This window comes from Psittacula echo (assembly GCF_963264785.1).
Source record: "Psittacula echo genome assembly, chromosome: 15".
NCBI classification, from domain to species: Eukaryota; Metazoa; Chordata; class Aves; order Psittaciformes; family Psittacidae; genus Psittacula; species Psittacula echo.
Window position 1 is genome coordinate 10,328,470 of NC_137751.1, and position 113,894 is coordinate 10,442,363.

The 113,894-nt window shown below is 47.7% G+C and overlaps 1 protein-coding gene across 1 annotated transcript; it reads right to left on the reverse strand.

Annotated features, from left to right (window-relative positions):
- Positions 1–27,830: 27,830 nt before the first annotated feature.
- On the reverse strand, positions 27,831–81,894 carry CLIP2 (CAP-Gly domain containing linker protein 2). The gene is made up of 14 exons (XM_080630104.1): positions 81,776–81,894; positions 60,742–61,280; positions 51,775–51,899; positions 47,607–47,820; positions 46,467–46,664; positions 45,297–45,400; positions 43,139–43,199; positions 36,236–37,180; positions 33,803–33,860; positions 33,256–33,339; positions 32,697–32,853; positions 32,022–32,181; positions 31,265–31,450; positions 27,831–27,964 (listed from the first exon to the last, which is right to left on the reverse strand). The coding sequence occupies exons 1-14, from the start codon at positions 81,885–81,887 to the stop codon at positions 27,878–27,880; spliced, it is 3,030 nt and encodes a 1,009-aa protein (XP_080486230.1). The 5' UTR covers positions 81,888–81,894; the 3' UTR covers positions 27,831–27,877.
- Between the last annotated feature and the right edge of the window lie 32,000 nt (positions 81,895–113,894).

Genomic DNA, 113,894 nt, shown 5'->3' on the forward strand with positions numbered 1-113,894 from the left:
CAATGGCCTGGGCCAGCATTTCCCTTCCCTTGATGCCACGACCCCCCTGAAGCACACGAGCCCCTTCTTTCCCAGGGGAAAACTGGCCTGGGATCAGCCCTGGTCCCTATAACCTTAGAGGGACACCGGTCCCCTCTGCACTCTTGCTGGTGGACCAGTTCAACTCACCCATCCTGCAGCCAACCAGCCCTGCCCTCTGGCCTCACCCAGCCCATCTCAGGGTGGTTTAGCAAGGGAAATCAGTCAGCGGAGGTGTTCCCAGCACCAGCAAGGACACCGAGCCCTGAGTCCCCACAGTGCCAGCACTGCCATGGCCGCAGCACGGCACAGAGGAACGGGGCCGGGGGAGCCCGAGGTCTCACAGAAACACATGTTTCCCCCTGCTAAATTCCAGCTTAATTCTCATTTCCATTGTGTTATGAAACACATTATCTATTGAAACTAAGTCAACAGTTGTTTGCATTTACGTGTAAACACAGCGAATATTAGGAACGGGGCCAGCATTATATTTGCATAGGAAATGCTGCCTGCGCTGCCCTCTCTCCCTGGCTCTTCTCCATCTCTGCAGTTAAATACACAAGGATGCAGGGAGATGGTGAAACCCAAAACCAGAACAGCCCGAGAAGCAAAAAAACCCCTTGTTTTTCCCTCTCTATTTTTGTGCAGCACTAGCAAAAACATCCCTTTAAACCCGCATAACACTCCGACACGCACACCCCTTCATCTCGGGCCCAAACCGAAACTGCTTCGAATTCCCAATGATACGCATATCTTATCAGGCCTGCTTTGCATAGCACATAAATATTTATTTGCTTTTAATCCTGCAAAGCAAACCTGCCTCGTGGCACATTTCCCTTAATCGGCAGCTCTGGTGCCCGATGAAGCACCAAGAGAAGTGGTGTCCAAATTCAGAGCGTGCTTTAGGTGCGAGGGCAGGGAAATAAGCACCCAACATCCAGCACTTGCTGCCTTTTGGGTTGGCCAAGGCAGGTCTGGGTGCCAAGGTGGCTGTAAGGCACCCCAGTTCCTTGCCACTGGGGAAAGCCTGGCTCAGCACCCATAAATACCAGAATATGTTCTGGTTTGGGTGTGCAAGATGGCTCGATGTCACCCGGGACAGTGATGCTTCTAGGAGAGGTGATATCAGGGCTATCACAAAAAGAGCTTTCTGGAGCTGAGCAAAGGGAGAGCACTTTGTCAAGGGGAAGGCAGAGAGCACACAGCTTATCTTTTGGGCTCACAGCTTACTTTTTGTACATGGGATCACCGGGTTGAAAAATAGAACCCTCCAATGTGGTCATCCAAGAAACGGCAAATGAGGGGCTGCATCCCTGGGGACCAGCTCAGGCTCTCCATCACCCTAATTCAGGATACCACCAAGCAGACCCGTACCCCAAACACTGCCAAGATGCTCATACACCACAAAACTCAAATATCAAATCACCCCAACACCAAAAGCCCGCTCATTACCTCTTGCTTCAGCCAGAAGGATGGGAAGCAGTGCGCTCACCTGCATCCGTCCCTGCTCCGTGGCGATTGAAGCATTCACATCGGGACCCACGGAGCCTGAGATTGTGAGTTAATCTCTTAATCAGTCCCCTAACTGGGTGGCAAGCAAGGGTGCTGAGCCCAGGAGAGCTGGTGAGCTCTGGGTATGGCTCTTCATGCCGCACGCAGCCACGGAGTGAGTAAACACAGAGCTACTTTATAGTGGGCAGGTAAATATTTAAATAGGCAGGTTTATTTCAGCCACCCTCCCTTGTCCTCTGCGAAGCTGCTGACCTGGATGGCGCCCAAAAACCTCATTAAAAGCAAAATGCTGGTTTTCCCCAAGATAGGAGGAAGCACCTGAACATCTGCCTGAGGCTGGTGATCTGGGACCGGGAGGAGAAACCACCCCAGCCATGCTACAAGAGGCTTTCCCTGGGTGCTGAGTGTGATCTCGCATCTCTCTGGCATCTTTAAGGAGTGCTCCTCACAGCCCGAGACCACGACCTGTGGGATATCAGCACCTCCAAGGAGAGGTACTGCTCCATCCCTATGGATGCCTCCCCCAGCTGTTGTGTTCATCGCCTTGCTGCTGGAGACATGAAGGACCCCAAAACGGCAGCCTGGCTCTCCCCAGCATCCTTCCAGCTACTCAAACTGCCAAGGGCACTAAAGAGAGACTCCAGCAGAAAGCAAAATCAATACCGAGAAGGAAAGTTCTGGGCTTAAATGCCTGTTGTAGCATCACTGGTGAAAAGCAGGTTAGTGAAGGAGGGGAGAGAAAGGACATAAAACCCCTCAGCACACGGGCTTAAGAACAACAGCATTTGCTGTGAGGTTTTCCATAGGCATCACTGATGGTTTCTAGGCAGGGAAACAGAGGGGTGCAGACCCAGCCTGGCACCCCCTAAGCCTGACCTGTTCAAAAGCAAAGAGTTATGGGGAGGCGGAAGAAGAGGGGGACCCCAGCACCACATCCTGGCCCTCACATGGGCGATGCCAGCATGTACCCCAGCTACTGCCATTGTGCTTTTGGGGGGTTGGAGCCACAAGGAGACAGTAACCAGGGGTAACCGGGCGCATGCCAAGGCAAAGCCCACCTCCTGCTCCGGGTACGGATGAGAACCCTGTAACATGGGAAAGCCAGCATCCCTGAGCATCCTCAGCAGAGAGAACTCCACATTAATTATCAGGTTTGAAATAAGAAAGGATGCCCCCATGCTCTAGTGCAATGACGGCAATCCGGCATGAGCCCAGCTGTTAAAATAGCCCTTTCCAGGAGCACCCACGGGACACCCACTCTCTGCTCCGTCCATCAGCATCACCACACCAGGTCCACAGTGCGCCAGAAGGTCAGTGAGTGTGGAAATATGCATCTTACATGCAGAAAATGTCAAATAAATCAAGTAGAAGCCAAAAGAAACATTCAGTGATACCTGTGCTGCTAGGGGAGACAGAAATAAATCAGTAATGAAGCCACAACCCAAGCAGCCTATTTTCAAAGAGGACTTAAAGATGACGGGGTTTGTACACTAGAGGTGTGGAGGGGAGGGAAGCATCGCCCTCACCACTGCTAAAGTAGAGGAAACTTTTGCATCGCTGCGGCGGCGCTGGAGCCGGCTTTTTATCATGGACAGCCTCAACGCACAGGCAGCGACAGGGCTGGATTTCTGCAGGTGTAATTCCCACGGAGATAAAGACCTTGTTTTTCAACACACGGCAGCATCGCACATAAATTACAACAGCAAACATGGGGAAACAAAGAGGTTTTCAAGAGAGCTCATAATCCTTCAAGGGGCAGCTTGGGGAAAGCCGGCGGGCGGCTATGGGAAGACAACACGAGAGAGATGTAGGGCTGATCTCATTCCTTCCCGCTCCCTGTAAGGGAATACCCCACCTGAACAATAAGTATTTGAGAGGCCCAGGATGCTGGGATGCATCACTGCTGCCTGCTCTTCCCTGCAGGGATCCAGCAAGGAGCCGTGGGAAGGGCACAGATGCTGCATCCATCCTGGAGCTAGGTCTTTGCTCTGGGAGCTAGCACGGGGAGGGCTGCGGTTGCACTGCATCGGGTCACTGCTCTCTCAGGTCATGCTCACCTCTCTCATAACGTCTTTTCTTCTCCCCTCTCTTTTAAAATAAGATAAATAAATACACGCTGACACTAACTCTAACAGTTCTAATAAATGTTTAATGTTAAGGGTTGCTGCTGCCTGCTCTCGCTGCAGATCTGTTTAACAGCACAGGGGCTGCTTGGTTCGAGCCGTGCTTGATCAGGGTTCCAGCATCCAGGACGCTCCTCTCCTCAGCTGGGCACCTCCCAAGGATGCTATTGGGCAGCAGTAGCAGGGAGGACAGCGTGTGCCAGAAACCTGCAGCAAACCTCAGCTAAGCCCCTGCGATCAATGCAAGCCCCCAGCAGAGCTTCATCTGGGTGTTTGCATTCTGGGGGACAAACATACCAAGCTCCCAGGGTAAATGGCTGTAATCTCACTTCAGGGGGTTCGAGGTATTTGCCCCAGAAGGATGAGATGAAATTACAGCCTGGTGATGCCTCTAAAGGGTGCAGAACAATTAATTTTCAGTGCTATTCCTCTAATGAAGCTAATTTATAACCTTGTCAGAAGGTGCATGCAGACTTGGGGCACCGGCACGGCTCCCTTCTCCCTGCCTGCTTTTCCCAGGATGAAAACCTCCAACCCAAACCCCAACCAGGATGTTTATTTAAGGCCCAAAACCCCAAAGGCACTTTAAACAAGCAGAGTTCCTCACATATTTTGCCGACCAAGAGCGAACATTCCTGCCAGTGATTGCAAAAGGGCTTCCAGCACCCACAGGGATGGGGGGGGGTCCCTGCTGACACTGGGACAGGGTCATCCCACTGCTTGGGTGAGAGCAAGGATGATGCTGTGGGACACAGGGACCTGTGGGCATCTTGGGGTGTCCTCACAGACCAGAGCATCCACACCCATGAGGGTCTCCATGGCTCAGCAACATGGTGACACAGTTGTTGGGTGACTTGCCAATGACCCTACCACCATCCCAACAGCCCTACTGCATTCCCATGGGAATAAATCCTGGAAGGGTTCAACAGCTCATCCCTGTTAAAAAGGGAGGAAACTGGCTGGTTAAAAGGGAGGAAACCATAAGGAAAAGTCCTTTCTCCATCCAGACCAATCACCCATGTTCCTCCCAGGACATGCAGGACCTGGGGTGGATACTGGTGAGAAGGGTCAGGGGGAAGCGCTGCAGCAGCTTCCTGTGCTCCACCAGCACCGCACAGAAGCACTTCAGCAGATGGTGGATCGTAACATCATCACATTTACCTAACGAGATTGCTTTATTGTAGCCCTCCAACAAGAAAGGGAGAAGATCTAAAGGTGGCAACTCCTGGTCTTTGACAACCACGTGCCATATATATATATATATACATTAAATCAATCCATAAACCACAATTTCAGAGGTTGCGTTAATACACCGATTTTTTTTCCCCTATACTAAACCAGATGTGACTCATCTGCAACAAAGATGTACAAATCAACGCTTCAAATCCTTCTAAGTGACAGGGAGCAGAGCTGTAGTAACAAGTTGGGGGATGCCAGAGGTGCACAGGGCTCAAACCCCAATCTAGCCATCCAGGACAGAGACAGCATTCCTCCAGACAAGGACTGTCATTCACTGGATGCACAGCAAATGGGGTCCCAGCCTTCTAAATACTAATGCAATACGAATAATAAAGATAATTCCCACATATTTAATCACTACCAGAGAGAGCTCTGTGTAGAAATGACAATCAGGCCCCTACTAATTAGGGAGATGTAATCCTGCCTTTCCTACAGGTTTTTACATCCCTGTCTCTTAACTTGCAATGACACAAGCAGAAAACTGACCTGATGGGGAGGAGTGTGACTTTGACAGGAGCCTCAAGTAGGTCTCAAAGCCCAGCTGCAGGAGTCATAGCCCCATCACACCAGTACTAGGGGAGATATGCCAAAATACCCGTTCCACAGAGCTCAGCACTGGTCCAGCCCTGAATGCAAACCACCCTTTAAGGTTCGTTTTGGGAAGCTCCAAGCAGCAGCATCCATCCAGGGAAAACCCTACCCTTGCCACACACGTCCCTCTGCCCTCTGGGGTGTCTACCCTGAGCAGGGTAGGGACCAGCACCCCTAGTGCTCATCTCAAGCCTCATCCCAAACCTTTCAGCATCCCAGCAGCATTTCCCATTGGCAGCGCCTGCCTCACCAGCCTGCCCGGGTGCAGGCACCGATGCGATGCGACGTGCCACACGTGCTCCCTGGCACCCAGCCCTTAGACAGTGGCCAGGCTTAGTTTCAGGCACAAGGATTGCTGCTAATTAGAAGCAGGGCTCGGTTTGACCCTTTCATCTGTGCCTCAGCACAGGAGGGCTCTGCCCACCTCCAGGCAGCCACCTCCATCCTCAGAGTGACAGCTGGAGCCATCCCTACTGCCCCAGGGCCAACCTTTGATGCCACGAGGCTGGAATTCCAGATGAGCAACCCGGTGACCAGTGTCCCAAGGCAAGGTCACCTCATGCAAGCATTAAGGAGCGTCTGGTTTCTCAGGCAGGAGACCCGTCCATGCAGAAGCAGCTGGAGGTAAAGATGTGAGTGCTGCTGAAACCTGGGCATGGAAATGGACCCATCCCTGCACACCATCTTTTGAAGATGGGTGAAGCATCTTCTCACACAGCAACTGCATAAAACCAAGGAGATCTTCACCCACTGTGATGGTTTCATCTCCCCAGTGTTACCTTGCTCTGGAGGACTCTCTCTCCACTCATCACTTTTCCCTAAGCCACACTGACTACCTTTGTGTTCTTCTACCCAGCAGTTACCAAAGGGGAAGCTCTGAGAGTTCTTCTCAGAGGGAGAAGGAGCCAAGCGCTCCTCAATAGCCTCACCACTGGCACAATCTGTGTCCAGGATCCCACGCATCCATGCCCTGCCTCAGCCAGGGATAGGGCTTAGCCCCAACCTCTCCGTCAAATGCCTCTTCTCATGGAACGGGATTTTTCAGCCCCACCTCAAACCCCATAAAGCTGCCGGTCATCAGGGCCTGGGCACCATGCATTTCCCTCTGAAGCGTGCATATCATAAAATGGTTTGTGTTGCAAAGGATCTTAAAGCTCATCCAGGCCCAACCCCTGCCACGGGCAGGGACACCTTCCACTAGAGCAGCTTGCTCCAAGCCCTGTCCGACCTGGCCTTGAACACTTTCATCCACCCACAACAGAGAGAGGTTTCTCCAATAGGAACATCCCAGCCAAGCAGGACACACAACCCCCGGCAGCAACCAATCACACATCACCAAATCAGCAAGAAATGCTCCAAAAAATAACAAAGGGTCCAAAGCATCCTGCCCACGTTTTCCTCACGGACATCTCCAGAGGGATATATGCTCCAAAGTACGCTCTGAGCTCCCCAGTTGTACTCTGCCCACGGGGCTCAGGAGGTCTGTGGTGCCACAGAAGATGAAGACAGACACCTCATCCCTCACACAAGAGGTGGAGATCAGCTCTGAGGGGGATGACATCCACGCAGACAGATGCAGCAGCAGAGTAATGCTCCTCACTGGTTCCCTGCTCATCCCACTGAGGTTAATTCTCTTCCTAAACCAGCCAGACCCATATGGAGCAAAGACAAGGCAACACGAAGCCAAAGAATTCAAACAGAAGCAGTTTGTGTGCAGGAATGTAAATCCCACATCGGCACAGCCTGCTTGAGCAGGGAATTCTGCACCAAGTGCTTTTCTTCACAGCATCCTCCCCATGGGAAAGCCTTGCCGAAACTGTAGGGAAGTCCTTCGGAAATCACCACCAAAGTCTTTGTAAGGTGGCATTAGACAGCAGCTCCCAAACCAGGATGGGGCATGGGGGCATTCCCACAAAAGCGATACCCCAGCTGCTTCAAGGGATTAGAATCATAGAAGCACAGACTGGTTTGGGTTGGACCTTAGGATCATCCAGTTCCAACCCCCTGCCATGGGCAGGGACACCTCGCACTAGACCACATTACCCTAGGCTCTGTCCAACCTGGCCTTGAGCACTGCCAGGGCTTGGAGCAACCTGGTCTAGTGGAAGGGTGAGCTTTAAGGTCCCTTCTAACCCAAACCAGTCTGCGATTCTGTGATTTCTCTGCAGCGGCCCCCATCCCAGCCTCAGCACCACAGGGTCACCACACAGCAGGGCTCAGCGCCCATCCAGACTCACTTGGGCTCAAAGCACATTCAACCAACGGGGCTGCAGTATGCATTGAAATGGCAATTAAGAAAAACCCCAAGCCCTCAACCCATAAAGCCCACCTAGACCCAGCCACCACCCAGCCCTGAGCCTCCTGCAGCTTCTGATCAAGCAAAGGGTTCCTGACCTCCTTTCAAAGGCAGTGCTTCAAGAGATGTGAATTAAACAGGTCCTGTGAAGGGACAGCCTGCAAGGGGCAGAGCAAGGTCCTGGGAACCCTTGCTCCAGTCTGCAGAGACCCACCATGTCCCCAGCAAACCTCCAGCCATTGCTGCTCTCTGCCCCCAGCCCCACTGCTTGGGCACAGCATCCCAACGGGCACTGGAGTCCCTTCCCTACAGCTTCCAGCTGGACTCTTCCCAATAAATGAATCAAACACATTTTTAGCTCCTGGATGGATATCTCCATCCTTAGAAGGGGCTCCCAGTAGGTACTTTCCTCTCCTCCTTGTCCTCAAGAGGACGGCTACTGGTGGTGGCAAACCCACCCCATGTGCCTTCAGTATTTGCTCCCCACAAAGCCCCAGAGGTTTCTCATTGCCAGCGAGGTGCAACACAGGTAAAATGTGGCCAGAGACCAAGAGAAGAGCACAGGCACCAACACAGCCGCTCATTCATCCCCTTCCCCAAACTGTTACCCACCAAATACGCCCAAGCCCAGCCATGCTGGGAGCTGCAGTCCCCGTCCTGCCTCTTCTTCCATGATGAGCTACCACCACATCCACCCGCATCAGGCATCTGCGGATGAATCCCGGTGGCACAAGGAACAACCGCATCCATCACCCAATGGGCAGGGCTGGGAACAAGCCCTGCAACCATGCCAGGGGTCAGCCTGGCCATGACTGGAGTCCCTCCGCATTCCTCCAGCCTGGCTGCCAGGGTGCAGCCGCCAGAATTCCCAAAGGAAGTACGGGGCATTGATAATTGCTGAAAAAAATCTGAGCTATTTCCTGCTGGAGCAGCAGATGGGAATCCCCCATTGGCTCCAGCAGCAAGAGGTCGCTGTTTTGGTCTGAGATTTTTGGGGTTGGGGTTTTGTTGTTCTTTCCTCCTTCCCTGAAGCTGAGCATCGCTCAGGTCATGATTCCATGTGGGACAGCCAGACCTGTCCCCCTGTGCTGGGGGCAAAGTCCACCCTTGTTGTCACCTCCTTCCCCACACAAGGTCCCACTGGATGCGCGGAGGGCACTGCATCTCCTGCCCGGGCTGGTAGGGCAGGTTGTTAAATACATCCCTGAGGAGGTTCCTTCCCTCGTCTCCCAGCTTCTCATTAGTAAACCTAAACGAACAGTGACCCGTCCTGCATTGACATGTCAAAGCCCTCCAGGAGGAACAGCAGAAGGAGGTGGTGGTGGCCACCAGCATGTATCCCTTTCTTCACCCCCTGCCTCCTGCAACCACCCCATAACAGCAGCTGCCTGACCCCTTCCCCTGCCCCCATCCAGCGGTTTCGCATCCCAAAAACATGCCCTTGAGAGGCAACACCAGCTTGGACAGCAGCAGTGCAGGGGAAAGACAGCAGCCCAGCCCCAAAGCAGGTGCCCTGTCCCCAGCAGGCACAGGGACCCCACCTCTGTGGGGCAAAGAGAAGAGTGCGGGGCCCATGGTGACCACAGCCATGCTGTGCTGCAGCAGCTCAGACGTGACCCCAATACCTGACTGGCTGCTCAGTATCACCCCGATGGTGGCAGGGACCTGCAGCAGGGGAGCCATTGGCACCCCAGCCCTTCAGCCACAGCGGTGTCAGGCCTGGTGCCATCACAAAGCTTCAGTTCAGAGCTGCTGCTGCTGCAGTTTCCACAGGAGCAGGAAATTCCTTGGGCTCAGAGGGCAATGCGCACAGAGCGGGTCTGGGAGCACCAGTGGGGACCTGAGACCTGGGACCTGCAGAATTAAAGGTGCTCGTGTCCACAGGATTATGCCCCAGCTGCAGCATTTCCCACTCCAGTGGGAGCAGACACCCTAAAGCTGGGGCTCCTGTCACATGAGGCTCCGTGCTGATGTCCACAGGCACTTCCAATGTCCAGAACTAGGATGCCGATAGGCAATGTATGTGCCAGGAGGCCACGCAGCAGCCCCAAAGTGCCCATGACACCACAGCTCTGCAGCAATGCTCAGCAGCACCAATGCCTCCCGAAGCTCACCCAGGCATGCCTGGTGCCCACCGCGAACACCCAGGACCCACAGCGCTGCCATGACCGAGGCTTGCTCCAGCACAAGATCATCAATAGGATTGCTTCCATTTACAGCTTATCCCAGATAAACCCATGGCCGGCCCCATGCACTGGAAGGACAAGGGCACCGGCTCCCTGTGGAGCAACTTTCTCCCCACCATGGCCATCACCACGCACCAAGAAGCCTGTGCTTGCCCCCAGCAGCACCGGGGACCCGCAGAGGACGAGTGTCCCTCCACGCCACAGCCGCGGTGCTGAGGCCGGGTTCCCAGCACAGCTGAAGCCCTGAGCGCTTCGTCAGCTCAACCCTGCGCCGCTATTTCCAGCCCTGCTGCTGCCTCTTCCCGTGCCGGAGAGGGAGCGAGCCCCAGCAGAGCCCTGCGCCCAGCTTCCATCCTGCCTGGCATCACCACATACAGCCAGGGTAGGTGCCGGCCCTGGAGCTGCCTTTGGGATATGGGACATGACTGCGGTGATAGGCACCATGGGCCAGCCCAGCCCTACTGCTCCTGCATCCCCTGCACCACCCCAGGCTCCCCTGCAGCGCTGTTGCCCCCAAATCTTCATACCCCCCCCAGTCTTACTGCCTCCTGGCATCCCCCCAGAGTCCTGATGGACCCCACCAACCCCAAGCCCCATCATCACCCCCAGGATTCTTCCCCAGCAGCTCTAATGCCAACCCCAGTCCCAAAGAGCTCAACACCCCCCAATATCCCCAGCATCTACCCCAAGCCCCACAGCTCCCCAACATCCCTCCCAGCCCTAATATCCCCCAGCATCCCTGACAGCCCTACTGCCCTGCACCATCCCCAGCCCTAATGCCCCCCTGCACCACCAGCACTACCCTCCCCCAGTATCCCTATTGCACCCTGCACCCCCACAGCCCCAATGAGCCCAGCATCCCTACCAGCTCTGTTGCCCCCCTGCATCTCCCAGCCCTCACTCCTCAGCAATCCTCAAGCCTTTACATCCCCTCTTTCAACCCCCAGCCCTAATGAGTCTAGCATCTCTCCAGCCCTATTGCCCCCCGCCATCATCCCCAGCTCTATTGCTCCAAGTCCTATCACCCTTCAGCATCCCTCAAGCCCTAACTACCACCTTCAGCTCCCCAGCCCTAATAAGCCCAGCATCTCCTCCGGCCCCAATCAACCCAGCATCCCCCCCAGCACCCCTCCAGCCCTAATAAACCCATCATCCCCCCCCCCAGCCCTATTGCCCTTCAGCATCCCCTCGGCCCTAAGGAGCCCAGCATCACCCCCAGCTCTATTGCCTCCAAGCACCACCCCCAGCTCTGCTGCCCCCCACTCCTATCACTCCTCAGCAACCCTCAAGCCCTCATGCCTCCCTATATCCCCCCAGCCCTATTGCCCCCCAGCATCCCCCAAGCCTTAATGACCCCCTGCACCCCCCAGCTCTACCGCACCCCCCAGTCCCATTACCCCCAATCCCCATCCCACCCCCTAACCTTACCACCCCCTGCACCCCCATCCCTAACGCCCCCTGCGCCCCTCCAAGCCCCATCGCTCGCAGCAACCCCCAACCCTCTCACCCCCCCAAGCCCTCCCCACCGCCACCCCTCAGCGCTGGTACCGGGGTAGGGGGGGACACACGGAAGGGGAAGGGGGGGGCAAAACTTTTCCTTACCGCGGGCGGCTCGGGCGCGGCGCTCCTGCCCTCCCCGGCGAGGCTGCGCGGAGCGGCGGGGGCCGGGATAGAGCCGGGATGGAACCGGGATGGAGCCGCCTCCCGCCGCTTCCCTCCTCCCGGGCAGGGCCCGGTGGGGGTTTAAAGGGAAGGAATAAGGAGCGGGAGGGGGGGTGGGGGTGGGAAATAAACTCCCCCCCCACCAACCCACCCGGAGCTGGAGGAGGGAGAGCAGCTCTTTGTTCTGTAATCCCAGTAAAAGTGCCAGCCATTCGCCCCGCCGCTAATCCCAGCCCCGCTCAACGGCACCATCCATTGGCTGCCATTTACATACGGGATTAGCCAGCCCGATAACCGGACGGGGGGGTCAAGTCGGGGGGGGAGACGAGCTGTGTGAGTCCTTTCCAGCCAAGCCGGGGCCGCGCCGATCCGTACCGAGCAGTAAGGGCTTGCGGCGGCTCGGCTCGGCACGGCCCCGGTGCGATGGCCCAGTTGGCTTCATAGGGGTGCGATGGGGACCTATCGCCACCTGTCGGTGTTGGCATGGCTGGATTTGGCACGGTTTGGCACAGTTATGGCTCCGGGTAGCGTGGTCCTTGGCGCGGTTTGGCGTGATACGGCACGGCTTGGCACAGCCTGGCGTGGCATGGCTCAACACAGCCCTATCGGGCATGGAACAGTTTGGATGGCTTGGCTTGCCTCGGCTTGGCATGGCCTGGGACTGCACTGCTTAGCATGCCATAGCATCACTTGGTACACTGCAGGTTGGTGTACCTGGCCTTGGCATGGCACGGCCAGGACATGGCCTGGCACTGCATGGCACAGCTTGTCCCAGCACAGCCCATCCTGGCATATTCGGAGATCCCCATCATGAGAGCCACGCATTGGCAGCTCCCATCCATTCCACTGGCACTGCCAGCATCCCCATCCCGGCGTCACAGAGGCCGAGGCTGCTCTTGCCATTGGGAAGAGCGGGGCTGTGAAGAGGGAATGGCTATTTCCCGAGTTCCTTGCTGCAAATGAAGGAATGGCAAATTCAAACAAATGAAAAACTATTAACAATAACTCGGCAGCGTTTGAACCTCCGAAGTTTGGGAACTGCTGACGGTTTTGCTTTTGAAGCACACAGTATGCAGCTGCTCCATTAGCTGGGATTTGTTTTAAATAAGTGATGATTTATCACTGCTCCAGGGCCAGGGGAGGAGAAACCGCTTTCAGAGAAAGCACTACTTTTTCCCAGTTTCTGAAAGAATGGGAAAGGGGCTTTTTGGCTCTGTCAAGCCCCATGCAAGCACCCGGCATCCCCCCTGCATCCCTCCCTGTGTCATCAGGCCTGGCAAACCCATTGCGCTGGTAGGGCAGGCTGTGTGGGGGTCCCAGCAAACCCCATGAAAGATGAAGGGCTTAAGGGGATGGGGCTCTGTGGGGCAGATTTGTCCCTCTATGGAAGATCTGAAGTGGAAGAAGGAAATGAGGGCAGCTTTTGGCTGATTATCTATAAGCTCCCATCAAAACCCACCAACATTAATTGCATTAGGTCACCTGAGCAGAGGAGCTGAACAAGGGGTAGCTGCTGGAGCAGGACAGTGGGTTTCTGTGCAGGCTTTGCTGTCCTGCTCTTCCCATGGCTCTCCATCACCTCCACAGGACGCTGCCATCCCAACACCGTGGTCCCTGACCCAAGAAACCTGTGCAGCCTGAAAGAAGTGGGGAAAAAGTGTGCTTTGATCCAACACCCAGCTCCTGTGTCCGTGTGTGTCCACTGCTCTGTGCTCCGGGTGCCCATTGTGGTGGGCAGAGGTTTTGGGTCCTGCCTGCAGACATGCTCAGGTCAGGTTTGTGCTTGTCCTGCTCCCCAAACCTGCCCTCCGTGGGGCCAGCCCTGTGGCTGGCTTTGGGGTCACTGCTGGGGACCATGAACCACAATAAGGTTGAAGACCCTCAGGTGTCACCTTTGGTCACTGATGTGCTCAGTCCCCAAAGCTCCCAACAGAGCCTCGGCTTTGGTGCCATCTCCACATGAGACTATGGGCTTCAGGGGGGAGCTGGAACATCTGGTGGCACCCAAGATGTTTTCCAGATGTTCCACTGGAACTGAGTCCACTCAGCCCCCCTGAACCCCCATCCTCTGAGGATGCTCATGCTTATTATTGGGGGCTGGAACCAGATTATCTTAAAGCCCTTTCCAACCCTCATTATTCTATGGTTCTATTCAAGGATACCTGGTCCAGGCAGGGCATGATGCGATGCCTTAAACAGTCTCGTGTCACATCTGTGCAGGAACCCAACAGAGCAAGATAAAAGTGGGGGCAAAACACTTTATTTGGGGACCAAAACAATAAGCAGCACAAACCCATGCAAGTAGCGAACAGCATAAAAGGGATGGTTTAATCTGCTCTATCTGCAGCAATAAAGAAGTTCCTTGTCACAGCGCTGACAAAAGAAAAGGCAACATCGGCCGAGAACAATCCTATCTGCAGGAAGATTTCTCGTTTTAATTTGTTAATTAGTGACTGCTGGGCATCACAGGAGCCGCTGCTTGCTCTGATGTGCTGATTGCTGCTGTCTCCCGGTGGAATTGGAGATCATAAAAATGAAGAAAAGACAGCAAAGCCGCGGCTATAGAAGCGAGAAGGAGGAAAAAAGTTTTAGTAAGGTCGGGGGGGATGTAATTGAAATAATGAGGTGGGTTCCTGTGTCCTGAGGGGGGTTTGCGTTCCTCCGCCGCAGCGAATCGCTGGTTAAAACAAGCAAGGCAAAACAAAATGGTTTTGAATTGCCGGTGAGCAGCAAGAGGGAGGACGCCTGCAACACCGCAGGGGAGGAGATCAGCGCCCAGGAGCCTCAGCTCAGAGCCGCCACAGCCGCCGAGGCAGCCTCCAGCCCCCGCCAGGCCTTGCCCAGGGCCCGCCGCTCCGCTGAGGCGAGCAGGGACTCCCAGGGGGCGGGGCCAGGAGGAGCGGCTCCAGCTCTGATTGGGTAAAACCCGCCCCTGGGAGCGCGGCGAGCAGGGCGGGGCGGGGCGGTTTGCGCGGGCAGGCGGGCGGGGCGCTGAGGGCTCGCCTCAGTGGGCACCGGAGGCACCCAGGCAGGGCCGTGCAGGGCTCGGAGGGCAGAGAGTGCCTGCAGCGGTGCGGTGAGGGAACGGGGCCCAATGGGCAGGGCTGCGCTCCGTGCTCCCTGGTGCCGGCCCTCCTGCAGCAGGGGCTGAGCTGCGGGGCGCTGGCAATGGGCTGCGAGATGTCAGGGACGCTGAGAGGAAGCGGGGCGGCCTCCTCCAGGCCCGAACTGTGCAGGGGCCTCAAGCGTGCCCTGCAGCTCATGGAGGAGAGGAGGAGGCCGCTAACCCAGCAAGCTGGGAAACAGCAACAAAACCCCAACAAAGAAAGGAGGAAGAGGACAGTTAACAGCAAGGGGCTTCCTCCTAAAGCTGTTGTCCCCACCCAGAACCGCTTTGCTGTCCTGCAGGGGCTAAGGAGGAAATGCAGTCACACCAGGAACAACCGGCTGGTGCACTGGTAAAGAAGATCTCTACTGGTGCTGCCAGGAAGAAGAGGCGGGTCATGGTGGTAGGGGACTCTGCTTTGAAAGGGACAGAAGCACCCATCTGTCGGCCTGACCCACTCTCAAGGGAGGTGTTGCCTGCCTGGGGCACGGATCAGGGATGCTGCAGAGAGGCTGCCTGCTCTAGTGAGCCCCACGGACTATTACCCACTTCTGGTGATCCATGTGGGTGCTAATGATATAGATAGCAGTAGGCTGGAGAACATAAAGAAGGACTACAGAGCCCTGGGAGAGGTGGTTAGGGGCTCTGGAGCTCAGATTGTCTTCTCATCAATTCTCCAGGATACAACAAGGGCTGGTTGGAAATGTGACGCTCCAGGGCAGACTTGGTTGCAGCGACCACGAGATGGTCGAATTCGAGATCCTCAGGACAGTGAGAAGAGCGTGCAGCAAGCTCACTGCCCTGGACTTCAAGAGAGCAGACTTTGGCCTCTTCAGGAACCTGCTTAGTAAGGTTCCATGGGATACAGCCCTAGAGGGCAGGGGGACCCAAGACTGTTAGTTGATATTCAAGGATCACCTGCTACAAGCTCAGGAGTGTTGCATCCCAACTAGAAGGAAGTGCAGCAGGAGGGCCAGGAGACCTCCTTGGGTGGATAAGGAGCTGCTGAGGAAACTTCGAAGGAAAAAAGAGGCTTATAAAAGGTAGAAGAATGGACAGGCAGCCTGGGAAGAATACAGGGATGTTGTCCGGGAAGCTATGGACCAGGTTAGGAAAGCTAAGGCCCAATTAGAATTAAACTTGGCTAGGGATGTTAAGGATAACAGGAAGAGATCCTATAGGTACGTAGCGAATAAAACACAGACTGGGGACAACGTAGGCCCCCTCTGGAAGCTGTTGGGAGAACTGGCTACCCGGGATTTGGAGAAGGCTGAGGTTCTTAATGACTTCTTTGCCTTGGTCTTCACTGGCAAAGGCTCTGACTGCACCACCCAAGTCTTGGAGGCGGACACAGGGACTGTGAGAATGAAGACCCTAGGCCCACTGTAGGAGAGGATCTGGTTCGAGACCATCTTAAGAGCCTGAACGTGCACAAGTCCATGGGACCTGATGAAATCCATCCGCAGGTCCTGAAGGAGCCGGTGAATGAAGTTGCTAAGCCACTGGCCATCGTATTTGAAAAATCATGGCAGTCAGGTGAAGTTCCCAACGACTGGAAAAAGGGAAATATAACAATGGATGACCAAGGGAATTACAGACCAGTCAGTCTCACCTCTGTGCCTGGCAAACTCTTGGAGCAGATTCTCCTGGAAGGCATGCTAAGGCACGTGAAAAACAAGGAGGTGGTTGGTGACAGCCAGCATGGCTTCACTAAGGGGAAATCCTGCCTGACCGATTTGGTGGCCTTCTATGATGGGGCTACGGAACTGATGGACAAGGGCAGAGCAGTTGACGTCATCTAGCTGGACTTGTGCAAAGCGTTCGACACTGTCCCACACGACATCCTTGTCTCTAAATTGGAGGGACACCAATTTGATGGGTGGACCACTCGGTGGATAAAGAACTGGCTGGATGGTAGCACACAAAGAGTTGTGGTCAATGGCTCCATGTCCGGCTGGAGACCGGTAACGAGTGGTGTCCCTCAGGGATCGGTGTTGGGACCGGTCTTGTTCAACATCTTTGTCGGTGACATGGACAGTGGGATTGAGTGCGCCCTCAGCAAGTTTGCCGATGACACCAAGCTGTGTGGTTCAGTTGATACGCTGGAGGGAAGGGATGCATCCAGAGGGACCTCGACACGCTTGTGAGGTGGGCTGATGCTAACCTTATGAAGTTTAACCATGCCAAGTGCAAGGTCCTACACCCGGGTCAGAGCAATCCCAGGCCCAGCTACAGGTTGGGCAGAGAAGAGATTCAGAGCAGCCCTGCAGAGAAGGACTTGGGGGTGTTGGTCGATGAGAAAATGAACATGAGCCGGCTGCAGTGTGCGCTCGCAGCCCAGAAAGCAACCGTATCCTGGGCTGCATCAAGAGGAGCGTGACCAGCAGGTCGAAGGAGGTGATCCTGCCCCTCTACTCTGGTCTCATGAGACCTCACTTGGAGTCTTGTGTGCAGTTCTGGTGTCCTCAACATAAAAAGGACATGGAACTGTTGGAACAAGTCCAGAGGAGGCCACGAGGATGATCAGGGGAGTGGGGCACCTTCTGTATGAAGATAGGCTGAGAAAGTTGGGGCTGTTCAGCCTGGATCAAAGCATGGGATGTTTCTGGCAGCGCCCCACAACCTTCACCTCGCGGCTGGATGCAGGGAGCTGGCATCACCTGGAGCAGGGCTGTGAGACACGAAAAGCACACAAGGAAAAGGCCAGAGGAGCAAGTCCTGGGGTCTGTGGCCCCGGGTGGGAGGCTCTGAGGGTTGGGGGAAAAAAAGAGCTTTTCAAGCCGTGGCTTACACTTGTAGGAACTTTGTGTGCATGGATGGGTTTGGAGCTGTATTCAGGGTGGTTTGGGTTGGAAAGGACCTTAAAGCTCATCCAGTTCCAACCCCTGCCACGGGCAGGGACCCCTTCCACTAGAGCAGGTTGCTCCAAGCCCCTGTGTCCAACCTGGCCTTGAACACTGCCAGGGATGGGGCAGCCACAGCTTCTCTGGGCACCCTGTGCCAGCGCCTCAGCACCCTCACAGGAAAGAATCCATCGTGTCCCCAAACCAGCTACTATGGGGAGAGCCATGCACAGAGGCAGCCCAAGGTACTATTAATTCTCTTGCAAGATACATACTATTGAGTGAAACTATAAAGGATCCCCTGCAAAACCCAGGCTGGTATCTGTTGGTCCCAAACATATTTGTAGAAAGATCAAAATCCCTCACCCTGTCTCCATTCCCTGCCAGGGCACAGCACTGGCTTACAGAGACTATTTACTCTGCCTATCTGCATGGAACACATCTATTTTTGTGCCAGCTGCCTGCAGTTGTGCCATCCTTGGAATGCTGCACTGCAAAAGGGGTTTGCTCCAGTGCAACAGATGAGATGCTTTTCCAGCTGTCTTGCGTGTGAACCTTGAGTGATTTCCATGCTAATGGGAGCCAGGTGAGGCGCTCCCAAACCGGAGCCTCCAGACAGCATCCTGGGGAGCAGAGCAGGGAGATCTCCCCTTTCTGACCTTCCCATCCTTCCCAGCTCCATGTCACCTCATAGGAGGAAAAGCCCTTTCCTGAGCAGACATCGTCTCCAGGCTTGGTTTTGGGTCATCACTGCAAGGGATGAGGAATCCTTCAGGCACCCATGCGGGCAGGAAGGATGCAACAGGTACCAGCAGTGTCCCTGGAGAGGTCTGACAGCCCAGCCCTTGGTCCTAGTGTCCTTGCTGTAGACTTGAGGCGTCCCAATGGGAATGGGGAAGCTCCATTCATGAAAATCCCACTCTCTGGCACAGGAAGGCAGGCACTGGGGTTATCCCTGAGGCAATTTTGGCTGAAAGCATCACCTCCTCCAGCTGGCAGGGGACAAGGGACCACTGCCCCTGAGCCCTGCCCAAGGTCAGGCTGATGCTCACCCATGTTTGACCAAACCTGCAGTTGAGGTGACAGCCCCAGCATTGAAATCAAAGTTCAATCTCACAGGGAGCATCCAGCTTTGCCTGTGAGCACCTTCCCCATGGGCTGTTCCCCGCGGCAAAGCTCCTCACCCCCATCCCCTGCCCACGCTGCTTTAGGCCCCCCAGCTCCCTGCCCAGCAAACCCATCCCCACCGCAGGACCCATCCCCTCACATCCATACTGGGAATGAGCCAAGAACACCGGTTCTCTGCAGACAGGGGCCTCGGTGCCCCTGTGGTGCTGCCCACCTGCGGGTGCCCTTGCAGCACCACACCAAGGGCAGGAGGCATTGACATTCCCGCTGGATCTGTGCAGCACAAAAGTAAACTTAACGGCGTTATCCAGCGATCTGGTAATTAATACCCTGGATGCTTTTCATTGGAATGAGCGAGGGCCAGGACATGCCGGGGGTTTTAATGAAGGGCTGTGCTGGAGCCGTGCATCCCCTCGGTTTCCTCTGGCAAGGGCTGTGCTAAAGGGTGGTTTGAGGGCTGCGGGGTGCCTTCTGCCCCATGTTGGGGTAGTCCCAGCCTTGCCCCCACCTCCCCAGCCCATGCAGCCCTCCCTCCCTCCCTCCCCATGCACTACAGCAAAGCACCACTGGGTCTTGTCTTAAACAAGCTGCTTTGAAGGTCTTTAAACATTAGAAAAGAAGCATTTTCCCAGGCTCTTGCTGTGCCCATCTGGGGCAAGGAGCAGGCAGAACCTCACTGCCCAACAGCACCAGGGATGGCGGGACCGTTTTGCTCCAAAACTGCTGTATCTTTAGTTGATCCCGCTGCTATTTTTAATACAGATGCCTTATTGAGATTCAAATGAATGTTTCAAACCCTCGCTCCTTTGCATAATTCTTTTTAATTAACACTTCAAAGGTTTGAACACAAGATCCATCCTATTTCCCTAACGAAGTTGGCTGAACCTCCTTCTCCCCCAAAGCTCCCCTGCCACATTTCCGAGGGCTAAACCAGGGGACAGGTCTGTCCCCCATGTGTGGGGATGACAGTGTTTGGGATCGGGCTCTGCAGAAATAGGAGCTAAGGGAAGACACCGGGTCAATGGGCAGGGGATGCAGTGCATCACCATGGCCCTGGCCGGTCTGGCACATGCTGGGTGGTAAAATAGCCGGAGCCTGGTATGGAAATCGTGGTGTTTGAAGGGAATACGGTCAAGGTTACACAGCCATGGCCCACAGGTCAAAGAAAACCTCCCCCAAAGGGGGCACCCCATCTCCAAGGTCACTTTTTGGTCACATTTTCAACCTTCTTGGTGCCCAAAAGACCCAAGACACATTCCTGCCTTCTGACATTGTACTTTAGAAGCAAAACCTGAAATGATCACACAAGTACATTCACTAGTATGAGCTGGAGCTTTTCCTCAGCTATCCCAAGAGCTGGAACGATGCAAAGCCTCAAGGGCATAACAGACCCAGGAGAGAAAGAGCAGCCGAGGTCACCATCCCACCTTCTCTCTGTCCCTGTACCCATGGGACCTCTCTGTGGTGAGTGGGAGCAGCCCCACTTTGCAGGATCAGGCCCCTGCGGAGCAGCGTGGTGCAACAAAGGGGGGAAGGAGCTTCAGTTTTAATTCCTGCAAGCACAGAAATGATGAGACACAACAAAATTGTATAATTAGTAGGATTTAATAAGAGACTGTCCCAGACATGCAAAAGAAGGAGCCTTTGTTCAGCTACAAAAGACATTAATTTGCAGATACTCTTAATATTCATTTTTTGTTATTTAGACTGATATTTTGAAAGTCTCCGAGAAAATGAGAACTCTGGACTAAGCATTGCAGTTGCCTTTCCAAGCGCAGGAATCCAGCTTTGATGTTCCCCTTGATAACATCTTTTTAGAGCCTTGACTGCATCAAATTAAATTCTGATTACCCTGATAGTGCAATACAGCTTCCAAATGTATTCAGGTGACTTTTTGTTCTGGAAGGAAATTAGCTATTTTGACAAGGATGCTTGTTAGGCAGCAAAAGGATGGGGAGGAAACAGCCTTGCCGGGGAAGCAGCACATTCCCAGCCCTGATTCCAGCCCTGCGGCTGCTGAGTTCTTTGGCACTGGGGCTGCAGCAGGGAGGGCACGTGGGCAGCCCCTGTAAAAGCCAAATGGCACCTTTGGTGGCTCACAGGTCTCCCAGCACCAAGAAGAAAGCCAGTACATCCACCCCATCCACAGGAGAACATCCCACAGGGATGTGCCCTTGGGAGGCAGGTCCAGCAGGAGGATGATGGTTAGAGCAGAGCAGCCACATCCCCACACAGATGTCACCTTTGTGTGCATCCCCATGCACTGCATGGCTCATCCCTTCCTCATTCCTGGATTAAACCCACCCCTGAAGCACCCATCCAGCTCTAGGCACAAACACAACATCCCAGGGGATGAGGTCCCGAACACATATGAGGATGGACATCCCACCCATCACCTCTTCTGAGCCCAAGCAGCAGGTCAGGATCCCTGCTCCATCCTCACCCCATCCATTCACATGCCGTGGTCCTGCTCTGCGGCCCAGGCTCTTCTCTTGGCTGGATGCTGGGATGAAAATAAAGTGCAAATATTATTGTTGGCAGAGATTACCAGCTCCCCCCCTGTGATTTAGGCATCTTTCAACTTCATGTTTTATTAATCCTCACTGTACAATTAACAGCAATGTCTGCAAACAAAGGCATGTGCACCGGTGTTATCTCTGTGAGATACCAGGGCTTGGGCACTTGATTGTAAATATGCACCTTAATGAACGCTGGTGTGGAGCTACAGAAAAGATGGAGCTGGAGTCATCTGCCCTAAGCAGGGACACGATGCTCGTGCCCTGAGTAAGCAGCTGCTCCCCGGAACCCTGGGAAGGGCTCAATGGAAAATTCACTATATGGATAAAGGCTCCTGCCCCCATAAACAGCCAGGTTTTGGGGACATCTCCCTCCAGGACTTTTGGCCACAAAAGGGGACTTGCTTGGTGACCCTGCTGTCAGCGTGGGGACAGTCCAGCAGCTGTGCTGGAGCAATCCTTCCCTTGCTGGTGCCTTGGCACAGATGGAGCGGAGGGTCACAAACCTCCCTGAACCAGTTCACCAGGCCAGGTCTGAGCCATGACAGTGGGATCACACACAGGAGCCATGGCCCTGGGATCCCATCCCTGCCCAGCCACAGCATCTTCAGACCTGGTGTGAGCAAGCACCAGCCTTGGGAAGCGAAGAGCAGGGCAAACACTGAGTGCATCAGCTCGGATGCTGGGCTGGGCCCGGGCGGCCGTTCCTGTGTCCGGAGATTTCTCCCAGGCAAAGTTCAAACCAATTCTCCTCCTTCCAGCCGCTGGAGGACAGCGAAGCACCGGCAGCAGCTCTAGGAACCAGCGGTGCGGTGACCCAGGGACCCACTGTTCTTACCCAGCTATTTCAGGAGCTGGGCGCCCCTGCAGTGCACAGGGAGCTGGGGAACACTTTGAGAGATCTGGGGTTCACAGCAACCCCTGTACACCTTGAGGAAATAAGAGCAGGGTATCACAGACCACACTGCACAGGCCATACTACAGCTCTGAAGTACAGCTGCGTGCCCAGCTTCCATGGTGCTATTGTCCAGCACCTGAGGCCCCACTCTGGAATCAACTCATCATCTGCAAACTGTACCAGTTCTTTGGAAAGGGTTTAAAACTTCCAGGTAATCCTGGTAGGGGAGAAGCTTAAGTTCAGGAAAAGAAGCAGCCAGGAAGCAAGCTAAAAAAACCATCCCTTTTTTGCCATGTATCTTAAGACAGCTGTGAACCCACCACCTTTCAGCAAAGGATCTACATACAGCCCACAGGTGCAGGAAAGCATGGCAGGAGGAAGGATGGATGCTTTATTGCTGTGTGTGGGGCTGCTGAGCTGGGGCACAGCCCTCAGGCAGTCCAAGAAATTCCAATGAAGAGATGCTGTGCCATGAAAAAGCCCTGGAGTAAATGCCCCTGGTCCAGCCATGGGGGACAGCGTAAGTCCATGATGCTCACCTGCAGGCACATGGTGAGAACACAGGGAAGAGAGGCAGGAGCTGGGCTGCACAGGGTGCTGGCAGCAACTGCAGCTTGCCCTGGGACCACTCCACAGCAATCACACATTCCCTGGGCTCTAAAGGGCTGTGGCGAGTGAGCTGGAAGGGATGAGGATGATGCAGTCGCCACCCCTGGCCTTGCAAAATCAAGATGGCACCACTCAAATGAGCATGTGCCTCTCTTGAGGTACAGGGAGGTGGGTCTAGGGCAGCACTTTGCAGCACCCCTTGCCTTGGGCTGTTGCCAATGTGCCAGAGAGGGACAGGGGAGATTAACAGAGGACAAACAGTCACGGATGAATAAACAGCACTGTCCTCCATGGCTCAGGGGATACCCAAGAGCAGCCCCCGGGAAGGAGCTGGTGCTTGGCTGTTTACAAACCCAGTGCTCAGCTGAACCCCAGTGCTGATGGCTCCAGCTCGCTGCTGGGGCCCAGGCCAAGGGGCACCTTATCCCTTATCCCATCCACTCAGTCATCCCTCTCAGCATGGCTTGGGCACAGCACAACACCCTGAACACACCCCAGCAGCCCCAGGGTGCCCGACTGCAGCCACAGAGTTTATTGGTTAGTAACGAGCTCACCACACCAGCAAGCCAGGACAGGGCATAGTACATGAATACACGTGTGGGGTGGTTACACAGACTGAGATTTGTACAGCTTTTGTACAGAGGAAGAAATAAAGTGAATCAAATAACAAAATAGACATTAGCAGTCAAACCTTTTTTTTTTGTCTTTTGGTTTTATATCGTACTAACAAAATCTGATAGCCAAAAAATGACTAAACTACAAAATTGTAATACATACTGTACGGGTAAAAGGTTATCATCCATTTATACATCTAGTATCATCTTTATTATTGTAACTTACATGAGGCCTATAGGATCTTAGTGTATTAATAACTCCCTACAAGATAGTGCTGAGCTGCTAAAGCTGCCGAACAATGGAGTACTGGAATTTTTGTTAAGACTTTTACAGTGTCATTTGCATCATTTTGATAGAATGAAACCCTCATGCATCTCTAGTGCAAGCCAGAGGAAGGGCTTGTGGCTGGGAGCAGGCAAGAGCTGCGGAGCCTTGGCTGGTAGCTTTGCACGGATCGTTCAGCACTGGCCCAGTGCTGCCCCTTGCTCCAGCTCGCTGGCTGCTGTAGGAGGGATACAGCTGACATCACCAGCCAAGACTGATTCTTTTCCCTTTGGTCTAGAGGGTTAGAGAAGAAACCACTAAAGATGGAGCAGTCTCCATGGCAAAGACTTTGTTCACTGGATAACGTCTCAGCTTTCAGCAGAAAAGCATCACTAACTGTTGGGTACCGCAGCTGGGTGAGGGCTGGTGTCCCAGCGGGTGCCAGCCCTTCCCTTGGTGCTGATGACTCCAAAGATGCGCTGCCTCCTCCTCCCCACCCTGTGCTGGTGCTCTGGGGCGTGATGTCAGGACTCAGCTCCAGATGCGGCACCAGCACAGCACGCACAGGCTGTGAGACGGGCTGGGGAGAACACAACCACCCCCCAGGCCCCTGTACCAGCTCTTGGGGGTCAAGATAAGAGCAAGGCTGAAGCCAAAGGGAAGTGAAGGCACAAACAGGAACCAGCCCCTGACCAGCATCAGGAGATGGGTGCATCAGTGCTCCAACACCCTTGAAAATCTCCCCTGAAGAACCAATCCAGTAAGACCAAATACTGTGAAGTACTTTATACACCACCACATAGGCAAAAATAGCACTTAAACGTACAAATAAATAGAGGGGCCGGGGAATCTCCTCCTTGTCCTTTCCAAGTTTGTCCCTAGTTTGGTCTCTTACAACCTCAGAAGGGCAGCCAGAGGCAGGTGCCCTTGGGAAGCCTGTGCCAATTCTGGAGAGGGAGAACATGGACAATGTTCAATCCTGGCCACTTTATACAGGGTTGAGCTAAAGCCCAGATGATGTGTGATAGCATATCCTGCTGATGCTGCAGTCAGTCCTCTTTGGGGAGCAGCCCCCCAAAGCAGGGTGGAATAGAGAGGCCCTGGCTTTGCCCCACTGCCCATTTCGGTATTGCCCTGCAACGCAGAGCCCACACACAGCCTCTGCAGTAAGCAAGTGCTTGCCTCCTGGCTGATCCTTAGGGACCAGCACAGCTATTTACAGCCAGAGGAGACCATCAGCACTACCTTTAAACTGACCCTGACCCATCTGCTGCAGGTCTACATTGTCACCTGAACTGACTGGGAAGACCCACAGGTCTGAGCCACTCACATGAGATAGTCCCTGGGAGGAGACAGGAGCCAGAGACTCCTCCAGCTTGAAAGTTACCCTGACAACTTCAGATCTGATTAATGGAACTAAATACATGGTCCCCGTAAGTCCTCCCAGGGGATCCTGCCCTGTGCAGAGCCAAAGGTTCATTGAAGGAGGTGGAAAATGCAGGTATCTCCCCTCTATAGATGAAGGCAACTGGTCACAAACCACTAAAAGACCTACCAGGGAAAGTAAGCTCGCAAGCAGTGTGGGCTCTCCCACTGGCAGGTGCCTGGGAAGCCCTGGGCTTGGAGATGGGCAGCATTCCTTTAGCTCCACTCAATCCAGAGACAGCTGCAGACACCAGAGACCAACCAAAGCAGCGCTTTGGGGAACACCAGCCCACAATTCTTACAGCCAGCAGCTCCCAGAGACGTGTTCACTGTCACAGGCTGCAACAAGGAACACTCCCTCTGCGATCTTCCTGAATCGCTTAAGAGATGAGAAGGAAGATTTTGGGGATAACCCCTGTGATCCCTTCGGAAAGTCTCAGAGCTAGGCAATCTTCTTGGTGATTAGTAAAGAACTGATGAAGCAGTTCGATAAGGCAGTTCTGCCTCCCCCTGCCATGCACAAGATTTAAGCTGTGCTTTCTGTCCTGCTTTACACCCCTGAAGTCACCTTCCTCTCTCATCCTCCCTCTGAATGGGGGGAGATCACCAGTCCCGCATCAGGTGAGCAGGGTCCAGTGTTGTGTCACAGCCCAGATTCAGCAACAACCTCCTCATAGCAGAACTGCAGTTTTGAAGCCCATGTCGCTTCTGGCTGCCCATCCTTCGAGGAAGCAGGAGTCTGGCAACCCATGAAGACAAAGTAACACAACCTTCCAGGAAATAAAGGCAAAAGCAATGCAGCTGACATGATGTGATGTTCATCTGCCTGGGGTCAGGCTCAGATCTCCTCTCTCGGTGCTCTCTTGTCCTGTTTCACAGATAATCCATTGCAACATAAGAGCTTCTGAAGACTGCAGGAGTCAGGCACTAACTAGAGAAAGCCTGGTGAAATATTGCTGTGACTCTTCCCTGTGGTACTGAGCAGTGAACCTGGAGTCTCACACCTTTAAAAGCATATTGTCCCTTTCCTCCACCCTACTGTCCCTTGGGAGCTGTGGTCCAAGTTAGAGAAGGGTAAAGCCTTCAGAAGAAGGAACAAGATCCTTGCCTGGGCCTGCACTGCTATGTACAGACAAGAGCTGTGTGAGCTCCAGTCTGGTATTCCTGCTCCAAATACTCACGCTCAGGTCATGCACAGAGGAATGCTGTACCCATCCAATACAGCATGAATGCTCAGAGCAGCACCTCAGCATTCTGTATTCCTGGCAGAAGGGAATGGGCATCATACTGGGGCATCATACTGCAGAGCCAAGGATGGCTCCAGAGAAAGGCCAGGCAATCCCTGATTAGCTGTTAAATTAAACAGGCAGGGAGGGAACCATCTCCACAGGGCATCTGTCCCACACTGACTGCAGCCAGCATGGAGCCCTCAGGCCAGTGATGAGATGCAGCTGTGGAGTCCTGTGCTCTAAAAAGACCCAATAAAACACATACAAGTGATGGGGATCAGGCTGGGCAGCCTGGCTGTGGGGCAGGGCATGGGCAGGCCTGCTCAGAGATCTCTGCAGGAAGAAAGGCCAACCACAGCTCCGGCTGCCTGTCCCCAGACAGCACTGGGTGAGAAACAAAACAAACATCGCTCTGAAATCACATTATTTCCCAGGACATGCTATGATACAAGTACTAAGTGCAGCCTCCAGAACATCAATGTCTTCTACAAGGTGGAGGGAAACACATCCTCACACCCCATCTTGCTCAGCCTACACGTGCCAGCATGAACAGTCAGCCCAGCAGGTTTCACTTGCTTGTGCAGGTCTTCAAGACAGCAGGATGTGTGGAAGGGAAGGGACAGACCATGTGAGAAGCATCAAACACCACAAGCAAATCTTTTTGGAGCTCCTGTGGGATACTGGGACTTGCTGACACTTCAGCCACCATTTGGGGCAGCCATCATCCAGACCAGGTCAGCTGGTGGGACAACAGCAATACAAATTCCATAGTCAAAACCAATACAAGTAAGAAACCAAACCTAGAGAGACCTTTCTGCTCCCCCCTGGAACAACGGCTGTCTTGGAAAACTGGACTGCAGGATTGTCCTGACTACATCAGTTAGTGTATTATAAACATTGTCCTGCTTTGAAGTGAAAATACTGTGTCTGGTCTTTTGGAGGTGCTAAAAGCCAAATGTGGTATCATTTTTCCTGACAGTGCACAGGAGCTGATACTGGCATGAAATGATCCTCTTCACCTCTTCACTATCAGAGCTTCTCCTGGAAGAAAAGAGACCTTGTTAAGCAGAATGAGGGCAAGCACAGAGGTATTTCTACAGAAGAGGAAAATGAGGCACGGAGTGGAATGCCACCAGGCTTGCCATGCCTCTGCTCAGCAAGTCACACCTCCTCTTCCTCAGGCTGGCCATCCCACCTGCGTGGAGATGAAGTCTGACGCTACAGGTCTTGTCCTACATCATGAAAACTGTGTCAGAACATAAGATCACGTCCCCCAAATGCCACCCATGTAAAGCGGATGGCAGAGATCTAAGACCAAGCAGCTTCAGCTGGGGCTGCCAGAAGAGCCATACAGGCACTAACCCAGGAGACTGAGGAGAAACTCCCTTTCCATTGCTTCTCCCAGAGCAAGCACCCACTGCACCTCAGTGAGCATCTCACCAGCACCTTCCTGATGGCTTCAAGTGTTTTGTATAGTATGGTGATGTTCCCATCACATGCTTGGGAACTGGCTTTTGATGCGGGAATGACACAGCCAAACTTTGCTGGCAGAACAGCCTCCATCCAAGAGCTGTCCCCGGCACAGCAGGAAAGAAGTCACACGAAGCAGTCACCGTTTTAAATGACATTCTGCTTATAACTTACCTCTTGCTTGTGGGCTTTATCCTGCTGGTGAATCCCGTTAGCAGATCCAGAATTTCCAGTCTGCAATGGAGAACGGACAATACTTGCTGAAGGACACAGAGCCTAATGGTTTTGCCTACAAGCTCTGAAACCTGGCATGGCTGCTATCTCCTTCTTTGGCAGCCCACTCCACGTAAGGAAAGGAGAAGGCAAAAATCCCACCCCACTTTTGGCAAGAAGCTTCCTGCCCTCTGCACCCTGGCCCAATCCCCACATGCTGGATTCCATTCTTTTGAGCTACAAAACATCCCCAATGTCCTCATGGACACAGACCCACTCTTCACTTCTGACTCTCAAATCTCAATAAACAAACCCTCAGCAAAGGGCAGCGTTAGCTGCAAAACACAGCACAGTGAACATCCCAGCACTGAAAAGGACATTTGCCATTGCCTGCTTCCCATCTCTGGGGACAAGTCTGGCAGCCAGGACAGGCTGGTCTATCTTTAGAATGCAGAAGAACTTTTAAACATTTATAATGTTTCTTTAGGAGGGATAATATGGAGCCCTTCAGCTTCAAAATGACAGTACAACCAGCACAAACAAGAGAAGAAAGCTGCAGCCTGAAGTCACAGCATGGCAAATGTCAGTTGCTCGGGTCTTGGAAATCAGATTCACAACCACAGTTGTTGGTGAATTGCTGATGGCAGCAAAACCAGATATTACAGGGAGACAAGATGACAAGGTTTGAAAGCAATCATCAGAGGAGGCCCAGCTACACAGGTTCTATTCTTACTGTAACCTCAAAGGTGCAATAATCAATCCTATGGAACAGAGGTTTTGTTTGGGCAGGAAAAGCAAGCAGAGATTCAAACTGAGCTCCGCTTTGAAAGCCTGAACTGCCGATGGTTACCAGGCAGTGAACCCTACCCAGATGGATGTCAACAGTGCTGCTGGGGTCTGCACCCACTCCACAGGAGATTCAGGCAACAAAGCCTGCCATGGCTGCAGCACACCCAGCCTCTGCACTAAGTGGCTATCAGACACCAGGAGTCAGGTTTGAAATTTGGTCTAGGTACACGGTCACGATAATGAAAAAAATGGTGCAATTCACTTGAAATGAAATGAAACAACTCCCAGAGCAATCGCTGCCAATCCTCCAAGAAAAGGCTCAAGTGCCAAATCCTTGTTGCTTCCTGCAAAGCTTGTGTCTCCCAAGACATGGAGAAGATAAAGATCCTTTTCCTCTATGACAGGACAAATACTTTTCAGCTGCAGGCATGGAAAGAGCAAGGCAGCAAGTACTTGAGGATGAGATGAAGACAGTGCCACTATGCTTCCCCAACTCCTGCACCTCCTTTTATCTAACACCAAAGCCAGCCAGGCACACCAAGGACTGCAGAGTGTGATGGCTGACTAAGGGAGAGCAGCAGCAGCTTATGGTAATTACAGACTTCCTTCTTGAGCTGCAAAGTGCTGCAAAGTGAAGGCTTTGCAGACAAAGGAAGAGTGATGCCAAGGCAGATCCCTGGGCAACAGCTGCTGCTGACACAGAGGAAACAGGAGGTCAGAAGGTAGTACAGAATGGGTTACAGAAGACATGTGGCTTCTGGGGAAGAACCATCAATTCACTGACTAATGCACCAGGATCTCTTTAAACTAGCAATGTCCTCAGGCTCAGCCTGAAAGGCCCCAGTTAACAACTCCCCTTCATAAGAGAAAGGATGAACAGATATCATACTGAAACTAGGGAAGCTTTGATCCAGACTTCTTTGTAACTAGGCACTTTAAAACCCTGACATCAATAGAAGTTTGAGGCCTCGCCTCCTGCAGTAATCCCCCAGCTGTCTCCCAGTATCATGGCTTGTAGCTGAAGGTAGAATACTATCTTGTCACATCTCTAAGATTTAAGCATGAAAGTATCAAAGCAATGCCAGGGATAGATTAGCTGACCTCATAAGGTCCACTCCAACTCACTTTATGGAAGATTTGTTATCTTCTGCAGTTGGGGAAGAAATAATTACCACCTGCACCACCTCTGGAGGTAGGAATGTGAAACAGAAGACTTCCTTTTCCTCAAGGGACTAAGCATTAACACAGAGACTAAACTTTTCGCACCCCTCCTGCAGCTTCCAGCAGATGAGGCTGTCATAATGCACTTTCACTTGACACATAGCAATTACAGCAGGAGCTAAAGTCACTCCAGAGGTAGTAACAGGATTATAGTACATCTTGGACTGCCACTAACTTGTCATCACGACTACAGCTGTCCTGTCTGGTGCTGGCAGACGGCTGCCTCCGCTGCACTGCGGGATACAGCGACTTGTCTGCAATACACAGATGCTCAGCTGAGCCAGCAGAGCTCTCAGGGCTGCAATGTCTACCATGCACCCTCCTCCCGGCTGTCTCCCTCCAAGTACTACTGTAGTGCCGAACAGCCATTTGGTGTATCTGCAAACTGTGCAGAAGACACTGCCATGGGAGGACTAGATCTGATACACCACAGTGTTTGAGTATGAATCGTAGCTCATGACTGCAAGAGAAAGACATTTTTCAGCTAAGAATTTAAATGAGCAAGCATGTGAGGAACACTAGTGCATCTGGGCTCTGAAAACCATGACCTGGTTGCAGACACAAGAGAAGATACAGCTAGAAGAGCAATAAAGGACATGAAGCACAAAGCTTGGCACAAGGGGCAGGTCACTTTGCACGAGGAATCAGCCAGGGCTTAGACATCAGATGGAAAAAGGCAAATGTGGAGAGTCAAGTCATCTGCAGCCTCCAATTTCGCAAAGAAGGATTCAAGACAAAGGACAGAAGCACTTCTGCTTCCGTCAGAAGAAACAAAGGGAGACCAGAGGAAGCTGAGAAGAGAAGGCAGTAACTGGAATGGGATCATTCATGGTCCACTGGTAAACCCAGATCAGATACAGAAATGCCTTCAGGAGCTGGCAAGAGAAATGGAAAATTTTCCCAGAGTCACCCTCAAAGTTCCTGCTTATGAACTGCAAGGAAATAAACCTTTCTGAGAACAGGGATGGCAGAAACCTTCAACCTTCATGTTACAAATTGCCTGTACCTTGAGGATATGCAGCCACACGTAGTAGGCAAAGAACAGTTACTCATGAGGCAACTTTCCCCAAAACACCACATTTCGCAACCATTCTTGCGAAGCACAGCAGGAGCCATAATTACCAAGTAGTGAGGCTTTTCTTCATTGCAAGCTACATCTGACAGAACAAAGTCTTTCCAGACTGTTTCTAGCAGAGAGAAAGGGTCCTAGGTGGCTGCATCACCCTCCACAGCACAGGGCAAGATCCCAGGAGGTTGCTCAGGACAGACCTGAGGGCTGAGGAACCTGTAAAGTGATTGCTGATGCTCTACCTGTGTTTTCTCAGAAGAGAGCCTCATTGCTTCCATGAGTTTCTCCATCTGGTGGCCCTGCTCCAGCGCGTTGCGCAGCACATCCTCTGTGCTGACCAGCCGGTGCTGCAGCCGGATCACCTCCGACTCTGACGAGGGGTCGATCAGGGAGTATCGCCGCTGATCCGACACCGATTTTTCCTTGTCCTTACACAGAAAAGGGAAAATAAGAGCACATTGAACCAAATCGCTACAGAAACTAAGCAAAGCAGAAATCCGCAGTAACTCATACAACCGTGTTTTGATTTCAACAGTAGATGGGGTCAGAGCACAACTCTGAAGGCAGCTGTACAAGCAGCAGTTCTAATTTGTTCCCAGCAGAGTTCAAATGAATTATTCACGTTTCAACCACTGGAGGACACTGAAGTACACAAGAATTGGAGGACAGTGCTTATGGCTAGAACAGAATGCGTAAAACAGTGTGGGGTAGCTGACCTTCACTCTCTCCCACAAATTTTAGCCTTAATTAGCCATGGATCTAAAACCTATGGGAACAGAGAAACACTGGAGAAGGACACACGGACATTTTTATTACTTAATGAGTCACTGCTAAGCCAGGTCCAATCTCACAGGCGCTGTCAACTAAAGTCCCACCAGATGCTCAGCAGCACAAAAGCAAGCATGAAGACTTGGAGTAAGGGCGAAAGGCTACCCTCAGAAGCAGCACAGAGCCCTCTAGCCTGCAAGCCAGGGCCAGGAGGGGTTTTGGTGTCCTCACCAGCACAACCAGTTTCTCCCGCAGCCCCTTGATGTCATCTTTGAGCTTCTGCTCCTTCAGCCGCCACTCAGCTTTGTGCACTTCCCGGCTCAGGTCTCTTTCCGGCCCAGGCGAGTGTCGGTTTGCCTCCAGCAACAATGCTCTCAGCTCGTTCAGGCTCCTGGAAGAAGCAGAATGGAAAGGTGAGGACATTTCCAGAGCTCTCACACCACTGGTGTCCTGCTGTGCTCCCTCCCACCTTTGCTACAGATCCAAAGAAAGGCCAGTGAGCAAACGTGACTCAAATCCCATCACTTCAGCGGCTTCAGATCTCCTGTCCTCCCCACTGGGACAGCTTTAAAGAGACTGAGACTTGCCCAAGGAACTGTATTTCAGAGCAGGGCAGCAGCCAGCTTAGTTGGCATGAAGATGACTTCATTCAGCACCTACATGTGCACTGAACTCTCTTGCAGCTCCTGGCAACCGGTGAAAGGGCAGCCCCTTTGATAATTCACAGCTCCTGATTTAAACTGAATTCCCACAAAAGCATCTCTACAGAAGAGGAAAGTTGGGGGCTGGACTTCAATGATGCAGTGTCCAGGCTTCTTTTGGTGGTAATTTACAGTACCCTGAATGAACACAAACACACACAGGGCCCCCTGTCTCCAGCTGTGTCCTTCAGACCTGCACACTGACCTTTCCTTCTTGAGTAGCTCCTGGCTAATGAGGACCAGTTGCCCCGAAGCATCGTGTGTTTTCTTGGTCAAGGCTTCCAGTTCACTTTCCAGACGTTTCTTTTCTTTTAACACCGTATCAGCCTTCTTTTCTGCTGTTTTGCATTTGTTTTCCAAAGCTATGAGAAGCAGAGAGGAAGGTCTCAGTCCTTTACTTGCATTCCTGCTTTTTGCCTTTTCCCATAAGAATACAGACACAGTTAGCTTTGGCCCCGCTTAAGGGGAGATCTTGGAACCAGCACATCCAGCTCCATTTATGTCTGCCTTTTTTAGCTTCTGACATTCAACAAAACCCAAACGCTCCCTTCATAAGATATAAATACCTTCTGCAGTGTTTGTGTTCAACTCCTGAAAAGAGGCTGGAACTGCTAAACAAACTTTTACCAACAACCTGCATTAAGACAGGCAGTGTCTTGGTTTACACCAGCCCATCTCAGCACCCAGACCCTTGTTCAATACCAGTACAGAGGACAAGCAGGGAAGCACCTAGTTCCCACCAGCACTGGATTAGGGGAACTTACCACTTACTTGGGCCCTTAGAGTTTCAGTCTGAGACACCAGTGATGACACCTCTTTGTCTCTTTTGCTCAGCTTGTCTTGGAGGTCTGCAGGAGAACGAAGAGACGAGACAAAGATCAGAAGCTTGGAAAAAGCTTTGTGTAAATCAGGAAGGGATCCAGCATATGGGGCAGCGTGCGACAGGGGCACGGCTGTGATACCCTCCATTGGCAGAGGAGCATCAGGAGATAGGTAACGGGTGTTTCTCACTGCATCTCACTACATCCAGACATTGGAAGGTATGACAGTTGTGAAGCCATATCAGATAGGTTTAAGAAAGCAACCACAGGGGTAGGAGGAATAAAACATTAATAAACAGGGAAAGCAACTTAAAGCACTTTTGTGGTACCGAACAACAAATGCCATGCAGCAAAATCCGAGAGATGAACCCAGCGTCCTAAGCTCCATCCACACAGCCTTCCCTACTTCCCTACAGCAGAGCTAGAGGAAGGGAAGGCACATCAGTCACTAGAACAGTGTTCCAGGATAAAAAGCAATAAAATTTCATACCTTCCATAGTCTGCTTCATCTTTATCTTTTCTTCTGAAATATCATTAGTTTCAATCATCTGAAATAAAAGTAAAATATGAGATGTAAAGAGCCCTTTACTCAAGGATTCAAAGCAAAGTTAACTACAAAGCCTCATCCAAAGCAGAAGTGTATCCAGTACTCTAATTACCATCTTTTACATCATTCTGAGAGGGCAAAAAGGCTTTTGAGGAGTCACTCTGGATAGTACTGAAAGCTAAATGGTATCACCTGAGAGTGCCCCAAATCACATGCAGATGAGCACAACAGTGAGATTCACCCAGGAGATAAGAGAGAAAGCTTGTGGGCCTTCCCCACAAGCTCTGCTTCCAGCTTTCACACAGTTTGTGCAGAGTGATGCAAGAGCTGCTCTCCTTCAGTTACCAGTCTCCTGTGGTTAATCATGGTGCAAGTGCTCTTTGGCATTCAGCTTGAGACCCAGGCAACAAGCTCCTCAACTTCTGAACAATCTAACTGTGCCTAAACTTATGAAAACAGTACCAAAATATTAATAATTATTGGAGAATTAATACATTAATAAAAAGCAAATGTTGGTCCATACAGGAGATTCTGCCTTTTCCCCATCCTCTTTTGTCTATACTGCAATGAAAAGCCAGAGCCTGCAGAGCTCACAGCCAAGCTTTCCATTGCAGAGGCCACAATTCAGCCCCTGAAGCCTCTTCACAACCAGCAGCTTTCAGTGGGACCTCAGCAGGTGCCCCAGGTGAAGCAGTTGATGTGGCCACCGCCACCGAAAGCCCTGAGGGTCAGTCCCCAAGAGCTTGAGTGGGCTTCAGGACACGTCCAACAGGAGCAGGAGTACATCCAAAGGGGAAATATGCCTCCTGATGTACTTTTAGTATGGAAAAACTATGTAACTGCTCTTTGGAAGTACAGCTGCAATTCTCGCTTGAAGGTCTAGGAAAGGCCATCACAAGACATGTTTGAAATACTTAGATAGTTAACACTGCAGTTACAGTAAAAGACATTTAACAACAGAATTTGCCCTGTGACACTCATGCACCCATGCATTTCCTCCCACATCTTCCTGATTCTTAATCAACACATAATTGAAATCATTATTGCAACATTCCCTGGTTCTAATCTGATATCAATATACCCCAGAGCCCTCTCATTTATATAAAGGGCTCTGGAACAAGCCCTTTAACATTCATTCCTGGTTCAGTATTGGCTATAACATGTGATATGTTATAATAACAACCCACTTTTCCCAGGGCCCTGGCTGCACTTATTGTTCACAACTGTCTTTACTAGATGAACCATGGTGGAACCACCCTTGAAACACCACACATGCTGTAGATTCCTCCTTGGGCTTTTGCCTCTCCTGTCCAGTTCAGCATGTCTTTCTGCTGGCAGGAAGCTCTGACTTGGCAAACTAATTCATGGGCTTGGCTTCGCTGCCTAGAAGTGCAATCGACTCCAGTGGGGCTGTTCACATTGGCAAATTAAACAGAGGGATTAGATTCACTTCACTGGCACCTCAGTCTGGAACTGTGACTGCATCACCAGCAATAGATTTCAAATGAGTATTCTTAACATGTGCACACTTCTTGGCTTAGTTTCATTTTCTGCATCCCCACAGGGACAAATTGTAAGTTGAGTTTTTTGCTCGTTTCTTATGCAAAATCCAAACGCAAACAGGGGTCCAGCCTAGATCCATGAGTAGCCATCTCCCCCCTCACTCTAGTGCAAAGTGAGCCACATGTCCCTTTCTTTCCCACACTGGTGCCATCCTGATCCCTGCTAGCAGCTCTTCCACTATAATCCTCAAAGCCAGCATTTCCCTGTCTCCCATGTGCTGCAAAACCTCCCCATGGCCTCTGCTGTGTTGCTGGCACACACCTCCCACCGAACCCTACCTGCTCATCCCCCTAACCAAGGCTCTCAAACCATGCTCCATGTCCTGAGCAAGCTACATGCTCTATCTCAGCATGGGCAACGGCTCTTCTTCCACCTTGCCCTCCACCTACCTCCCTAAGGGCCCTTGCTCAATGATACATTAAGGCTGCTACATGGACGACAACAGCAGTATTGCAGAAATGAGGCTTTTTCAGCTCAGAACACTGCTTGCTTAGGATGAGAACCCATCCCTCACAACCACAATAACGCTATTCTGCTGCTGCAGCAGTCATGTGCCTCTAAGCCCAGATGTGGACCGCTTGTGCTTCTCTTATTTTTTCCAATTGTGCCACTGTACTGGTTTTCCAGAGTGGGAAGACACCTTCAGCATGGAGATGCAGGGCAGAAAAATCACTATCAATGGAAGGTAAAAACATCCATATACTTTGAGGCATTAAAGCCTCAGAAAACCACATAAGGCAGCAGCTGAGGGTTACTCTTAGGAAGGGCTACTAAAGGTGATGATAAACAAGCAAAATGACCCAGAAGTCATACATTTGCATGCTGAGAAGGATGCAGGGCCTCCATGGACTGAAGCTTGTTCTCTAAAACAAGCACTTTTTCCTGCAATCTGTGGATCTCCTGTTTGCTCTGGGCTTCTGTTTTCTGTAACGTTTCATAGTCCAACATCTTCTTCTCAGCCAAAGAAATCTGCTCTTTTAAGAAAGCTATTGCTTCTGTCTGATCTGTATATTCACCATGAAGTTTCTCCAGTTCAAGCACCCTCAGCTCAGCATCTCGACACTTGTCCTTCACATCCTGGAGCTCAAGAAGGTGCTGATTGCTTTTTGTTTCCAGTTGCATTTTCCAGTTGCTGTTGCTTTTCTCCACTTCATCCACAGCCTCTTGCAACTTCAGTTTGAGACTCTCTTTCTCCTTTATATGAACAGCTGTCTCAATGTCATGCTTTGCTTTAAGGTTCTCCAACTCAAGCTGGTGCTCCATCTTTATACTCTCCACCACTGCCTTCAGTTCCACGATCTCCTTGTGCTGGGTGTCAGGGCCTGTGTTCAGTGTGGCTTTCAGGTCCTCCAGAGACTTCTGGTGATCTGAAGCTAACGTGTCCAACTTGGACTTCCAGTTGTCCATAAGCCCCATGTTCTCATTAGTGGCTTGCTGAACTTTATGCTTTAGGTCAACGATTTCCTGTGAGTACTTCTCATTGACAGATTTCAGCTTCTCCATCTCCTGCTGGTACTTCTTTAACGTCTTCTCATACTTCTCCTTTAGCTGGCTGCTCTCCTTCTGATGCTCCTTGTTGGCAGACAGCAGTTGATCTCGTAGACGAAGAGCCTCTGACTGCAAGCCAAGGTTATGCTCTGGGGTGTCTGCTTGGTGAGAGCTCCTGAGGCACTGCCGCAGCTCATCCACCTCGCTGCGCCTGAGGCTCAGCTCCTCCTCCAGCTGCAGGATCCTGGACTTCTCTGCCACCGTGGTTAACTGCAACATGACAGAGAAGACACAGTCAGTCCCCACCTCCCACTGCTGCATCCTTCCTTTCAGTAAGTGTGCTACAGCGGAAGTAAATCCAAAGTACATTAGTCAAAATTCAGATACACAGGATCCTCCAACCTGAGTACAGTTTTGCACCAGGGTAACCATCACCGATAACTCAGTTATGCCTTTGTGCCAATTGCAATTTGTCTTTTTTCTAATATGAGCTCTTGTTTTCCACGGAAAAACACACATTTTGGAAACAACCCTTGGAATTCACTAGAGAGCAACAGTGCTTTATGAAAAACAATGTCCTGAAAGGGCATCTTGCCAGATGATGCACAGAGGAGATGTGACTGCACATGCAGGAATATCGCAAGCATCAAACCCAACATTAAGCATATCACGTTTCCTTTATTGCTCAGCAATCCTCAGCCTAAGATGTCTCTTCTGCATCATAATTTGTTTACCCTGGTGTAAAAAGGAAAAGGGGTTTTTCTATACAAGAGTACTTGTTAGAGTTCATTAGCAAAGTAAAAAATAATGTAGAAGGCTAGAGGATGCAAGACAATAAATCTGGCCATGGCTAACACTGAGCATAAGGGCTATGGATTGATGGCTTACAGTCGGAATGTAGCCTAACAGGGCTGAACTACCTGTTTGTCACAGGGAGTTCAGGGTGCTGCAGCTATGGATGGAGAAGGAGAGATTTGACCAGATGAAATATCAGAAGGCAGCAGAAAAAACAAGGAAACCAAGTTAAAACACAAGTAATCAATTCCATTTCACTTCAATTTCCATTTTCCCCCACTAACCATCAGGCCAGGAGGCTGTGTGGGTTTTATTTTAGATGGGCACAGGGGGATTCAAACCATTTTGCCCTTTTGGAGGACCTCATGTTTGCGCTTTCCACAGCTCTAAAATCCACTCCTGAGAAGCAAGCTCACTGTAGCAAGTTTGCTGCTTCCCAGACCACACCAGCATGACAAAGCCCTTTCCACATCTGGCTGCTTTTAGGATCAGGTGTGCTGTTCATCTGGGCAGCCTGTCCTGTTTGCATGACCAAGGATCAGAGCTGGTCCACCTGCACTCACCAGTATCTTCCATTTCAGATGGCAGCTTGCACAGCTGGAGAGGGGACAAAGGGAATGCTGATTGCAATGTTATTTCCTGTTACAGCCTGGGGCAGCCTTGAGGCAGAATGAATTGTGCAGGGTGCAGATATTATTCGGGCATGTTAATTGAGAAATGAATTGTGAAGAGCTCATGTGTCAAATAGTGGCATGGGGCAGAGGAGCAAACTCAATCTGAGAAACAAGTCCCCACATAAGAAGCAAAAGCTAGAAATTATATTGTACTATTATTTCCAGGAGAGAGAGCAAATAAAAACCCAAACAAAAGAATCAGGGAAGCTTAAATCCAAACCAAAAATCAATGAACCCCACAACACCCAAAGGAAAGGAACCCAAAGCAAGGCATCATGAGCATCAACGCAGGGGCCAAGCACGCTGTTCTGCAGGCAGGGCAAGTGGGGGTCGATTACCCTGGTGTCCTCTAATTCTCTGAGGAGTTTCTCAGCCTGTGCCTTCTCAAACAGCAGGCTCTGCTCGAGCTCCCGTATTCGGGCATGCTCCAACTGCGTCTGAGTCTGGTCACACAGAGGGAGAAAAGAACAGTGGAAATGGGAAAAGGGCAAGGGAGAGAGAGAAAGAGAGGGAAAGAGAAGGCTGCAACATCATCTTCAGTGTACAAGACAAGGAAAGGCAGTTCACAACAGAAGGAGAATAAAGATCCAAATAAGCAGGAAAACCCCAACCAAACAGAAAATGGTCACTACAGGATTTTACATGGTACTCGTAGTGGCTATTTGCAAGAAAATTGAATCTATGATGGGAAACCATCCCTCTGTATTAGAAACTCTGCTTTGGTGTTTTCCTGCATCAAGACTATACTGAAGACACCTCCTAAAAAGCAAAGCTCCCACCACTGCAAGACCCTTGCACCACATCAGAGAATGCAAAGACCTTGCAATGATTCTCCACATCTCTCCTCAAGAAGAATCACAAGGTACGGTGAAGAGCCGGAAGCTCCCATCCTCTTTTTGCTCCTGAGATAGCTTGAACCCTGCACTAAAAAAGAGGCAGGTCATACTGTACATAGTATGTTGTTAAGACCCAAAATACACTGCACTGAAAGCAACTCAGAAATTTAGATATCAAACTGTTATATATCAATGCTTTAGGTTTGAATACACCTGCTATGAATTTTAATGTGATTTTGGCGCTCAAACTCAGCCTTGTACACAAGAAAGCAAACCCATTGTTTTGGTTTTGCTTTTTTGGTTGATCTAAGCACAAGAACTTTATGTAACCTGCCCAGATCCAGGAGCATTGACTCAGGGTATTGCTTCAGTGCCTTTCTCTTAAAGCTAAAGTACCATATAACTGCAGTTGATGGCAAACCTCAGGACTCCCCAATGACCACTGCAATATCATGTAAAATTTCCCATAAATAAAAGAGGAAAGGAGACATGGGAAAACGCATGCAGACTTCACAGTTTTTTAGCTTACAAACCCAACATATTCCTTTGAATTAAATCAGACCTACCAAAACCCAAACAAACCTGAGCAGAACCATTCCCCTCCTCCATTTTCTGCCCTTTAGTTTTCCATATAATTATTTGCTTCACCTCTTTTTATTGGAACCACTTTTAAGGACTTTCTGCCCTTTCCTACAATAAAGTAAGCTCTGGATAGTTGTGTAAAAATGATGGAAACTGAAGTTTATAATAGATGTTTTCTCTTCCAGCTTGAAAGGTATCAGTATATATGATACCTGACGATGGTCACAATCAACTGCCAGATATATTCAGACTACTTTATGTGGTCTATTTGATTCCTGAGGGAAGAACCCAACATTATCAAAAGCCCCAAATAATATCACTGAAGTGTAAAAGTTGGCTGAATGCATCCTAAAAAGAAAAGAAATTCATTATGTACTGAGAGGCTTCTCCTGCTCCCTGCAATGCTCAAAGATCTATATTTCAGGATGGAAATTTTGCAAGGTAAAAAAGCAGGTTTGCTTTTACTTAGTGATATTTATTCCATTAATAACAACAGATTTTCTTCAGTTTACATTAGCTCAAAATCCCCAAGTGAAACTTCAGCAACAGAGATTTGAGATTACCTCAACTGGTGGCAGCATGTCAGATACTGGCTATCTGAAGATGCTGAACTGCTACGAAACTAATCTCTGCATCTCCCAAAGAGACAGTCCCAAGACTCCAGAGGGCAACATTCAAGTTCCCAGCAAAGCTATCTCAGTTCCACCTGACGTTCTTGCTCAGTATCTTTCAATCCTGCTATTTTCCAATGGAAAAACATACGAAAATAGAGGAGAAAAATAATCAGGGAAGAAAGACCAACTGTTTTCCTTTCATTTTAGACTTGCATCAAGCCTTGTATTGTTTCTTATTTTATGCAAACTGGTTTGCCCAGCCAGCATGACTCAGAGCTTCAATTCAACATTCTCCTGTACTTTGAGGAAGTTCAGATCTCGATTTTAGACTTCTAGCTATTAGCCTTGAATTACTATTGACAGACTACAAACTGACTGCCCACTGCTGTTCAAGGCATGATGCAGGTTACAGGAGATGAGCATAAGGTAGTTTCTTGAAGAAGTTAGTATTTCCTATAAACCATGGTCTTTCACCTTAAAAAGCCTTTCTTAAAAGGTTTTGTTTTCCTGCAGTTGCTTTAAACCTTCCAAACCACTATAGCTTCAGCATTGCCAAACAGGACCAAAAATGGGTTGACTTCATTCCAAGGCTAAATCCACAGCTCCTTCTTTATCAGAGGTCCACAGACTTGATCCGTATCTCCAGGTCTCAGACACACTGATTTCTTTGGTCAAACAGCTTCTAGGGATGCTGCCTGCCACGCTCAACACCTGGAAGTCCCAGATTTGTTCAAAACCTACATGCTATTGTAAGAAATACCATGGGATTTAGCCTTCAAGACCAGAGGAGGGGAGACAACTGTCCCTGGGTTTTGCTTTTGGTATTTGAGTGGTTTGTTCAGGTTTAGCTAGGGATGCGAAGGGCTCTGCTAGCAGCCACTGCTTGATTTTGTTGTGATTTTACATGAAGAGTACCAGGAACAACCGTTTTCAGGAAACACCCTGCAACATGAAGGAGCACTTATCCCCCTGATTTCCACTGAGAGTTTTATTTAAGTGTATTACTTGTTTCTGGAAATCCTAACTGGCTCCACAATGAAGCAGGAAGGTGGGAATTATCTCCAGTGAGTCAATCATTCACTCTGAGCACCAAAATTAGACAGGATCGGATGCAAAAACTGAGGACAGCCAAACCTTCTGCCGATGTCTGTGCTGTCACTGGTGTTGGACTCACTGGGAACACCCCAGCTCTCTGCATCACAGGAAACCAAACTGCTCCATGACTCTTTCTTAAGAAGGTATTTGTTCCTCTGTATAGATGAACATTGAAACAAATTTACTGCTCTAGGTATAGCATTTTCAAGCCCGTATTTAATCCAATTCTGATATCTCTTCAAAGATGCATAATCTCCAGCATCATCATAGTCCTAATTTGGAGCTGTAATGGGAATATGATCTTCAACCCTCCCCTCTATCGCCCCTGCAGTAATTTGAGCATTTACCTGGGCAAGTAAAAGAAGATTCTACACCTCACATGGAGGTGAAGACAGGACCGTCGCAGCCTGCAAGAAGCTTGGCCACATCCCTATTTGCAAAGCAACTCCTTCCCAGCCCAAATGACAATTAGATCTTTCCTCAGTTTAGGACCTGCAGGCATAGAAGCATTAATGTCACAGCAACTTACCATCTTGCTGAAACTTGGTGTATCTAAATATACAGCCAGCCCTGGTCCCATTGCCATTATTAAACAGCCAGGTCTAAACACTTCAAGCTTACACAGGGGCCTAAACACTTTAAGCTTACACAGGGGCAATTTGCTGCTCTCAAAGGGAATGATGGACGGATCAACCAACCTTCTCTAAAGCACTGGAGGAAACCTATCATCTAAGCTCAGGAATCACAGAAACCTGACTGCACACTAGCAAAGGCCTGCTATCAGTACACTGCTGATTTATACCCTGTCAAACACATTATTCTGCTTCTAGATAAAGAGGAGAGGCTTATGCCACAACGGTCAAAGCCATAGCAACATATTCTATTGCCTAGTTTTCCCATTTTCCTGGGCTTTTACTGATATGCCCTATGGAGAAGCACAGGAGCAGATCCCCCGACATTTCTGGCTGTTACTAACCTAGCACTCTAGCTAAAGTCCTTTGACTTACACATACAGAGTAGAGCCTTGCTTTCACAGAAGTATCTTTTCCATTTCTCCCCCACAGAAAAGCCTCCCACTCAAGGGCAAGCTCCCAACACCACTTCCAGACTGCACAATGTTCAGTGCCACAGCATCACTCCGAGGATACCCTTCAAATGAAAGGATATCCTAGTGTCAACCCTCACACTCACGGGCAGAGGACTCCACACAGGGATACCACAGGTCAAATCATACACAGCACTTCAGCTGGAATAGAATAACATCTGACAGGGACAGTGACTAAGCAGTCAGTTCATTTCTACAGTGGAAAAACATATGTTGAAATGCATTCAGATACAGTCAGAATTAACACGGCTTGGCAACTCCTGGTGGCACTTAAAGCCAAGTTGGCTGCACGTGATTAATTCTAGGCAGCTCATAACATTATTAGTCATTGGGCAACATACCAAAGAACAATCTTCACAGTTTATACCACGGTGTTCACAGCACATCCAAAGCCATCAGTAACGATAAAGTATTGTTTGGAGTTGAGCAAAAGGTGGCAGAAGTTAATCAAGAGGGTCCCCACGTGCAATTTCAGGTTTTGACCCCACATTCAAGGGGTGTCAAGGTGTAAGGGTGCTAGGAATTACCTCCAGATCCCCCTTTGTAATGGATTCTTCCTCCACACGGAACTGCAAGTCCTCCACTTTCCTGAGGAGGGGAGAAGACACAAAGAGAAATCAGTTAACACCCAGATCAGCATCCTCTTTCTAAGCACCCACTGCACATGGGCCTCCCCTACACATCAGAAGCCTGACAGAAGAGAGATACAATCTTTGTATACAAACAGCTTAGAAGCAGCTAAACAGCAAGAGCCATGCAGCAAAACAGTAATAAGCAAGTTTTCCACATAGCAAACATTTGCCTTCTTGCAAGGTCCATGCTCACAGATGTGCTGCTTCTGCTGCACCACCTCTCAGCAGGCACAACTGCTATTCATTGACACTGGGGTCCCAAAACCATGAAAACCAGAACCAGGTTTCACTGGTTTACATGGACATTGCTATCCTGCAGCCGAGCACTGACCAATTCCTGTGCCAAATGCACAGGGTCCACACAAATTATTCCAAGGGAATCAGAGCCTCTGCCTCCTTGGCAGAGGGTGGGCAATACTTAACATTTCCAAAGCATGGAAATGGGGAGCTGCCCTGGCAGAAAAGCCTTCACCAGAGCTTGTACAGGCCAGTCATGACTAAACACACATAAACCTACATGAACACACAGAGACATGACTAAGCCTCTTTCGTAAAGTCGGAAGAGAAAGTCCAGTAACGATACAAAATAGTTCAGTTTTCTTCTAACCTGAGCCCTCTTTGTTCTCGTCACTGATTAAAAAGAAAGCAATAATGAGGATGTTGAGCTGGTAGCCAGATGCAAGGACTCAGATCCCATTACAGATGAAAATCACTGTGAGTGTACATATCTAACTTCATAAACAAGCTTCCTTGTGTAAACCTCCTCTAATTAGAGGAGGCATCTGTTGATATTTAGGAAAGGAGTCAGCTGTCTTGGGTTAAAGGGCCTCCTGGAGCTGGGAAAGTGAGCTGCCTACTAGGAGAACACAAAGACTTACACACAGACGAACAATGCATCCTCAGGAGGAGCATCATTCAATTGAACTCAGCACTGGTTTCAGTTACTTAATACACAGAAATGTATTTCTATTCCCAATGAAGAGTTTAATTATATATAGACAGCAACTGGACTCCAAGAATGACAAGCAGATCTTCACTCTTATCCAGAGAGAAAATGTATGCACCATCATATATATAGGGATGGGGCCTCTGGGATGTGGGGATATGATCAATCACACTACAGTAAGGCTGTATTCCAATTTGACTTCCCTTCCTCAGAAGGAATGTCGTTAAGATCAGCATATCCCAAATGGAGGGGAAAGAAGTGGTCCTTAGTAAAGCCAGGTTGTACAGAAAGGTTAGGGGTCTGGGATAGCGCAACCTGCACAGTTCTCTTTATTATCCAGTACTGTTATTTTATACTGTATCCTTAGCCAAGGCTTTGTCACTGTCCAAAGCCTTGCTGTTAATTAATCCCACCTGTACTGAGCAATTCCATTTCACAGGGACATGGCTGAGTTTAGACAGGGTTTTGAATCTTAGAGTAACTGATACTACCAGAGCCCTTTGTTCCTTCAGGCAAATAATGCTGCTTCTCCATGCATTTGGCAGGAAACCATGTTAAATCATGAAACTCATACCCAAGTATGAGCTGCCCTGGCTGTTTGCTTTCTGCCTTTAAATTGCATTGTAATAGTGGGGTATTAGGTTTAGCTGAGCATATTCAAGCAACCTGAGACTGCTCACATCACAAAAGTTAGCTCACTACAACCCCACGAGCTAATACAGCATTGAGTTTTCTCTCAGAGCTATACAACATAGCGAGGTACAAGACTAATCAGAAATATTTCACCCTTTGGTTGTGATCAGCAGCAGTTTGTCAGAAAACGGGGGCAGCCACAGTACTGGAAGCTCAATCCTAGACAAGACTCGTATCAGACGTGCAACTGCAGCAAAACTGTTCTAAACCTCCCACTACCTGAAGCAGTACAACCCTTCCCCACACACAGTGTAGACCACAGTGGCTAGGAGGGTGAAGCAACATTATCTCAAGTACTGAAAGACATCCAAAGATGACTTTCCCAGTCACTTTCTTCTCCTTAGATCCAATGAATGATGTTCTTGGGCAAGAGCCTTATCTCCCTCGTGACACACCCATTCACTCCTGTTTTACCTCTTCTCCTCTTCCAGCTGGTTCAACAGTTCAATCTTCTCCTTCTGCATCACATCCACCAGGGTTCGTGCTCGCTGCAGGTTTCCTTCTGCCTCCGTGATGTACTGCAGCAAAAAGAGAGCCCAAGCCACAAGAGTTACAAGTTTTAAGTATAGAGTTGTTTAAGAAAGGGTCAGAACAAGAGAAGAGAAGGGTTTGATGATCTGTTTCAGAGGATGCTATGGTAAGAAGGCAGATTTTCCAAAGAGCCCATTACATAGGGATCAAAAAGGAAAAAATTGAGCAATCCTCAGCAGCTGTAAATTTGATCCATGCATCAGTGCCTCTCTGACTTGAACCCTTTGGAGAATCCAGCTCCGATTAAGAGTTGAGAACTTGAAGACTCAATAGTTGTGAAAAATCCATTCTGAGGTTACCAGGTGCAATTCAGCCCTGGGCATGAAGCAAGAGACACATTTCAGGGTTGCATTAGTTCATTTGTTACTGGTAACTACTGGAAAATACTACACATGAAGATGATGTCAGCCTGAGGTTGATTTGCCAGTCTCTCCTGCATTTCTGACAGGTAGGCATGACAGCAATCATTGAATAGCCACATCTTGACAAAGAACAAATATAACTCCTCTAAGCATTTAAGTGCATAAAGTATCATTTGTACAAATGTTTGTGCAAAAAACCCGTCACATGATCAGCCTGTTTTCCTTATAGGTCTTTTGACTTTATTAATGTGATAAAGACCTCCTCTCTAGTAGGAAAGCAGTGGCATGTAACTGAATTGATGCTCTCAGCAGTGTCTGATAACATCAAGAAAATACTGCAATGCAGTCACAGCCACAGCCAGATTGGGTGACTAAGGGCAACAAGTTTGCCTTCTACTTGCATTTCAGCATTCAAATACAGTTTGTGTCTGGTGGATCAATACCTGCTGTCTTTTTTCTGGCACAGACCTTTTTTGCTCCTGGCTTGGGGCAGATAGAGCCCATGTGATGCTGGCAGGAGCAGAGAATAAGCCTCAGCTCAACCCACCACACAGGAAGCTGTCACCACTTAAGAAGCAGAAATTCAAAGCCCAGGTTTCACATCAGGAAGCTATACAGGGATAATGTTACCTAAAACTTTCAGAGGATGCCAGATATTTGAGTGCTAGTGATAAAGCACATCACCTCCTACCTGCTCATGTTGGGCCTTCATGATGGCAATCTCTTTCTCTACCTCGCAGATGTGGCTGGTGGCTTTGGCAACCTCAGCCCGCTCCAGGTCACGCTCTGCCAGTAGCTGTTCAATGTGCTGCTGCTTCTCCTTCAGTGCCTCCTGGAGAGCTGTGGTGCCAGAGATTTTTCGGGCATATCGAGAAGAGGTCTCTGTCAGCTGGAAAACAAGTTAAAAAGAGACAGAGGTAAAGCTATGTCCTTCTCAGGATGGAATAGCTTGAGGTCACTGTTAAATCTGGAATGTAGCTCACCTACAGATCCTTTATTACATTGTACAAAGCTTCAGTTCCACCTCTGGACCCTACAGGTAAGGTTATGTCCGTAAAACATCCAGGCATTGCTTACAAGCTCAATAGCTCTTCTGCACTGCAGAAGAGGGCAGGACGTGGGGTGGGAAGTGGATCAGAAAAAGGTATTATTGGATCATCTGCCTTCTTAAGTATATTTTATTGATGACCTGCACTGGTGCAGTCTCAAACAGTGAGCTCAGCTGCGTAGACTGCTCTCAGCTGGAGACTGGTATGCGCTACTTAGATCTACTCCCTTGGATACTGCACCTTGTCCCCAGCCAAGATGACTGCAGGTGCTATGCAGCACACACTACCGCAGTCAGCTCTTAATACTGCTTCCTACTCTGGTGTTTGCCTGCTTGAGTACTTGCCAAAGTACAAGGCATGTGATCCAAGACAGTGTCACCCTTCCAGAGCAAGTCATTGCACGAGCTTTTGCATAGCTGTTTTATACAGCAGTACACTGCTACACAACCATGTCGGACAACAAGCAATGGCATTTGTCTGCAGGGATCCTGTATAAAACCTGCCTTGACAGGGGAGCTGAGATTCCTCCCATTAAAGAGCCTGAACTGCTATTTGCAATGATCCCACTTGCTCTGTGTCTGTCATAACTTGTGTCCATGGACGGAGTCCTGTTTGTAAGGTGGGCAACAGTACTCCACACTCCACTCTCCATCTCATTGACAGTAAAAGAGCAGCTGACCCACTGTAGCTGCTGAAACAGAACCCCAAGCCTCCCACTTTGTAGAGCTGGGTCACAGAAGAAGTGGATCGAGGCTGTATGATCTGCAGAAAGAGCCACTTACCAGCCCGCTGCGGCTGGGCCTGCCACCAACAGATGATGCCACGGAGCTGACAGAGCTGATGGAGGAGCTGCTGGGGCTGTGGGTTAAGGCAGACACTCCCATGGCCATTCGTTTGCTCTTCTTTGCCTTGGCAGGGCTGGTTGATGGGAAACCGATCCGGATCACCTTGTGGATAGGAGCAAAGAGGCCAAACTTGGGAGGGCACTGAAAATACCTGCAATACAGGAAATGCAGCAAGTCAGAAGTGGTAGAACATCCAACTCACCCAAGCCTTACAGAACAGCATTTCTAAGCAACATACAACCTCAGTCCTCAGCTAATCTCTTGGTGTTTTGCTGTGATATTGCTTCCTCTGTGCAAGTGGTTGGATTATTCTCTTTTCCTGCCACTTAGAGTAGTAGCTATCTCTGTGTTTTCGCTTGTGGTGCTTAAGCAGGGAAACCCAATATAACTGCCACGCACTAGTTGCTGTGCACTTCGATGAGATGCAAGGAAAGACCCATCTGTTAGCCTGAATAGCACAAAGATCCCAGTACATAAACACAGTGAGAGCACATGCACTCACCTTCTGCCCAAAACCGGAGTGTGTTCTCTACCCTGTTTTGCAGAAAGTCACATAGTAAAACATGTCAGAGAGCTCTGAATCACACAGCTCTGTGCGAGTGTCCTACAGGGTAAAAATCTTTCCTCCCCAAACAGAAAAGGGTAGCTCTTAACTTTGAATCTAAAGATATCATTACAGCAATCTCCAATGTGCGCCATCTCCTCTGGTTAGTAGAGAGAGGACCTGGTTCCTACGCAAACAAACTTAGAGAGAAGCATCCAAAAGGGAGGATCAGATAATTACAGTGCAAGCTCTTGCACAATTGCAGTGAGCCCAATGATTATGTCTCTCCAGAGCCCTATTTCAGAAAACAAATTAGCCGAAACCCACAGTGTCAAACATTGGAAACCCCTTCAGAGCTTGGGCTGACTGGCTCGAGCCAGGGTTCACTTGTTGCTGGCCAGCTGCACTGCAGCAAATGAAACCAGATCACCTTCAGGCCTGACATCCCCTTCTTTCAAGGGAGTAGCCAACACAGAAACCTGTCTCCTTTAGGAATTATTTCTCACTAGCTTCATAGCTAGGCTAGGACTAAATACTGGGCTATAGTCTGTCCTATGCTAACATAAAAACCAGGTCCTAATGAGTAAGCGACAAACCCAGCTTTGCTAATACAAGTCCTTTCCAGATGTGAGCAGCTGTTTCCCCAACCCCCTTTTATTTTGAAGTGCTGGCAGCCACATGGCTGTGTCACAGGCAGACCTCTGTGTGCCTGGGAGGCCAGAGAGCAGCCTGATCTCCAGCCAGATGAAAAAGTGATTCATTTGCAAACATCTGCTCAAGCCAAATTCTTCCTATAACAATCTTTACAAAAAAAACCCCAAACCCTACAATCCAAAAATCACTTCTTCCTCTGTGCCTGCTGCCAACACAGGCCCTTGGGGATGGAAAACCAGCCATACCACAGGCTGACCTAGCTGCAGAGCAGAGACCCAAGGAAGAAGATCAGTCTGATCTCTTGCAAACCCAACCAAAGCCCTGCTCAGCGCCGTGTTCTCAAACTGCAGTAGGCACAGGCAGACCAACAGCATGGTGCAGTCCCTTCCACAGGTCTCTTTGGTTTCAGCATAGGCTGGTACTTGTGGCTGTACAACAGTGCCAAAGGCTAAATCCCTCGGAAGTCCCCTGACAGCTCTTAACAAGTCCAAACTTGCACCACTACGTCCAGACTGGAAGTGGTTGCAGTTAACTTTTATAGTTCAGAAGCAAGAATTAGATCCAGAACACTTGGCAGTGCCTGCCTGAAAACCAACAGCTGCTCTCACTGAGTGCTAAGGAGCTTTATACTCACATTGCAAAGAAAGAAACAGGGAAGAAAAGTGGTGGTGTGATGCCAATAGAATCTGCAGGTGGGAAACAGCACAAAGAGTTTTGCAATTGATAAAAACATCTTCAGTGTCCAAGGCTGACCTGTTTCAGACTATGTGAAAGCAAAGGTATGAGCAGTTTAGTGGGCACAGGCTCCCATAGGAGCAGAGTCAGAGAAGGAAGAACAGTAGAATAAGCAGGTAAAGGTTAATGTACTAGAGAGGAACAAGCAGAACTTGCTTGGTTTTGCGGACGAGAAACCAAAAATCCACACCAGCACCTCTCTAATCTCCAGTGCAGGCAGCAGAGCAGCCTCCACTGCCTCAGAACCAGTTCTCTGGACCCAACTCTCCTGCAGCAGCAGACTGCTTCTGCAGCAGCAGGTGACCTGGCCAAGGACGCTCACTAGATGGCAACAGCCACCAAAGCAGAGAGGCTTCAGAGAACTGGAGGGTCCCTGCCCAGGCTGATTCTGGCAGGACAAGCTCAGGGCAGTGTCAGGAATCCTGTGGCAGACATAAGGGAAGACTGACTGAGGGGTTCCTGCATGTAACAAAGAAGTCACTTTTATTATGTCAGCTTCTCCTCCAAAACACTGCTGTTGAAATTGGGATGTGCTATAAGAAAATCAGAAGGTTGGATGAAGGATCAAAGGACAAGCAGGGACAATGCTGCAAACCTGCAGCCAGATCCTTGGCGAACAGAGCACCCTTCAGCTGGAGAGTCCACACGTACCACTGCTGTATTGATAGCATCCAGTATTGCTCCAAGATCTGCAAAGTTAGATTTCCCTCAATCTCCCCTGTTTAATCCAAACCTCTTAATTCACTCCTGATCCCTGCTGTGGAGCTCAATTTTTCCTGCTCTTGATAAAGTGTAAAAGCAAGGAGAAGGCTTGTAGACAGGGCACATACTGTAACAACCTTAGCCAAGATGTAGCAGCTTCATAAGACAGATGACTTCCAAAAACTGGATTTGCAAACCAGAGCAACAGAGGTGTGAGGATGAGAGGCAGAGAGAGCACCCTTACATTCACATCTGCCTTCCACACCTTCCACATGCACAGAGATAATAAATCACTTCTGAGCACCCTGAAGATTAAGCTTAGAGATCATTTGTAGTGTATGATAAAGAAAGAGACTTGGATTCACTCCATGACTTGCTCTCTACCATCCCAGTTCTATTCTTCTGAGAATAGACTGGAACTCAGCCATCTGCTGCCAATCATTTACTGCTTTCTTGGCCTGACATTGAACAGAGCAGCATTTCTTTCATTTTAAATCAAACCACATGGCTGCTGGAAAAAAGAAAAGCCTGACCCAACACAAGAGACCTTTATATAGAACCTGAGATCAAACAAGGGAAGAACTCTCTGCTCCTCAGATTCAAAGTTAAATCTCACCTCTAATGCAAGATTCCCTTCAGAAGTCTCAAGAAATCAACAATATTTCCCACTAAAGGAACTTCCAAAGGACACAGAACCATTTCTACCTGTATTTGAGGCAGGGTCAAAGCGCTGCTGTATAAAACTTGGGACTTGAACATTCCCAAGCTTAAGGATCCGAGGCTGGGGGCCATTCTTTTACCAAGCTTCCAAATGAACAGAAACAGCTTCCCAGCAAGGCTGTGAGATGTCCCTGTCTAGTTTTATAGATACTAACAAGGACTTTATTGGAAAAGAATATAGGGGAGGTGCCAGTGGAGTCAGAGGTGGTCAGATCAACCAGCAGACAGCTGCCACACTGCAGAACTGCCACAAGGACAGGCAGCAACCATCAGTTATTCCTTTGGATCTCTGGAACCCTGGCCCCAGAAAGAATGGAAGAAAAATCATGAAGCTGAGGAATAAAGAGAGAGTCAAGTCTTTATCTTCTATAGCTCTGACAGGGTAAACTACAGATATAGTGCAAGAAGAAATTTTATAAAGAGAGTGTGTGTAGAAAGCAGAGCTAATGCAGCCACAGAATCAATTTCTAGCAAAACCTGCATCCTACCACAAGTTACCTTTTCTCCCTACTCTCTCTCATTTCCTGAAGCCACTCAGGTTACTTCACAGATGTTATCTGATCCTGCTTCAAAATGCTCCAGTGATGAGGTTTCCACTGAATCTGCAAAGCTATTCCAAAGCTTGAAAGACTCAAAATTCAACTCTTCCTCACAACCCACAGTGTTCAACCAAACACAACTGCTCTTAACAGGTCCAAATGACATTTGGCCACCATCACCCTGGGATGGGTTTGAGAGCACACACAGTACCTTGTACCAGCAACCGCCCCATCGTTCTTGCCCAGGGGCTCATCCAGCTCCACTCCACACCACTCTCCTTTGGCAAAGTCTGTCTCTCCCACGTAGCGTACAACTCCTGTCTTCGTTCCACCAACCTGTTGGAGATAAGATGACATGGGTTAGAGACAGCAGCACTGACACTGCCATGGGGGGACTGATGCTGGGGCTGTTATGTGCAGGAGGAAAAGCCATCAGTATTTTCTGGTTGAGACCTAATGAAACCAGAACAGACAGTTTTCTCATCAAGCTCTTCTAGCACTGAAGATGTCTCTCCAATTAACTACACGCAAGTTCACAAACACCCACTTTTGGACCTGCCTGCTCAGAGGATGTCAGAACAAATACAATGAAAACAGATTTCAAGGTGCATATTCCAATTGCACAGAGCTACTTGTGAGGCCATGAGGAGTTTAAAGCCCTCCAAGCACAGCTTATACCTGCCTTCTGTAAAGAACCAAGTGCTGCACTGATAGTTTCAGGCCTGTGCTTTTTCAGCTGGCTGTTCTGAGCAATACTGGGACAGGACATCAAAAGGGACAAGCTAAGCAAGGAAAGCACTTATCACTCTTCAGCTTATCCCCACACAGGGTTTGCTAGGACACAGTGACAGCCCTTCCAGCAAACCTCTCAAAATAGAAGTGTTTCATACAGAAACCCCCTGGTTTTACCTACACATCCTCCATCAGTTCACAGCACTAATGGGGAAGGGTCTCATCGCACTGCAGGCTTCTGCTAGCACAATTTTTTTCCCCTTCATGGAGAAATAAGAATAAATCACACCTTTTGCTCCTGTATGTACACGTAAAGCTTTCAGTGTGCTGAGTAAACGCTAGGAGAGCGTAAGACAGGAATATATGAAGCTGTGTTCTGATCACTGCCATGAGAGCACAAGGCACTGAGCAGCAGCTGCCTCTACCTTTGCACTAGAAGCTTCTACTTAGATACTTGTGCTGAGAAAAGAAAGATGGAAAAGTACAAGTGTGGCTCCAAAGGTTCATACTTGTAAGTATACCAGATATGATTTAAACCTTTTTTAGCCTATCTCTGCTAAAACCTAGGTTCAAGGAAGAAAGCTTTAAAAATGAGTTTAAAATTATATTTGCAGCCTTATCTTGAATGACTTCCAGTTATTAATTTCCTTAACGTTAAATTTTACAGAAACACGTATCAGGGTAATGTTCTCCTACAGAAAACAGTGCAGAAACCTCCAGTGATGTGTATTCCAGGGCAGTGATGTTACAAATTTACCAATTCCAAATCCCTAAATATTCTGAAAATTGCTAATGCAAAGGAGAAAGTTTTCCCAGCCTGAAAATAACTGCACCTGAATGGGCCAGAGAACACAGCTCTGATGTCTGGGTCCCACCTCCAGCCCTGGAGGCTGCACTGCAGCACACAGCTCCAGTAAGTCTGCTGTGATTTCTCTCACTAGGGATTCAAAGGGCTGCTTGTGGAAAAAGCTTTGTTGATGTTGTTCTCTTTGCTATAGGAAGGAGGAAAAGCATCACAAGAAAAGCTTTCTGGTCCTACACTGTGTCCAGGTGGAAAAGATGATTCAATTTCAGTAATAGGTTCTTGGCAAGTGACAGATTTCAGCAGTTCCACTGAAATTCTTGATCACTCACAGGCAAACAGCAATCCCCCTTTTGATTTGAGTTTATACAGATTTAGTCTCTTAATGCAACGATTTAATGCCTTTCTCATACATTTCTTTAGCCGCAAGCTGAATTCAATATAAGTGTAATTGATCTTAGCTTCATTCATAGGAACTCACCATTGCAGGTAAGCTCCTTCCAGTTTCTTTCATGGAGTTTTCATTACAGGCATTGAGCCACAATTCCTTCACCAAGCCACAGGATCCCAACCCCACAGACCCTCACATAAACACCTTTAAAACCTGAGGAGCTCCCTCTATCAGCAGGACTCCTACCATGCTGTTCTGGGGCATCTACGAGAGCCACACTCCTCCATCCACAAAACCAACAGGACCACTCAGTTACAGCCCCATAGATATTACTATCTTGAGAAGGCTGTTTCCAAACAGCAGAGAAAAGAACTAGCCCTATTAATTTAATACACACATGCCCTAATCAGACCAACACTAAATCTGCACAGTAAGAGAGCAGGTCATGTTCCTACTCAAAAGCCATATATCAGTGAAGATGCTAAGCACAGATCAGCTCTAACACTCCCCCAGACAGCCATGAAATCCTCAGCTTCCAGAGCAATGTGGTTTATTTTCTCTTTCAAGCATTAATTACTACCATCTTTTCTACATAATACACCCTCACTACACAGCATTACCTTCTCCCAAAGCCAGAAAGGCCACATCTGCTCTTCAACAGCCTGCTAGCGTTGGCAGTACAGTCAGAAGCCAATATCAGGCTGTCACACTCACATGCCAGCACTCGACCCTCTTGTTGAGCTCCCCATCTTTTGGCAGGCACACAAAAACTCTTCTGGATGGAGAGCCTAGAAAATTCATCCAGCTCAGACATGCAGGTTTATTCAGCCTTGATAATCCTCTAATGCTGCTAAAGTTAATAACGTGCTTTGGGAGAAGCCAGCTGGCAGGTTGTATCAGCGCACAGAATGGTCCAATCAAAACATAAGAGTTTGTTTCTATCAGACTCCTCAATAAATTAGAGGTATCACCTTGGAAGGAGGATAAAAGGCAGCTTGTGAAAGGCAGGGAGGCTAGCAATTGCACAGCACAACTGGTAGCACACAGCCACCCCTTCTGCCCATGCCTAGTTTTGATGCCATGCTCCACAATCTGAGTATGAAAGACAGCCCAGGCGGATGGCTCCTGCTGCACTAACAAGACTCAGCAGCATCACACTAGAGACCAGAGGATTTCCATCCTATGAGCATCTCAGCCTGACATCAGCATCAGTGCCAGCCTGAGACATGGAAAACATGTCTGCACGTCTCAGCCTGCCGCATTAATCAGAGCCACAATCACAGCTGCAACTTGCCAAGTGCTCAGAGTAAAGCAAAGAAAGTGGACAGGACAACCTGTCTTTTTCATACATCCCAAACTGGTTTGGGTTGGAAGGGGCCTTAAAGCTCATCCAGTTCCAACCCCCTATCACAGCTTCTCCGTTTCAGGTAAATCACTTATGATTAACTTCAAACAAGCTCATAGTGATCCGCCTTCTCCAGCCAGATTCAAGCAGCCTCACAGCTCCTGGACAGTTCAGGTCCAGACTGAAGTTCTCTGCCTCAGCAATCCAATGCCCTTCTCACACCTTTGACTCAAGACCATCATCCCAATCTCATCTGAACTGACAGTCTTGGCCTTGACCTTCACAACAAAATGAAGCCAGGAACATTTAACAGGTTTGTATCCCAACTGGTGAGCCAGAAAAGCAATACACACTCATTGAAGGACATCCACATGCCTTCCCTGCTAACTACAGTATCACTGACATCATGATTTACTATAGTCTTCTCATCAAAATGACAAAACTGCATCCAGACCAATATCCCAGCAACGGACAGACAGTGATGCTGATCCTTCCAGACACTGCCTTCATCAAAGCTGCTAATATATCACTGAAACAATTTACCAAATTAGCACCAGGCCATATCTCAATGTGGCTGTTGCAAGTCAGACTCCCTCCAGCCTGCGCTTGCTTTTTTCCCCTTATGTCCTCCCTGCTCACCCCACAGCAGCCTCTTGCTCTCAGCAAGAACCTCTTAAGAGCTGTCTTCAACCCAGGGCTTGTGGGCAATGCAATGTGTCATTCAGGCCAATAGGGACTGCTTCCCATCATGACACGCGTGGTCCAGGAGTCAGCAGTGAAACTCTCCTACTGCTTGCATGTGGGAGGAGAAAGGAAAAGGACAGGGGGAAAGGGCAGACATAGGACACCTTTCTTTACTCCTTGGATCTTCAACTAGTTTTAATGTGCAGCACATAAGCTTACTCAACACTGTTGCTGGATGATACTAGCAAGAAATTAAAGCTCACCTTTACTGGACAAGTGCTGCTTGCTCTTGAGCTGTCACTGCAGGCTGTATCCAGTGTGTAAAGTCAAACAGCCATCCTTTCCCTTTGGGGAAAAAGAGGTATTTCTCTCTCTCACACACACACTCATCTACCCAGATAAGGAACCTGTTTCTACACAAGCTGAGAGAGGTAGAAGCTGCGTTTTCCCACCACTCTTGCTCTTCCAAGTACCAATGGCAGATTACTGTAGGAGACTTGATTTGTCAGAGGGTGTTTTTTGCAGCAGGTGTGGGTCCAGCCATTACAGATCACATGAAATAATGATCTATACACACAAGGGGTTAATGTGCATACATATGGAAATGCATACCACTTCCTGTGTCCCATCTGATAGTCAGGAACAGCATTCAGCAAGCTGGTGGTAAGGTGAAGATCTGGCTTGTGGTCAGGTTTGTCTGTAAATACAACTTACTTCAGGTGGCCATCAGCAATTTCATCCAACCAGATACTCACCATGTCATCTCTGAACGCCAGAACAGGCTTTTCAGATGAAGAGAGAGAAGCTTTTAGGGTAGAGGCAGAAAGATGCAGCCAGGAATTACAGGACAGCCCTCCCTATGTGAAGTTACAGGAATTTTTATAGTTTCTTTTAATGGAACCACTCATCTTTTTGCATCCCCACAGCCCGAGTCAGCATTGCACAGGGATGAGTCTGACAGCATTGCTGATGCAAGACATTTCTGCACATTTATCTTTCAGGCACCACGGAGAAAATAATGTCCCAGGGATGTGGAGTAAGAGGAAAGCCTAGAATTAAAGCATCCCCTCCCGAGCCTGACACAAAGTCCACCCACGGTAATAACACCATTTGCTCCACCACAGGCCACTTATAACTCCTATTTAATGACATATAATGCATACAGAAGACATGGACTGGCCAATGCATCAACTTAAATGAATGGTTAGGAGAGTGTGTGAGTGCACAAGAAGCCTCCAAGGGTTAATGTGGCAGCAGGGAAGGGTGGTTGCTTTGAGCTCTTTATTTTCCCTTAGTTTCACTGCAGTGACAGGGAACACTTGGGTCTGTGACAACACCAGTCACACTGTATTTCACACCATGGAGGGGCAGCTATCTTAGACAGCAAGGAAAGAGCTTGGACTAGAAGATCTAGAAGTTTCCTTGTCTCTCAAATCCTGCAAACAACTGTAAGACTGCAATTCCCACTGCCTGTCACGAACCTCCTTAGGGACAGAGCTCCATCATTCTCATGCTCCCAAGCAAGGTCTTGGGCTTTGCTGTTCTGTTACACAACCCAGTCATGACACAGTGAGCTGAAAGCAGGCAATGAAATACTGAAAACATCTTCCCTGATATTACTACTAGAACAGGATCTGTCTCTTCTTACTGCCTGGTTTGCAATAAGGAAATTGTCTTGTGATTGTTCACCTGTAAAGCCCATACAGGAGCACTGCTGCTCCTCTAAGACCCCAGGAAGCTCTGATAAAAAGCACGAATCTTTCCTTCATAACACCTCATTCATACGCCTTCACAGCAGCAAGGCTTCAGACTCAGGCACTGAAATAGCTCACAGCAAGCTGGTGGCAGCACCACAAGTAGCTGTCTCTGCTCAAGAAGAAGGGCTCAGGCTGCAATTCTCCTCACCAGGGAGCTTCTAATGGCAAGGAGTTTTCACTCAGGTGGTTAAAGGCTTTCTGCAGCTTCAGGCTGGCAGAGTAGGGGCAGGGGCAATGGTGAAGAACATGAGTGCTTTATTCATGAGAATTTTCACTTGCCAAGAGCCAGAGGCTGCAACACACAACAGGCAAAGAGACTTTGCAGCATAGAGAGGAGAAAGTGATTCAAATCACACACTCAGGAGGGAGCCCAGAGTCTGTTTTCACCAGCCCAGTCAGCCTGCCACAGCAGTGCTGCCATTCAGCATAACTCCATTGGAATCTCCCCACTAGAGCTGCTGCTGCTCTTCCAGCATCTGTTCTACCTTTGCCACCTACAAGTTGCAGCAAAATCACACAACTGGAATGCATCTGAAGGGTATTTGGGGCAACCCCCCCAGTAAGAGTCAATCAGCCACTGGGATATAACCTGGCTCTTTAAGAGTCTTGTTTATGACTACATTTCAGCACTGAAAAGTGCAGTCCCAGTTAGGAGAATGAAGGCTGAAGGCCAGAATACCTATATTAGATTGTTATTATTATTATTTATTTATACTGACATACAGAGAACAGCCACTTCCTTCCCACCTTAAGAAAGCAATCACATCTAGGGTGGAATGTGTTCATCTGCTGAGAAAGCCTCCCCAAAGCATGTAAAATACATTTTGTTAGGCAAAAAACCCCCAAAACAACACAGCAGAGATTCCTCCCCAGCAGAAAATGCTCAACTGCTCCATCACTCTGTTTCCATCCCTTCTTTCCCTGGAGAAAGGCAACAAGCCAGCCTCACATTAACTGCAGCACTCCAGCAATTAACTTACTTTGGGAAGCTCCATTCTTACTAAAGCAAAGGTTAATTGTTCCACATTCACTTGCCTGACTTCAAGAGATGTGTTCTACAATACTAGAGTGGGGGTTTTATCTCTTTATGAAGTTTCTGCATCTCTGGGAGAAAATCTGAGTTAGAAAGTGCCAAAAGCAAATATTATCTACTTTTTCTAATTGAAAGCTTCTAATGGAAAGCCAAAAGTCACTTTTTGCAACTGCTAGTGCCAAGCAGGGTCTCAGAACAAACTCACTGAAAAGCAAAAATGTCTTCAAGCTACAGTGGACTTGAGTGAAGTTAAATAAAACCACCAGCAGGGAATGAGTACAATGCAGAGCAGCCTCACAGACCTGGAAGGGACCCCTGCAACCTTGTGCTCCATCCACTGAGCAGTTACAGAACACACGTGTCCTCCCTCACTTGAAAAGCTTTTGCTGGATCCCATCTGCCTAAAAGCCATTCTCAAATAAAAAGATAATCTTTCATAAAAACACAGAGTAACAAAGATAACTAAACCTATACTGATCCATAGAGGAAAAGAGCAAAGATTTACTCAGGGTATTTGAGGCAACTCAGGTTAATCCAGAATTATTGTGTATGTATTCAAGCACCAAACATTGTTAGCTGACATCTCCATTACTGACAGAAGCCATCTGCCAAGCCAAGCACATGTTACTGAACTTAACAGCAAAATTATTTCTTCTTCTTGTCATTCATTATCTGGTCTTCTCCTGGACCTCTACTAATGCATGCAAACAATTCCCAATGTAAGCTGAGCAGTCCTGCTGACAGTGAGATGCTGAGCTCATTCCAGATTTGCTCTTGGAGCCATTTATTACACTAACAAATGATAGCACAAATTTTATCTTATAACATCTGGGGTGGATAAATCAGCAGGCTGGGAGGGCAGGCTTTTAAGGATGCACCCACATTACAAACAAACAAAATCCCAACAAAATTACCCCTAAAACTCCCCAGAACAACTCAACAGAAGCTAAGGGGAGAGACACTGTTTGTATTGCCTGAGTATGCTGAACTCTCAGTCTGGGTGGGCCCCACTGAGGTAAGCAGAGTATTAAGTGGATAGACCATGCCCCAGGAGAACAGAAGGGCTAAACCTGAAGCCTGGAGAACACTACTCCATTGCCTGGCTGGTTGAGAAAGAGCACAGCCAAAAAGACCCCACTCTGAGACCACAAAGGACACTGAGATTGCCTCTGACAGCCCTCTGCACACGCTCCTGACTCACATCAGCTGTGCAGCCAAGTTCTACCAAACCCAGTTATTAACCAGATGGCAAGTCTGTCTACACTTCCCTGCTACCACCATTGGTATTGGAACCCAGTGCCCCAAAAAGGAAACATAGCCGATTTAAATGTGAGCCAGATGGCCCAGGATGTACAAAGACTAACCCTCTGCCAACCCATCATCGCAGCTGGTCAGTCACCTTCATCTTCTGGATCCAGGGATATTACTGGGGATATCGCAACAGATCTGTGCTCAAATGCTTGGCTCTTCCAATATGGCAGTATGTATCATACACACTAAACAAAATTAAACTCTTCCAGAGCTGCAGAACAAAACTCATGCTTTCAGTTTCCATGCTTTGTTAGCTTCCTTTTCCTTCTCCACCTCCACCAAAAGCACTATTCCTTTGCTAGGACACAAATGATTCTAAGCCTGATGGCAAACTTCCAGTAAGCCACACTTGTACTAAGCGTGTTATTTTGGCTTATAGTCATCAGGCACTCTCTTCTAGATAATGAAAACAGCAGCAGCAATCAGATATGGGGAACCAATCCATCAGTACAGTGATCTCTCCCAAAGTTCTGCCTTTATATAAAAACAATTGCAAGTTCCTTTCTGTACAGGAAAGGAATTAGCTTCATATCCAACATATAAAACTGAAGCACCAAAAGGGAAGTTACCAGCAGAGTATGTACAACCACATGCAACAAGACACTATATTGCAAATTACTCCAAAGCCCCAATACACACCATTATGGAGAGTATCTAAATAATCATCAATGATTTTTCTTCTATTTTCCTCTCACATCTGAGTTGCCTTCTCTCTGACCTCATTCTACTGCTCAGGACTTATTCCAGAGCACTTATTCTACTGGACCAGTTCTCTTGCATCATGCGAAAGAGACGTGTCCAGAAGACACAGCATCCCAAATAACAGTGAATCATGGAATCACAGAATGGTTTGGGTTGGAAAGGACCTTAAAGCTCATCTAGTTCCAGCCCTCTGTCATGGGCAGGGACACCTTCCACTAGACCAGGTTGCTCCAAGCCCCATCCAATGCTGAAGTTCAAAGCCTGCTTGGTCCAGGCATCCCCCTTCCAAGGCCATGCTCTGTCCCACACCTCATCACCGGTTGTCCTCCTTTAGTCTTGTCCTGAACCTGACCAGGTACACTTTGGGAGGGGGCAAATCCTTGATCTTTGCCTTTCTAGGGGGACCCCACAGTCAACTCACCAGCACGCGATCTCCAAGCCGTAAGTCCTTCTCCCCTTTTTTCACAGATCCACTGTCCGAGAGGTTAGATCCAGACTCATTGCCCGTCTTCATGGCGCTGTTGAGGACGCTCTCCCGCAGGGGGATGACGCGACTGGAGAGAGGTGGCGTGGCTGTCCCCGAGTGCAGCGACAAGTTCTGAGCCGTCAAGGAGTCCACAGAGGGGCCGTCGCTCCCTGAGCCCTCGGCCACCGGCTGCCGCGTCAGCTTGGACGGTCGCGTAAAGATCCCCTGCAGCGGCTGGCATTCAAAGTACCGCACTCCACCGACAGAGCCGTCATTCTTACCCACCGGGTCATCCAGAACAACCCCTGCCCACTGGCCCGGAGCAAATTGTGTCTCCCCAAGATACTGGATCACACCTGGCTTCACTCCATTTACCCAGACGCGTTCGCCCACCACAAAGTCTCCCAGGAAATCATCGCCCACCTCGGCAACCTTTGAACCCGACTTCTCGGCGCTGGTGGTGGAGGTGGTACCCTGCTTGTGTAAAGGTGAGCCTGTGAATCAAGGGAAAAGAGGTTCTGGTATGAGGAGAAAATCCTAAAAGGCAGCCAAAACACCAGGAAAGGGCATTTACAGAAAGGAAACATCTGGGACAACAACTTAGGTTGCAGGTTAACACTGAGTGAAGGCTAAAACCTGAGTGACCCCGTTACTTACACATCTTCCTCAGCAGGAAAGCAATCTGCACAGGAATCTTCATCTGCTGCCCAGTTTCTGCACACAAAGAGCCCACTCCATGCCTTCATCCCCTTTACAATGCCTCAGTCCCACCACAACTCCGAAGGCTATTTTGCATGGCAGTACTAGTGTGAACAAGTTCAAAAGGACAGGAGTGGTGCTAAACACTTCAGGACCAAAAGGAGACCAAGAACTGCTGCTTTGAAGAAAGATGCCAAAGTCATCCATTTATCCAAAAAATAATAAATAAGAAAAACAAGAAAAGTATGAGGCATTGATATTTGAGTACCTGGTGCTACAACTCCTCCATGTGTTTGGATACAGGCAAACAGGCTGAGCATTTAGAGTCCCACCAAGGGCACTAAGAGCTCCTGTGGGACCACGCAGCTGCCTTTGCAATCTACTCAGTTTCCCCAGCTGCTGTTATGCCCTTTGCTGGAGCAGAACCCAGCAGTGAGCAGACACCTGGGGTATGTTCAATATAAACAGCATCTCTCTAAACAGGAAGCATCTACACACCCCTGCACGCACAGCCTGCCAGGGCTGACACACCATGCACCGAACTCAATAAAACCCACAGTAAAGAGCACTTATTCCAGCATCAGCCCATCAAGTTGAAGCCAGACCTCCAGAAATGCTTCCCCTAAACTGAGAGAGGGAAAACTGCAGGTGATGCTGGATATTCACTGTCCCACTCGCTCTTCAGCACCCCCCTGATTGGCCAAACTCATTGTAATACACAAGGAGGCCCTTAAGTACATGACGGGTGTCTGAAGTGGAACAAAGAAAACCCAAGCAAACAAGACAGTGGGACCCAACTCATGTAGACCCCACTGTTAAACTATCACAAACTGGGATTTCAGCCTAGGCCCCAGGGAACGAAAGACAAGGGCATATGGACTCCATTAAAACCCTCTGAAGGTTAAAGGGGGAGGTTAAGTAAAGCCCTAAAAGAAACCACACAAGAGATTGCAGAATTAAGCTTGAAACATAAAGATTCATCAAGTCATATACCATGGACCTTCATTCATCCTCAGCTCTTGGTAGCACCGAGGTCCCCAGCTGGTGCAGGGGGTGTGTGCACAAGACTTGGTCCCATACATCCTGTGCTCAATGAAAGTGACTTGGGCTCTTTAGTCAAACTTCAAGCTGAAATTTCTGGGAGCCACCAATCAGAATATCCTAAAGCCCACCCAGGAAGAGATTTTTCTTTCCTACTGAAGAAGGCTGACAGAGAAAGTCTCAGAGCTGCAGAGACAAGCCAGACTCAAGTGCTTGTCTGAAATGAACTGTGAAAGCTCTTCAGACTCAGCCATCACTGCATCATTTCTACAGCTCCTTCAGAAGTAATGGGCCTGAAAGATAAGGTTCAGCTTCTAGAAAGCCTGAAGAATAGAAAAACTCTCAAACCAAGACACCTCAAAGCTTTGCTAAAGGTCTAATGTCAGGAAAAGAAAAGAGCACCAATACTTCAGCGCTAGCATAAAGAACCTACAGTTTCTGCTGAACCAGCACCAAGAGCAATTAATCCTTTGGTTCTCATTAGGCTCCAGAGTCAATGCTCTTGACAAATCTCTGTGGCACAGTTGCACCAGTTTGTTTGTGCCCTATTGGAGCAACCTTCTCTTGGCCTTTGGGCCCTACTCTGAAAGTTTCCTCAACCTCACATTAACTTATTTTTTTGGCAAATACCTGACATTGAAGCCTGTGTTGCTCTCAGTTGTGTAAAAGACAGTATGAGAACATGAGGTCCAGTAGAGGGAAATCATTACATCCAATAACTGGTTCCACCTTAAAAAGCAAAAACCAAAACCTATAAGGATGCTTAGAGCTTTTGATCTTTACAAAAGACTTGAAATAAGAAGAGATAGGGAGGAAACAGGGTTCTATCCACATGTACCATAAGAACAACCATAAGCAGAAAATAAGACCACCATTTCCATGTCAGTTCTTAATAGCACAAGACAGTAAAGAAGCCAGATTAGAAACCTGCAAGTTACATTAAAGAAACTTTAATAACCAGAGATGGATACAGGGGTTTATCACCAACAGCATCTGTGATATGTACCTCTCTCCTTCCATGATTATGAGAATAAATTAGAAACACAACTTCCATCCTCGTTCCATGCTCGGCAAAGTGCCGCAACACACAGATCTCATGTTGCCGGTATGCTTGTGACACACGTGTGCAACATGCCAAGCACAACAGCCAAACTCAACTCTACCACACTATAAGCACAGAAACTGGGGGGCTCTGCATCTGTATTTACACAAGATCAAAGCTGGTCTTCTAGTCCTACTGGAGCCTGATTTCAGTACAAGTCCTTATTACAGCTGTTAGTTAAGGATCAAGATACAGGTTACATTAGCGCCCACAACACCTCTGCAATGTGGCTTAGGTAAGCAAACCCTTCAGCAGTGAAGCTCAAGCAGAGAAAGACAGGAAGGCTGCCCAAGGCTGAACAAACAACGCAGCAGGATTTAAAACCATGTCTAGACTCACACACTTCACTGTGAGAGCAAACACCTTCAAACACTGACTTGAATCAGAATAAAGAAGAAAAGAAAGTTCATTAGGCTTTTGGTGTAACATTGTGTTCCCCAAAAAGCCAAAATTTTAGTGGGACTTTATGGCCTCCATTGCCTTTAGGTGTCAGTCTGACAGGCAGGGCTGCAACTACAGTAATTGTAACACCTCAGGGAAACCATCTAATTGCAGGCTCTAGAGCAGAGCAGCTCAGTCAGAAGGATTATTATTCTTTAGCATGAGGTGAACTATTCAGAAATAGGATTTAAGTGAGGCACTGCCAGAGGTTCACCTTCATTACGGCCCTGTTGTTAAAACATCCAAAGAGCTTGTCTACACCTGCATCACTTGGAATTGCTGTTTCTGGTCACAACCCCCAGTTAAACACCAAGTTCCAAGAAATGCTCTGGCAGCAAAGCAAGGCTACAGATCTCAGATACAAAGTTGAGAGTTTCACAACAGAAACAAAACCAACAAAATACAGACTGATCATCTTCTACTCCAACCCTGCTATTACCTGCTGATGCCGATCAAGAAGTCACAGGAAGTCTTTGAAGGTGACTATTAGGCATCCAACTCAGCAGCTCACCTGGAAGCCAGCAAAGAGGAAAGCTCTTTCCTCCCTTGGTCCAGGAGGATCTCCCTCTGCTGCTCTGTCCAACACAAACCTCACCTGCCAGAGGACTGTGCAGCTCCTGCCTCCCTCTCGCAGGGACCAGGTTCCAAGACACAACAAGCAGAAACCAGGATCTCTTCCACTTAGGCTTTCCAACTTTATAACCCTATTGTGTCCATGGGCCAGCTCATTCTTTTCAGTTTAAATGGTCTTCCTGTAGGTCACAGCTTTCAGGGCTGAACAACAACTTATAAATCAGTCATACACGCAGCATCCGCTAAATGCACATCTTATCCAACTCTAGATCTCTATTTTCCCTTCATAAAGCTCCCACATGACACATTCATAACAGCCACAGCAGCCCTGGTGCTTAGGACCCCTCTTATAAACTTGTCCCATCAGTTTTAGGGGTCCACAGTGGCAGGGTACCCCACACTGACAGGGCACCAATATTTCAGGAGCCAAACAAATCCCTATCAGCCAAGAGCTGGAGAGATTAAAGGTTTTAACTGAAGCTTCAGCCTGTTCACATGGCTCTCATTACTGTGCCAATGAAAGCCATGTGTCCAAAATCCCTGGAAGCAGGACTCCCCCCACAAACGGGACAGACTCTACCAGCTCTCAGAAGCGCCTGCTGTAGGAAGGGGTGAAGAGAGCTTTGTACAGTATAGGAGCAAGAGTCCCCCTTCAAGTAAGCTCTGAAAGCTGAAGCAGGAGGAACACAGCACTTGCTCTGCAGCATCAGCAGGAATAACCTTCTTTGCAGGATCCCTGATGAGATGCTCTGCCTTGTGCTATGTCTAAGTGCCATCCACATCCCCTCAACCCCCTCCACATCTTCTGGCCTCCCACAGCACTTTAGTTGCTCATTTCTTATCACCAGGCAATTGAAACAAAGGGCAAAGGAAACTCATTTCTGAAGGGGAGGAGGGAGAGGAAGAGCAAAATAGTTTAGCATGAGAAGCTAGTGAGTGTTGCCCATGTATTTCCTACTCCCTGCAGAACCCTTTTGTAATCTTCCTGCTCCCAAGACACATGCCAGGCACCCCAACTGCCAAAGGAATCACAAACGCAGCCTGTTGTGTTGCCATGGGAATCAGGAGACAGGCAGTTAATTGATAAAATGGAAGCACACTAGGTTGAAAGGAAGAAAGAAAGAAAAAGAGATACACCAGAGTAACATCTTGTGCCAGAAAGGAGGGAGAAAGGAGAGAACACATCATACTTACAGAAGAGCTTTACTGTGCCCCTAGGAGAGGTCTTGTCCCTCTCCATTTAATCCTCAGAAGTTTTTACCCTCAAATCCCACCACATGACAAGACAGCCCAACATGCAGCACAGAACTGCCTCTCCACTTCCAGGCTGCTTTCCCTCTCCACAGCAATCAACAAGTTTCTTATCCACTAGCCAGCAAGAAAAGCTGTACCAAGCCTGGCAGAAGAGTCAGTGTCACAAGATCCGAAGGCACAACACCCTCATCTCGCTGGCCCAGGCTACAGATAGATCTATAGTGGTGCTATAGATATCACTAACTTGTGAGGGGACAGCATGCCTTGCAGCTTGTGAGCATGTCAATGTGCAGCCCTGCAACCAAACTAACTAGTCACAAAACTGGTACCAGCTCTGCTCCCCCGCAGCCTGGGCAGGGCTTCAGGGCAGCCCTGTGACCAGGGGATCCTAATGCCCATTTGAAGCACACACAGATTTTATCACTGGGAAACCACACTGCTGGCCACAGGGGGGTGCCTGCTAAAAGGAATAATGTATGGTTTTACTGCCACAGGATTAAGTAAAGCCTAAGAGACACTAGGGAAGCCTGGCTCACTGCCCTGTAGGTCAGTGCTCGGGTGATGATGTGAGGATGTGGTCTCAGCTGGGACATCAGACACTGCCCCATTCAACCTGCAGCCTGTACTCAGAGCATCAAGCATTTGTGTTGGCAACAGACCACCACCCTCCACTATGACCTGGAGGTGCAGAACAGTAGCATGTTGTCTTTACAACCAAGTACCTATAAGCTCCTAGTTCTGTTTGTTCTTTTACACTGCAATTACTGTAAACCTCTCTGGGTCTGCAATAGTATTTCATCCCCAAGCACAACACAGAGATGCATTACCCGATAGAGAGCAGAGCTGATCACAGCTTCCCCTACAGAGAATGGAATAAAGAAGGCCAGTCCAGAGCATCTGCTGCCAAAGACTCAAGTCTCAGTCCCTATCAATTACAGTCTACCAGGCAAGAGACAGGCAGAACAACCCACTGCACCCCCAGGAGCTGCCACCCCACAGGCAGGGAGACAGCACCAGCAGCAGCCACACAGGCTGACAGGGTCTCCCACAGGAGAAGGGCTGGCTGGCTGCCTGCTGCCTGCACAGCACTTGGTGATGGTGAGGCCTCACCACATGTCATTTCCAGGTTCCCACACAAGGATTGGAGCTTGTTAAGCAGCTGAGATTACATAAACACGACACTGTTGGCAATCCAGTGAAAGCCAGCCCACTCTGCCATACCCAAATTCAAATTATCCAGCACAGCAATGAAGCAGCTGTTTTCTGCAAGATTTATCACAGCCCTTTCAAGCTGCAGGACAAGGCAGAGAGAGGGAAGAGGTGACTGTGAGAGAAAGCAACACTTTGCAAGCAATAGCCAAATGCCTGTGGGAGGAAGCAGCCCAAGAGATTTATGGCTGACTTGGAAACAACAACTGAGAGCTCTGCAAGTTCAAAGCTGGAAAGTTGGGGCTGTAATCTGGCATGGAGACAAGCTCTGCATCTGGCACTCTGGAAATCTATTGCCCACTGTTCCCTGGAATAACCCCCAAGGCGTGGATATTAAGATCTGATGCAACTTCAGCGTCACTGGCTCTGGCTTCTTCGAAGAAAGGAGACGGGCCTAGAAAGAAACCTGCGAGAAGGAGGAAGGAAAAGAGGAAAATAACAAAGCAAACGAGACTTATGAATGAGCAGACAAAATCAAATGAGAGCTGCTGCAAAGTTGCAGCACTGAATGCAAGGAGATACCATTGAGGCAGATATTTGTCTTCACAGGGGCAGCTGGGAAGGGCACTGAACCTCAAACAGACATAGGGAACAAAAGCCTTCTTATAAAGGTCTCATTCAAGAGGCTGGCTGGTACGAAATCTGCTCTGCCACAGGCGAGACATGCTTTCTTGGTGCCTGCTGGAGACAGGAGGGATGGAGGACCCTGGGGTTTAGGAGCTACACTAGATCAAATCCAGTATCATTCTTAAAAGAAACAAACAGCAAAGGTATGTATTTGCTATGAGTGAGGATTTTGGGCTTTTCAAATAAACAATGGTATTCAAAATACGCAAAGCAGATAGGTTTTGGCAGCACAGGGCACTTGGGAGGCAAGTGACTAGTAGAAAATGCACAAGGTTCCTTTCAGTGAGGGATAATTAACTTGCAGCATATGGATGGAGCCATTCATCTCAAGATTACAGTCTTCAGTTTTACGTAATTATTAGTTTAAAAACTAAGTATATACTCTCTCAACGTTCATGTTTCAATAAGCTATTCAATAACCTGGGATCTGATCCATCTATCACACCTCTGGAGCAGCACCCAGTTTGCCCAGAAAATAATGGAAACAAAATCCCACAATTTTAAGGGTGTTTCAGGTTTGACAAAGGACAGAGCACCCATGTCTGCCTCCCCAGCACCCCTGCTTCTAGAAATAAGTCAGACATCTGAAAAAACTAAGACTATGCTAAAGTAAGCCCTAGTGTATTATGGAATAACACAGGCTAAATCCTTCTGTAAATGAAGTCACTTCAACTAGAGAAAATGCTACTTGGAAGCATTATGCACTTTTTTTACTACAGCTTATTTGAATTAGAAGATATAATTTTCCATTTAAACAAGACCTTAGCTGTAAAGATCCAAGAAGTCCTATCCCCTCAACCCCATATCCAAACTGTATTACCTTGCCCAGACCACAACTACTAGAAGACTTAAGGACAGAAAGAAACATCACAAAGCAGCCTGGGGTAGCCCAGTACAATGGACACCCATGAGACAGCCCGGAGAGCAAGAACACCAACTGGTGGAGATGCACTTACAGGGATGGCTCCTGCCTGCAGTGAGCTTCTTTCCTGAGTGCAGCCTGAATGTTGCACCGTGTAACCACGTCCCTCAAATCCCCAGCACACTCACCCGCGGCTCCGTGTCTTCGGCAGCGTAGCTATAGACACACCATATGTTCAGCTTCTTTATAAACCTAGCACAAAGCTGACTTCTTGGAGTCTTTTCTTTTCAAAGCAGCATGGAAAAGCTTGGGAACGACTAAGCCCGCCATGTCTGCAAACCCCAGCACACACATACGTGCACAGTTGTCCGTGGTTTCTCAGGCTGTGGGAATCTGCGAAGCACAAGCGTGGTTTGGGGGCTGCTGTTACGGAAGTGAAGACAGCTGCTCTCAGTGAGCTGATCCCATGACAAAAAAGAAAGAAAAGGAGGCACACACAGGTCTTTAATGAGACATTTATAAACCATTTCCCAGGCAGAGCACTGGCACAGAGAGAAGAGCAGGCTCAGGACACCTTCTGAACCAGGCAAATTTATCTTGAGCACTAAGCATTGTAATAAGCAGCCAAGCAAAGCATAGATAGTGTTTTCTTTCCACCAGAAAAGCAATCAAGCAGCAGAGTTTTGAAGTTTCACAGCCTTTTTAAGGCTTTTTAAGGTTCAGTCATCATTCCCACGTAAAACCCACTGGGATGGATCTGGTGCCATTCCTAACCTAACAGTACTAACTGAAAGAGATGAACAACCAGGAGCATAATGCTCAAGGAGATGCACACAGAAAAGCACGGACTCGTTCACTCAGAAATCATGGAATTAGCTCACTACCTATAAAATGAAGAAGAGAAGGTACCAAAAAATAGCCTGGCTTGTCCATCAAGAGGGTAATTATTACTCTGTGGTCAGACTGGAGCCAGACCAGGGTATCAGCAGCTCCAACAGCAGCTGCCTGCACAGGAATGTGATGCAGGAGTTGCTATGCGTGCATAACTCAGGATATTTACTCATAGAGCATAACATGAGCAGCCACGCATGAGCAGAGCGGCTGTAGCTCTGACAATCCAAGGGAAAGGAAGGTTAAATGACCAGGAGAGAGCCTGGTTCACCTCTGACTTTAGCATAACTGCCTTTGGGCATCTTACTTACTCCGGCTACATAACAAGCATTATAACCCTCTCTTATGCCCTTACAGTGCTTGGATGATCTGGTTATCCCATTCAAACCAGATTAGCTCTACCGTAGGCACAGCATTTTGCCTGTAATGACAGCTGATGAGCCATGCTGCTCATACCCATGCTCCTGCTGCACTATCAGCTCAGGACCAGCAGCACTTTTGAGGACCAGGCCTTGGGTGGCATGGTTTAGTGTGAAGTGTCCCTGTCACCATGGCAGGGGGGCTGGAACTGGATGATCTTAAGGTCCTTTCCAACCCTAACTATTCTATGATTCTATGCTTCCAGCGTAAGCAGCTATCCTCGAAGACAGCAGAAAGTTAAGGCACTGTCAATTGAACCACTGAGGTGGTATCAGCAGAAAGGCAAGCACCATGCTTTGTCTTTTATGGAAGGTTTTCCCTTCTCAGTAGACACATGACAGCCAACACAACTGTACCATCCCTTTGAATCATCCATGCAACTTCCCTGAGAGATCCCCCAGGGACCACCTTCAGCACCCCCAGGATCCCAGGGGAACCACAGAAGAGGTAAAGACCAACATCTCTTAATTGCCAAACATGCACACAACCCTGAGGCTGCACTGTGCTGAAAATACAGCTTTGATTCATTACTCCATCATCCATCTATTTCTGCAGCCATACATCCTTGTGCAGATCACACAGGCCATACATCTCCCCCAGAGGTCACAAGAGACTGATTGCACACAGATCCACACGATGCAGAATGCAGAGTTTGCTGGGCTGTTTCTGTTTTGCCTAATCGAATCAAAAGGATATTTGAGAGCAGATTAACACTGAGTCATCTACTTTATTCCAAATATCTGGCTTAGACAGCTAAGTATCCCATTCAAAAGGCAATGAGCTGCACAGGAAAGGGCACTTTTTGCAGAAAATCCAAATCATCTATTTGTCTAATCCTTTTTTTTTTATTTGAGAAAAAACCATGCACACGATCCAGATCTGACCCTAAAAAATATCACAGCTATGATATGAACATAGAAAGACAAGGGGTGATGGGCACAAGTTACTCCTGGGACATTCTGACTGGATGCAAGAGGGAAAATTTTCACAATGAGAACAAATTCCAACAAGAACATGGGAATAATCTCCCCAGGGAAGTGGTGGACTCCTCAACATTGAATATTGAGATCTGGCCTGACAGGGTGCTGGGACATCAAGTCTAGGTCATGCTTTGACCAGAAAAGTCAGGTCAAATGATCCTTGAGGTCCCTTCCATCCTGGCATTCCATGTCTTTATGATTCCAAGAAACCCACAGCAAGTATCTCAAACCCAAAGCTGTATCTTACTGGTCTGAGACACCCATGTGTGAACTATCCCTCTCTTTCATGCCACTTCTTCAGAACATCAACAGATGATCAGTTTTATGCTTTTATCCTCTGAACACACCTGGCCAGGACAGATAATAAAAATAAAATTATAATTACAATGGATAATATATATAATTATACAGGTAAGGCCCTGGCCCAGGGTGCCCAGAGAAGCTGTGGCTGCCCCGTCCCTGGCAGTGTTCAAGGCCAGGTTGGACACAGGGGCTTGGAGCAAGCTGCTCTAGTGGAAGGGGTCCCTGCCCGTGGCATAAGTTACAATCAGATGACCCAAGCCATTCTGTGACTCTATGATAAATAAATTATACAGCAATACATAAGGCTCCTGTCATCTTCAGGGATGTGAATCCTAAGCAACTGTACAGACTGAAGGTGAAATACAAGCACACTGCAAGCTCAGGATTCAGACACTTGCCCTATATGCTCAATGGCTGCATACCCTCAGTCAGATCCCAGATGCTCTGATGTTTACAGACACAGCACTTTAGTCAATGAGAAGGACTATGGGAAGCAGGGTCAGAGAGGGAAGCTGCTTCTCAAGGTGCCAGGATTGAGAGGGCAAAAGGCCAGAAAAACCTGCTGGCCAGGATAACTGTTCCACTTTCACCTCTGACTCACAGGATGCCATGGGGCAAGACCTGGTTCTCTAAGTTGCCTTGTGTGTAAAACACAAATACTGACCTACCACACAGCCCCAGGCCTCCAAGGTGATGGTGAAGCATTCAGTGTGTCAGAACAGGGAGGTTTCACCGGTGCACAGCAGGCTTATAATTACAGAAAGTGAGAATGACTTACAGCTCATGCTTGGTAGGGATTCATCAAGCAGCTTGGGAATACTGTGGTAGCAGCAGTTAACTCCTGTGCAACGCTGCCTGCAAATTAGAGCACTGGCACTTTGCTAAATCACACTGATTCCTGAATCCTCAGTGTAGGTTCAGTTTTTAAGAGATACTCGTGGCAAAGTTCAGCACTGTCCTCCTTCTGCAACCATGTAAAACCCCCATGCACAAGCACTTCCTTTCTCACAAAGAATTCTATAAACAAAGCTGTGCAAGTAAAGTGCTCTGCTGCATCCTCAGGCCATCACATCCCAGATGTAGCACATAGGACACACATTCCATGTGCTGGAAAACAGCACTGCCAAAACAGTCACGATTTTATACTACAGAGACCATCAACTGGGTGCTGAACGGAGTTGCTTCAGTCACAGACAGCCCATTTTGACAGCTTTGTGATACACAGGGTTTTCATACAGACCTTACTACCACATAAAAAGAACAATTTCTTTTAAGGGGATATTACTTTCTAGCATCTTTATTTAAAAAAAGCAAGTAAATATCCTACGGACTCCAAAATAAAATGAGCAAAGTATCTGTATTCTAAATATTTAAGGCTTTTTTTTTGAGAGCAATTCACTCACTTGACTGCTTGCAAGGAGGATGCTCACGTTCAGGGTGAGCATGCGACAGTTAAATCCAACCAACAAGCATTATTACGTAGCAACAGTCTGACGTCACTATAATCCTATGGATTCCCATCCCAAATCCATCTATGCCAAAGGGAATCTTTCCTTTGAGTTCAATGACTATTGGCTCAGGCCTCTAACGATCAATCTGTTCAGCAGGATTAGTTCAGTGGTTCAAGGCAGAATATGCACGAGCAGATTCTGCCCCAGAGCTGTACCTTTACTCCGACAGGTGTAACCACAAACCAAGTGATGGTACTGCAGACTTACACCAGCCCAGATGAATAGGATTTGGTTCATTATAGTCAAACCACCACAAGCTGAACATCTGTGGGAAGCAGATTTTCTTTCCCTGCTGTTCTGCAACGAGCTCCAGACAGAGAGAGCAGGAGGGCATCTGACCTCCATATGACTGCAGTGTGTGCTTGCATCTCATTCTACAATGAGCGTGCTGAATATTAAGGATTAACTATATCAAATCCTTCTAAGAGCATCTAGTGATTAAGACAATGAAAATCAGACTCCCAGTTGTCTCTAGATGTCACCTGTAAAGCTGATTAAATTAAGACTGATTCAACACCCTTTTCTAGTGCTTGGAATGCATCAGACCACTTATCCTTGGGAAAGCAATGATGACAAAGGTCCTTTCCCTCTTCAAGAGGGGAACCTGAAGGGGTGGGGGAACCATCACCTCCACAACCCCCCCTACAAACCACATTTCAGGCTATTTGATGGCAGACAGGGCAGTTCATGAGAGAGATGAATGCAAGTCCTATGCAGAGTCAAACAGCTGGGCCACAGCCACGGCAGAAAACATTCGGCTTCTGGATATGCAGCAGGGATTAGAAGCAAATATGCAGGGTCTCAGAAGAGCATCAGCATCCACAAGCAAGTGGATTCCCTACTTCACTTTTCCATCTGAGCTGTACATCAATCCAGTATCAGCAAACCAACAACTCCCCTTTGCACTTTTTCCTGTGCAGCCCTTGAAAACACACTCTTGTTTTCTTTCAGACATCTGATAACTTCTTGAACAGATGACTGCCTTGTGTGTACAGGGATACTGGAGCTCTTGCTACTAATTGGTAGATAATCTGCTGATACTGGAGTAGTCAGAGGCATTTGATCTTACAACACACTCTTTGGCACTTTGCCCTCCCAACTCCCCCTGGAACTGAAGATCCTGTGTACACAGACCCATTAAGATTAAGCAAGACCTGATCAAACTTCACAGGCACCAACGATGCATTTCCAGCAAGGATCACTAATCTGACTCGAGGAATATCCATTCAGGCTTGCAGCATGGATTTCATTGAGGACAGTGCTCAGACGAGAGCCGACAACACTGATCACTCCATGAAGCCTGAAGCAAAACAGCCACACACAAACGTTTGCTACAAATAATAGCAGCCTCTGGCCCCACCATGTGGGGTCTTTCCTCTTGATTTGCCAGTGCACAACGCCCCAAGTTAATATTAATCAAGAGTCACAAAGCCTTTGAATGGACAAGAATTAGCTCCCTATGTCTGTGCCAGTCAATCAGCTGCTCCAGACACCACAACCCCATTCCTTTTGTTTTAGACAAAACAGTAATTTAGTCTTTCATATTTGGGAATGAGAACAGATCAATACAAAACTAGACAGGCTCAGCACTCTTTCCTGCAGCTTTGTAAGACCGCCTGTGTGAAAACACTGCCAACCCATCAATGGTTACCCAGGAATAAGCTGCCCAAGATCTCTTATTAGCAAGGCATATTCCTCATCAAGGAAACCTTCCTATTCTCTGTTTTACTACAAAATAACCCTAGAGGCAGAAGTTACTACTTCTTGCTATGCATCCAGCCAATTTACCCCAACAAAATCCTGAGAAACTTGAGGGGCAAACAACTGATTTCCAAGTTAATTTACCAAGATGCTGCTGTTAACCCTAATGCAGATACATACAAAGGAATGAAGATTTCCCACTGAGGGAAGCAAGAGCAAGGCATGAATCCTCCAGAGGAGCTCAGATGAGGTCGGGAGATTTAGACTCCTCCAGCAGAACTCATGCAGGTATTCATGCTCATTAATGATGGGGATTAGATGTATGCAATGAGACTTACACATAGAGAACTGCTGAGTCTCTGAAACCAGAAGCAGCCCTCAGAAGTAACTGTGCTTCTAGACAACAGATCAGGAAACAAAGGCCCACATCCCCCTCCCAGGACTCAAAACCAGATTCAACCCTGATATAAAGATTGCACCACACAATTTTCAAAGGAAACCTGTGAAGAGGGACCAGGGATGGAACCCATGGAGTCCAGCCAGCTCAATCCTCTGTTGGCCTCTTCTCCTTACTCCCCAATGCTGGAAGTGCTTGGTCACATTCAGGTTGGAGTGACAGCTCTGATAACCTAGTGAAAACTTGGTGACTGCACCCAGCAAACCCATCCCAGCTGCTGCCTGAACATGGAGCTCACCCCCTTCACACAGAAGGAACTATCCCACAGGATATTTGCTCCAATTGCTCCAAGCCCACCATATCCTGGGCTGCATCAAGAGCAGTGTGACCAACAGGTCAAAGGAGGTGATCCTGCACCTCTACTCTGCTCTCATGAGACCTCACTTGGAGTGAGTTCTGTTCTTGTGTGCAGTTCTGGTGTCCTCAACATAAAAAGGACATGGAACTGTTGGAACAAGTCCAGAGGAGGCCACGAGGATGATCAGGGGAGTGGAGCACCTCCTGTATGGAGACAGGCTGAGAAAGTTGGGGCTGTTCAGCCTGGAGAAGAGAAGGCTGCGTGGAGACCTCAGAGCAGCTTCCAGTATCTGAAGGGGGCCTACAAGGATGCTGGGGATGGACTCTTCATCAGGGACTGCAGTGACAGGACAAGGGGTAACGGGTTCAAACTGAAACAGGGGAAGTTTAGATTGGATATAAGGAAGAAATTCTTTACTGAGAGGGTGGTGAGGCACTGGAATGGGTTGCCCAGGGAGGTTGTGAATGCTCCATCCTTGGCGGTGTTCAAGGCCAGGTTGGATGAGGCCTTGGGTGCCATGGTTTAGTGTGAGGTGTCCCTGCCCATGGCGGGGGGGTTGGAACTGGATGATCTCAAGGTCCTTTCCAACCCTGACTATTCTATGATTCTATGTAACCAGCCTCAAGCCAATTTGCAACCAAAAACCAAGTGCAACCAACCATCCCCGTAACTAGCACAGCTCAAGATTATAAACCTCTCATTCCAACATAACTTACTTAATTCCCCTGTGGAACCACTCATCTAGTGCTCTTTAACCAGCCCAGTGAGTACTCCAGTCCACTTGGTTTTTATTTTTAGTGAACAAAAGCATCAGACAGTGCTTGCAAAGACAGACATTTTGCAGCAAATAATATAGTTCTGGGCATTTATTTTCCATCATAAATACTGTAGAGACCGTTATATGAAAGTGGAAGGCATTCCCAGGCTGCTGGCAGTGCTGGATGGTTTAGCTATCAAAGTATAGTTTAGCTATCAAAATACACGTTTTGGCAATAAAACTGGGCACCCATTTTGAAAGCCAGTTTTGATTCTCATAGCCATGCCCCAACATGGTATTCAAGTCACAGATGCTTCCACCTTCCCATTTAGAAAGATAGGATCCATCTGCAAAATCCAAGTTCTAGGCTGGATTCAGACTGGACCCATTTAAGTCTCACAGAAAATAGAACAGGTTTATAGGTCTGGGCTTTTTTGCCTCCAGCACTGAAGTCCCAGTGCTGCCTGGCTCCAGCTGCAAATACTCGTTGTGCTTTTTCCTCCCCCTTTTGCCAGAATTCTTTAACTGAAGAAGAGATTTAAGAACCAACAAACACGCTGTAAATGAACACCAGAGCCAGCTGACAGCAAGATGCACTGTGAAAGGCAAGACTTCCTCCTCCAACCAAGTTACTCCAACACTGCTCTGGGCAGACAAAACCCACTCTAAAATGTGAACGCTTCCCTTCTCAGTGGTTTTCACCTGTTCCACCAGCTGGGAGGGCTGTGTGGAACCATTCATCACAGCTTCCAGTCTCCTTCCATCTTGCAACTCCAGGCTAAAGCAGGCTTTTCCAGGAGGAGGATGAGAAAGAACCCATACATATGAGCTTTGTCAGTAACAAGAAATCCAAACATTATATTGAGCCCTTTAACAGTAACCCACACCTTTAGCACAGAAACCTCTCTTGCACATGGGATTGGGAGCAGTAACTGTCTTCACTTGAAGCATGGGAAATAAGCCAACGCGTTTGTGGGAAATCCTCTCCTGAGACAGCTAGAGATGAATTTTTAGTCTGGTTTTATGGAAAAAAGTTACCACAAAGCAGCAGAACATACTTTTTCCATTGTTCCAGCTCTATGGGAGAGAAAGGAAGGGGATAGTTGGTGTGGACACCACTCATCAAGGCTAATGTTGTCCAAGAATCCATGTCAGGTGCTAGTCCCTCGCTGACTTTCAGTGTGAATGACCATTTCACATCTCCTTCACAAAAGGTTCCCACTCACATAAAGCCAATGTACCTAGCCCAGAATGCCACCACTGAAAGCCCTTACATCTCCTGGGTCTCTGAAAGGGCCAGCTCAAGTAGGAACCACAGTAACTCCACTCCAGGGAAGTTCAAAGAGGACACCCCATGAGCTGTTAGGAAACAGGGGCTCCAAGTAAGTTCACAGGAAAAATAACTCTGATATATCGAGCCAGCTTGTCTCACGTGCTGTGAATACATCATATATGGTCTCTGTAGAAACCTACAGCCGTGACTTGCGAGATTACACATGCATGAGCACACAGCATCTTCCATCTGCACCAGTCCTCTGTGCTGTTCCATAAGATGTGAGCTCTCAAGACTACGTGGTCATGTTTAACAGGCTGCATTTCCATTGCTGGGAATGCAAGAGAGATGAGAGATGGATGAAAGACACTTGACCTTCTATAAACAAATCTGAACAGAGTGCTGGGGAAAAGAGAAAGGAGAAACCAAAGCATCCTGTGTATTCCAGACTAAGAATAAAGGAAAATACATCTACTTGCACTTCCGCAGGCAAGACTGTTCAGCATATGGGAAGGTAGAGGAAGAAAGCATGAAGCTTTTCAAAACTGATTTGCAGCTAATGGCTCTCTGACAACTCTCAGGTACAACTGCAGAACAAGCACCTTCTTTTGACACTCCATCTGGAAAACAACCTCAATGTGGGGCCTTTCTCAGCCAGCCCCAGGCTATCAGAGCCAAGAGACAACTCAGAGCCAACAGGCTGTACCTTGTTCCAGTTTAACTCTGCACTTTATTTATGGTTCTTCTGCATCTATATTTCAAGCTTTTGAGATTCCCGTCTTCCCCCAGGGTAGCAAATTCAGAGAGATCAATGTTGCAGCTCTGTATTTTACAATCCAAACCACATTGGGTTTTTTTCCCATCAAGCTGCAGGGCTCAGGTAGTTCACCAAACACCTAAAAAAACCCCAGAGAAGCCAGAAATGCCAGAAGAAAGTGTGAAGGCAACACAAGTTTGGAAATATCAGCACACTCAGATGCCTCTGGAGCCAGGCAAACCCTGACAGTGTCCCAGGAAGCACTCTCAGTGCACAGACAAAGTTGACAGAGCTCATGCAAACATTCAAAGACAGCACAGAGCAGAACTCATTGTTTCTGCAGGGCTTCTCAAATGCCTTGCACACAACCTCCTTCACTCAGGTTTTTAAGACCTGATGTTAAGCTGGGTATCTTTAGAAGATCTTTTCATCCCACCAGACACCAAATACATCACATGAAGGCACTTTCCTGGATAGTGACAGAAGAGGAAAGAAAAGCAGAAAAAGCCCTTTGCAGTGCCTGAATTAAATATACAAAAGAACAATTGTTTGTAGCCACTCCATCTCTGCCACTGTCCCTCTGTATCTTAGAAAGGAGCCAGTGCTGTGACACTGAGGAGAGCACTCAGTGCTCACCGTGCATTACCAGCTCTAACAGCCCTCAGGCTGCCATGCACTTACCTCTCTTGATAAAGCTGGGTTATCAGTATGGCCATGACTTAACACCAGTGATCCATTTAGAGGCCAGAGGATGAGTGATCCTTTAGCAAGACAGAAGAATGAGGATGAGGTAAAGCTCCATCACCCTCCTATGGCCCAGGCCTAATTAATCCCAGGAAAGGTAATGAAATCCAGTCTCTACAGCCATCTACCACCAGATTCTTTGGCTGCAGGCATCCTCAGAGTTGACGTCAGTGCCTGCTGTGCTCAGGATTTTAGTGATGTGGACACTTGGCTCTGAAATAGAATTAAACCACTTTAGAAAAAAGAATATTTTCTCTGGGAGTTTTTCCCTGCCAGAGGCTGAACCTCATGATTGCCTGTGCTGCTGCTCAGTCCCACAGCCAGCACACATGCTGCAGCTCTCACAGAGGGGCCCATAGGCAAGTGAAGAGGATTTGGGGATGCACACTTTGCACACCACTTAGAGGAACAGGAGGCAGCAAAAGGCTGGCCAGGCCTTTGAAGAGATTTGCAAGAGGAAGAGCAGGTACAGGCCGTGAATAGACACAGTGGTAGCTCTTATGCAGGACACAGAGCAAGATGATGATGGTAGGGATGACATTAAAGATGATGCTACAAGCCCTACCACAACTATCCACCTAGCATAGGCCCGGTAAACAGCTCTGTTTTGTAATTGCGCTCTGCTCTCACCTTCCAGGCAGGAATTGCTCAGTGCTATGATTGCTACGGCAGCTTTGTGGCTCTGGAAAGCTCCCTGCACTGTCCTGAGAGGCAGAAGAGCAGCAGCATAGCTGCACAGCACCAACCCACCATCTCAAGACTTCTGCCCTTCTCCATACACACTTTTTGGCCTGAGAAGTTCAAAAATTAGTTTTAGCCCTGGAAAGATCAAACCCATTTTGGTGCAGATTCTGCCCATGCTTTGCTGCACATCTATCACGGTGACAGATGGCTATAGCTGAACAAGGCACAAAGAAGCTCCAGCACACAAGTGCTGCATTCAGCTGGAAGGCTGCATCAGACCCCAGTGCTGACTGACTCTTTCATACCACAACACACATAGTGACTGTGTGTGCTGAGACACCTCAGTGCAGAGCACCCATGGGGAGGACAGGCATCAGGTCTTCTCCCGCATTTTGTTGTTAAAGTGATAAAAATCATCTGAGAACAACTCCACACCACAGTGCAAGTCTAAATCCAGCACCTTGAGAGATTCACAACTGGCAGCTAAACAGTCACTTCACTGGAGGCCTTTGGGTTCATTTCTCAATCCCAGTGAGGTGCTGAGAGAAAACAAGAGGGAAATACAGAAACGGGTGTGGGGAAGAGCTTCAAATCAAGCAGCCCAACCTATAAGCTTTATCCTAAGAATTTCCTTTGTCAATTCATGCTTCTCTCTAGCAAACAGATACAAGGAGACTTCAGTATCTTTGATGTGGATTCTAAATTAAGAAATCAGTCTAATACTAAAACCCACTCAAACACAGAAAAGTGAAATTCAAATGTTTATCTCTACATCCAGGGCCAAGCCTTCAGCCGAGGAAAAGCAGTGCTGCTCCACTCCTACAGAGCTGTATTACACCAAAGGATCTGGAACTCAGCCCTTGACCTCAAGCAGTGACTGGGCCCTCAAACAAGATCCCGCACATGTGAAAAAAACCAAGTTAAAACTGGTTTTTAAATACTATCCAAGGGAAGAATTTACTAAGTGGGAGAGATGACACATACACTATCAGTGACTGAAAGAAGGGAAAGCTCAGCTGAAGACATCCATGAGCAAAGCAGAGCCCTGATGTGTAATAACAGCAGAGCCAGGGCTGCTCAGCACCAAGCAGAGACTCTGCCTGGAACTCCTGCGCAGAGGTTGTGCTCAAACCACCCTCTCAATGGAGAGTGTTCATGGGAAAAGCACAAGAGAAACTTCAGAAATGGCTCTTTTTGGTTTGTTTCAATAACTAACAGTTCTGCATTCCTCTGACAAGAGGGAGCATTGTCTGCTGACCTCATTTCTGCAGTATCATTATCACAGATGAATTGGTCATAGCATGCTAAAGCTAGTTTTGCCCGCTATTACCCCCTACACTGTTCAACAGGTACAAAGCTTTCCTGCTTCTGCCAAACACCGTACATCTTTGGGACTGAAACATATAGCAAAGAAATCAGGCATGGGGGCAACAGCCTGAATTATTATGGGACAAGAGGTTGACAGATCTCAAGCAGCAACCAGTGACATTCTCAGATGGAAAGTGTAACATACCGGATGTACAACTGATTGATAGGATATACATCATCCTGATTCTTTTTCCCAGAAGCTAGAGGAAAGCCTTTTATAACAAAGAAAGACAAAAAGCATTGCATACAAAACCTGCACCTTGAATATTTGCTGAATTATATCTAATAGAAAGCACCTAGCAATTGAAGAAGCCAGAAAAATGATTCCTAAGCAAAACACTTCTCAAATGCTTTCAAAGTGTTAATTATACTGTATAACGGCAGTCTGTATAGCTTACATATACACTGGATATGGATCATCAGACAGTAAAGCCTGGGCATGTATGTCTAGGAAAGTCATGATTGAAATCCCAGTGCTTCTGATGATTCTGTGCAAACAAAGGCACTAATTTGAGGTAATTGGCATAGGACAAACCACCTTACATGCCTCGTGCCTACTCTTGCATTATCACAGGCCAAAAGCCATGGCTACAGGACAGTGTTTAATAAGGTCCCCGGTGAGTTTCTAATCTGCCTCAGTATTACCAGCTCTTCACATTGGTGAATAAGGTCCTCGTGTTTAATAAGGTCCTCGGTGAGTTTCTCATCTGCCTAAGTATTACCAGCTCTTCACATGTTAGTATCTGTACAGGTACACATACACAAACAAGCAAGGCAGGACGCAGCAGCTCTCTATCAGCCCTGAACACCAGAGGATCCGTCTGTCTTCCACCCACTCCACAACCTGTTTTGTGCATTTCTGGGGAAAGAGAGACCATTTACTCACCCCATTACACTTGTTTCGATCCATGCTCATGATCAACCTATGTACAGATGGGAATTTCACATCTTACTGAACACTGGCACCACTAGCCCTTTGCTTTTAAGCCAGGTAATCACCTGGGTCAGCTCATGCCCCTACCAAATCAAGTCCTTACCTTCTTTTGAGCCAGTGGTGACAGCAGCTGCAGTGGTCCCTGATGCCCGTCCCACTGGGCTGGAGTGCTTCCCAGCCCTGCCTGGGATTTTAAGTCCACTTGGCTTCAGCATGTTTGCTGTCTTCTGTATCTCAGGCTCCTATTGTCAGTGTCTCAAAGGGCTTTCCTGGTATCACAATTCAGGCTTCTCCATGACGGACCTCTTCTTCCATTGTTACAGACCTGGGAGAGGACACAAACCAGATAGAGAATGGGTGGGAGAGCACCAAACAGGATCCCATAAAGGAGTACCCAGCACCCTCCTCATAGCCACAGCAGAGTCAAGATCTTCCATTTCTTCTCCTGTAAAGCAAGGGTGATCATTTCCATCTCCCATCCTAATGTTACATTCCTCAATCTCACAGTCTCACTTTAATCCTGGAGTCCTGGGCCAATGCTGAAACCTCCCAGAGTCCCCAAACAACAATTTAAATTCAGTTTGGGATCTATTGACTGGTTTTAAGTTCTAAAATCTCAGTTCATGCATCAACCAAGACCCAGTTCTGCTGTCAGAGCCCTTACCAAGGGCACACTAACAACCCCAGCTTGAACCTTCAGTGCAAGGCCCCCATTTTCACAAGACTTTGGGGCAGCCTCTCCAAACTGACAGAAGGAGGAAGGAGAGGCCAGTGTCCAAGAGGAGGCTTTCAGCTCTTCTCTTTAAGGACAAATCCAAAGCCTTGTTATAGAAAAAGGGCATCTGACCCCATGGATTTCCAGTAAGACCGAAAAAAAATCACTTTCTGGAACCTAAGCATGACTTTACCAGCTATTCATTAGTGAAGTCACATAACCCTTCCCTATGCCATTCCCTTCCTGGTAGGCAAGTGGACTAAAACCTCCAAATTCCTTGCAAGGATGTTGCATGAACAAACACACAACTCCTCAAGCAAAAAGTTCTATGACAAGAAAAGAAAAATAAAGGAAATGACTATTTTGCCTAAAAAAAGAATCCCAACAAAACCCCATTCCTAATGGAAAAAGAAAAAACAATAAAACAGAGATGATCAGCCAAAAGGAAGCTCAGGCTGGCTGAGCAGGCTGCGATGAGGAGGGAAGAAGGTGGCAGCACAGTAAGCCAGAGAATGCCAACCTCACGGCAAAAGGAACTGCAAGGAGAGCAAGCCAAGACCAGTCAGAAAGTGGGGGACACCCAGACCTGCTGCCTGGGTCAAGGAAGGAGGCAGCACTCCTGAGAATTCATGTAGCAGAGATTTACAGATGCCATGAGGAGGGAATTGCAATAGTGGGGACGGGAAGTGATTAAGACATGAGTAAGAATTTCAACACAGGCTGGGTCAGAGCAAGGGGAGGGCGGGCAGAGCTCCAGGGAAAGCTGCGAGCAGACACAGAGGACAAAAAACCACAAGGAGAATTCCAAAGCTATTCCTGAGGGCTCACAAATACCTGAGACACCAAAGAGTGTTCTAGCAGTAAGAGTCAGTCATCCCACACCAGCTTAGAGAGACAAAGAAAGGAGGGATCAGCAGGGACAGCCCAAGTGAAAACCCAAGGGATCAAGCCCCACTCATCCCCATGTTCCCCCCCAAAGGGTGTTCAACACCTCAGGTGACTTCAGACACCTGCAGACAGCACCAAATGGGAGTATTTTAGCTTACACAGAAGTCAGGACTGTTTGTGAGAAGTGGGAAGCTCAGATCACATCACCAGCAGCAGGAACAAGATCAAGCAGTTCTTGTTAAGAAAGCTGCCTTCCTGCACTACGGACTGCAAAAACTAGATGCTGTCACAGAGCTGGACAGGAGGCTGCAGATCCCAGCTCTATTTAGCATAAAATAGGGAGACAAGTAATAGACTCTGGAGGTGAGAAACATTGATCAGCATATCAATATTCCTCCTATCTGTCAAGCCATCAGACATCTCCCTCCTACCCACTCCATCTCATATGACACGTTTTGCTCGGGGCTAGCTTGAATTTTACACAGCAATTTGATTTCTAGCACTTCTGCTGGCAGCTGATGTGCTCTACCAAGAGATCTCGCTCCATCTCCATTGCTTCAACCTGAAGGTTTGCTTCTTCACAATACGCCCTTACTCCTAGATTGGCACATCTCCTCGCCCAGCCCTACCTTTTGGTTACAAGGGTTGATGCTGTACTTGTGGTTAAGCAAGGTGGGGATGCTGGCTGAATCCATGGCCGGGACTGTGGATGAACGAAGGATAAAAGGGCACAGGGGAAGGATAAAACAGAAGAATCGGAGCAGGAAAGTGCCAGACGAATAAAAACATTTCACAGTTTGTCAGGCCTCTGTCACATGGATTCTCTGGATCTCCATCCTTGCAGCCAGAACCACATACACTTTAGGGAGACAGTGAATTTAGTCTGCTCCTCTGTGAAGAGCCAGGGAACTTCAGCTCATTCTCCCTCCGCTACTCATTATCCCTGAGGATCAGCTGTCCCCTCAGGTCACAGGGTATTGTGATATTCTGCTCCGTCTCAGGATGCCTGGATTTTATTTTGACACAGGCAGAGAAACAAGAGGAAGTGCATCCCCACTGCAGAGAGGTTCCTATCAGAAATCTTTATGCAAACACATTAGCTTTCAACATCCTAATGCTGAAGCCCAAATGAACTCCACAGGCTGCTAATTACCTACCCTCTGAGCAGATAGCTGCTCTTATCCTGAAATACAATCACCATGGCTGGTTCATGGCCACAGTCACTGGGGTGTACATGCCACACAGAGCCACAAACTACTCAAATGCTACCTTCCATCAGAGCCAGATGCCCTCAGCCCCACACCACTCACTGCATGTTGGTTCATAGGGGAGTCTGAGGAGCTGTCTGAAGTGACATTCTCATCTCCACAAGCTGCAGATCGACCAAAGCCAGGAAACACAAGACGACTGCTTTAGCATGCACCTGCACCCTCACTATCACACAGGGAGGTGAGGCTGAATGTAGGAATTCTTACTATAAATCCAGCTGGTTAGAAATGCATAGGTAAGATTGATGTCTGGGACACTTATAAAGAAGTCTTTGCCTGCTGCTAGGGACAGATACTCCTTCCCTATCACTAGTTTCTCCCCCACTTCAACATAAACACGTATGAGCTGATTTTTAGGAAGCTCTGAATGCCGAGCACAGAGCTCTTCTGAATTAAACCATTAAGTCATCTTCACCCAGAGCCATCCAAGTCACACATCAGCTCCCAACCAAGTGACGCAGCTTTTGTGCTGCAGAAACAGCCTTGGCCTGGGACACAGGCCAGTATCTCCATTAGAGGTAACTTGGCCGGAGCTCCTGTACTGTTGCCTCAGTATCCCAACAGCCTCTATTAACAGACAAAGCCCTCCCCAAAAACCTGTTTCCAGCAGTAGATGCACGATGCAGGCAAAGAGGATGCCACAAGTGGCATAAGAACCACACGAGCCATTTTCTTTCCTACTCCCTGTATTACCTGCATAAGCTGTAAGCTTTGACCCCCTGTATAACTTCATGGAAATGTGCCTTTCTCCAGACATAGTGTAAAGAAAACCCCATCTGCCCCTGTGGGTACTGGGGCCATCAGCTCTGCTTATTTTTGTCTTCTTCCTCTTCTAAGATGACACAGATTACAAGGATTTTGCTGGATCTCTGCTAGATTCTTCCTGCAATCTTTTCATACTGAGATGAATAGTTCTGTCTGTTCCCACAACTAAGAAAAGCATCCCAGGAATGCACAATGTGAAAGCCTGCTTCAAATGACCACAATCTGTTCTCCATCTTTCCATCAGAAAAGGGGACTCAGATGGACCTGAGTCACCTGGGCTCAGATTCAAAAAGGGGAACAGTTCTTGAATACAAATATATACTGTACTTAAATACCAAAAAATAACTTCCAAAAACCACCTTTCACCACAAGAAATGTATCTGGATATTCAAGTATCCACAAGGCTGGCCAGGCTTCAGAACAGCACAGGTTAAAACCAGAAACAACTGGAGGTGCTGAGGCTTCAATTACTTCCCAGATGTGGTAGAAGAGTAACAAGGGTTGGAAGCAAAAACCTTTGTTAGCCTTGGCAATGCGACTTATCTGCAAGTTTCTCTGCTTCATCTATCCCTTGTACCCTCAACAACGCACACGAGTACTTGTGTGCCATGTGGAATACCATCCTATTCAAGATGGATGTGAGCAACAAAGCAGACCCCCAGCAGAAAGCGCCCTAAGGATCTCTTCACCTCAACATATCGAGAGAAGCAACTGCAAGACACAGGAGCAGCTTTCCAGACAGCAGACTGAGCTGGCCTCAATCCCATCCTGTGCTTCGTGCTTCCTTCTGGATGGGTCTGGATGTAGGAAGTGTTTACCCAACACAAAACCCTAGGCAAGGCACAGGGAATTAATTCTGAGTGCAGACCCAAGTGGCATTTAGACCAGCTGTATCTGAGCACTGGTGTAACAGTTGGGTATATGCAATATTTTGTCGCGAAATAACTCCTTATTTCTTAACATTAAGTACAGAATTTAAAAGGAAGTACCAAAATTTAGGTTTCTGATTTTCTAGCTTTGGAAACCCACATGTAAGAACTTAAATGTGAAGAACTTATGTGCGGTCAGACATGCACATACCTTTTCAGGGCAAGGGCCTATGAAAAAAAGGTAAAGAAAAGTATTTAGTCATCAGGCTGAAGGAAACCAAGGTTATCACGTTGTATGGAAGGTTAGTGATAAACAGAGGCAACGCAGAGGAGCAGTAAAACACTTTACAACAATCTTGACTCATGCAAATAATCAGTGACGTTAAAGACAACAGCTGGGATTGGGACAGGTTTGCACAATAAAGCCTTTCTGGTTTCACCTCCTCCTATCTAAGATAGTCTTTTGAAAAGCAATTTGTGCCATTATTTGAAACACTATGCCAGGTCTCCTCATGTTCATGCTAAGGATTGGGAACACCAGCGCTTGGGATGGAGCCCTATGGCAGCACATTCGCAAGCAGAGCTCCAGCCACTTCCAGGGCTATCAGAAGATGTGGTGCTGTGGCTGAGATCTGCACAGACTCTTGCATTAGTAAAAAAGACACAGCTTGGGAAGACCAAGAATCCTGTCTGCAGCTGCTCTAACAACGTAATAACAGCAACTCCATATGGAGCAATGGAAAAGGAATTATACGCCTGCAAGGTAAACCCCCAGCCTCCACAGGAAGGAGACAATCCCACATGCTGCCACACAACACGCAGTTGGGGAAGGTCCAACAGAAGGTCAACCAAAGTTAAAACCAACTTTGTTTTCAACACATCCTTTCCATGCATGTTTAGGAAAGTTAAACATAAAGGCAGGAACTTAATTTTCACCCCATGTTCTGGCTTCATATTTCAGAATTCAGAGCCCTGAAGCAGTTTCTGGGTCTGGTCCCCATCCTCTGTCATTCAAGAGCCTCTGGGACTCCGGACAAGGGTGAACTTACCTTAGCAGTGCCCAAGAAGAACCCTGCTCCCCACAAGACCCACAGTTGCCTGTTCCAGCAATTCATATTCACTCGTGTCACACTGCTCATGCAGGATCTCCCAGTGAAATCAGCATTACTGCTTGCAGCAACCTTCAGCATCAGGCACTGCAAATGGTGAAAGTGATACCTGAAGCCCAACATCTTCCTGAAAATAAACTGCTAAAGAATCTGGTCCACTGATTGCTGGAGGAGCTCTGCACTCACTTCAACAACAAGCACACAGAATAAAGGCAAAAAGCTTTCAGTGCCAACTCTGGTGTTAATTTATTAGGCCTTATACAAAACCTTTATTGGCCTAAAGATGTTTATTCTGTTTTCTTAAGTTATGTAAGGTTATTTAACCTCTTATTTCTGAGCACTTAGTTGTATCCTCTTCCTACTTCCAAGCTTCTTTGCACTCTCCTTGCCCTCAGGAAAATGAGACTTTCAAGAAAAGCAGCTCTATCTCGTAGAGCCATTGCTCCAGGATACATAACAGATTGCATGCCGAGGCAAGGACAGACAAAGATTTGGTGTCCCATGCTCAGGACCTCACAACACTGGCCACGCTGCAAAGACAGGGCTAGCGATTTTAAGAACCGAAGTTTCCCTTGCAAACAAAATCCAAAGGCTGGACTCAAACCGCTGCATCTTCTGCGAGAGGGATAGGAAATGAATCCGATCAGAGACAGGATCTGATAAAGCCAAACTGCAGCTTTGCTAACAGAGGCAGAGATTACACTGAGAAGAAAAGTCAATTTTATCTCTTAAATCCTTAAGATGTTCCATCCGATCCAAGGCAATCATAGCACGGCCTTCTCACTTCTCCCATTAGTTACTCCTTCCAACAAGCAATCAGAAACCCATTCCTGAAGCCCATGGCAGACCAGGATTAAATCCTTTTGCTTAATTGAAGTATGGAGGAAATAAAAGATGCTCACTGTTAATTAAGGTCAGAGTCCTCTCCCAAGAAAACCTTTCCTTCCCCCATGGAGGGAATGGAAGCAGAGCACTACAGGAATGAAAGAAAGGAGCATACTGCTTTCATTTACACACAGGAAAAATCAGGGGATCCCAAAATCCTGACAGCCATCGGGTTTTTTTCCTCCCTTGCAGTTGAATTCGCATAGGTTCTTCAGCCATAGAGCTCTGTTGTTACCATGTAGTCTCCCTTACGCGTCTGAAAGGTTGTTAACCTCTAACAAAGCTCGTGTTTAGTTGTCTCTCTCACTCCAGTTTTATAATAATTAGCACAGAATGCAAAGGGAAGGCCCAGAGGCCTTTTAGTTAAAAACTTCCATATTTCAGCTAGTTTATCCACTATAATAGACTAGTTTCGTTGTAAACCAATGGCTATTAAAGGAAGAACATGCAAAAACATCCCACTGCACCCTAAAAACCACAATGCAAAACCTGAGGCAAAGTGGGGAAAACTCCAACCAAAACACAAGAAACAAAGGCCATTCAAGGAAGTTATTACACACAAACTAGGGAGTAATTATGGGCCTGCTGATGAGCTCACACTCCCCATGCTGGCAAAACGCCTGCTGAAGACTGACACAGGAGATAGCAGCAATTCGGCACTAACTGCAGAGCAAAACTAGCTCTGATTTGTGGGAAAAGGCCTGGGGATGAGCTTGGATCTATGTGAGCTCTTGCTCCCTGGAGTTAAGCCCTGGGGGCAGGGGACAGTGTTCCTACAGGAAAACATAGGGCAAGACACCAAAGTTGTACAGCTCCCATGGGAAGGGAACAGAATGTACACAGAGATTTCAGAAGTGCTCTCCTCCAGGTCAGTTCAGGCTTGATCCTATTGCTACTGAAGTCCATGAAAGATTCCTCTACTATTCAAGAGGCTTTGACAAAATCCAAGCGGCCGATTCACAAAAGTGTCATAAGTAGGATCTGGGAAAGAAACATGAGGAGGGCAGAGTGCAGGAAAGATAATGATACATAAAATGGTTTGAGCTGGAAAGAACCTTATGATCATCTAGTTCCAACCCCCCTGCCACGGGCAGGGATGCCTCACACTAGCCCAAGGCTCTGGCCAACCTGGCCTTGAATACTGGTTGAGGGATGATGCATTTACCACTTCTCTGGGCAACCTATGCCAGCGCCTCACCATCCTCACACTATAGAACTTCTGCCTTATCTCTAACCTGAACTTCCCCAGTTTCAGTTTGAGCCCATCACCTCTTGTCCTATCACTACAGTCCCTGGTGAAGAGTCCCCCTCCAGCACCCTTGTAGCCCCCTTCAGACACTGGAAGGCCGCTATGAGGTCAAAAGCATACTCCATTACAAGGGCTGGGTATTTTACTACTGGAGAAAAAAAGAAGTCTTTAATTAAATCTGAGCTATACACTAACTCAGCCATGCTACACACCCCGTGCAGAGCCACAGAAGAGTCTGAACTTCTAGAGTTTCCTGGCTTTTGATACTTGATTTAGTGCAGCATTAAAGTTCACCCTGGCACTTGATCCATTACTCACTGGAGCTCAGGTTCACAGAGATTTTGATTTGTGCACTTCTGTAATCTAACTTCTACCCTAGACTTTGATTACGAAACAAAAATAGCACCCAGGTCCTTCCTGCCCTGATTCCCCCCGCTTTTTTTACAATCTGCACATGCAATGAAGACTTCTTTGCAGGCCAGCCTTGGTTTGTTGACTGTAACTGAAAAGCTGAAGCAACAAAGAGCTGAAAATAGGAAACAACTAGTCTTGCAAGCTTCTTCTCTTTCTCTTTGCACATTGAAACCAGGAATTCTGTTTTCATTTTCAGAGCAGTGTTATGACAGCCTGTCTGCTGATAATCCAGTTGTACCTGTTTAAACTTGCAGATGATTTAGTTAAAAGCAAAGAAAATAGGATTGGAATGCAACACATTTTGGTGCAATAGAAAATACCTTTGGGACATGTTGTGCTTGCTCCTGAAGCCCCCATTGTGCTCCACTAAAGCTGCTCAACATCCACACACACCCTCAAGTGCACCAGAAGAAGGCACCATGTCCATATAACCACACATCTACTGCAATTCAGTAATGCAGTAGAGACCTGGTCACTATAGCAGGAACAAGAGCAAAGCCTTTCCCTGGACCATTAGTTCTGCAAGTTTGAACATCTAGTGAGAAATCCCCTCAGAAGAATCCCAACACAAACAATGCCACATTAAGGGAAAACTGATCCTGCCTCTCCACAAGCTGCTGGAACTTCAGGCAGGGATGCAGGACAAAAAGGCCTACTCTGTATCTAATGCAACTCCTTTAGTTATAAAACCACAAGATTTTTCATTCCTGCAGTTCAGCAGCATCCATTTGAGCCTCTTCTGGCTGGGAACCCCCCACCAGTTGCCAGTCCAGATTTAGTCAAGCCAACCTGCTGCCCACAGACCTACTCTGCCCTTTGCACATTCTGCATACTCTGCCCGCTGACATTCTCCCATTGTGTGCAACGCTCTCCCAGGACGGCTTTGCCCTTTTCTCCACCTTCACAATATCATTTTGACCAAGCAATGTTCTCCTTTGAGAGGTCCTGAGACACGGCACTCACCACTTCCATTTCATCTTAGGAGATCGTCTCTAAACCTTCATCACTTGAATTCAGTCTGGTTTAGACATAGGCAGCCCAAAATGCATGGGGCATCCCAGGCAAAATCCCCAGGTAAACTCTATGCCAAATGCTATGAGCTAACATTATTTTATTCCTTCGAACAAAGCAAATGTTCTCAAAAGCGGAAAGAATAACCTTGACACTGGTTGTTAAGAGTAAGCAGAGATACAACAGGAGGTAAGCTGAAAAGGAAACACAGACCCTCTCACAGTTGAAATGCAGCACTGACAGCCAGGACTCCTGCTTCCTTCTTCCACAGTGGTCAGTAAACTCCTTTCTGCACAAAGACAGATGATAACAGTACCAACATGCAAAAAGAAGGGGGACAGACCAGGAGGGTCCCACCATCAGTGTCTATTGAAAGATCAGAGATCACCAAACCTAAGATGCTGTGGAGGTGCAAACTTACCCTCTCTCCAGAGCACCAAGGCCCTGTGTAAGCCCCATCCCCTCTACCCACACTCAAGCATCCTGGTTCCCATCGCTGCACTGGCAGCAGTAGAACAATGCTGCATACAGTTGTTCCCTGGAGCACCCTCCTCCTCCTCCCTGCTGATTCACCAGCCTCCCACTTCAGAGCCTGACCTCTGGGCTATGTGCACTAATTGCTGCTGTCTCCTGAGCCTCTCTACAAGCACTGTAACTTCCCCAGACCACAGCTGACACCGACATACCTACACAGCTCCCACCACAGCCACTGCTGGAGACAGAGAGGCCAGTCATGTAGGAAGTTTCCTTTCAGCCAGTATGTGTTAACCATGAAGTTTCCTAATTCACCACCATACAAAGGTCCTTAGAAAAGCCAGAGCTAGCTCACAAACCTTATAGTACAAGACAGAACATACCTCAATTAAATTACATCCCTATCGATGACCAAAACTGTAATAATTTTGGCAAGTTATATCAAATTGGATCTTACCTGTCAACATTATTATGTTACCACTCCTGTCTCATGGTTCCTATGACCCACACCTCACGACCTGCCTTCCAGAAGCCATCATTTACTTTGGATTGCACCACATGCAGAGAGATACAGATCTGAGCTCAAAGCCTGCAGGCACTGAGCCGCACACTAAGCCACCCCAGCACCATAGGATGTTACACCAGAGAAGGTGAGAGATTACAGTTTCTAGAGGGTGAAAAAGCAACCACCATCCTACACAGTCAGATTGCAAAGGAGGTGTGGAGACTGAACATGCCTGGTGCCCTGCCTGTGCTGCAGTGGGACTTGCTGGGCTGGCAGGAATAGGAGAGGCTGGCACATCTGCACACATTTGGGAAAGGCTGTCCATCCCAGCCTCCTCCAGCAGCAACAGAGGCCTTGCAAGCGCAGTACTGCTCCACAGCTTGGTTTCAATCAGCATTCCTACCTACACACTACCCTGTGCCATTGGGAAGCACACATACAGCAGTGCTTGATGCACAGATGCTGGCAGCCAAAACGAACAGGTCTGTCCAGATGGATCAGTGCTAAAAATGGGATGTAATAATTCCTAACTCTGGAGACAGAGCGAAGCTGCCGGGGTGAACCCAGCCTGCATGCAGGTAGGCAGATGGATCAACCCACCACACTCCTTGAATATTGCAGTACTACATGTTCTAGCCGGAGCTTTAGAGGCATTGTGTGTCCCCAGATGCTCCTGCACTCCTTACAGAAACAGGCTTCTATATAGAAAGTGTCACTAATCTCTCCTCTAACGCAGACAAGACCACAATCATGATTTTGTACAGAGATCAAGATATAATCTCACCTAGCCAAGCAAGTAAAGGTGTGATGTGCCTGAGCACATCACACCACAGACTGCTGGCATGACATCTCCAATGCAGACTGGTCCCGTTTCAACCAAAAATGAAAAACAAAATTCAAGTTGTAACTTCTAACAATGACAGTCAATGCGGCCAGCACTCTAATGCAGAGTATAGCAGCACTCCATAAACCTGAACCATATGATCACCCAAAAGCACCATCTGACTTTGACATTTGCATGTCGATGTGCTGGAAGTGCTCCCACACCTTCCTACCATCTAGACAAAGCGCTCTGAGAGGATTCAGAGATAAAAAGGGGAAAAGTGCTTGCAGATGCTTCAGAGACATCATGATTAAACTTGCAGAAGTATTACTGCCAATATCATTTAGTAGAAATATATATAAATATACATACACATAGAAATCTTTTCTATGGAAGAGATTCCCTGTGAGGGTGCTGAGGCGCTGGCACAGGGTGCCCAGAGAAGCTGTGGCTGCCCCATTCCTGGCAGTGCTCAAGGCCAGGTTGGATGGGGCTTGGAGCAAGCTGCTCTAGTGGAAGGTGTCCCTGTCTGTGGCAGGGGATTGGAACTGGATAAGCTTTAAGGTTCCTTCAACCCAAACCATTCTGTGATTCTATGATTTAGCAAGTTCAAAATCTACTTCATAGATCCCACTACAAGACTACAGACACAGATACATAAAAGATGAACAGTGTAAGGCAAAACATCAGCCTTCCCTGCCCCAGCAGCATATTCCACACAAGCCTGCCTTTCTGTGCCATATTGTTCCTCATTAAATCTCCATTAGGGATGGCTGGTGGATTGGTCATCAGCTATAACGTGCCAAGCTTACCAGCTGGGAAACAGAAGTCCAGAGGAAAAAAAAATGCACTTACTCAAGGTTGCAGACTGACCTACTCCAGTTTGTGTAGTAAGGATCTCAGTTATAAAACAAACAGCTTTATGCTAAATATAGCTAAGGAGCAGCCTTTAATCACCAGGATAGCCTTTACACAGAGGGCTGACAGAAGCTACTGAGGTAATATAGCACACAATACACAACAGTCAAATATGAAGCTAAAAAGCCCATTAAACACATCTCATGACATAAAGACCTCTCCACATCTTCCAGGAGAGGCCTCTTTCCAGGGAGGTTTGTTCTCCGTCCAGGGGATGTGCTTGTAGGTCATGAATGGGAGAGATGCAAGGGATGGGAAGGGCTGTTTGTTTCACCAGGCAGCTGCTTTTTGTGCCTGTCAGGATGGCTGAAAAGTTTCCAGCACTAATTGGCGGACACAGAAGTTTTCAGAGCATGATGAAACAGATAATGGGGGAGGAATATGTCAAAGGAAGAAAAAGAACAGACCAGCTAGAGAAAGCCTTTGTTGGTGCCTATGCCAGAAGCTGGTGCCTTACTTTGGAAGCCTTCCTCTGCCGCGCCAGAGGATGTGTTGCCAAAGAAGTTCATGCTGCAGAATTGTGTTGCTTTTGTCAATGAAACACCTTTGTACTGGTCCTTTGTACAGTAACAGGCAGATATACAAAGCCATAACGACAACAAACAAAACAAAGGGGAAGACACACACTCTGCAGTTGTAACTGAGCTTAGACTGGCCAGAGAGGCTGGAGAAAAACTCTCATTGCCCACATTATTCTTTAAGAATAAAAATCTTTAAACCTCTGTCCTGAATTACAAGGATGAAGATGGACCTAACCTGGGACAGATGATCTCTTGGAAGCTTGTCATTCCAATTTGTGGTGAAGCCCTTCTAGCATAACCAACATCTATGCAGTCTTTACTACACCATTGCAAACAAAACAGAATTCATTTTGACCGAGAGCTCTGGCCCAAGCAATACAACTCTCTTTACATTATCTTTTTAAAAGGAACCATGTGAGGGAGCACAGGGAAGGGATTGAAAAACACCAAGAAGTGATTAAAAAGTTCCAGCATCCACAGAGCATTTAATTCATAGACCTCAAAGGAGGTCAGAGCTGAAACACCCATTTGGGGAGACAGAAATACAGAGAAAACAGATTTTTCCCAAGATTACTTAAGGAACAGCAGCAGAGATGAAGAGCTGCTCGACTCTATTAGGCACCACTGAACATCCAGCCCACCAAAAGACTTGGGAAATCTTTCTGAAGTGTTTATAGACAGAGAGTACAAATACTTTTCAAAAGGAAGCATTTGGCTTTCCCAGGCACAAATGGAGCTATCAAGGGAGTCAACAGCAGAGTTCAGAACATTAACTCCCAAAATAAACCAAACAAGAACTTCAGACTTCCTTTGTGCTTCAGTGCAGATGAGGATGGGGAGATGGGACCTCACAGATGGCTCAGAGTCCACAGCAGGGCATTCCACTGTCTGTGCATGTTTCTCTACAACTACGCAGGTGGGAAACCACCAGTATAATAAAATAAATCACTGAAAGGGAAGGCTCACCTAATTTCAGTGCCAATTCAAGTCAGCATCATACTTCATTCCATCATGGAATCATCTCATAGAATGATTTGGGTTCGAAAGGGCCTTGAAAGTCATCTAGTTCGAACCATGGGCTGAAGTAAAATAAGTTAAACCATGACAGCAATATATTACAATGTTTGGTTCCATTTCTTCATTTCCTTAGTCTTTCTTTGCTTACACCGTCTCTCAAACAACCATGCCTATCGCATAGACAGTTCCATTCATTTAGAAGGAGATAAGAAAAACCACGCCACTGCATGGGAATGATTTCCAAAAAGTCTGAAGCAGAACTATTGTGGTGTTTGTTTTTGTTTTACAGCGTTTCTTCAGGATGTTTTTCAGGAATAACAGTAACTATCAGTTTAAGGTGCCAGCCTCAGAGTCACATGCAACAAAGTAATTTTTCCACTGGTAGCTACAGCAAGAGCTACTGCACAACCATGTAACAGTAAGAAATTAAATCCAACTACAAGGAAAGTCAATTTGCTTTGTCCTGTTTAGCACTGCAGCTCAATCACGTAACACAGCACGCAGGGTCCTCTCAGCAGAGCAAGGGGAAATGCTCCATGAGCATGGTGGTACTGCAGAAAGAGACTTTGTACATTGATGCACTGACAGACTTCTCTGTTTCTCCATCAGTATCAGCCACAGAGACAAGAGCTTTCCCTGGGAAGGCTAGCCACATGAAGAAGGCAGGATTAGAGTAGGGCTCAGGAAGACCAAGTCCAATTCCTTTCTCTGACCTGAGCTTCTGGAGCAAGCTTAGACAGTTTGTCACCTTGATTCATTAACTTACCTAATCTGGTTGGTTTAGAAAACTGACCAGCAAAACAAAGCCCCAGTCTTGCTGGAGTCCAACATCACCAGTACCATGAGCTGAGGTGCTCTCCCAATAAGACCTGAAATTCTACTTGAAATATCACAAGAATAGTGATAAGAGAACCAGAGCCAGAGATCGTTGGCTGTTTTTAATGCAGCAATTGAGCAGAAGGGGGAAAATATGCCTTCTTGCCTCATATCAGCAACTTCCTTGGTTGTTCTTGTGCTCAGACCCCTTGTGAGAGAGGGGGAAATGGGGCTCAAGGTATTTATAAACGATGCTTATGGAAAACATTTCTGTAAATACCTACAGACATCTCTACATTAGTGCATAGCGATGGCTAATGTAGGTTAGCAACAAGCCCCGTTCAGGTCTAGCTACCTGTACCTCATCTTTCCCAGAGCTTTAACAGCACATAAACCTTGCCATGCATTGCATACAGTCTGCAAAGTGGTACTGACACCCTGCATCTGGCAGATGGAACTTGCTTTATATATTGTCTCTCATCCTCACCAGAATGACACCTCCCTCCCTCCCCCAAACTATTTATTTCTCCTAAGTTTCATGGATAAAGGAGGCATCTTGATAAATAAAACCAGCAACCTCAGGAAGTAGAACCTGTGCCCTTACCATTTTAACCACCCAGTAATGGAAGAACTGGCATGTGTACCCTTACATAGCTGCATCCTTGACACTGGGAAATTCCCCTCTGGGTTCTTCATAATTTCTTCTGCCAGAGCAGAAGCACAAACGGGGAGAAAGAGGAAATGTATCAGGAACTGCTACTTGCTGGAGTAAATGATGGCAGCTTCCAAGGCTAGAGGTGGCAGGAAGCTGAGCAGAAGAGGAGCACATACCAATCCTCAGCCTCAGCAGATAACCCAGTCTGTGCTTATCCTAAGAGAATCTCCTCAAACACACCGGGTTCCCCTTAACTGAAGGCAGGCCCCTCACACACATCAGTGCTCCTGAGGTGACAGACTGGTTCCAGCACAGCTTCTCTCTGATGTGCCCATAATGGCCGGTGCCAAGGTTTTAACGTGGGGCTTGTCTCAGAGCTGAGCCTTTGAAGTTCTGTACTCTCAGTGATCTCTGGCAGGCGCGGTGACAGATTTTCATGAGAACACAGCTGTTTGATGCAGACTCTCTCCATCCTAGCCCTGGCAGGCTGTAAGAGCAGGCAGGTAATGCCTTAAAATGCCAAATCCCATACCCCAGTTTAAAAATTGGCAGCTGCAGCACATTTAAAGCATCACCTCCCCGGCAATGATGGGGCAGGACTGACCTGTGCTGATTAAAGGGGCCCTCCTGGAGCACTGCTAGGCAGAGGCTAAGGCAAACACACATGGATGCACCCCAAATATATCTCCAATTGCAAGTCACCTTCAAGGAAACTCTTCTAGCCAGCAGTAACGGATGGGCTGGTGAAACCTGACATCCATTCCAGCAGGATGAGCTCCTGAGACAAGGTTTGCAGGCCTACGACACTGACAACCAACAGAGCAGCAAGTAACAGCCAGCACTGACACAGTGCTTTGTCTCCCAGCACTTCCCCAACGCTGCTGCAGCCTGCCTAGACACCCTGGAGATAACACACGCCTCTGCCTCCATCCCTGCATGCTTTCCCACACGGACCATTCACTGGTTTGCACCAGGAGGTGCAAGAGGCACCTCCCGCTCCATCCACCCTGCAAATGACAGCAGCCCAACGCTGACGGGCCTTCCTCAGCAGCACATCTTGCTATAGACAAAACCCCACCGAATCCTGCAGTACGCAGCTAATGTTGGTATCTGTATCGCTGAAGAGCAACAACGCAGAGAGCAGACTGAGCACTCCAGCTCCCCGGAGACAAAAGAGAATTCTCCTCCGTTTCAAACCCAAAACTCCCTCCGCCCCGAGCAATGGATGCTGCCACCCACCCTCAGCTCCATCTTCCCAGCGACAGGCCCTGCCGCTCCAGCGGCCCCGGCGGGTGTTCGTCACCGCACAGCACCCGGCGGTCAGGCTGCAGCAGTGGATGGGTGTATGCGTGTGTGTACCCCCAAGCCACCCGCTCCGTGCCGCGCTCTATCCAGCCTCCGGCGCTGCCGCGGGGACCAGCGCGGCCGCGGCACCGCCCGCACCCGCCTCAGGACGGTGCCTCCCGCCCCGCCCAAGGACAATGCTCCGCCGCCGCCAAGCCCCCTCGCAGGCGCTCCGCGGACCCGCTCCCCGGCCGCTGCCCCTCCTTTGTTGTCCCCTTACCCTCGGGCAGCGGCTGCGGAGCCCCGCGCCGCCCCAGGCTGCAGCCGCTGGCGAGCGGCCACCGAGACCCGCCCTGCGCGGCTGAGGCGGGAGCGCGGCGGGAAGGCGGTGGCGAGGCTCGGCCCCTCCCTCCCTCCTTCCCTCCCTGCTGCCGAGCCGGGGCACGGCCGGGCCCTGCGACCCGCACGAACAAAGGGGCCGCCCCGCGCTGAAATCCTCCTGGTTGCCGGTCCTCGGCGCCTGCCGGAAGCGGGGTGGGAGGGTGGAAAGGCAGCGCGGAGGCGCCTCCCGGCCGCAGCCCTCAACGTGAGAGCTTTAACATCAGCAATAACCGAGAAGTGCGCCTTGTGCTCGGGCTCCGTGCTCCAGGACACTCGGTCCGGGCTCTGAAGAGCAGACGGTCTCGAAGCACACCTGAATTGACGCGGTAGCGGATTTGATTGATAGAAGGACAGGAGGAGCTGGCAGCGCTTCCTGGAAGGAAGGAGAGCCCAATTTCCACGGATTTTCTGCGGAATGCAGCAAAGAGAAAGCACCGGCAGCCTTGGAAACTCATTCATTCAGTGCCAGGAAGGGTGGGCCCAGCTGATAATCATCACTTGTCCTTCACCACCCCTCTGCTGTAACGCCCAGAGCTGTAGCTGGGCTGACATTACATGGGGATATAAGGGAGCAGGGTTGGAGAGTCACAGAATTGTTTGGGTTGGAAATGGCCCTTAAGATCAAGTCCAACCGTTAACCCAGCATGGCCAAGTTCACCCCTAAACCATGTCCCCAAGCCCCGTATCTACACATCTGTTAAATACCTCCAGGAATGGTGACTCCAGCACTGCCCTGGGCAGCCTGTTCCAATGCTTGAGCACCCTTTGGTGAAGAGATTGTTCCTAATATCCAACGAAAACCTTCCACGGTGCAGCTTAAGGCCATTTCCTCTTGCCCTGTCTTGTTACTTGGGAGAAGAGATGGAGCCCCAGCTCATTCCATCCTTCTTTCAGGTAGCTCTAGAGACTGATAAGGTCCCCCCTGAGCCTTCTCTTCTCCAGACTAAACCCCCCCAGGTCCTTCAACCATTTCCATCAGATTTGTGCTCCAGACTCTTGACCAGCCCCATCACCCTTCTCTGGACACACTCCAGCACCTATTGCCTGTGCCCTGAAATAGTATCTAATTCAGAGAAGGGGGGAAGTGCTTTGTACAAGGGCCACAACTCCATTTAGTGTACTTTACCAGCTCTATAGACCCCCACATCACCTGAGGGGCAGCGCATCTTGTTTAGTTATCAGATGCTATGGGGAAGCCCTCAGGCCATGCAGTAACAGAGGAAGGTCCCACCTTGCACAGCCTCCAAACACGTTGCTGTGTGCTCTGTACACCCTGTGTAGGCCCAGGAAAGCACAGCAGAGATGCAAGTGAAGGAGATGCGGGCAACAGTGCAGGGAACAAAGCTGAGGTCAAGTGAGCATCACCCACAACATGAGATTTGACAGCCCTGGCCTCAGCAAGGCAACCCAGACCCAGGAGGCAGCTGCTGGCATCCTCATCTTGCAGAGGAGAAGCCAAAGCAGAGAGAAGCAAATTGGCTTGTCCAAGTCAAAAATAGAACCTGAAGCACCTGCCTCTGACGCCTCTGCTTCAACTGTTAGTTCACTCTTTCCCTGACGTTCTCCCTACATCCAAGCTCCAGTCAGTGCTTTCCAGTTCTGGAATCAAGCTATTTTGTCTCCTCTCTAATCTGTAGTTGCCTAGGGAGACAGGATGCCACCGGGAGAGCTAGAGGAGAAGGTGCCTATCAAATCAGGCTGGGACCCCAACAGGAGATCTCCCTCCTCCGTCCAGCTTCACTCCTGGTTTTCCTGTTCTGCCAGGTTGTATCCTTGGGTCCAAGTTTCTTATCAAAATGGTGATGGAGTAATGTGGTGGGTTCTAGAGAGACTAGCACAAAGCATTACATGCAACCACGCATTTTGTCTAGCACGAAGCATCACATGCAGCCACGCATTGTGTAAGGAGGAGTGTAAATTTACAGCTTTAATGTTTTCAGGTGCTTCAGGGTAGGATTTCAAACCACTCAGAAGTTAAACCTTCTCTTTTTTCATCAACTGCACAATTTTATGCTGTACCTTATACATGCTAAATTGTTCTTATTACTAAAACTTCCATTTGTTTAATTTACAGCCCTATGAAGGTCAGCACATCTGGGGGTATATTTTGCCTGCCAGTAGCCCATGGTATGCGCAGCAGCTCATTGTTTCTCCATTTCATCAGCACAAGTCTTGATGTTAAGAGCACTTGAGGTTTTCTTTTCTCAAACTCAGTCATCCCAAGGGCTCTGTGTATAAATAGTCATATATTGTAATGACCATTATATTTTATGTTCCAGTAGTGACTCAGGGTGTCCTGCAATCCATTGTGTCAGGCATAGGATGCTCCCTGAAGAAGAGGCAGACCTGCACACCAAGGAGCCAGGATTCCCTCACGCTTGTGCATTCTGCAGCGCTGATGCAAAATCAAGGGGAGAATTGAGCCCGCTGGTTTCAATAAGATGATGCCAGAAAAATTTCACAACTCTGAAGTCATTTCCTTGAATCATTTTGACAAATCTGCCTCTCTGACTAAACTTTCTCAGGGGAAATTCCAGGGAGAGAAGGAAAGATCATCCAGCGCCAGAGCTCCCATAGTGATGTGACTGAAGTACCCGTAGACTTGAATTTGTGTCTTTGCCATCAAGTGCTCTCCCACAGAGCTATCCCTCAGCTTTTGTTGTACCTGCTTTTCACAAACAAAGCTTCAGGATGAAAATAAATGTTGAAATCCCATCATTCAGCAGAGCAGCACTACTATTTAAAAAAAACCCCACATTTATTTATTGCCTTCCAATACCTAAAGGGGCCAACAATACCTGTAAGGGACTTTTGACAAGGGCCTGTAAGGATAGGACAAGGGGCAATGAATGGCTTTAACCTGGAAGAGGGGAGATTTAGGTTAGATATAAGGAAGTTCTTCCCTGTGAGGGTGCTGAGGCGCTGGCACAGGTTGCCAGGAGAAGCTGTGGCTGCCCCATCCCTGGCAGTGTTCAAGGCCAGGTTGGACACAGGGGCTTGGAGCAAGCTGCTCTAGTGGAAGGTGTCCCTGCCCGTGGCAGGGGGTTGCAACTGGATGAGCTTTGAGGTCCCTTCCAACCCAAACCATGCTATGATTAGCAGGCAAACAACCCTGCACTGAAGATCCCAGACATGGAGAAGCACAGGAGACACTTAAGTGCCTATGAGGACTCGTTAATTTGACCCTAACTTTCATTGAAACCATTACATGTACAAAGCTGATGTGCAGTCTCTGACATTTTTGGGCTGTCACATTTGCCCAATAAAGCTCTTACCGTATACGACCCTCCTATTAAATGCGGTATGATACGTATCTTGTTTTGAAAAGTGGCTTTTCACAGATAGTCAAAACCATCTCCACTTGAGTGATGCATTATTCTGACTTCGTATTTGCATTAGCTGTTGGGATCACTGAAAAGCTTCACAGCTGTTTTCTTTTAAATTATCCCGCAAACTGAAGCATTACACAAAGTAATGTGAAAAACAAGGGAATACTCACACATGCATCTAGAGAAATGAAAAAGAGGAAACATTTTGTGGTTTGCCGTTATCTATATTGTTGGAATAAAGACAGCCAAAGCGTTCCATTATCTTTCCATTTTATTACCCAACAGCAAAGAAGCTCCTCTCTCCAAAGAGCTGATGAGACACTTGATTTGCCACATATCAATAGGTTATGGTCCCTAAAGGCCCAATCCTTCACTTTTCTCCCAAAGGTACCTTTTCAAAGGCCATATGAAGTGGTGACTCCAGGACCCCAGAAGTCAGCAAGAGCTTCAGAGTTGAATCCTTTCAGTCTTTTCCCTACCACATGCCTAGAAATCCCTGCCAAATCTATCCCTTTGCCCTGCCAATGTACTTGTGGGATCAGAGTGGTGTATTTTCAACTATATTTGAAAATACAGTGCACCTTCATTACTGTCAACTTTCAGTCCTGTGATTTCCATCATCTCAAAGATGCAGCCGTAACAAGAGCCTAAGTTCTTACTGTTCATTCAAGCTGACACTATAAATAGCCTGCTGCATTTGGTGGCAGAGCACAGAATTCCAGCACTGGTGGGAGAAACAAGATTAAAGCAGTGATTTAAAGAAAAGCTGGGGTTTTTTTTTCCCCCTTTGATTACAGAGCTGCTGAAAAAACTTCTTGAGGATCAGTGACTGCTTAGGCCTCACCCATTCTAGGCCAAGACTGAAGTTCAGAAACCTCATGTAAACAGCTTTTAACTCATTATGGTCTTTCATAGTTGCAATGATTCAGACAAGTGGTTCCATGCTTTCAGGTATTTGTTATCCAGTTGAGAGCCACTGCAAAGCCTCTAATACCCAGCAGATTCTGTTGTATCTCCTTAGGTGAAACCTCTCATCTATCTTTAGACATCTGTATCCAAGCCAGCTGTCTAGACCTCCTATATAATGAGTGCAGAGGAACAGGCACTGGGGTGGAATTCCCTCATCATATTGCAGACATCTAAACTGGATTAGTTGCTCTCTAACACCACTCACTTCCATCCATGAATTATGGGGGTAGTTGAGAATTAGGCCAAATGAGATGTTTAAAGTTAAGTGATATGTGTTCCACTCATCTTCCTTCCAGAAATGCTCAGCACAGCTGATGATGCTGATTTGGGTGCATGTAGATGTGTGATGGGTACGCTCTTGTGTGAAGGGCTGACTACTCTGTGCTGTTTCACTTGAAAGAAATGAGACTGTTGGCCAGGATTCAACACAGGCAAGATCTGGCTCCAGGACCCTTCAGGGAATCACACACGGCTTGTACAGTGTGATGGAAAGTGCTCTGAAGGAAGGCCTTTCTGCCTGGCTGGCTGCTGTGTGTTCCTACGCACTCGTTAACATAAAAGAAACTGTGGGTGGAAATATAGTGAAGGATCACGGCAGTTCTCATTAATTATGAAGATCAAGACGAGTTCTTACTGCTTTTTTAGTGTACTTCCTATACTGAAATTAGTGCATTAACTGTTACTTAAACTTCAGCCATCAGTATAATTTAATCATTAGCACAGTCTGGTTCCTGTTGTTCTACATTTTTCAAGTAAACTACCTTGCTGCAGTAGCAGTGACTGAGGAATGTGGAACAGCACTCCTCACAAATGCAAGACAATGAAATGGACCACACTGCAGGGCCAAAGAAATAGTGTAATTTTCATCACAAAGACTGTTTCCTATCCAGGAACCCAAAGGCAAGTGGATTTGCAGAGAAACTCAGCATCTACTAAGTGGAGGCCTTCTGAAATTCTCTTCTCTGATACCATGTTTGTCCAAATGACTTACAGAAGACCACAGTGGAAGAGGAGAACTTGGAATAGCTCTTTTTTAAAGGCGAAGCTGCAGCCTGTTTTATAAAGCCTCTGGTAATTCTCTGTATCCCCCCATGTAGCCCAGTGTAACTCCAGAAAAATACAGGGAAACAAAGATCACTCAGAACGGGGCAACTCTGCATTTTCCAGTTGCCAAAGCATCATGTACACCAGCACCAGTCATTTGCAAACCATCCAAGCTCTGTCTCTGTGCATTGTAAATCAAGATTCCTTTGGGCTCACAAACTATTTTTCATTGGATGACAAAAATTATTCCCCTTTGCTGCTGCTGCTCCAAGTATATGCCACTGGACCCTTCTCATTGTCACTGGGGGTATGAAGATTTATTGTTTTCTCTAACCTTATGGAACAGGGTTGGTAACAAATTGGAGCCAGCCTGTACTTTATGGAGACAAAAAAGGAGTCTATTTTCCCTGTTGTTTGGGCCCTGACACAAATACTATTTCAGACCAAGTAGAAGCACCAGATGTTTTCTACCAGAGCTACAGAATGTGCAGTGGCAAGGGAGTTTTTTCCTGTGCCTGAACTGGAATGTGTTAGAAGATCAAAGATGAGGGATGGGAGCCAGGAAGAAAAAAAACTTCCTATCTGTGCTTAGAAATTGAAAAGAGATTTCAGTACCTGCAACTGAAGCTACGTTTATTGGAGGAAGGGAGGGAAATGAGCTCCAATTTCAGCACTTAGAGAAAAGCCAGACCTTTAAAATGCCTTCAGCAGGCAATGCATGGAGGTGGTTTGGACAACTGGCCTGACTATGGGCACTGACCACTGAAACATCCAGTGCTGCCACTTTGGTTTCTTAGCCTTTAATTCTCCAGAAAAGCAAGGCTATCCCCAAAACAGGCACCGATGCTGTAATTTAACAGAGGGCATGTTCTCGCAGAAGATCTCAAAGCACACAAGACGTTTATGTGACTTACAGTCCCGTAAGTTCCAGTCACTAAAGCAACCGATAAGGTGGCTGCCCCCAGCCAGCTTTGCAGACTGGGTGAGATATAAGTCTATGTTACTGAGCATTCCTAGGGCTTTGCTGGCTCCATACATAGGTGTGGAATATTAGCAGTCTTCATGTGTTAGGCAGAAGGAGAATGGAAAAGGTAGGAGGCCATTGACGGTACAGCTAGCTGCCCTCCACTGCCTGCAACATATGTGTGTTTTGAATTAAGGAGAGGCTTCAACCAAAGACCCTGACCCACCTCAGTGAAATACCACAGTAATAAGCACAGCATAAATAAGTAGCTGAAACCCCACAGCACATCTTGTTTTGGCATTGCTGCAGAGGAAAGGGCTGCTATCCTGGCCACAGGATGGGAATTAAACTGCATTTTGTCCTCTTTCCACCAAAATGCCCACTTGCAGCAGAAGCTCTTCTAGTCCAGAGGAACTACCTCCCATGTGTTGGAATTTCAGTTTCCCATCATAATATTCCTAATATTCTGTGATTCTATTTTTGCTATTCAACCATCCACTGATCCCAGCTGTCATTTTTCAGTATGACATTAGACAGTTTAAGGAATTTGTGTGATGTCTTTATAAAAAGGAGGTTATTTCTTTCTGCTGAAATAATACATCCTGTAGCAAGATGCCCCAACTGACCTCACTCACTAACTGGATATTGCTGCAGTCATTGCCAGGTGGAAGGAGCACTCATGACTCCTCCAAATCCCAACCTCACTCAAATGAATAGAGAAAGGTTCAGAAAGCCTGATCTTTGCCAGGTGTTCATTTTCGTTTTAGAATATTTATTACAGAAGAACCTTTATAATGTGGATTTTGTCTGTCAAATGCTAGGACATAACCCAGATTCAGGAACTTACGCACACTGCTGCAGTTTCCTGCCAATTTAGTTTTAGAATTGCACTACAGAAATTGTATTATGTTCCAATAAGGAAGAATCACCGTGAGGATGCTGCCAGTGTGGCTTTCCATAGAGCACTGTACAGACACCTGACAACTGGACTCTAATCTAGTTTCTGAGTTTGCTGCTGGTATAAAATGGAAACTCCCCCCATCTCAGCAACTGTTTTAGCTCACAGTGAAAGAGGAACAATGATACCGACCTGGTCTGTAATTGCCTTAGCTCACCAGACCAAATGTGGAAGGTACACATTAAAATAGCTTATGCTGCCTACTCTAATATTTGGCTAAGTCCTAAATACTCACAGACAAGCTCAATGAATGCTGCAAATGCTCAGAACTGGCAACTAGCTCTGATCTTCCGGGTGCGCTACAGTCGCTAACCCGACAGTCCTCAAAAATGCCTTTAAAGCACAGGCTTACTCCAGTTCATAACTAAAAACGAGCAGACACACAAGAACTGTGTTGAGAAACGGGATGCAGTAATTATGTCCAATACCCTCGATAAGACTCCATTTTCCTCTCTGCAAATGCCAGGGCTCCTAAAATCAGAGAATCCCAGACTGGTTTGTGTTAGAAGGGACCTTAAAGCTCATCCAGTTCCAGGCCCCTGCCACGGGCAGGGACACCTTCCACTACAGCAGGTTGCTTCAAGCCCCATCCAGGGTGGCCTTGAACACTGCTAGGGATGAAGCAGCCACTCCAGATGAGGCAAACGTACTATATGCGTCTTGGATTTGGCTGGTAGAAAATGCCAATGTGTTAGCTGTGAAGGTAGAAAAGAAAGAAAGGAAAGGAGATACATTTTGTGTTCTTTTACCCTCTTCAGAAGAAACAGAATCTGAGGAGTGTGGCAACAAACATAAAGTTAACAAGTGGAAAACTACAATTAAGGTAAATGAACTTGTGGAACTCAATGCCAGAATCTAGTAAAGGTAATTAAGATAATTATATTGCAGTAGTATCTATGTTAATTCTAATTAGAATAAGAAAGTATGAAACAATCCTTAACTCTTGATGAAAAATAAACACCTCTGAACTGATTCTATAATTGTTTGGCATTACCCTTAGGGCTTGACTCTGTTTTCTTGGAGCCTGTGATAACTGTCAGCTTCCTAGAGGCGATGTTCACTTGAACTTGCTTCTGGTCTGTTCCAGTAGGTAATTTGCCTGGACCTTTCATTTTATATTCTGTGCAATACATCTAAAAATGCTTGTAGCAAAAGAATAGAAACAGCAGATTACTGAGCTATTTATTGAAGAAAGCAAATAAGAAATTAATAATACAGAGAATTTTTTGTGAAAACCACTTAAAAATATGAATTAACTGTGGCACACCCATCTAGCATGCAAACTGTATGTAGAGCTAAAGAAAAGATACGAAGACATATGCAAACTGGGCTTAAAATGTCATGGAAACAGCTGCCCTCCCAACAGACTGAAAATTCATTTCCCTGTATGCAGGCAAGTACGTCAGAAGCCCACCCACTCTCATCTATACCTCCGTGCCATACCAAAAGCTATGATATTTAAGCAGACTATAAATACTGACCCCAAAAACCCCCTAACAATTTATCAAATCTTGTTGTTTGATTGGGTTTGGTTTTTTTTTTGCAAGAGGGCTTGTTTTAAGAGATTATCAATACTTTGTGACATCAAGGTTGTAAAACAAAGCCATGACCACATTGCAATTCCAGAGCAAATTGCCTGGAGGATGACATACTGCAGTGACCTTCAGGTCCCAATAGTTAAGGAGCTGAAGTCTTGATTTCCCCCCTTACAATCTCCAGCTCATGCAGCTCCCCCCTCACAGGGCTCCCATGACTGATGTGGGGAAGAACAGCCAAGGGGATTTGTAATGCAGGGTTCTGCCCTCAGTTGTTTCCATAGGAAATAAAGAGCATATTAGATGTTAAACCCTGTAAACAGCACTTCAAACTTGCAGGACAGTTTCACTCTCCCTGTCCCCACACTGCCAAAACCCCCTATATTGCTACATTTATAGATCAGGTCCACCTGGGCAGCAGATGAAACAAAACCTGGTTGGATTCACTCCATTACTGCTGCCTTGAGACTGTATTGTTTTGAGAGGTGTGGAGTGCATCAAAAATATTGTAAGCCTGTATCACAGAAGCAGACAGAAGGGTGAAATATTTCCCCTGTACCAGTGTGGCTTGAAGGAGGTGGGTGTCATTCCCAACACAAAACAAGACCTGTCCCAAAACCACTTTGGCATTTGTTTTCATGGGAACTCTGCCTGCAGACTGCCAAAGCCATGGGCTCAGCTGGGCTGGGCTGCCACCCAGCTCTGCTGGAAGCTGCTCTCTGCAGTGCAAGATGATTTGCAATCATTTTCCACCTCCACAACCCGCTAGCCTACAGCAGCCATTTGAGAAAGATGAGGTTTGTCACCCATTGCAATGAGAACACATCCAAGCACCCCGTGCTGGGAAGCACATTCTGCTCCCAGTCTGATGATTTCAATAGGAAACTGAGGCCCCAGTTTAGCAAAAGTCTTAAGTGCAGGTTTAACTTCACGTGTGGGAGCAATTCCCATGAAATTAGATCAGACACATCATGAAAGTTAACTCCATACCACTACTGTACTGTGGCTTGCAGGTGCACAGCCCCCATCGGGATCAGGCCTTTCCCTGGATTATATTGTTTTTAGGCAGCAGAACACAGGTAAAATGGGATGCCATTAGAGACAGTACTAAGCTCTTGTCTTAGTTTGTAAATCCTTTGTTTCTTCAAGAAAGATCCACTTTTCAGATTTTTCCAATTCTACTCCTGCCTTTCACCCTCTTTTCCAGCTGCATTAGGAAATCAAATGCCTTGCTCAAGGTTACACTGATTGATGTACTGAGGAAATAAAGACTATTACTGGCAGCTGAGATGTCTTTTCAATCATTCATTTCCATAAAATTCTAGTTCTAGTAAACCAGGTTATAACCTACAATTTACACCTGATGAGGTGTGTCTAGTTCATCTGTACTGCTTTCACTCAGTGTGCATCTGTATGCACATGACATTCTGCAGCACTTTATAGTGAGGTTATTTTCAATAAGTAATAATATTTCCATTCTGAGATGACATTTACTAAGCACAGTTGTGTATATTACAATACACTAAAACAAGGGATGTTCACAAAGGCCATTTTGCTGTATTCTGGTTTTATTGTATCAAACCTTCCCATCCACTAACAGTTAAGCCCAATGAAGCATCTCCCAGACAAACCATAGAATCAAACCTATTTGTATAGCTGCTATATATTCATTTTACAACAAAGATTATGTGTGCAGCTCTGTCTTTATTCCACTCCAACACATCTCCTAAGCTGAGGTATTGAGTGCAGGTGGCATTTATATTACTGTATCATCTATTTACAGGAGATGAACTCCTGAGAGGCAGAGAGAGCCAACAGCTCAAGCCCAGCTCCTTTTCACCCTAATGACAGTACATGAGATTTTCTGGCCTTCCAGCACCTTCATCACCTGATGTTAGTATGCATTTCAGAAGACTGTTAACTAGGAATTCACTGATCAAAGAGGGCTGTCTCTGAAGAACAGTATAGTCACAGGGGACTTAAGGCCCACTCAATTTATATAGCCCTAACTGCTTGTGAAGCAACTTACCTTATTAAGAATCTTCCTATAGTGCAGCAATAAACAGTGTCTTACTTTAATAACAACTGAAAAACTGAACAAATAACTTAAACAATTATATTTGATTCATTTTAGCACCCAGAGAAGTGGGTGAAGTTACCAAATAACCATTGTAGGGGTGGGGGAATCTATGTTTCAGGTTTAGGGGTTTAAATTAGTATTTTTTAATGTATAAGATGTTTTTCTAAGCTACTGATCTATTTGTATTTAACCAAATAAACCTATATAATGTCATACATGCCCTGCATGTACAAACATGTAAATACTTGCATATAGACATGTTCCTTAACATGCCTAAAACCTGCGCAAATGTAACTGTGTAAGTAATGAGAGGAAGAAGTCCGTTGTACTCAATACAGTGGAGAAAGGCCACATTCTAGGCCAAAACTCTCTACTCTTGGGCAAGACATTTAAAACCACCCTGTTTCAGTTTCACAACCAGTATACTGGCAGTTTTCACCAGCACACGTGCTGCCTGGATGAATGAAGTTTTTAATCATTCACTTAAAGATTCTAGTATCACTAGTAAGCATACATGCAGAATTGGAAAGCTAAATCCTTATTATAAAAGCACACTTACATCTAGCAAACTGACCTGTTCTAGGCTGGGAGGAGTACTGAATTCAGGCTACGTTAAGGGAATGATTGAGAGGGAATGGTGCAGCAATCAGTTGCTGTTCTCAGCCCCAGTACCAGTCTAAAAGTCAAAAGCAATACTGGCATGAAAAGCTTTGCTTGGCAAACTGGAAATCTCCAGGAAAAATGGTGTTTAGGGAGATAAGAGTTCCCAAATCCCAGGAAGAACATACTAAATACTTTCATGGGTAAACAACACATTCCTATTCACTCATGTTTAAGAAAGTGGCATTTGACACCCCTTCACCTCATCCATTTAGTTCTGCCTTTGAAGTATGGGAGCACAAGTACAGTCACTAAGAGGATAAATGTGATTATTTACCATTATTATTTGCATATCATGTCTATTAAATCTGAAAAAGATGCCAAGACAGGGCAAGCTGCAAGAAAAGCAGAAAAAAGAAGCTAATGCAAAATAATCCTGATAAACCGTGGGAATCAAGTTGTGATTCAGCTAAAACAAGTCATTGTACAACTCTACATTCATCTGGATGGGTAAAAAAAAGGGGGAAGGGGAGAACACCGGGGAAATACCCGCTGGTTACAAGTGACTGAACACCAGCCAGTGATGCGCTCTGAGGGAAAGATAAATCATGGATAATTTCAGTTCAAACTGAAACACTGAAATTACTCAGTTACAAACCACTTGAAACAAGGTATTACAGAGCCAGCTGTGCCTCAGGACTGGCTCCAAACAGTATAGTTAACACTGGAACCAGTTACCAGGCTAAAAAACCCTGGAGCTGTTTCTGTCCTGTCCAGTCTCCTTGCCTGTAAGGGTGGAGGCATCAGCAACCACAGCAATAAAGAGCAATGGCTACATCAGCTGGCAGTGGTGTCCTCCCTCTGTGGCTCCAGGAGAACAGCTCATCTTTTATTCATGAAGAACAAGGCCTCTGGAGGTCAAAGCAAGAAAATAGGAAGCAAATATATCTTGGGGGCACTCGGTTACAAGCTGGAGAGTGCCCAGGACATCAAGAAAGGCAGGCGTGGGTGAAGGATGGAAGCGTGAAAGCTCCCTTCCTACCAGCCTTCCTGCCATGGCAGGAAGGAGGATCACACAGGGCAAACCACACCCTGCATGTCCTGTGTGGTGACCCAGTGCAGCAGGGATCAAACTCAGCTAGGATCCCTCTGAGGTTTGGTTTGGAGAGGCTGCTCTTTACTTGAAGAACTCAGAGCAACAGATTATGGAAATGGCTGGGGTAATCTCTCTTCCCACTTTCCACTCTCTCATCCAAAACCTACGTCACCCTAACGGAACATCTGCTTGTACCTTCAAGATCGGAGCACACTTCAGATCAGGATAAGCACCTACCTGGGAAAAGAGATCTTGTCTTTCCATACAGCCAGACAGCCCTCTTCCATTTCAAATTGCTCCCAATAACAAAGACCACTCTTAATATCACTAGAGAAAACAACTTCATGCAATCCTTCACTTTCCTGAGAAGACCAACGTGAAGCTGCAGATGTCATGTCAGCCACTAACTGGAGACAGGGAAGTGTCCTGTAAGCTCTAATTCCAACCATCCATCTCCTCACCACTCAACACACAGCACTGGCTGTTCTTATTCCATGTGCCTCACCATCAGGGCTGGTTCCTGAACTCAGGACACTATAGCAAGACCTTTCTGAGAAGCTTGAACTCCTTGCGTATTTCTGGAATCTGCAAGGAAAGAAAGAAGCTAGCTATTATTTCTGACAGACTTCCTAAAAGAGGACACATGCAGGGCAACTTTTCTGTCTTGAAAAAAATCACAGAAGAAATGTAGCATTTACATTAATATCCATCCTTCATTGTTATAATTCCTGTCTAATGAATATTAGCCCTCAAATATCATCCCTGCAGGGCTGAGCAAATGAGAAACAAGTCATAGCAGAGCAGTGAGAATGAAGGGTAGGGGGAAACCCACACATCAGGAGAAGCAGAAAAATGTGCCTTGGGAAGAAGCAGCCAACATTCATTTAATAATGCCAACATTTTATATGCAAAGCTTTCCTGGGTGGCAGTAAAACATATGGAGTCATAATGGCATGTGGTGGGATTAGATAAAAAATAAATGAATATATAAGGTGCTTTTTATGGTAGAGGGGTGAGGTGAGGAAGAAAGAATTCTTTATCACTGCAAGCATTACCTAAAATTACTGCTCTAGAAAGAAATTTTAAGATCAACAACCCCCCCTAAAATCTGCCCCTAAATTAAATCCTAGTTTTACCCAAGTTGGTGGGAGTTTTCTCCTGCACTGCAGGTTTTTCTTCATCAAGATCTGTCCTCTTATGCAAGGGAGTCCCAGCAAGGCATTCGCTGCTGCAGGATGCTCTTAACATCTACATTTGGCAGCAGAAGTCATACACGCAATCACTTCACAGCTTTCCCAGTGAAAAGGGGTAGACCATGGAGGCAGCCACTTGTGCAAACAGAGCCCTGCTACAGTCACTATTGGTGACAAGATCCTGACTTGGAGGAGAAAAGGCATTGTACTGCCCCACACCAGCCCCAAGCTGTGGGTGCAAGCAGCCGAGTGCTCAGGGTGCTTGCTACAAGGAGAAAAGCATGACAAGCATAAAGGATCATGCCTTTCTCCCACACCTTCAGCTTTATGAAGTGTTCGTCGCCAACAGCTGCATTCTGGCATCTAGAAAGATGTATGCTTCAAGGATTTACCTTTTTTCTTTTGCAGACAAAAGAATTCTAGCAGAAAGTCTGTTCTCTTGGCTGTCACGGGTGACCCGATATGGCTTTTAACACAAGTGTCCATACTCCCTCTACTGTCTAAAGCTGTAACCACACGTCTGGTCTTGTACTGGTCACTTGTTCCTTTTTATGTGCTTAAAAAACCTCAAAGAAATGAAATTTCAATTTCGTTGTGAGTCTTAAGCACCCAAAGGGCAGGAGATCAGGGCTAGCAGGTCACTGCTCCCGAATCCTTTTCTTGTAACCTAGTGTAAAATACTGGACAAATTCTAATCTGTTCCTCTACACACGCATAAAAATAACAATAAAGCCTCTCTGGCTTAAAATTGCAGCGATCTAAATCCACTCTTCTAAGTATTTTCAGGTGCTTATAGAAAAGAATTGGAAACATAGGCAACATTAGAGTCTCCTGGTAGCAATAAGCTGAAATTGATCTTTCCATCACTACAGTTTCCAGTCTGTGACTTGCCTTGCTTCTAGCAGTATGGATTCCCTAACTGCAGACTAAGGTGCTGTGCTGCTGAGAATTCCTTGTGGCAGCATTAAAAAAAACATTTAAAGGTACTTAATGCAAATGTAAAAAGCAATGAGATGCCATAAATAAAAGTGCTCTGGTAACAGGGCAGGCAGATGTCAAGTTGTATTTACCCAGAGAGTTCAGGTGGGCTGCCACTGCCTCTGCAGCTATGGAGATGCTAACGGGAAAGAAAAGATAAGGCAGTGGATGGGGAAAGACATTCTGAGGTGGCAGTGTGCTGGTGGAGAGTGGATTATATTTAGGGAGAGCTATTACATTTAGGGAAAAAAAAATAAATGGCACATATAACTTTAGCTCAGATCAGCACAACTGTACCCCTGAGGGACATTCTACAGATAGCCATATGGAGAATGGAGGGATGCTAATGGATGGATGCTACAAGAACAAATTAATACTTTACATATACTGACAGTGTCACCCCTGGTTTTGCTCTAGAGCTCAAGTACAGCAGCTCTGTAGGAACCAGAGCCCCTTTCAGACTGGGTGCAGACACATCAAGCCCACAAAAACACCTAATATAGTGATGCCTTATTTCATAAAGCACCAGTCCTGCCTCCCTTTGACTACCTCATCCCTACTTTCACTCCTGGTATTTGTACAGCTTTGCTTTATGCTTTCACCCTCAGTGAATGCAAGAGAAAATGGTCTGTAGAATCAGAATTCATCCCACTGTCTCCAACCTAACTGTGTGAAAGGCAGAGAGTGTGAACAGGGAACAACCTCAGAGGGGACTGTGGGCTCCGCATTTCCCTGGCAGCAAGACCATCTGTGCTACATGACCTACTTGTGTCTGCTGAACAACAGCACACTGCAATAGGGGGTGACAACTTTAACTGCGACTGCAGGGTTGGTGGGGACAGGGCATGGACAGCCAAAGAGCTTTGCGCTTCTCTTAACACTGTAACTTAAGATCTTAGCCCCTGGCCT

Coding starts and splice junctions, on each gene's coding strand:
- CLIP2 (XM_080630104.1), bottom strand. CDS start 81,887: ATGCTGAAGCCAAGTGGACTTAAAATCCCAGGCAGGGCTGGGAAGCAC. Junction 61,281..81,775: donor CACCACTGGCTCAAAAGAAG/GTAAGGACTTGA, acceptor CTTGATTCACAG/GCTCACCTTTACACAAGCAG. Junction 51,900..60,741: donor GGCTTGGAGATCGCGTGCTG/GTGAGTTGACTG, acceptor TATCTCCAACAG/GTTGGTGGAACGAAGACAGG.